This window comes from Coregonus clupeaformis, chromosome 16 (assembly GCF_020615455.1).
Source record: "Coregonus clupeaformis isolate EN_2021a chromosome 16, ASM2061545v1, whole genome shotgun sequence".
Classification (NCBI taxonomy): domain Eukaryota; kingdom Metazoa; phylum Chordata; class Actinopteri; order Salmoniformes; family Salmonidae; genus Coregonus; species Coregonus clupeaformis.
The window spans coordinates 41,719,734-41,863,912 of NC_059207.1; positions in this window are offsets into that span (position 1 = coordinate 41,719,734).

Genomic DNA, 144,179 nt, shown 5'->3' on the forward strand with positions numbered 1-144,179 from the left:
AGGAGCTATAGGAGGACAAGCTCCTTGTAATGGCTGGAATGGAATTAATGGAACGGAGTCAAACATGTGGTTTCCATATGTTTGATGTGTTTGATACTGTTCCATTTATTCCATTCCATCCATAACAATGAGCCTGTCCTCCTATAGCTCCTCCCACCAGCCTCCACTGGTGTAGATGGCACCGACAGACAGACATGGTCGCACTGTTTATAGCTCCTAGCCACCTCTGCAGTATATTTTTTGTGTGTGTTATTTCTAACATTACATACTCTGAAAGTTTCTTGCATTATTACCTACAGATGAAAATAACTTTTGTATATTAGATTGGCGATTTTGATGAGAAATTAGATTTCCCTGAATTGGATCCCCCCAATTACTTTTGCATTTTTTTGGCCCATCTTCTTCGGAAGACAAAAATAACTACATTCTACACACAATTTACATACATGACACTTTTTTTTTACACAGTAGTTACATAACACATCCGTTATACATTATATATAGTATTTTCAGTCATAACTATTATAGATAATTGGCTTTTAAACCCACCCCTCTCATCTCCGTAAACCACCCTCTTATGATTCCATGTGCCATATATTTTTCTACGGTGCTGTGATGTTTCACATAAATTCTGAGCCTTTCTAATTGCATAGCATCTACAAATTGTAAATGAAAGATTAATATTTTTACTAAGAGCGTTATTATATTGTTGATTGATTGACTTTGGCTTTGCAAATCTCCCAAGAGGGCTATTTGTAGGGTTACTTTCAGGTAAATGTTGTGATTTTTCAGCCATTCCTGAACCTGTGACTAGAAACAAGCTACATAGGGGCAATACCAGAATAAGTGATCTAATGATTCTGTCTCTTCGCAGCAAAATCTGCAGAGCTGAGATTGTTGTATGCCCTAAGAATTTTGTATAATAATTTAAATAGAAAAACTTTGAATCAAGCATTGTTATGTGTATCAGTTCTTAAACCATGTGCCTTAGAATCGGAACATCAAAAATCTCTTCCCAGCTTATTTGCAACCTGTATAGCGCCGCTGTGAAGACTTTGATCCTCAAATTAAACGGGTATATTTTTGTATTTATGACAATTTCTGGTTCTCAAATGAAACTGGTATAAAAGGCAATTTTGGTCTTTACTAAAGGGCAGACAAACAAGTTCCCTACCTCCTCCTCCCTTCCACTTGCCTCCTCCTTTGTTGCGTTAACGCTGCAACCAGTTGGTTGTAATTTTGGATAGAGCAAACATTTCTATATTTTTGTTAACTGCACGTGTGACATAACTCCACCATTCCTATTCATCATATCATTATAATTTTTTTCTTTTTTTATCAATCAGTATATTTGAGTTTAACCATAATATTTGTTGTAATATTTGTTGTTTCTTTTCTGGGGGATGAAACTGGAATTGCAAACAGCTTTTTATGGCTTGTTTTAGAAAAGGTGATATTTTGAATAAGGTTTCATTTTCAATTAACTGAAAGTGAGTGGTTGTAATCTGCATAAAGACAAAAAGGCAATTGTTGAATAAGGAGTGAGACATTTTTATTAATCTACTGGAGAACCAGTTCGGGTTTAAGTCTAACTTCTGTATGACTGAAGCTTTTAGTAAGAGGTTTAATATGTAATCATTTTTGCTCCCCAAACTCGTATTCATTATATAAATATGTATGTTTAATTTTGTCTGGCTTAACGTTCCAAATAAAACTAAATAGTTTTTACTCATATAATTTGAAAATTGATTCGTCTGGTGTAGGCAGCGCCATAAGTAAATAAGTAAACAGTGACTAATGAGTTAATCAGTGTGATTTTTCCATAAATAGACAGGTTACACCTCTCCATGGTTGCGAGATATTGTCTATTTGTTGTAGTGAGTACTACAGGGTAATGTAAAAGTAGTGTATTTTAATGATCCAATACTTAATATGGTACACTTATCATAATTAGGTTTTAGTCCAGAGAGAATATAAATATTATCCAGATCCTCAATGAGACTGTGCAGTGATCCAGATCCTCAATGAGACTGTGCAGTGATCCAGATCCTCAATGAGGCTGTGCAGTGATCCAGATCCTCAATGAGACTGTGCAGTGATCCAGATCCTCAATGAGACTGTGCAGTGATCCAGATCCTCAATGAGACTGTGCAGTGATCCAGATCCTCAATGACACTGTGCAGTGATCCAGATTCTCAATGAGACTGTGCAGTGATCCAGATTGCGGACTTAAGAGAGAACTTGAATCATCGGCCATACATTGACATTTTTGTTTTTAAGCCCTGGATTTTTAACCACTTGATATTATTGTTGGATCTGATTTTAATAGCTAACATTTCGATGGCCATAGCAAATAGATATGGAGACAATGGACAATCTTGTTTAACTCCTCTTGACAGTTAAATACTTTCTGAGAAGCAACCATTATTATTTTACACATGGTGTTACTATACATAACTTTTACCCATTGAATAAGAGATTCTCCAAAATTAAAATAGTCCAAGCATTTATGTATAAATTCTAGTTTGAAATCTGCTTTGAAGACCAGGCCTGGTTACTACATGATTCCATATGTGATATTTAGTAGTTTTGATGTCTTCACTATTATTCTACAATGTAAAAAATAGTAAATATAAAGAAAAACCCTTGAATGAGTAGGTGTGTCCAAACTTTTGACTGTTAGTGTATATTTACCAAATAATATATGGGGGATTGGAAATGATGCAGACAATTACATAGATGGAAGATACAATCTATCTGCAATATTAAAGCTGATATTTTTTTAATGAACTGGATCTTTATACTTACCACCTGGGTCCTGTTTCATTAATAGTGAAATCAGACCTTCTTGCTGTGTATCTGATAGTCAACAATTTTTATAGGAGTAGTTAAAGCATGCTAATAGTGGATCTTTGAGTACATCAAAAAAGGTTTAATACAACTCAACTGGTATGCCATGAATGTCAAGGGGTGCTGAAGGTGGGTGTGGTGCATGAATCAAGCGCAGGACGCAGAAGCTCAGTCCAAAAGACTTTAGTGCAATATTCACGTAGAAAATAAGCACAATAAGCCCGAAGGCGAAATAACGGCGCACACAGGCGTCAAACAAACGGGCGCACTAACATGTGCGAAAAACCTCTCCAAAACACTGGAGGGAAGTACGTAGCTCCAACACAAAACAGAAGAGCAATCACACACAAAGACAAACACACACAACGAGAACTAAATAGGACACTAACGAGGACTAACAAGACACAGGTGTACAACATCAAGACAAAACCAAACGAACATGAAACATAGATCGGTGGCAGCTAGTACTCCGGGGGACGACGACCGCCGAATCCTGCCCGAACCAGGAGGAGGAGCAGCCTCGGCCGAAACCGTGACAGTACCCCCCTTGACGCGCGGCTCCAGCCGTGCGCCGACCCGGCCTCGGGGACGACCAGGAGGACGCGGAGCAGGGCGCGCGGGATGGTCCCGGTGGAACTCCGACAGGAGAGATGGGTCTAGGATGTCCCTCCGCGGCACCCAGCACCGCTCCTCCGGGCCGTACCCCTCCCACTCCACGAGATACTGGAGACCCCCCATCCGGCGTCTTGAGTCCAAGATGGACCGAACGGTGTACGCCGGAACCCCCTCGATGTCCAGTGGGGGCGGAGGAGTCTCTCCTATCTCATTGTCCTGGAGTGGACCAGCTACCACCGGCCTGAGAAGAGACACATAAAACGAGGGGTTAATATTCTTATACTCAACAGGTAGATGTAACCTATAACACACCTCGTTCAATCTTCTCAGGACTTTAAAGGGCCCCACAAACCGCCGACCCAGCTTCCGGCAGGGCAGGCGGAGGGGTAGGTTTCTGGTAGAGAGCCAGACTCGATCTCCGGGTGCGTACACCGGCCCCTCACTGCGGTGGAGATCGGCGCTCGCCTTGTGACGAAGGACGGCCCGCTGCAGGTGGACGTGGGCAGCGTTCCACGTCTCTTCCGAGCGCCTCATCCAATCATCCACCGCAGGGGCCTCGATCTGGCTCTGCTGCCAAGGTGCCAGAACCGGCTGGTAACCTAACACACATTGGAAGGGGGTTAGGTTGGTAGAGGAGTGGCGGAGAGAGTTCTGGGCCATCTCGGCCCAGGGAATGTACCGTGCCCACTCCTCCGGCCAGCCCTGGCAATACGACCTCAGAAACCTACCCACATCCTGGTTGACACGTTCTACCTGCCCTACACACAATTTACATACATGACACTTTTCTTTACACAGTAGTTACATAACACATCCGTTATACATTATATATAGTATTTTCAGTCATAACTATTATAGATAATTGGCTTTTAAACCCACCCCTCTCATCTCCGTAAACCACCCTCTTATGATTCCATGTGCCATATATTTTTCTACGGTGCTGTGATGTTTCACATAAATTCTGAGCCTTTCTAATTGCATAGCGTCTACAAATTGTAAATGAAAGATTAATATTTTTACTAAGAGCGTTATTATATTGTTGATTGATTGACTTTGGCTTTGCAAATCTCCCAAGAGGGCTATTTGTAGGGTTACTTTCAGGTAAATGTTGTGATTTTTCAGCCATTCCTGAACCTGTGACTAGAAACAAGCTACATAGGGGCAATACCAGAATAAGTGATCTAATGATTCTGTCTCTTCGCAGCAAAATCTGCAGAGCTGAGATTGTTGTATGCCCTAAGAATTTTGTATAATAATTTAAATAGAAAAACTTTGAATCAAGCATTGTTATGTGTATCAGTTCTTAAACCATGTGCCTTAGAATCGGAACATCAAAAATCTCTTCCCAGCTTATTTGCAACCTGTATAGCGCCGCTGTGAAGACTTTGATCCTCAAATTAAACGGGTATATTTTTGTATTTATGACCATTTCTGGTCCTCAAATGAAACTGGTATAAAAGGCAATTTTGGTCTTTACTAAAGGGCAGACAAACAAGTTCCCTACCTCCTCCTCCCTTCCACTTGCCTCCTCCTTTGTTGCGTTAACGCTGCAATCAGTTGGTTGTAATTTTGGATAGAGCAAACATTTCTATATTTTTGTTAACTGCACGTGTGACATAACTCCACCATTCCTATTCATCATATCATTATAATTTTTTTCTTTTTTTATCAATCAGTATATTTGAGTTTAACCATAATATTTGTTGTAATATTTGTTGTTTCTTTTCTGGGGGATGAAACTGGAATTGCAAACAACTTTTTATGGCTTGTTTTAGAAAAGGTGATATTTTGAATAAGGTTTCATTTTCAATTAACTGAAAGTGAGTGGTTGTAATCTGCATAAAGACAAAAAGGCAATTGTTGAATAAGGAGTGAGACATTTTTATTAATCTACTGGAGAACCAGTTCGGGTTTAAGTCTAACTTCTGTATGACTGAAGCTTTTAGTAAGAGGTTTAATATGTAATCATTTTTGCTCCCCAAACTCGTATTCATTATATAAATATGTATGTTTAATTTTGTCTGGCTTAACGTTCCAAATAAAACTAAATAGTTTTTACTCATATAATTTGAAAATTGATTCGTCTGGTGTAGGCAGCGCCATAAGTAAATAAGTAAACAGTGACTAATGAGTTAATCAGTGTGATTTTTCCATAAATAGACAGGTTACACCTCTCCATGGTTGCAAGATATTGTCTATTTGTTGTAGTGAGTACTACAGGGTAATGTAAAAGTAGTGTATTTTAATGATCCAATACTTAATATGGTACACTTATCATAATTAGGTTTTAGTCCAGAGAGAATATAAATATTATCCAGATCCTCAATGAGACTGTGCAGTGATCCAGATCCTCAATGAGACTGTGCAGTGATCCAGATCCTCAATGAGGCTGTGCAGTGATCCAGATCCTCAATGAGACTGTGCAGTGATCCAGATCCTCAATGAGACTGTGCAGTGATCCAGATCCTCAATGAGACTGTGCAGTGATCCAGATCCTCAATGACACTGTGCAGTGATCCAGATCCTCAATGAGACTGTGCAGTGATCCAGATTGCGGACTTAAGAGAGAACTTGAATCATCGGCCATACATTGACATTTTTGTTTTTAAGCCCTGGATTTTTAACCACTTGATATTATTGTTGGATCTGATTTTAATAGCTAACATTTCGATGGCCATAGCAAATAGATATGGAGACAATGGACAATCTTGTTTAACTCCTCTTGACAGTTAAATACTTTCTGAGAAGCAACCATTATTATTTTACACATGGTGTTACTATACATAACTTTTACCCATTGAATAAGAGATTCTCCAAAATTAAAATAGTCCAAGCATTTATGTATAAATTCTAGTTTGAAATCTGCTTTGAAGACCAGGCCTGGTTACTACATGATCCATATGTGATATTTAGTAGTTTTGATGTCTTCACTATTATTCTACAATGTAAAAAATAGTAAATATAAAGAAAAACCCTTGAATGAGTAGGTGTGTCCAAACTTTTGACTGTTAGTGTATATTTACCAAATAATATATGGGGGATTGGAAATGATGCAGACAATTTCATAGATGGAAGATACAATCTATCTGCAATATTAAAGCTGATATTTTTTTAATGGACTGGATCTTTATACTTACCACCTGGGTCCTGTTTCATTAATAGTGAAATCAGACCTTCTTGCTGTGTATCTGATAGTCAACAATTTTTATAGGAGTAGTTAAAGCATGCTAATAGTGGATCTTTGAGTACATCAAAAAAGGTTTAATACAACTCAACTGGTATGCCATGAATGTCAAGGGGTGCTGAAGGTGGGTGTGGTGCATGAATCAAGCGCAGGACGCAGAAGCTCAGTCCAAAAGACTTTAGTGCAATATTCACGTAGAAAATAAGCACAATAAGCCCGAAGGCGAAATAACGGCGCACACAGGCGTCAAACAAACGGCGCACTAACATGTGCGAAAAACCTCTCCAAAACACTGGAGGGAAGTACGTAGCTCCAACACAAAACAGAAGAGCAATCACACACAAAGACAAACACACACAACGAGAACTAAATAGGACACTAACGAGGACTAACAAGACACAGGTGTACAACATCAAGACAAAACCAAACGAACATGAAACATAGATCGGTGGCAGCTAGTACTCCGGGGACGACGACCGCCGAATCCTGCCCGAACCAGGAGGAGGAGCAGCCTCGGCCGAAACCGTGACAGTACCCCCCCCTTGACGCGCCGTACCAGCCGTGCGCCGACCCCGGCCTCGGGGACGACCAGGAGGACGCGGAGCAGGGCGCGCGGGATGGTCCCGGTGGAACTCCGACAGGAGAGATGGGTCTAGGATGTCCCTCCGCGGCACCCAGCACCGCTCCTCCGGGCCGTACCCCTCCCACTCCACGAGATACTGGAGACCCCCCATCCGGCGTCTTGAGTCCAAGATGGACCGAACGGTGTACGCCGGAACCCCCTCGATGTCCAGTGGGGGGCGGAGGAGTCTCCCCTATCTCATTGTCCTGGAGTGGACCAGCTACCACCGGCCTGAGAAGAGACACATAAAACGAGGGGTTAATATTCTTATACTCAACAGGTAGATGTAACCTATAACACACCTCGTTCAATCTTCTCAGGACTTTAAAGGGCCCTACAAACCGCCGACCCAGCTTCCGGCAGGGCAGGCGGAGGGGTAGGTTTCTGGTAGAGAGCCAGACTCGATCTCCGGGTGCGTACACCGGCCCCTCACTGCGGTGGAGATCGGCGCTCGCCTTGTGACGAAGGACGGCCCGCTGCAGGTGGACGTGGGCAGCGTTCCACGTCTCTTCCGAGCGCCTCATCCAATCATCCACCGCAGGGGCCTCGATCTGGCTCTGCTGCCAAGGTGCCAGAACCGGCTGGTAACCTAACACACATTGGAAGGGGGTTAGGTTGGTAGAGGAGTGGCGGAGAGAGTTCTGGGCCATCTCGGCCCAGGGAATGTACCGTGCCCACTCCTCCGGCCAGCCCTGGCAATACGACCTCAGAAACCTACCCACATCCTGGTTGACACGTTCTACCTGCCCATTACTCTCCGGGTGGTACCCTGAGGTAAGGCTAACCGAGACCCCCAAACGCTCCATGAACGCTCTCCAAACACGGGAGGTAAACTGGGGGCCTCGATCAGACACTATATCCTCGGGTACCCCGTAATGCCGGAAGACGTGGGTAAATAGGGCCTCAGCGGTCTGTAGGGCAGTAGGAAGACCCGACATAGGGAGAAGACGACAGGCCTTAGAGAACCGGTCCACAACGACCAGGATGGTGGTATTCCCCTGAGAGAGGGGAAGGTCTGTCACAAAATCCACCGAGAGGTGGGACCATTGTCGCTGTGGAACGGGCAGGGGTTGTAACTTACCCCTGGGCAGATGTCGGGGCGCCTTACACTGGGCGCACACCGAGCAGGAGGAGACATAAACCCTCACATCCCTAGCCAAAGTAGGCCACCAGTATTTAGTGCTAAGGCAATGCACTGTCCGGCCAATACCCGGATGTCCAGAGGAGGGTGACGTGTGACCCCAGTAAATGAGTCGATCCCGAATCTCGAGCGGAACGTACTTCCGACCTCGCTCGATTTCGGCATCGACCTCCCACACCACCGGTGCCACAAGGCAAGACTCCGGTAGTATGGGAGTAGGCTCAACGGACCTCTCCTCCGTGTCATACCGCCGGGACAGCGCATCTGCCTTACCATTCTGGGACCCAGGGATGTACGTGATTTTAAATATGAACCTGGTGAGAAACATACTCCATCGAGCCTGGCGAGGTTTCAGTCTCCTCGCTGCCCGGATGTACTCCAGGTTCCGATGGTCAGTCAAAATGAGGAAAGGGTGTTGAGCCCCCTCAAGCCAATGCCTCCACACCTTAAGGGCTTGAACTACAGCTAACAGCTCCCTGTCCCCAACGTCATAGTTACGCTCCGCCGGGCTGAGCTTTTTTGAGTAAAAAGCACAGGGGCAGAGTTTAGGTGGCGTGCCGGACCGTTGAGAGAGAACGGCCCCTATACCAGCCTCAGACGCGTCTACCTCAACCTGAAAGGGTAATGCTGGATCCGGATGCGCCAGCACCGGAGCCAACGTAAACAGGTCCTTCAGTCTCTTAAAGGCCCTGTCTGCATCAGCTGACCACTGCAGGCGCACCGGACCCCCTTTCAGAAGGGACGTGATGGGAGCTGCCACCTGTCCAAAACCCCGGATAAACCTCCGGTAGTAATTCGCAGAGCCCAAGAACTGCTGCACCTCTTTTACAGTGGTTGGAGTTTGCCAATTACGCACAGCGGACACACGATCCACCTCCATTCTCACCCCTGACGCGGACAACCGATAACCCAAAAAGGAGACCGACTCCTGGAAGAACAGACATTTCTCTGCCTTGACATATAGGTCGTGCTCCAACAGCCTCCTCAATACACGACGCACCAGGGTTATATGCTCGGCTCGGGTAGACGAGTACACCAGAATGTCATCAACGTACACGACCACCCCCTTGTCCCTGCATATCCCGGAAAATGTCATCTACGAAGGATTGGAAGACTGATGGAGCATTCATCAACCCATATGGCATGACGAGATATTCGAAATGACCTGACGTGGTACTAAACGCTGTCTTCCATTCGTCGCCCTCCCTAATGCGCACCAAGTTATACGCGCTCCTGAGATCCAAATTTGTGAAAAACCGCGCTCCATGCAATGACTCTGTCATGGTCGCAATCAGAGGGAGTGGATAACTGTATTTCTGATTGAGACCACGGTAATCAATGCATGGGCGCAACCCTCCATCTTTCTTCTTCACAAAAAAGAAACTCGAGGAGGCGGGAGAAGTGGAGGGCCGAATGTATCCCTGTCTCAAAGATTCGGCTATGTAAGTCTCCATAGCTTTTCTCTCCTCTTGAGACAAAGGATACACGTGGCTCCGTGGGAGCGCTGCTCCTGCCTGGAGATCAATCGCACAATCGCCCTGTCTATGAGGAGGCAACTGCGTCGCCCTAGTTTTACTAAACACGAGAGCTAAATCCCCATATTCAGGCGGAATGTGCAGTGCGGGCACTTGGTTTGGACTTTCCACCGAAGTCGCCCCCACGGAAACACCCAGACATCGCCCCTCACACTGAGCAGACCACCCATCGAGAGCCCTCTGTTGCCACGAAATAGCAGGGTTATGGGTGCTTAACCAGGGAATTCCTAGCACCACTGGGTACGCAGGAGAGTCGATCAGAGACAGCTGTATAGTCTCTTCATGACCCCCCTGCACACACATCCTAAGTGGTGCTGTGATCTCCCTAATCAACCCCGACCCCAACGGGCGGCTATCTAAGGCATGAACGGGAAAAGGTTTGTCAACAGGTAGGAGAGGGATCCCTAAATCTAAACAAAACTTCCGATCAACAAAATTCCCAGCTGCGCCTGAATCTACTAGCGCCTTATGCTGGGAATGAGGTGCAACCTGTGGAAAACACACAGGTATACAAAAGTGCGCAACAGAAAGCTCTGGGTAAGTGGGACGTCTACTCACCTGGGAGGCCCCCCAGTGCGTGGCCTGTTGTCTTCTCCCCGGAGAACCCTCCCCAGCACCTGGCCGCAGTGTGCCCTCCACGACCGCACTTGGTGCAGGAGACAGGCCCCCTCGGGCTCCCCCTCCTCCTTTCTCTAGCGCCCGGCACCCCCGAGCTCCATAGGGCTCGGCTCGGAGGTGCCGGAGGGCGGAATGGACGGACCCCCTCGGGACGTCCACGGGTGGCCAGCAGGGTGTCCAGACGGATGGACATATCGACCAACTGGTCGAAGGTGAGATGGGTATCCCTGCAGGCCAACTCACGTTGAACGTCCTCCCGTAGGCTACATCGAAAATGGTCGATGAGGGCCCGTTCATTCCACCCCTGCGTCCGCCGCTAGAGTCCGAACTCTAGAGCAAACGCCTGTGCGCTCCTCCTCCCCTGTCTCAGGTGGACTAGACGCTCCCCCGCCGCTTTGCCCTCAGGTGGATGGTCGAACACGGCCTTGAAGCGGTGGGAGAACTCGGCGTAGGAGATGGTGTTGGCGTCCATCTTCCTCCACTCGGCGTTAGCCCACTCCAACGCCTTGCCCGTGAGACAGGAGATGAGGGCGGAAACGCTCTCGTGTCCCGAGGGCACCGGGTGTACAGTGGCCAGGTAGAGCTCCACCTGCAAGAGGAACCCCTGACACCCGGCAGCTGTTCCGTCATACGCCCTCGGGAGCGAGAGCCGAATCCCCCTGGGTTCCGGACCTGGGACTGGTGGACCGGCCGATGGGGTTGGCAGGGTAGGTGGAGGTGTGGGTACCCCGCTGGCCTCCCATCGGTGCAGGGTGTTGATGACGTCCTGTAGAGCGGTCCCCAGTTGTCGTATCTGGTCATCTTGGCCGCGAACATGCACCTCGAGCGACTCAGGCGTAACTGCAGATCCTGCTGATTCCATTTTGGTGTGTGATTCTGTCAAGGGGTGCTGAAGGTGGGTGTGGTGCATGAATCAAGCGCAGGACGCAGAAGCTCAGTCCAAAAGACTTTAGTGCAATATTCACGTAGAAAATAAGCACAATAAGCCCGAAGGCGAAATAACGGCGCACACAGGCGTCAAACAAACGGCGCACTAACATGTGCGAAAAACCTCTCCAAAACACTGGAGGGAAGTACGTAGCTCCAACACAAAACAGAAGAGCAATCACACACAAAGACAAACACACACAACGAGAACTAAATAGGACACTAACGAGGACTAACAAGACACAGGTGTACAACATCAAGACAAAACCAAACGAACATGAAACATAGATCGGTGGCAGCTAGTACTCCGGGGACGACGACCGCCGAATCCTGCCCGAACCAGGAGGAGGAGCAGCCTCGGCCGAAACCGTGACAATGAAGCCCTGGAGTTTGTCGGACTGAAAGGAATTAATTCCATGAAGAAGTTCCTCTGTAATTTGGCCTTCACACATTTTTCTGTACAGTTGTTAATTTTACATTATTATTAGGAAAAAAGTCATTACAGTTAACATCATTCAGTGGAGATGGAGGAGACTGAAAAGAGAACATCTGTTTAAAATATTTTGCTTCCTCTTTCAAAATATCATTCAGTGAATCATGGATGACTGTCATTTGTAATGAGTTTCTGTAAATTATTTTTGGTAGCATTTCTTAGGTTGAAGATTCAAAAATAATTTGGTGCATAAAAATAAAATAAAACTCCCTGTTTGCTTTATTTTTATAATACATTACACTTGATCGTTCTTTAATAAGTTCTTCCAGTTCTTTTAGTTTTTCCTCTAACTTATTCTGTGCCTCTATGGTCCAATTTTTGTTGCCATCCATCTGTGCTGTTAGTTCCTCTATTTTCTTTGTTAGTCTAATCTCTTTTGACCTACATTGTTTTTGTTTTAAAGATGAGTATTGATTTGCATGGCCTCTGAAGATACATTTGAAAGTATCCCATACAATAAGGGGATATGCTGTACCGATGTTATGCAGGAAAAAGTCAGGAAAAAGTCAGTTATAAATTATTTTGTCTTGGTTAAGAACAGCTTGTCATCCAGTAGGCTTTGATTAAATTTCCAATATCCCTGCCCATGTGGAAGTTATGTGGATGCCAATTAGATGGTGGTCCAATCGCATTCTGTTTCCTGTCTTAAACTTTTGGTGCCAGCGAGAAGGACACAAGAAAGTAGTCAAGATGACTAGATTGATTAAGCCTCTTCCATGTATATCCCACTAGGTCAAGGTATTTAAGCCTCCATATATCCACTAGTCCTAATGTGTCCATGATAGTCGTGATCTCCTTAAGTGGATGAGGGTGATAGTTTGTTGTGTGAAGCTGTGTTATAATCTCCCACCATAATAATAGGATCGTTTGTTACTTGTGAGCTTTATTGTTATAAATAAGAAGTGTGGATCATCAATATTTAGACCATACAGATTAATGAGCCAGATCTGTTTATCCTCCAATTGCATATTTAAAAGGATCCAATAGCATATTTGAATTGGATCCTTTGTTTGAAGGAACTCAAGTCCTTTTGTTCTCCCAATCTGGAATACCTCACCATCAAATGCCAGCCGCATTACCTCCCGAGAGAATTTATTTTTGTCATCGTCACGGCTGTGTACATTCCCCCCCAAGCCGACACCGCGACTGCTCTCAAGGAACTACACTGGACTTTGTGGAAACTGGAAACCGCATATCCTGAGGTTGCATTAATTGTAGCTGGGGACTTTAAAGGAAATTTGAGGAAAACGCTACCGAAGTTCTATCAACACATCTCCTGTGCTACTCGCTCATCGAGCACTCTTGACCATTGCTATTCCCCCTTCTGGGACAGCTACAAGGCCCTCCCCGCCCTCCCTTCGGCAAATCAGACTGTTCAACGTTGGTCTGACCAATCAGAATCTATGCTTCAAGATTGTTTTGATCACGCAGACTGGGAAATGTTCCAGGTTGCCTCCGAGAATAGTATCGATGTGTACACTAACTCAGTGATTGAGTTCATCAGGATGTGCATAGGGGATGTTGTTCCCACTGTGACAATTAGAACTTATCCAAACCAAAAACAGTGGATAGATGGCAGCATTCGCTCAAAACTGAAACCGCATTTAACCACAGCAAGGTGACTGGGATCATGGACATGTACAAACAGACCAGCTATGCCCTCCGTAAGGCAATCAGAGGCAAATCGACAGTACAGGGACAAAGTGGAGTCCCAATTCAACGGCTCAGACATGAGACGTATGTGGCAGGGCCTCCAGACCATTAAGGATTGTAAAGGGAAAGCCAGCCACGTGGCGGACACCGACGCCTCGCTCCCATACAAGCTAAACACCTACTTTGCCCGCTTCGATGAAAACACTGAGCCGCCGACGCGGGCCGACGCAGGCCGACGCGGGCCGACGCGGGCCACCGCCGCTCACGAGGACTGTGAGCTCTCGTTCTCTGTGGCCGATGTGAGTAATACATTTAAGTGTATTAACCATCGCAAAGCTGTCGGCCCAGACGGCATCCCTAGCCGCATCATCAGAGCATGTGCAGACCAGCTGGCTGGAGTGTTTATAGACATATTCAATCTCTCCCTTTATCCCAGTCCATTGTCCCCACTTTTTCTGTACCCAAGAAAGCTCAGGTAACTAACTCACTTCTATCATCATGAAGTGCTTTGAGAGGCTGTTAAGGATCATATCATATCCACCTTACCCCACACCCTAGACCCACTACAATTTGCATACCGCCCCAATAGATCCATGGATGATGCAATCCCCATTGCACTGCACACTGCCCTATCCTATCTGGACAAGAGGAATACCTATGTAAGAATACTGTTCATCGACTACAGCTCAGCCTTCAACGCCATAGTGTCCTCCAAGCTCATCACTAAGCTTGGGGCCCTGGGTCTGAACCCCGCCCTGTGCAACTGGGTCCTGGACTTCCTGACGGGCTGACCCCAGGTGGTGAAGATAGCTAACAACACCTCCGCCACGCTGATCCTCAACACAGGGGACCCACAAGGCTGCGTGCTCAGCCCCCTCCTGTACTCCCTGTTCACCCATGACTGCGTGGCCATGCACGTCTCCAACTCAACCATCAAGTTTGTTGACGACACAACAGTGGCAGGTCTGATTACCAACAATGACGAGACAGCTTAAAGGGAGGAGGTGAGGTCCCTGGCAGAGTGGTGCCAGGAAAATAACCTCAACAAAACGAAGGAGCTGGTCGTGGACTTCAGGAGACAGCAGAGAGAGCACGTCCCCATCCATATTGACAGGGCCGCAGTGGAGAGGGTGAAAAGCTTGAAGTTCTTCATCATGCACATCACTGACAACCTGAAATGGTCCATTCACACAGACAGTGTGGTGAACTTCAACCTCAGAAGAAATGTGGGTTGGCCCCTAAGACCCTCACATAATTCTACAGATGCACCATTGAGAGAACCTGTCAGGCTGTACCACCACCTGGTACGGCAATTGCACCGTCCGCAACCGCAGGGCTCTCCAGAGGGTGGTGCGGTCAGCCCAATGCATTACCGGGGTCACACTGCCTGCCCTCCAGGACATGTACAGCACCCGGTGTCACAGGAAGGCCAAGAAGATCATCAATGACCTCAGCCACCCAAGCCATGGCCTGTTCACCCCGCTACCATCTAGAAGGCGGACTGTATAGGTGCATCAAAGTTGGGACAGAGAGACTGAAAAACAGCTTCTATCTCCAGGCCATCAGACTGTTAAATCGTCACCACTAGCCGGCCTCCGCCCAGTAACCTGCCCTGAACCTTATACTGTTTTACCCACTTCATATGTACAGTGGGGAAAAAAAGTATTTAGTCAGCCACCAATTGTGCAAGTTCTCCCACTTAAAAAGATGAGAGAGGCCTGTAATTTTCATCATAGGTACACATCAACTATGACAGACAAAATGAGAAAATAAAATCCAGAAAATCACATTGTAGGATTTTTTATGAATTTATTTGCAAATTATGGTGGAAAATAAGTATTTGGTCAATAACAAAAGTTTCTCAATACTTTGTTATATACCCTTTGTTGGCAATGACACAGGTCAAACGTTTTCTGTAAGTCTTCACAAGGTTTTCACACACTGTTGCTGGTATTTTAGCCCATTCCTCCATGCAGATCTCCTCTAGAGCAGTGATGTTTTGGGGCTGTCGCTGGGCAACACGGACTTTCAACTCCCTCCAAAGATTTTCTATGGGGTTGAGATCTGGAGACTGGCTAGGACACTCCAGGACCTTGAAATGCTTCTTACGAAGCCACTCCTTCGTTGCCCGGGCGGTGTGTTTGGGATCATTGTCATGCTGAAAGACCCAGCCACATTTCATCTTCAATGCCCTTGCTGATGGAAGGTTTTCACTCAAAATCTCACGATACATGGCCCCATTCATTCTTTCCTTTACACGGAGCAGTCGTCCTGGTCCCTTTGCAGAAAAACAGCCCCAAAGCATGATGTTTCCACCCCCATGCTTCACAGTAGGTATGGTGTTCTTTGGATGCAACTCAGCATTCTTTGTCCTCCAAACACGACGAGTTGAGTTTTTACCAAAAAGTTATATTTTGGTTTCATCTGACCATATGACATTCTCCCAATCCTCTTCTGGATCATCCAAATGCACACTAGCAAACTTCAGACGGGCCTGGACATGTACTGGCTTAAGCAGGGGGACACGTCTGGCACTGCAGGATTTGAGTCCCTGGCGGCGTAGTGTGTTACTGGTGGTAGGCTTTGTTACTTTGGTCCCAGCTCTCTGCAGGTCATTCACTAGGTCCCCCCGTGTGGTTCTGGGATTTTTGCTCACCGTTCTTGTGATCATTTTGACCCCACGGGGTGAGATCTTGTGTGGAGCCCCAGATCGAGGGAGATTATCAGTGGTCTTGTATGTCTTCCATTTCTTAATAATTGCTCCCACAGTTGATTTCTTCAAACCAAGCTGCTTACCTATTGCAGACTCAGTCTTCCCAGCCTGGTGCAGGTCTAGAATTTTGTTTCTGGTGTCCTTTGACAGCTCTTTGGTCTTGGCCATAGTGGAGTTTGGAGTGTGACTGTTTGAGGTTGTGGACAGGTGTCTTTTATACTGATAACAAGTTCAAACAGGTGCCATTAATACAGGTAACGAGTGGAGGAAAGAGGAGCCTCTTAAAGAAGAAGTTACAGGTCTGTGAGAGCCAGAAATCTTGCTTGTTTGTAGGTGACCAAATACTTATTTTCCACCATAATTTGCAAATCAATTCATTAAAAATCCTACAATGTGATTTTTGGGATTTTATTTCCTCAATTTTCTGGCATAGTTGACGTGTACCTATGATGAAAATTACAGGCCTCACACATCTTTTTAAGTGGGAGAACTTGCACAATTGGTGGCTGACTAAATACTTTTTTCCCCCACTGTATGTACTGTATTCTAGTCAAAGATCATCCTATATAACTACTACTGTACACACCTTTTCTATTCATAGACTGTCCGTACTGTCTATACACACCATATACACAGTATATACTGAGTGTACAAAACTTTAGGAACACCATCCTAATATTGAGTTGCACCCTCTTTTGCTCTAACGAGTACTTTTGGGTGTCAGGGAAAATGTATGGAGAAAAAGTACATCATTTTCTTTAGGAATGTAGTGAAGTCAAAGTAAAAGTTGTAAAAAATATAAATAGTAAAGTACAGATACCCAAAAAAACTACTTAAGTAGTACATGAAAGTATTTTTTACTTAAGTACTTTACACCACTGCGAAAGCATTCGACAGGGATGCTGGCCCATGTTGACACCAATGCCTCCCACAGTTGTGTCAAGTTGGCTGGATGTCCTTTGGGTGGTGGACCATTCTTGATACACACAGGAAACTGTTGAGTGTGAAAAACCCAGCAGCACTGCAGTTCTTGACACACTCAAACCGAAGTGGATTTAACATGTGACATCAATAAGGGATCATAGCTTTCACCTGGATTCACCTGGTCAGTCTATTTAATTGTTTTGTCAGTCTATGTCAATGTTTTGAACACTCAATGTATATTTGTATTCCAGACTCGGACATTGCTCGTTGTGATATTTCTTTAAAAAATGTTGTTAGGTACAGTGGGGAAAAAAAGTATTTAGTCAGCCACCAATTGTGCATGTTCTCCCACTTAAAAAGATGAGAGAGGCCTGTAATTTTCATCATAGGTACACGTCAACTATGACAGACAAAATGAGAAAAAAAAATCCAGAAAATCACATTGTAGGATTTTTAATGAATTTATTTGCAAATTATGGTGGAAAATAAGTATTTGGTCAATAACAAAAGTTTCTCAATACTTTGTTATATACCCTTTGTTGGCAATGACACAGGTCAAACGTTTTCTGTAAGTCTTTCTGTAAGTCTTTTCACACACTGTTGCTGGTATTTTGGCCCATTCCTCCATGCAGATCTCCTCTAGAGCAGTGATGTTTTGGGGCTGTCACTGGGCAACACGGACTTTCAACTCCCTCCAAAGATTTTCTATGGGGTTGAGATCTGGAGACTGGCTAGAGCCACTCCAGGACCTTGAAATGCTTCTTACGAAGCCACTCCTTCGTTGCCCGGGCGGTGTGTTTGGGATCATTGTCATGCTGAAAGACCCAGCCACGTTTCATCTTCAATGCCCTTGCTGATGGAAGGAGGTTTTCACTCAAAATCTCACGATACATGGCCCCATTCATTCTTTCCTTTACACGGATCAGTCGTCCTGGTCCCTTTGCAGAAAAACAGCCCCAAAGCACGATGTTTCCACCCCCATGCTTCACAGTAGGTATGGTGTTCTTTGGATGCAACTCAACATTCTTTGTCCTCCAAACACGACGAGTTGAGTTTTTACCAAAAAGTTCTATTTTGGTTTCATCTGACCATATGACATTCTCCCAATCCTCTTCTGGATCATCCAAATGCACTCTAACAAACTTCAGACGGGCCTGGACATGTACTGGCTTAAGCAGGGTGACACGTCTTGCACTGCAGGATTTGAGTCCCTGGCGGCGTAGTGTGTTACTGATGGTAGGCTTTGTTACTTTGGTCCCAGCTCTCTGCAGGTCATTCACTAGGTCCCCCCGTGTGGTTCTGGGATTTTTGCTCACCGTTCTTGTGATCATTTTGACCCCACGGGGTGAGATCTTGCGTGGAGCCCCAGATCGAGGGAGATTATCAGTGGTCTTGTATGTCTTCCATTTCCTAATAATTGCTCCCACAGTTGATTTCTTCAAACCAAGCTGCTTACCTATTGCAGATTCAGTCTTCCCAGCCTGGTGCAGGTCTATAATTTTGTTTCTGGTGTCCTTTGACAGCTCTTTGGTCTTGGCCATAGTGGAGTTTGGAGTGTGACTGTTTGAGGTTGTGGACAGGTGTCTTTTATACTGATAACAAGTTCAAACAGGTGCCATTAATACAGGTAACGAGTGGAGGACAGAGAAGCCTCTTAAATAAGAAGTTACAGGTCTGTGAGAGCCAGAAATCTTGCTTGTTTGTAGGTGACCAAATACTTATTTTCCACCATAATTTGCAAAAAAATTCATTAAAAATCCTACAATGTAATTTTCTGGATTTTTTTTCCTCATTTTGTCTGTCATAGTTGACGTGTACCTATGATGAAAATTACAGGCCTCTCTCATCTTTTTAAGTGGGAGAACTTGCACAGTTGGTGGCTGACTAAATACTTTTTTTCCCCACTGTATTACTGCACTGTTGGAGCTAGGAACATAAGCATTTCACTGCACGTGTGATAACATCTACAAAATATGTCTACACGACCAATAACATTTGATTGGATTTGAATGTGTTGTTGTGGATATAGAGGCTTCCATGTGTTGTTTTGACCCTGCGATGCGTTCGTTCGTTCCTTATTATTGGTCTAGATGTGCCCACCTCCCTCCAGTAGCAGGGTTGAGGGGCTGTGTTATGAAGCTGCCTCTGGAACATCAGAGTGAGAATGGAGGCTTTCTCACTATAATATCACACCATCGTCTGCTGGCTGCAGCTCGAACATGCACTCTACTAAAATAACAATCAAAGGAACTCTGAAAGTCCTCCCCCTTTTTATCTGCTTTGGCGAAACAACCAGCAGGCAATTTGCTGCCAGTAGGAGGTTGGGCAGGACAGCAGCCTGGAGCTAACAGAAGCATCAAACCATGGCTCTGTGTCTCAGTCTGTGTGTGTCTGGAGCAGGGAAGAGGAGCAGAGGAGAGGAGAGGAGAGGAGAGGAGAGGAGAGGAGAGGAGAGGAGAGGAGAGGAGAGGAGAGGAGAGGAGAGGAGAGGAGAGGAGAGGAAACAGGGCTGCCTCCATCTCTTCCCTTCTCTAGCCTAATCAACAAAACAGCCTCAGCTGCCCCTTCGGATCCCCTGCCAGGGTCCCTATCATCTTCTGATCAAATATTAATGTGTGATACTCAGCTTGCTCACTAAACCAAAGCCAATTAATATTATCTGTCAATTATTTACAGATCCTGAGGTGCGGAGGCAGTTCCCTGAGGACTACATCGGCCAGGTTCAGAATGCATAATTGACTTCCTCTTTCACCCCCCCATCCTTTATTCTTTCTTCCTCTTTCATTTCCTTTTTTCCTTTTTATGCTTTCCTTCCTTTTTTGTTGGTGTCTCTTTTAAGTCTAAATGGTTGTCTTTGCAGTGTTTCAGTCTGAAGACATACAGGCAGGCGTTGCCCTGACGTTAGCGTTGCTGATATCTGATATGAGTGGTACAGGAGGCAGAGCTCTGCTAAGGCTTTGTGTCTGACTCTCATCCAGTCAGTACAGTGGAAGATCAAATAAAAAAATAGAAAAATTCAAAATGCGCCGAATACAATGGGTGTAGACTTCACCGTAAAATAATAATAATAAAAATGTGTAACACAAGAGGAATAAAATACACAAGAATAAAGCTATATACAGGGAGTACCAGTACCAGATCAATGTGCAGGGGTACGAGGTATTTGAGGTAGATATGTAAATAAAGGCAGGTATAGTGACTAGCTATCAGAATAGGTAATAATAAGAGTAAGAATAAAGAACAGCAAATGATGAGTGTGAAAGTGTGTATGTGTGTGTATAAGTGTGTGTGCATGTGTGTGTGTGTGTGTGTTGTGTCGGTATGCGTGTGTGTGTTATATGTGTGTGTGTGTATGTAGTGTATGTGAACGTGTGTGAGTTTTTTGTGAGAGTGTCAGTGTGTCAGTGTGTGTGAGTGTGTATATAGTGCGTATATGTAGTCTTGTGAGTGTGCATAGAGTCAGTGTAAGATAGGGACAATGCAGATAGTCCGTGTAACCATTTAATTAATTATTTAGCAGTCTTATGACTTGGGGGCAGAAGCTGCCTTGGGGCTGTTGGTCCAAGAACTAATGCTTCAGTACTGTTTGCCAGACGGTAGCAGAACGAACAGTCTATTGCTTGGGTGGCTGAAGTCTTTGACAATTTTTAGGGCCTTCTTCTGACACCGCCTGGTATAGAGGGCCTGGATGGCAGGGAGCTTGGCCCCAGTGATGTACTGGGCCGACTGCACCACCCTCTGTAGTGCTTTGCAGTCGAGGGCAGTGCATATGCCATACCAAGAGGTGAAGCAGCCAGTCAAGATGCTCTCGATGGTGCAGCTGTAGAACCTTTTGAGGATCCGAGGGCCCATGACAAATATTTTCAGCCTCCTGAAGGGGAAGAGCCACTGTCGTGTCTTCTTCATGACTGTGCGGGTGTGTGTGGACCATGTTAAGTCCTTAGTGATGTGGACACCAAGGAACTTGAAGCTTTCGAGCTGCTCCACAACAGCCCCCTCGATGTGGATGGGGGCGTGCTCTCCCCTCTTTCTCCTGTAGTCCACGATCAGCTCCTTGGTCTTACTGATGTTGAGGGAAAGGTTGTTTTCCTGGCACCACACTGCCAAGTCTCTGACCTCCTCCCTGCCGGCTGTCTCATTGCTGTCTGTGATCAGGCCTACTACCGTTGTGTCGTCAGCAAACTTAATGATGGTGTTGGAGTTATGCGTGGCCACGCAGTCGTGGGTGAACAGGGAGTACAGGAGGGGACTGAGCACGCACACCTGAGGGGCCCCCGTGTTGAGGGTCAGCATGGCAGAGGCGTTGTTGCCTACCCTCACCACCTGGGGCTGGCCTGTCAGGAAGTCCAGGATCCAGTTGCAGAGGGAGGTGTTCAGTCCCAGGGTCCCGAGCTTGGTGATGAGCTTAGATGGGACTATGTTGAACGCTGAGCTGTAGTGTATGAACATCATTCTCACATAGTTATTTCTCCTCTTGTCCAAGTGGGAGAGGGCATTATGAAGTGCAGTTGAGATTGCGTCATCTGTGGATCTGTTGAGGTGGTATGCGAATTGGAGTGGGTCCAGGGTGTTTGGGATGATGGTGTTGATGTGTGTCATGACCAGCCTTTCAAAGCATTTAATGATTACAGATGTGAGTGCTATGGGACAATAGTCATTTAGGAAGGTTACCTTGGAATTCTTGGGAACAGGGACATGCTTATCAGTTGGTGTCACTGATGCACAGTAAGAAATACCCTCTTGGTCTCCGCTCCTGGAGGTTTGCCTTATTATCTCCATCACCATCCGCTGTTATTACAATGATCATAGATGTCTTCCTTTTCTCATACTGCATTATTTTATCTGTCAAATATAGACACAGAGTGCCCTTGGTTGTAGCGTGTGATTACACATGTGTAACATGTTCTATTATTTCTTCAAACAGGCCTGTGACGGGCCAGAGGTGTGGTTTTAACCCCCCAGGCATGCTAGCTGCTCTCTGCTCCTGTAATCAGACAGGGCTGTTTGTCCCTCTGCCTGGCTATGTTTTAGTCTCCCACTCTCACATGATGGCTGAGACAGAAGACCCAGTCTGTGTTAATGGAGTTTTCATTCTCAGAAGTCTTTTTCAATACAGTAAAGAGTCTGCCTCCGACTGGTGTGTTTGTGTAGCTCTCTGAGCAGAGGGAGAGAGCGAGGGAAGAGGGGGAGGAAGGAGGGAGGAGGAAGGGGGACCGGGGCACTGAGACTGGCATCTGGGAAAGAATAATGATGGCCGGCCTTTTGGATCCCTTGAGCCACAAAGCTACCACTTCTCTCTCTAAAGATGGAGAGAAGAAAGACAGCAGATGAAAGGGAGCCAGTCCTGACAGTGTATTTGTGCTGCTACTAAACTCCTACCACCTCCCATAATGCACTCTGACCTGACAGGCCCTCTAATTGGCTGGCTTGCTATACAGTCAGTAAATGTCTACGCTTTAATCCTTCAACTCTCTTTTAACATTCCAAATCCACGAGGGGTTTGCCTTCCATATGTTGTGTAATGTAATATTTGCTCTTGCTCTCTTGAGTTAGTTCTTATGTAGCTATAACTAGCTATTCTAACTCAAATTCTGTATGCATTATGTCTTCAGCCATTGTGTGCACTAATAGTTAAAGATAAGCTCTTTTTGACACAGTGTTCCTCTCTTTTCTGAATGTGAGCAGAAAGATGTCTCCCTCTCATTAGTGTTGCCTTCACAGCTCAGATCTCACCGTTCGTTCGTTCGTTTGTGTAAGGGGTTTAATCTGATATGTAAATATTGTGTTTGATCCAAAGTGATGGTCTAACGAGCAGAATCTCTGCTTATCTCCGCCTTTTTCGCACTCGTAATTAAAACAAAGCATGTTTGCTCTGTTCTCAGCTCACTATCACTTTCTCTTTCACTCCCCCCTCTCCCTCTCTCCCTCTCTCCCCCCTCTCCCCCTCTCCTCCTCTCCCTCTCTCCCTCTCTCCCACTCTCCCTCTCCCCTCTCTCCCCCTCTCCCCCCTCTCCCTCTCTCCCTCTCTCTCCCCTCTCCTCTCTCTCTTCTCCCCTCTCTTCCCCTCTCCTCCCCCTCTCCCTCTCTCCCTCTCTCCCTCTCTCTCCCCTCTCCTCTCTCCCTTCTCCCCTCTCCTCTCCCTCTCCCTCTCTCCCCCCTCCCCTTTCCCCTTTCCCCTCTCTCCCGCTCCCTCTCTCCCCTCTCTCCCCCCTCTCCCTCTCTCCCCCCTCTCCCTCTCTCCTCTCTCCTCTTTGACACAAACACAGCTCAGTGTGATTTATAATTTTAATCCTTTACATTGTACAGCTGGCTGCATATTCTGTCAGACCTATCGCTATGAAGTACTTTTGTCATATTTGAAATGCAACATTTGATGCTGGCCTCTTTTGAAGTCAATGTTATGTGGGCTGTTTTAACTCTTAGGCAAAGGGACAGCAGTGGTGTGTACTGGGGACTATTCAAATGACTGACCTCTAAATGACAGACAGAGCAAACTGTGCTATGAATAAACAGGGCTTTTAAGCAGTGTTGGACGCTGTGCTTTGTTAGGCTGGAATAATCATGCTCACATCATACTGTTTGGTAAAGGCCTAGTGTTTTTCTGAGTGTCATTTGTGTTGCGTTGATGGTGAACTCCTAGTAGCCCAGAAAGCCTTGTTGCTAAATCGTACTACAGTAGGTTCCATCACAGGCCTTTATCTCCTGTCAAGGTAAAGATGGAGGGAAGACAGTACACCCAAGAGGTAAGTGAACTAGATATGTCTTTGGTGTGATACACAAATAACAATTTGTGGATATGACTCTGTTGACACAATTCCTTTTCATATTTCACAACTAATTTGTCTGGAGTAAAGTTACCTTGATGAAAGAAGAGGGACCACCTGGTTGCACATGCAGTATGCTGCAGGGCGCACTACAGAAGGAAGGAACAGTCTGGCAACAGCAGAGAGAGGGAGGAAGACCCAGCAGAGAGAGAGAGAGAGAGAGAGAGAGAGAGAGAGAGAGAGAGAGAGAGAGAGAGAGAGAGAGAGAGAGAGAGAGAGAGAGAGAGAGAGAGAGAGAGAGAGAGAGAGAGAGAGAGAGAGAGAGAGAGAGAGAGAGAGAGAGAGAGAGAGAGAGAGAGAGAGAGAGAGAGAGAGAGAGAGAGAGAGAGAGAGAGAGAGAGAGAGAGAGAGAGAGAGAGAGAGAGAGAGAGAGAGAGAGAGAGAGAGAGAGAGAGAGAGAGAGAGAGAGAGAGAGAGAGAGAGAGAGAGAGAGAGAGAGAGAGAGAGGGGGAGAGGTCTGGCTGTAGCAGTTTCATGCAAGGTGTGCGGGAGAAACTGAGACCCCAATGCTCAACATTTAGGATCAGGTTTCCCTTGACCCTTCCTGGAAAGGGGGCAGAGAAGGAGAGATGAGATGGGAGGAGAATGGAGGTTTGCTGGGTATTAAAGAGCTCAGGACTAGTGTAGAATACCACCTGGGTTTTCAACAAGGCCGCCGTGGGCTCCTGAGAGGGCTACCCCAGCAGCTGCCCTTCTTCACGCCTGTTTGTGAGGAGCTGTCGATAAGTCTCAGCTTAAAGGAGAAGAGAAGAAAAGGGTGAAATAGGATGCTTCCTGCCCTTTAACATGCCAGAGGCTTCGTTAAGGGAACCTGTGAAATCAGTTTAATAGGCTGACATCACCCCTGCGCCTCAGTGACCTGCCCCTCTAGAGAGATGCCTTCCTCTCCTCTCTTCTCTCCTCTCCTCTCTCTTCTCCTCTCCTCTCCTCTTGTCGGTTTGACATTGAGGGATAGGAGTGTGATGTGTTTTTACATTGACCCCCCCATGTTTTTACACTGCTGCTACTCGCTGTTTATCATCTACCCCTATCTACATGTACAAATTACCTCGACTAACCTGTACCCCCGGCACATTGACTTGGTACCGGTACCCCCTGTATAGAGCCTCGTTATAGTTATTTTATTGTGTTACATTTCTCATTTTTTTCTTAACTCTATTTCTTGAACTGCATTGTTGGTTAAGGGCTTGTAAGTAAGCATTTCACGGTAAGGTCTACATCTGCTGTATTCGGCGCATGTTCCAAATACCATTTGATTTGATTTGATTTGTTGCTTCCTCCATGTTTCAATAGAAGGGTTAATCTCCCACTGATGACGATCTCAGGTATTCCCCTCTTCCTCATCCTCGGATGCTGTTATACCAGACTAAAAGAAAAGGACTGCTCAGATTCAAATTTGTTTTACACACATTTTGGCACATAGATCAATGAGCTAGTGAAGAACCAGTACGTTGAAGAACCTAAATGTTTCTGCCTAGAAATAGAAGAGCAGTTCAATGGGAGGACTTTCCTGACTACTTTAGCCCTCCTGACATTACTTAATGTGGCCTCCTGCTAGGGACGGCTGCTGAAAGGGAGATCACTACTTCTGCCCACCTTATTTATTCTCTTTCTCTTCTTTAGGCATTAAAGCATGGAACGTGACGTTAATGTGCATACCGGCTGTTTGAACGCAGGATCACAGGTCAGCCATTTTAATAGAGAAGGTCAAGCCTTTCTCAAAGGGATAGCAGCCCAACGCCTCCATTAATGTAGAGCAGGAATGTTGCCATAAAAAAGGACTTCCTCATGTAAGGCATCCCTCAGAGCATTGAGGAGCGTTAACATTATATCATTACACAAGTACCTGCATCTCTCCTAATTTTGAATGGTTTGACATACATTCATCTCGTGTTATGAAGAATGTGACTGACAAGAAGAAATCACTGCAGAGTTGTTGTAATGTAAGTGTGTGTGCGCGTGTGTGTGCGCGTGTGTGTATACTTTGGATAGTGTGTCTGTTATGGCTGCGTCTGTGTTTTTTAATGGATATTGTACTGTACGAGATTATGTGTGAGTGTTGTATCTGTGCTGTTTCTGGATGTTGTACACAATAGTGCGTGACTGTCTGTCTGTGCATTATCTGTATCTGTCTCCATGCTGACACCACTGACTGTGGTCCTGCTGGTGCTGGTGCCCATGGCTGTGGGCAGGCCTTGGGGAAGAGAGCAGGGTCTATCCTGCTGGGGATGAAAGCAGGAGGCATCTGGCTACAGTGGAGCCTCCAAAAACTCAAAGTACCCTAAGATCCCCCTCCTAGTTTAGCCAAACAAGCTGGACTAATCCCAAGTATCAGGGGATGCTCTGTCAAAACAAGCAGCATGGCCCTAAGGCAAGCCCGTCCAGTGAGCAGTGAAGGGCCAGGGAGGGAGAGAGAGGCCCATACATTAGCATAATGCCTCTCAGTAGTGAGCTGGTGAGCTGCTGGACTGACAGACTGAACACAGGGGCACACTAACACACTGGGGGTTTGGGCTGAGCGAGGGGGGCTAGGGGGGGCAGGGCGCTTGGAGATTTAGAGACTGGGGCTGAAATAAAGAGGGGCATGTTGTAGTGTAGCCTGCTGATGGGATAGCAGCTCTGTCTGTCTGTCTGTCTGTCTCTCTGTCTGTCTGTCTGTGAAGGCTAGCTTTTAACTGGATCGTCAATAGAGATAAGCCACTTAATATGCTATATGCAATTGATTTCCATGTAGCATACCTGTATTTGCACACATTTGAATACCTCTATTGATTTCCTAGTCAATATTTTACATGGATGCTCTACCCCTTTTGAATGTGAATGTTGCTTTCTGGTTCAGGATCTGGTTTGTTAGTTTGTTTACGCACAATCAGCTCTTAATTTTCTAATATAACATGAATGTATTGAATTTGTCTGTCTCTCTTTGTCATTACTGCAACCTATTTAATTCTGCATATGCACAAGTGGTCAGTGAAACAAATGAGGTGGCAGTATATGTTATTACCTCTAATGGGAACATAATGGGGTTAGTCCAGGCCATATCATAATGAATATCAATATTACTAATATCATTAGCCTTTCCTTTATTAAAGAGCTTCATCATCTCACAGACACTCATTCTAATGCTGAGCTGGAGGAGGTTGTAGTAATAGTAGTAGTAATAGCAGTAATAGTAGTGGTTGCATTATATATTGTTGACGTGGTGGTGGCAGTAGTAGTCATAGTACGATTTGCAATAGCAGTAATGGTAGTGGTGGTGATGATGATTGTGGTAGTGATAGCGGAGGGAATGATTGTGGTAGTGATAGTGGTGGTGATGATAGTGGTGATGATGATGATTGTGGTAGTGGTGGTGATGATAGTGATAGTAGTGATGATGATGATGATGATGATTGTGATAGTGGAGGGGATGATTGTGGTAGTGGTGGTGATAGTGATAGTGGTGATTATGATGATTGTGTTAGTGATAGTGGAGGTGATGATAGTGGTAATGATAGTGGTGATAGTGGTGGTGGGTGTGGTGATGGTGGTGATAGTGTTGGTGATGATAGTAATAGTGGTAGTGGTGGTGATGATAGTGATAGTGGTAGTGATAGTGGTGGTGATGATGGTAATAGTGGTAATGATAGTGGTAGTGATAGTGGTGGTGATGATAGTAATAGTGGTAGTGATAGTGGTGGTGATGATAGTGATAGTTGTAGAAATGGTAGTAATAGCGGTTGTGATAGTGGTGGTGATGATAGTAATAGTGGTAGTGATAGTGGTGGTGATGGTAGTAATAGTGGTAGTGATAGTGGTGGTGAAAGTGGTGGTGATGATAGTAATACTGGTAGTGATAGTTCCTGTGATTATAGTGATAGTGGTGGTGATGGTAGTAATAGTGATAGTGGTGATAGTAATAGTGGTAGTGATAGTGGTGGTGATGCTGGTGGTGATGATAGGGATAGTAGTGGTGATAGTGGTGGTGATGAATATAGTAGTGATAGTAATATGCTTAACTAAACTGTGATTTAATCCTTAAGAGTCTATTGATGCACCTGTTCGTCATCAATCTAGTAACCTAATAAAAAAATAAAAAACAAAATCTGTCAGTTTAAGCTAGAGATATCAGGGTGTGCGTTTCAATCCACCGCATCCGTCTATGTCGGCCTTCCACATCTGCGGTGAACGGTGGCAGAGCTAGAGTGGTGTTTGTCAGACCATGAGACATGCCGAAAATCTTCTCACGAAAACGTCTGTAGCGTCCAAATGGTTTGGCCTACAAACTACACTGTGGAAAGGGGAGACTCTCACAAACACGATGGTGTTCTCCGTTTTACTCTCCGTCCCCCACAAGTGTCACAGGACTCGTCTGAAGTCGGTAACGCTGATGGCCAACTTCTGTCTGTAGCGTCCGAACCGTTTGAGCTACAAACTAATATGATCCCGCTGTGGAAAGGGGAGAATCAACATTTTTTGCTACGACCCCAACAAGTGTCACCGGACTCGTCTGAAGGTAACCAATACAAACGAATGGAAGTATGGAGGTAGTTTTGTGCCAACAAAAATAAACGGTTAAATATGTGTCACAAAAAAACTAAAATATTTCCTGAGCTTTCTTATATCTCCTGATATAGGACAGACACTTCAAAACCTTATTCCTTATGTTTTATTTTTGACTGCAATTTTTGCCATTTATGAATGTGTTATTTTATCAAACATTTTGTATTAATTTTTTATACCTAAAGGGGTCCTAAAAGTCCAAATCAAATAGCTAAATGATCCATCGTATGACCATCTTAAAATAATTCCATATGTTCGCTTAGTAACCCCCCAATGGTCTTAGACTATTTTAAACAGGGACTCCCTTCCCCTCTGCCCCCAGCCCTGCTATTACTGCTGGGATTGTGTTTGGAGCATATCCAGTTGATTATCATTTCAGCCAACTGTCACTCATAAGGAGGCAGGTTCCTGGGCCCAATTATCTTTGAAAAGCCGGCAAGGGAGGCTGGATGTGATCAATGAGGCCGATGCCAGCGTCGATAGTCTCAGAGTCAGGCCTATTGATCAGCCGACACGTATAGACAGGCGCTGTGAGCTGTATAATGTCAGCTGGGCCGGTGGGTGCAGGGATGGTGGGGGTTAGAGGGTGTGCTTGGGCAGGAGGGGCAGGAAGGAGTGGTGGTGGTGCAGTGTGGTGCGGGGGCCTCAGGTGTGCAGCATCAGGGGAAAGAGAAGAGGTGACCGTGTGCTGGGCCAGGAGCCCCAGGGGAGCGGGGAGCAGGATCAGGACCTACCCTGACTCCCAGCAGCACACGGCATGGCAGCAAGGTGACGAGCAGCCTGGCCTGGCAGCCCCTCCCACCACCACCACCCCCAACCCTACCACCTCCACAACCACAATTAAAAGTCTGGCTCAGTCACAGGCTGGAGCGCAATAAAATACAGCACACAACAACCCTCTCACCTTACGCCCAGGGACTAGGAAAAACACGGCCGCATTCAAGCATACACACACACAAATATGCACTCTTTCTTGTTCAGATATACATGGTCTCCCAGCACAGCTATACATAAATATATACTCACACAAGCACACCCCCACCCTCCCTCCCCCTCTCTAAATCTGTTTTCCATTCTCTGAGCTAGTTCCCCTAAGCTGTGGCGTCGCCTCAATAATGATGGACTATTATTGCTCTCAGATTGCTTTATGATATATGCACTCATTAAAACTAAAGGCCTGATCGTTTCACTTAAGTAACCTTTCTGTACATCATTTTAAGTGTGAAACTAATAATGTGAGTTTCATGTGACGGACTGGAAATGAAGGAATGTTTTCCATGCCGAGACACAGCTATTCTATATGGCTTCAGAAAGAGATGGTGTTCTATAATCTATATATCACTACACAGCAAAAATATGGGCTTCATAACATACTGTAAACATTGAACAATGCAGTCATTAATGTAATTGTTGCTAACATGCTTACCATCCAAGAAAAAGAGAAATTGGGACGATTATTTATCTTCATTAGCCTGGTAAGGACCTCATTTGAAATATTTATGTACAGTGCCTTCAGAAAATATTCACACCCCTTGACTTTTTCCACATTTTGTTGTGTTAAAGCCTGAATTTTAAATGGATTCATTGGATGTTGTGTCACTGGCCTACAAACACTACCCCATAATGTCAAAGTGGAATTATGTTATTTTTTTAATTAATTTTTTTACAAAGCTGGAATGTTTTGAGTCAATAAGTATTCAACCCCTTTGTTATGGCAAGCCTAAATAAGTTCAGGAGTAAAAATGTGCTTAACAAGTCACATAAGTTGTATGGACTCACTCTGTGTGAAATAATGATGTTTAACATTATTTTTTAATGACTACCTCATCTCTGTACCCCACACAAACAATTATCTCTAAGGTCCCTCAGTCGAGTAGTGAATTTCAAACACAGATTCAACCACAAAGACTAGGTTTTTTTTCTCCCAATGCCTCGCAAAGAAGGGCAAGTAATGGTAGATGGGTAAAAAAAAAAAATCTGACATTGAATATCCCTTTGAGCATGGTGAAATTATTAATTACACTTTGGATGGTGTATCAATACACCCAGTCACTACAAAGATATAGGCGTCCTTCCTAATGCCGGAGAGGAAGGAAACCGCTCAGGGATTTCACCATAAGGCCAATGGTGACTTTAAAACAGTTACAGTTTAATGGCTGTGATAGCAGAAAACTGAGGATGGATTAACAACATTGTAGTTACTGCACAATACTAACCTAAATTACAGAGTGAAAATAAGGAAGTCTGTACAGAATACAAATATTCCAAAACATGCATCCTGTTTGCAATAAGGCACTAAAGTAAAATTGCAAAAAATTTGGCAAAGAAATTGGCTTTTGTCCTGAATACAAAGCGTTATGTTTGGGGAAAATCCAACACAACATATCTACATTTACATCATTTAGCAGACGCTCTTATCCATCACGGAATATCACTCTTATTTTCAAGCATGGTGGTGGCTGCATCGTGTTATGGGTATGCTTGTCATCGGCAAGAATTAGGGAGTTTTTTAGGATAAAAAGAAACGCAATAGAGCAAAGCACAGGCAAAATCCTAGAGGAAAACCTGGTTCAGTCTGCTTTCCAACAGACACTGGGTGTCACGATCATTGAGAGACGGGTCAGACCAAGGTGCAGCTAGACAAAATAACAAAATCAACGAAACCGTGAAGTCCTATGGGCTATACACGAAACAAGCTGAACATAAACAAGATCCCACAACCCAGGAAGGAAACCTGGCTGCCTAAGTATGATCAGCTGCCTCTGATTGGGAACCACACCCGGCCAAACATAGAATTACAATACATAGATTTTCACACCCTGACCAAACTACCTAGAGAATAACAGTCTCTCCAGGTCAGGGCGTGACACTGGGAGATAAATTCATCTTTCAGAAGGACAATAACCTAAAACATAAGGCCAAATATACACTGAAGTTGCTTACCAAGACGACATTGAATGTTCCTGAGTGGCATAGTTATAGTTTTGACTTAAATCGGCTTGAAAATCTGTGGCAAGACTTGAAAATGTCTGTTTAGCAATGATCAACAACCAACTTGACAATGCTTGAATATTTTATTAAAGAATAATGGCCATATATTGTACAATCCAGGTGTGCAAAGCTCTTAGATACATACCCAGAAAGACTCACAGCTGTAGTCGCTGCCAAAGATGATTCTAACATGTATTGACTCAGGGGTTTGGATACTTAATTAAATCAAGATATATTAGTGTTTTATTTTTCATAAATGTTTTACAAATGTTATTATGTCTGCAGTTCTTTCTTTTAAATATTACAAATCTATGTGGGTTTTGCATACAATGAATCTGAATGAACATACAGTATGTATTCCTTTTGTACATATTGATAGATGAGGCCTGTTGAGAGGGAGAGTGTAATAGGAAGAGGAAGAGAAAGAGAGGGGAGACAGACTACAGAATAATGAATATAGGTTAGGGCCAATGGAGAGAGAGAGAGAGAGATGGAGAAAGAGAGAACTGTCTTTAAACTAATTTCTCTCTGGCTGGGGCAGACATTAAACTAAATGAGAATCTCTCATGCTCTTCAAAAACCAGAAGTCCATACTAGCACTCATGAATATGCTACACATACTTATAAACAGATCTGAAATGTATCTCCCTACTTCCACTTTCTGCTGAAGGCAGCCCCCCAGCCCCCCACCCCCCTCCCCCATCAGAAAAATGTATTAGCTGTTTGTCATCCCAAGCTGAACTGGGGGAATTGGGGCTAGAGACACACAGCAGACAGATTACACAATGGATGGAAGTGGCTGACAGACAGACAAACAGGCAGGCAGGCGGTGGCAGACAGAGCAGTGGGGGGGTGGAAGGGACATCCTCCCCTCCCCTCATCACCCCTGCCTGCAGCACAACAGCCCAACCTGAAAACTGAACACTGCCTGGCTGCAGCTCCTGTCTGGAGTGGAGTGGAGTGGAATGGAGTGGAGAGGAGAGGAGAGGAGAGGAGAGGAGAGGAGAGGAGAGGAGAGGAGAGGAGAGGAGAGGAGAGGAGAGGAGAGGAGAGGAGAGGAGAGGAGAGGAGAGGAGAGGAGAGGCAGCTCATTGTGCTCTTAAGATGGAGTGGAGGGACACACATTAATAATTATTACAGACAGGTGCTACTGTTCTATTGAGCTCCAGGAAGACAATCCACTGTGGCCATAGCAGGTTAGAGCAGGAGAAGACCAGTTGCTGCCAGCAAGTGATAGAGGGGTGTGTGACCGTGTGTCACTGTCTCTATATAACATATTGAGTGACTGTCAATAATGTATTGCAGTCACGGACAACACTGTCTGTCACGACCTGCTGAGGAGATTGAGGACAGGAATCTTATGCTCATCTGAGAGCTATAATATTGAGTGCCACCAAACCCTTATGAAGCCCCTTCAAAGCATTCAGTATCAGTCTAGGCAAGAGTCTAAGAATAGGTGCCCTCTGTATATAGATGTTAGACCACAGGCCAGTGTTTCTCAACATGTAGGATTATGCTGACCAGTCAGTTAGATAGTTAGCTGACATTGCTTTATGCAGTTCTCAAGAGTCATATTTTAATGCAAGTTGTGCTCTAAGGATAAGCACCATTCAGAAAAAAAAGGTGCTATCTAGAACCTAAAAGGGTTCTTCGGCTGTCCCCATAGGAGAACCCTTTGAAGAACCCTTTTTAGTTCCAGGTAGAACCCTTTTGGGTTCCATGTTAGAACCCTTTCCACAGAGGGTTTTACATGGAACCCAAAAAGGTTATGTCTGGAACCAAAATGGGGTGTACCTGGAACCCAAAAGGGTTCTCCTATTGGGACAGCAGAATAACCCTTTTGGAACCCTTTTTTCTAAGAGTGTAGCTTGCAAGTGCCTGGTAAGATTTCTGAGAGACTGTGAAAGGTATCTTTCCATACCCTCCCACCTCTTCTCTCCCCTGTTTCGGCCACAAGCTGGTGAGCTGTGAGTTTGCTGGTGCCATGGCTGGAGCAGTGCTTATTCTCACTGCGGCTGGTGTGTTGTGTTGCAGAGAGGATGGTGGTGTATTGTCCTGTGTGTGTGTGTGTGTGTATAGTTTTTGTTATGGATGTGTGTGTGTCTAGTCTCCAGGCAGGCACATGGCTCCAGGGGAACAGCTGAAGCTGAGGTTTGGTTGGTTGGGGCAGTGCTGTCCTGTCAGCCCAGGCCCTGGGGCTCCCTTCCGCCTGCCCTCCGCTCCCTCTCTTTCACTGTTCCCCATATGGTCCTACAGCGCCTTTCGGCTCCCCAGGGGCCTGTTAGCACCGCACCACGCAGCCCCAGCTCTGTCCCTGTTCCCCACCCCTCATCCCCTCTCACCCCTGCATTGGGGCCCACTCTCTCTCACCCCAGACCAATCTCTTTTGTGTTTCTCCTCTTTTTCTGATTCTCAAGATCACCCTGGATCATGTGTAGCGATAAACCCAGATCTTTCTCTATTCTCTCCTCCTGTTCTCACTCTGAATGCTGTTGCCTCCCTCCTCCCCTCCTCCTCCCCTCTCCTCCCCTCCCTTCCCCTCCCCTCCACCTCTTTCTCCTCACTTCCTCCGCTCTTTAATTGATGTGTCTTTTCGGCCTCTCCCTGCCTGCCCTCATCTGTGTCTTATTTCTCCAGGCTGTGCCCTGTTATATGGTGTGGGGTAGTTAATACATGGATTTATGGGTCCAATTACATGTATGAATTATCTCATTTTTCTGTTCCACAGGAAACTCTCCAGACTCTGAGCCCTGTTTGTTTCCCCTCTGTCCGTCAGTCCCTCCGTCCATCTGTCTGCAGCAGACAGGTAGAGTGATCAGGTCTGGTTTATATGTGTCAGTCTGTTAGAGAGAGTGCCCAGTCCCGTGAACGTCATGGAGGCTCCTGTCTCTTTATGAGGGTCCCCAGGCTTTGGCTAATGTTGTACTGTCCCCTCTGGGACTCCCTAAAAACACGCAACTTCTATACAGCTACGACCGGAAGTGACTTTTCGTAGCAAGTTAGGAGAGCATTTTCCATAACCCTAACCCTTTACCTAACCTTAATCTAATTATCCTAAGCTGCTACATTAATTATCCTAACCTGATGTGTAAGTTCTCCTAACCTGCTGCGTAAATTCTCCTAACCTGCTGTTTAAGTTCTCCTAACCTGCTACATTAATTCTCCTAACCTGCTGCGTAAATTCTCCTAACCTGCTACATTAATTATCCTAACCTGCTGCGTAAGTTCTCCTAACCTTCTGCGTACGTTCTCCTAACCTGCTGCGTAAGTTCTCCTAACCTGCCACATTCATTCTCCTAACCTGCTACATTAATTATCCTAACCTGCTACATTAGTTATCTTAATCTGCTACATTAGTTCTCCTAATCTGCCACGAAACAGTAACTTCCGGTCATAGCTGTATCGAAGTGCCATGTTTTTAGTGAATCTCGTCCCCTCTCTGGACCCATCCCTTTAAACACACCACACATCATCTTCACCAGCACCGTCCAATGTTTCATTAAATCAGCTGTCACTACCTCTTAGGGATTGCCTGTGATTTATAACGGAACTGAGAGCACTATTTCACACAAGTAATCAAACAGATCATAAAATGTCAGTTTGGGATTTTTACTGTTTGGTTACATTATGTCAGGAGTTGGAGTTGGAGTTGAGTTATAGCAATTACTTTGGCATGTGTGTCCGTACATTTGTGGTGCACAGTTTCTGCTGCTCACAAACATGATGTGACTATGCACCTGAGCTGGTGTTCATGTCTCTGCACGACACACACTGAATGCACCCAATATAGCAGCATCCACTGAGTTGGTGTATATACATTTATTGATTGCTTAGGGGAGTTCTCGCTCACTACAGAACTGTTTGTTCTGCATGAGAACACTCAAATACCTTCTCCCAAATATCGCACTAATGGATTTTTAATTTGTCATTTTTGCAGCAATTTTTCTCTGCTAATGCTGAAAACATCTATTTTGATGTCTGTTAGTCCCATACTTCATATGTAAAATCAAAGTATATTCTTAGCAAATTAATGTACTATTTTGAATAGCCTACAAAGAAAAGATGACAGAAAAATGTTTTATGATTTACAATAGAGTAATTCACATATTGAGTGCTAGCGCCCTCTATTGATCAGACAGGAATGCTATGATTACTCAGGAGTGCTACCTGCTTGTACCTCTCGCTCCCTAACATACTGTTTGGTCTATGTGGTATTAAAAGCATGTTGGACCATGATATCCCTAATCTATCACATACTGTGAGACATATGTCTTTGATGTTTCATCGAGCCATTTGATTTATGGCGTACAAAGCACTGCAACAGTATCTACATGGCTAAGGACCACATATCCTACAGAAGGCTGGGGTCTGCAGTCTGATAAACTTGTTAGCTGTGTGTGGTAGGGAAGGACTGTCAGATTCTGGGGTCTGGATTGACTTCGTGTTTATGATTCATAATATGCTGCTTATTACAAGGCCTTGTATGGTATAGTAGGACTGTCATACTGCATATGCCGGGATCTACCAGGGCTGGTGTTGGCCGGGTGTGTTATGTCATATGTCTGGGGTCTGCTCTGTGTTGTGTTCCATGGCTGCATGGCCTTAGTGGCGGAAGTCTATTGCCCTGGAAACCCTCCTGCTCTGCCACTTTGAAACTCAATCTCTCAGGGTGCCGTGTTGTGTCTTTGAGTGGTATATCCCCCCTGCACTCACGCTGTCATCGAGTGGCTCTCTCCCTCTCTCTGCTTCCAGCCCCCCCCCCTCCTTCTCTCTGCTCCATGTGTGTGTGTGCAGGGCTCCAGTCAAGCCTGCAGCTGGCCGTCTCTCCCCCGCCCAGCTCTCCCCTCCTCTGGGGTAAGACTCTGCAGGGGGGTGGGGTTCTGGATCCAGCTTAAAGAAAAGCAGCCAGATCAAGGACAAGAAATACTGGTGGAAAAAACCAATGTATGATCCTTTCTGTGAATCCCCCCCTACTCCACTCTCTCCTTCTCCTCCTCCTCCCTCCCCCTCCTACTCTCTCTCTCTCTCTCTCTCTCTGTCTCTCTCTCTCTTTTCACTCCTCTCCCTCTCTGCTTCCCTACGTCTCTCTCTCTCAGCTGGTCCACTGCTACTTCTCGCTGGCGACTGTTTGTCCTAACTAGTTTCAGATGCTCTGTCTGCTGAGATGAGAAGTGACTGTTTCATGTTGAGGGTAGGCTGCATGTTTATTGTAGACAGAGCCTTCCTGCATTAATAAATAAGCAAATTCAATAAATCATCACCATGTATCAGGATATTTCTCTACCCAGGAAAGGCAGTCACTGTGGCTGATGGTATTTTCAGTCTAATGCGGTGAGTTCCTCCTAGTAAAACATGTATGCAGAAATCCAAGCATCTGTCTTATGTTACTTGAATGACATTATGTCCACGACCTAAGCCAAAAAAATTGTGAACTCTAATCTTTGGTGTAATTCAAAAATCCATAGCTCTATCTATAATACCTCTAGATTGAATAAGATGGCTGAGCAGGTGTGTGTGTATAGTGTTTGTACAGTACTGTGAATGATCATGCATTTGTAATGTGTCTGAGTGAAGGAACGTTGAGCTTTGTCTCTGGAAGTTTCCTCAGGTGCAGTGATTCATGTGGTACTGAGCCCATGCTACTGCCTCACACATGAACATATTAATTATTCTTATTCTCTTTCTATTTCAATCACTCTGTTCTTCCATTCATTCTTTTTTCACACTTCTCACCTCAGTCTGTACTCTCTCCTCTTTTCCTTCCCTCTCTCACTCTCTCCCTCTCTCTCTCTCTCTCTCTCCCTCTCTCCCTCTCGCTCTCTCTCTCTCCCTCTCCCTCTCTCCCTCTCCTTCCATTCCATTTGCAAGGTGTGATATTGCTTTAATTGAGCAGAAACATGTGGAGAGATCAGACATATCTCAGGGGATTAGAGGAAAGTTGGGAGTTTGTGCGACTGGCAGCCTGTGTTGGGAGCAAGGGGTCTGCTGGGAATGAATGTAGTTAGTGTGACCTTTGACCTGGCGGGCTGTTGACGTGGAAGGCAGCCAAGAGGGGTCCAACAGAACGCTTTTGTTAATCTCATTCAGGGCTCCCTGTGAACCCCGGGCAGCAGGGGGAAGCTGGCAGCTCAGACCTGTGGAATGCCGGAGCTCTTTTTTCCCATGCTTTAGAAAGAGAGGTGGGCCCTGGACCAGCAAGACTCCTTTAGCAGGGGCTCCTCCACTCAGCTCAATCGACACTGACAGTTTCCTGGCTTAGGCTTGCCAACTGGCAGAGCAGCGGAGCAGGGGGACGAATGTGCTCCGTCAGGGCTGCAGAGGCCACAGCCTGCAGGACAGCACCTCTAACACACCGCTATGCTACTGGAGATTTACAGAGGCAACTGTGGTAAATATCTCCAGGGCCCCAGCACCCCCTACCCCATATCCTGAACACCCAATGACCATCATCAACCTCACGCTCAACCCTCACTCACCAGTATGTAGAGCTTGTGATAGTAATAGTCATGGGAATGTTGAATCAGTGTTGGAGTAATGTTGCTGCCTCGCCACAGAACATGACTGAGCCCTGGCCTGGTGGTGTGAGAAGAAGAAAATAAATGAACAGGAGAATTGATCATTCTTTGGGTTTTTGGCTTTTGGCTTCCTCCCTTCTCAAACCCCCTTTACCAAATGTCTGTCCACCTGTTAGGTGGCTGTGGGGATTAGGGAAGCCCTGACTGCAGAATGCCCTCAGCTCTCTGCACCCCTCTGCCCCCCACCTCCATTCAGGACATTAACCACTCAGTGACTGAGTGAAATCAGTTGGGATTAGATTAGTTTACCTCTCCATTGGCAATAATGGCAAGCGGCTGGAGACTAAGTGGTAATCTGTGGGACTCAGGGAGTTAGAAAGGACAAGGCACACCATGTATGATGAACACTAGCTGCTCAAACCCAAATGGTTTGTGATTACATGCCTGACTGCACTATTGTCTGCTCTTGCACTTACTCACTCTCTCTCTGCCTTCACAGACACACGTACACATGCACGCATGCACACACACACACCCACACACACACACACACACATGCACGCACACACACACACCCACATGCACGCACGCACACACACACACACATGCACACACACACACACACACACACACACACACACACACACACACACACACACACACACACATTCAACATGCACACATACACTCACACTCAACATGCACATGCACACGACGAATGCTACATTTGGATATCTTTATGTACATTACCCAGCTGCTCTTGCAAACAAACGCATAAAAATAATCAATGCGTGCAGAAATGTGTGCCTTACGCTTCGATCAGACCGACAGCGTCATTGCATCAATGCTGCGTAATACATTCTGCAGTGAAACTTTAATTATGTTATTATTATGTTATTATTTTTACTGGATATGTGTGCAACAACAGTTCAACATTCACCTTCTGCTACTTTTTCTGTCAAGTCTACGCTTACAATTTGATGCATACGTTACATATATCCAACATATGCACCACACAGAACACAGAACCACCTGCCTCTGCAACTCAATGCTGCAAGGTAAACACAGCGTTCCATTGGAAATTACCGTTTTTTCCAATTGCTAACACACTAAAATGACATGCACAGCACAATTATTTAAACTGACACACAGAGAGCAAAACCTCTTCTCAAGTCTCCAAAAGTCTAAACACATTTTCTGCTTTACACACATTTTGCAATTCAAAATGGCACTTTTTAAATGCACTGCACACGGTTCTCTGCATAAGACACAACAATCTGACATAAAGTCACATGTTTGCCATTTCAAAACACTGCCATTCAAAATTACACTACATGAGCTAATTGGCCAATACATGTGCCACCTGGCCAAACACCTCAATGGTTAATTGTTACTACTTCAATCAGGAAGTAAGCACTATGAAAAGACCACAGGTGAGCACCTTTTGTTTTACAACAACAATGGAAGACGTTGCAGAGAGAGGAAGAGGAAGAGGGAGGGTGAGAATGAGAGGGGGAGGAAGAGTGAGAGGTAGGGGTAGAGCTGGTAGAGGAGTTCATGGCCAAAGAAGACAACAACTTTCAAATGAAATCAGAGCAACCTTAGTTGATCATGTCATCAACCATGGGCTGACAATGCGAGAGGCTGGACAGAGAGTGCAGCCCAACTTGAGCCGTTTTACTGTAGCCTGTGTCATCTGGACATTTAGACTGGAGTACAGGTATGTAACCAACATTTCTTTCACACTATGTAGTACACCCCATGTCATAATGTATCAGTTGGGTGACACCTGTTTACTTCATGAATGGCTGATGTCATACACTAACTGCACAAGTTTCCTGTATAATTTACTATACTGTGGGGGAAATATCTTTAGGCTGCATTGTCCAAGCCCTATATTTTTGTTTTTTTGTTTTTCTAAAGGACTGAGAGACGCAACCATGGTGGAGGAAGGGGCCAAATGTTCACCGGGGTACAGGAAGCTGCCATTGTAAACTTGGTTTTGGAAAATAATGAAATCAGATTACGAGAAATTCAAAGCCACATCATCCAAGACAACACCATATTCAACAACATTCAACGAGTCAGTCTGTCCACATTGGCTCGCATTCTCAAGCGAAACCAAATCAGAATGAAACAACTTTATAAGGTGCCGTTTGAGAGAAACTCTCAAAGAAACAAAGAGGTCAGACAAGCATATGTGGATGTAAGTACAATATTGACTGCAGTACACTACACGCAACATTGTTTCCCAGTGTACTGGATAACACCATATTGACTGCTTTTGTTCTTTGTTTTCAGGGAGTACTGGAAATGGATGCTCATGCAATCCCACATGAGTTCATCTTTATAGATGAGGCTGGGTTCAACCTAGCAAAGACCAGCAGAAGGGGGAGAAACGCCATTGGCCACAGAGCCATTATAGATGTTCCTGGCCAACGTGGTGGGAACATCACAATGTGCGCTGCCATCTCCAATACGCATGGTGTCCTCCACTGTCATGCAAACCTTGGACCATACAACACAGCCCATATTCTCACATTTCTGGACAGACTCCACAACATTCTCATACCACCAGAGCGTATGAATGATGCAGACCATCAAAGAACCCGGTACGTTGTAGTATGGGACAACGTGAGCTTTCATCGTGCAGCCCCAGTCCAAAACTGGTTTGCTGACCACCCACCATTTCTCGTGCAATACCTCCCACCATACTCACCATTTCTGAACCCCATAGAAGAGTTATTTTCGGCATGGTGGTGGAAGGTCTACGACCGGCAGCCTTTGTGCGCATTCCTCTTGTGTAGGCTATGGAAGAGGCATGTGATGAGATTGATGTGGGTGCGATTCAGGGATGGATAAGGCACTCAAGGCGCTTCTTCCCTCGATGTCTGGCAAGGGAAGATATTGCCTGTGATGTAGACGAGCCGTTGTGGCCAGACCCAGCTGTGCGGCAAGATGCTTCCTAATTATTTTTCTTGCCTCTTTTTTTATTCTATATATTTTTTCTGCACATTTTTTCTGCAATTTTCTTTTTCAGTTTACTGTTTTTTGTGAGCATATTTTTGTTCAGTCCAATGTAAATATATCTGCTGTGCATATGTTGCACTGACTTGACTTGCAAATATTTCTGTGCATGTGAACAATCTGAAGAATTTTCTACAATTTGAACTATTTTAGTAATATGGCAAAGCATACTAAAGATGAGAGTGCTTTTCATTATGCTCAACAGTGTGTAGTTGGTTAGACAAAAATCTAGTAATATGAATGAAGTGTGTGCCATTTCGTGCAACCTTTTGATTTTGATAATGCTATATGTAGTTTTGATTGCAGTGCCTCATTTTGCAGGATATATGAGGTATTTTGCAGTTTGGGTGTATGGGTTTGTAAATTGTGTTAAGTATTTTGATAAAACCAGCCTAGTTTGCAAAATTGTGTTTTAGCAATTGGGAAAAACTCGAATGTACTTCTGGTGTACCAAAATGCAATGATGCTGTCGGCGTGATCGAGGCGTTACAAACGCTAGAGTGGAGTAAACAGGAGGTGCAGCAAGCATAGCTGCTCCTGGTCTCTGCTGCTCCAACAGTGCCAGTCCAAGTCAGCTGACTGTGCTGCTCCGTGGCAGTGGGGAAGTGCCTGACGGCCAGCACAATGGAGCTGCTGGGATTACAGGACCTCCTCTGGAGAGCAGCCTGGCGGGGCGGTCCCCGCAGTCTGTTTGGCACAGCAGACACCTCCCCAACCTTACAACGCTGCCAACCCCCCTCCCCTCTCACTCACTCTGTCTGACCTGGCCCCTCCCCCCTCCTCTCTCACTGGATGGTTTGTGCCCCACTATGCCCCTTTGTTCCCCTCCCTTCCATCTTCTCTCTAACCCCTTTCTCTTTCTCATTCTTCCTCTTTTTCCCTCTCTTTCTCCCTTTCCATTTCTCTCTCCCTCTTCCCTCACCCCTCCACACTCTCTCTCTCCCTCCCTCCCACCCTCTGTTTCTCTACCTTTACGCTGATGCGGGAAGTGTTTCCTCCAATCTGCTCCTGGTTAGTGTGGGCTGTTTTTGCATGTAGGCCCAGCTCTGTGATTTACCTGCAGTCCATGTGTTTAATGCGCCCCATATGGGGAACAATGGCCCACAAAGACAGTCCTAAACGAGACAGGATTTATTAGGGCAGCCGAGACCCTGGCTAACTTTATAGTGAAGGAAAGAGTAGAACCTCTATCATGGCTTTAATTTAGGCTACACAGTGGCTAAGAGAAGGATGGAGTAGAACCTCTATCCTGGCTTTATTTTAGGCTACACAGTGGCCTAGAGCAGGACGGAGTAGAACCACTATCCTGGCTTTAGTGTAGGCTACACAGTGTCCTAGTGAAGGACAGAGTAGAACCTCTATCCTGGCTTTATTTTAGGCTACACAGTGGCCTAGAGAAGGAAAGAGTAAAACCACTATCCTGGTTTTAGTTTAGGCTACACAGTGGCTTAGAGAAGGACAGAGTAGAACCACTATCCTGGCTTTTTACATTAGGCTACACAGTGGCCTAGAGAAGGACAGAGTAGAACCACTATCCTGGCTTTAGTTTAGGATACACAGTGCCTTGAGAAAGACAGAGTAGAACCTCTACCCTGGCTTTAGTGTAGGTTACACAGTGGCCTACAGAAGGACAGAGTAGAACCACTATCCTGTCTTTAGTTTAGGCTACACATTGGCCTAGAGAAGGACAAAGTAGAACCACTACCCGGGTTTGAGTTTAGGCTACACAGTGGACTAGAGAAGGCAGATTTAGTTTAGGCTACACAGTGGCCTAAAGAAAGACAGAGTAGAACCTCTATCCTGGCTTTATTTTAGGCTACACAGTGGCCTTGAGAAGGCAGAATAGAACCATATCCTGGCTTTAGTTTAGGCTACACAGTGGCCTAGAGATGGACTGAGTAGAACCTCTATCCTGGCTTTAGTTTAGGCTACACTGTGGCATAGAGAAGGACAGAGTATAACTTCTATCATGGCTTTAGTTTAGGCTACACAGTGGCCTAGAGAAGGACAGAGTATAACCTCTACCCTGGATTTAGTGTAGACTACACAGTGGCTTAGAGAAGGACAGAGTAGAACCTCTACACTGGCTTTAGATTAGGCTACACAGTGGCCTAGAGAAGGCAGAGTAGAACCACTATCCTGGCTATAGTTTAGGACAAACAGTGGCCTAGAGAAGGACAGAGTAGGACCACTATCCTGGCTATAGTTTAGGCTACACATTGGCCTAGAGAAGGACAGAGTAGAACCACTATCCTGGCTTTAGTTTAGGTTACACAGTGGCCTACAGAAGGATAGAGTAGAACCACTATCCTGGCTTTAGTTTAGGCTACACAGTGGCCTAGAGAAGGACAAAGTAGAACCACTACCCTGGTTTTAGTTTAGGCTACACAGTGGCCTAGAGAAGGCAGATTTAGTTTAGGCTACACAGTGGCCTAGAGAAGGACAGAGTAGAACCTCTATCCTGGCTTTATTTTAGGCTACACAGTGGCCTTGAGAAGGCAGAATAGAACCTTATCCTGGCTTTAGTTTAGAGTACACAGTGGCCTAGAGATGGACAGAGTAGAACATATATCCTGGCTTTAGTTTAGGCTACACTGTGAAATAGAGAAGGACAGAGTATAACTTATATCCTGGCTTTAGTTAAGGCTACACAGTGGCCTAGAGACGAACAGAGTATAACCTCTACCCTGGATTTAGTGTAGACTACACAGTGGCTTAGAGAAGGACAGAGTATAACCTCTATACTGGCTTTAGTTTAGGCTACACAGTGGACTAGAGAAGGACAGAGTACAACCTCTATCCTGGCTTTAGTGAAGGCTACACTGTGGCCTAGAGAAGGCAGAGTAGAACCACTATCCTGGCTATAGTTTTGGACAAACAGTGGCCTAGAGAAGGACAGAGTAGGACCACTATCATGGCTTTAGTTTATGCTACACAGTGGCCTAGAGAAGGACTAAGTAGAACCACTACCCTGGTTTTAGTTTAGGCTACACAGAGGCCTAGAGAAGGCACATTTAGTTTAGGCTACACTGTGGCCTAGAGAAGGACAGAGTAAAACCTCTATCCTGGCAATATTTTAGGCTACACAGTGGCCTTGAGAAGGCAGAATAGAACCATATCCTGGCTTGAATTTAGGCTACACAGTGGCCTAGATATGGACAGAGTAGAACCTCTTTCCTGGCTTTAGTTTAGGCTACACTGTGGCCTAGAGAAGGACAGAGTATAACTTCTATCCTAGCTTTAGTTTAGGCTACACAGTGGCTTAGAGAATGACAGCGTAGAACCACTATCCTGTTGTTAGTCTAGGCTACACAGTGGCCTAGAGAAGGACAGAGTAGAACCACTATCCTGGCTTTATTTTAGGCTACACAGTGGACTAGAGAAGGACAGATTAGAACCTCTATCCTGGCTTTAGTTTAGGCTACACAGTGGCCTAGAGATGGCAGATTAGAAACACTATCCTGGCTTTAGTTTAGGCTACACATTGTCCTAAAGAAAGCAGAGTAGAAACACTATCCTGTCTTTAGTTTAGGCTACACTGTGGCTTAGAGAAGGCAGAGTAGAACCACTATCCTGGATTTGGTTTAGGCAACACAGTGGCCTATAGAAGGACAGAGTGGAACCACTATCCTGGCTTTAGATTACGCTACACAGTTGCCTAGAGAAGAACAGAGTAGAACTCTATCTTGGATTTAGTTTAGGCTACACATTGACCTAGAAAAGGAGATAGTAGAACCACTATCGTGGCTTTAGTTTAGGCTACACAGTGGCCTAGAGAAGGACAGAGTATAACCTCTATCCTGACTTTAGTTTAGGCTACACAGTGGCCTAGAGAAGGCAGAGCAGAACAACTATACTGATTTCAGTTTAGCCTACATAGTAGCCCAGAGGAGGACAGAGTAGAACCTCTATCCTGACTTTAGTTTAGGCTACACAGTAGCCTAGACAAGGCAGAGCAGAACCACTATCCTGATTTTAGTTTAGGCTACACAGTGGCCTAAAGTAGACAGAGTAGAACCACTTTCCTGGCTTTAGTTTAGGCTACACAGTGGCCTAGAAAAGGACAGAGTAGACCTCTACCCTGGCATTAGTTTGGTTACACAGTGGCCTAGAGAAGGCAGAGTAGAACCACTATCTTGGCTTTAGTATAGGCTGCACAGTGGCCTAGAGAAGGCAGATTAGAACCACTATCCTGTCTTTAGATTATGCTACACAGTGTCTTAGAGAAGGACAGATTATAACTTCTATCCTGGCTTTAGTTTAGGCTACACAGTGGCCTAGAGAAGGACAGAGTAGTACCCATTTCCTGGCTTTAGTTTAGGCTACACAGTGGCCTACGGAAGGACAGAGTAGAACCTCTACCCTGGCTTTAGTGTAGGCTACACAGTGGTTTAGAGAAACAAATTATAACCTGTACCCTGGCTTTAGTGTAGGCTATATAGTGGCCTAGAGAAAACAAATAGTAGAAACTCTACCCTGGATTTAGTTTAGGCTTCACAGTGTCCTAGAGAATGACAGAATATAACCACTATCCTGGCTTTTGTTTAGGCTACACATTGGCCTAGAGAAGGACAGAGTAGAACCTCTATCCTGGCTTTAGTTTAGGCTACACAGTTGCCAAGAGAAAGACAGAGTAGAACCGCTATTCTGGCTTTAGTTTAGGCTACTGAGTGGCCGAGAGAAGGACAGTGTAGAACCTCTATCCTGGCTTTAGTTTAGGCTACACAGTGGCCTAGAGAAGGAGAGAGTAGACCCACTATCCTGACTTTAGTTTAGGCTACACAGTGGCCTAGAGAAGGCAGAGCAGAACCTCTATCCTGACGTTAGTTTAGGCTACAGAGTGGCCTAGAGAAGGCAGAGCAGAACCACTATCCTGATTTTAGTTTAGGCTACACAGTGGCCTTGAGAAGAACAGAATATAATTTCTATCCTGATTTAGTTTAGGCTACACAGTGGCCTAGAGAAGAACAGAGTAGTACCTCTATCCTGGCTTTAGTTTAGGCTACACAGTGGCCAAGAGAAAGACAAAGTAGAACCTCAATCCTGGCTTTAGTTTTGGGTACACAGTGGCCTAGAGAAGGACAGAGTAGAACCTCTATCCTGACATTAGTTTAGGCTACACAGTGGCCTAGAGAAGGCAGAGCAGAACCACTATCCTGATTTTAGTTTAGGCTACATAGTGGCCTAGAGAACAACAGAGTTGAACCTCTATCCTGCCTTTAGTTTAGGCTACTCAGTGGCCTAGAGAAGGACAGTGTAGAACCGCTATCCTGCCTTTAGTTTAGGCTACACAGTGGCCTAGAGAAGGACAGTGTAGAACCTCTATCCTGGCTTTAGTTTAGGCTACACAGTGGCCTAGAGAAGGAGAGAGTAGACCCACTATCCTGACTTTAGTTTAGGCTACACAGTGGCCTAGAGAAGGCAGAGTAGAACCTCTATCCTGACGTTAGTTCAGGCTACAGAGTGGCCTAGAGAAGGCAGAAGAGAACCACTATCCTGATTTTAGTTTAGGCTACACCTTGGCCTGGAGAAGAACAGAATAGAACCTCTATCCTGCATTTAGTTTAGGCTACACAGTGGCCTAAAGAAGGACAGTATAGAACCTCTATCCTGGCTTTAGTTTAGGCTACTCAGTGGCCTAGAGAAGGACAGAGTAGACACTTTACCCTGGCTTTAGTTTAGGCTACACAGTGGCCTAGAGATGGACATAGTAGAACGTCTATCCTGGCTTTAGTTTAGGCTACACATTGGCCTAGAGAAGGACAGAGTAGAACCACTTTCCTGGCTTTAGTTTAGGCTACACAGTGGCCTAGATAAGGACAGAGTATAACCTCTATCCTGGCTTTAGTTTAGGCTACACAGTGGCCTGCAGAAGGACAGAGTAGAACCTCTACCCTGGCTTTAGTTTAGGATACACAGTGGGCTAGAGAAGGCAGAGTAGAACAACTATGCTGGCTTTAGTTTAAGCTACACAGTGGCCTAGAGAAAGAAAGAGTAGAACCTCTACCCTGGCTTAAGTTTAGGCTACACAGTTGCCTAGAGAAGGACAGAGTAGAGCCTCTATTCTGGCTTTATTTTAGGCTACACATTGGCCTAGAGAAGGACAGAGTAGAACCACTATCCTGGCTTTAGTTTAGGCTACACAGTGGCCTAGAGAAGGACAGAGTAGAACCACTATCCTGGCTTTAGTTTAGGATACACAGTGCATTGAGAAAGACAGAGTAGAACCTCTACCCTGGCTTTAGTGTAGGTTACACAGTGGCTTAGAGAAGGACAGAGTATAACCACTATCCTGGCTTTTGTGTAGGCTACACAGTGTCCTAGTGAAGGACAGAGTAGAACATCTATCCTTGCTTTATTTTAGGCTACACAGTGGCTAGAGAAGGACAGAGTAGAACCACTATCCTGGCTTTAGTGTAGGCTACACAGTGTCTTAGTGAAGAACAGAGTATAACCTCTATCCTGTCTTTAGTTTAGGCTACACAGTGGCTAGAGAAGAACAGAGTAGAATCACTGTCCTGGCTATAGTTTAGTCTTCATATTGGCCTAGAGAAGGACTGAGTAGAACCACTATCCTGGCTTTAGTTTAGGATACACAGTGGCCTACAGAAGGACAGTGTAGAACCAATATACTGGCTTTAGTTTAGGCTACACAGTGGCATAGAGAAGGACAAAGTAGAACCACTACCCTGGTTTTAGTTTAGGCTACACAGTGGCCTAGAGAAGACATATTGAGTTTAGGCTACACAGTGGCCCAGAGAAGGATGGAGTAGAACCTCTATCCTGGCTTTATTTTAGGCTACACAGTGGCCTTGAAAATTCAGAATAGAACAATATCCTTGCTTTAGTTTAGGCTAAACAGTGGCCTAGAGATGGACAGAGTAGAACGTCTATCCTGGCTTTAATATAGGCTGCACTGTGGCATAGAGAAGGACAGAGTATAACCTATACCCTGGATTTAGTGTAGACTACACAGTGGCTAAGAGAAGGACAGAGTAGAACCTCTACCCTGGCTTTAGTTTAGGCTACACAGTTGCCTATAGAATGACAGAGTGGAACCACTATCCTTGCTTTAGATTAGGCTACACAGTTGCCTAGAGAAGAACAGAGTAGAACTCTATCTTGGCTTTAGTTTAGGCTAAACCTTGACCTAGAGAAGGAGATAGTAGAACCTCTATCGTGGCTTTAGTTTAGGCTACACAGTGGCCTAGAGAAGGACAGAGTATAACCTCTATCCTGACTTTAGTTTAGGCTACACAGTGGCCTAGAGAAGGCAGAGCAGAATCACTATCCTGATTTTAGTTTAGGCTACACAGTGGCCTAAAGAAGACAGAGTAGAACCACTTTCCTGGCTTTAGTTTAGGCTACACAGTTGCGTATAGAATGACAGAGTGGAACCACTATCCTTGCTTTAGATTAGGCTACACAGTTGCCTAGAGAAGAACAGAGTAGAACCACAATCCTGGCTTTATTTTAGGCTACACAGTGGACTAGAGGAGGACAGAGTAGAACCTCTATCCTGGCTTTAGTGTAGGCTACACATTGACCTAGAGAAGGAGATAGTAGAACCACTATCGTGGCTTTAGTTTAGGCTACACAGTGGCCTAGAGAAGGACAGAGTATAACCTCTATCCTGACTTTAGTTTAGGCTACACAGTGGCCTAGAGAAGGCAGAGCAGAACAACTATACTGATTTCAGTTTAGCCTACATGGTAGCCTAGAGGAGGACAGAGTAGAACCACTATCGTGGCTTTAGTTTAGGCTACACAGTGGCCTAGAGAAGGACAGAGTATAACCTCTATCCTGACTTTAGTTTAGGCTACACAGTGGCCTAGAGAAGGCAGAGCAGAACAACTATACTGATTTCAGTTTAGCCAACATCGTAGCCTAGAGGAGGACAGAGTAGAACCTCTATCCTGACTTTAGTTTAGGCTACACAGTAGCCTAGACAAGGCAGAACCACTATCCTGATTTTAGTTTAGGCTACACAGTGGCCTACAGTAGACAGAGTAGAACCACTTATCTGGCTTTAGTTTAGGCTACACAGTGACCTAGAGAAGGACAGAGTAGACCTCTACCCTGGCTTTAGTTTGGTTACACAGTGGCCTAGAGAAGGCAGAGTAGAACCACTATCTTGGCTTTAGTATAGGCTACACAGTGGCCTAGAGAAGGCAGATTATAACCACTACCCTGTCTTTAGATTATGCTACACAGTGGCTTAGAGAAGGACAGATTATAACTTCTATCCTGGCTTTAGTTTAGGCTACACAGTGGCCTAGAGAAGGACAGAGTAGTACCTATTTCCTGGCTTTAGTTTAGGCTACACAGTGGCCTAAGGAAGGACAGAGTATAACCTGTACCCTGGCTTTAGTGTAGGCTACATAGTGGCCTAGAGAAAACAAATAGTAGAAACTCTACCCTGGATTTAGTTTAGGCTTCACAATGTCCTAGAGAATGACAGAATATAAAAACTATCCTGGCTTTTGTTTAGGCAACACAGTGGCTAGAGAAGGACAGAGTAGAACCTCTATGCTGGCTTTGGTTTAGGCTACACAGTGGCCAAGAGAAAGACAGAGTAGAACCTTTATCCTGGCTTTAATTTAGGCTACACAGTGGCCTTGAGAAGGCAGAATAGAACCATATCCTGGCTTTAGTTTAGGCTACACAGTGGCCTAGATATGGACAGAGTAGAACCTCTATCCTGGCTTTAGTTTAGGCTACACTGTGGCCTAGAGAAGGACAGAGTATAACTTCTATCCTAGCTTTAGTTTAGGCTACACAGTGGCTTAGAGAAGTAAAGAGTAGAACCTCTACCCTGGATTTGTTTTAGAGTACACAGTGGCTTAGAGGACAGAGTAGAACCTCTACCCTGGCTTTAGTTTAGGCTGCACAGTTGCCTATAGAATGACAGAGTAGAACCACTATCCTGTCGTTAGTCTAGGCTACACAGTGGCCTAGAGAAGGACAGAGTAGAACCACTATCCTGGCTTTATTTTAGGCTACACAGTGGACTAGAGAAAGACAGAGTAGAACCTCTATCCTGGCTTTAGTTTAGGCTACACAGTGGCCTAGAGATGGCAGATTAGAAACACTATCCTGACTTTAGTTTAGGCTACACAGTGGCCAAGTGAAAGACAGATGAGAATTTCTATCCTGGCTTTAGTTTAGGCTACACAGTGGCCTAAGGAAGGACAGAGTAGAACCTGTACCCTGACTTTAGTGTAGGCTACATATTGGCCTAGAGAAAAAAAATAGTAGAAACTCTACCCTGGATTTAGTTTAGGCTTCACAGTGGCCTAGAGAATGACAGAATATAACCACTATCCTGGCTTTTCTTTAGGCTACACAGTGGCCCAGAGAAGGACAGAGTAGAACCTCTATCCTGGCTTTAGTTTAGGCTACAGGGTGGCCAAGAGAAGGACAGAGTAGAACCGCTATTCTGGCTTTAGTTTAGTCTACTCAGTTGCCTAGAGAAGGACAGAGTAGAACCTCTATCCTGGCTTTAGTTTAGGGTACACAGTGAATTAGAGAAAGAAAGAGTATAACCATTATCCTGGCTTTAGATTAGGCTACACAGTTGCCTAGAGAAGGACAGAGAAGGACCTCTATCCTGACTTTAGTTTAGACTACACAGTGGCCTAGAGAAGAACAGAGTAGAACCTCTATCCTGCCTTTAGTTTAGGCTACTCAGTGGCCTAGAGAAGGACAGAGTAGAACCTCTATCCTGCCTTTAGTTTAGGCTACACAGTGGCCTAGAGAAGGTCACTGTAGAACCTCTATCCTGGCTTTAGTTTAGGCTACACAGTGGCCTAAAGAAGGAGAGAGTAGAACCACTATCCTGGCTTTAGTTTAGGCTACACAGTGGCCTAGAGAAGGAAAGAGTAGAAACTCTATCCTGACGTTAGTTTAGGCTACAGAGTGGCCTAGAGAAGACAGAGCATAACCACTATCCTGATTTTAGTTTTGGCTACACAGTGGCCTAGCGAAGAACAGAATAGAACCTCTAACCTGCATTTAGTTTAGGCTACACAGTGGCCTAGAGAAGGACAGTGTGGAACCTCTATCCTGGCTTTAGTTTAGGCTACTCAGTGGCCTAGAGAAGGACAGAGTAGAACCGTTACTCTGGCTTTAGTTTAGGCTACACAGTGTCCTAGAGAAGGACATAGTAGAACATCTATCCTGGCTTTAGTTTAGTCTACACATTGGCCTAGAGAAGGACAGAGTAGAACCACTTTCCTGGCTTTAGTTTAGGCTAAAGAGTGGCCTACAGAAGGACAGAGTAGAACATCTATGCTGGCTTTAGTTTACGGTACACAGTGGCCTAGAGAAGGTAGAGTAGAACCACTATCCTGGCTTTAGTTTAGGCTACACAGTGGCCTTGAGAAAGAAAGAGTAGAACCTCTACCCTGGCTTTAGTTTAGGCTACACAGTTGCCTAGAGAAGGACAATTTAGACCCTCTATCCTGGCTTTATTTTAGGCTACACAGTGGCCTAGAGAAGCAAGGAGTAAAACCTCTATCCTGGCTTTGTTTAGGATACACAGTGGACTAGAGAAGGACAGAGTAGAACCTCTATCTTGGCTTTAGTTTAGGCTACACAGTGGCCTAGAGAAGGACAGAGTAGAACCACTATTCTGGCTTTTTTTTAAGCTACACAGTGGACTAGACAAGGACTGAGTACAACCTCTATCCTGGCTTTAGTGTAGGCTACACAGTGGCCTAGAGAAGGCAGATTATATACAATATCCTGACTTTAGTTTAGGCTACACAGTGGCCTAGAGAAGGACAGAGTAGAACCTCTATCCTGACGTTAGTTTAGGCTACAGAGTGGCCTAGAGAAGGCAGAGCAGAACCACTATCTTGATTTTAGTTCAGGCTACACAGTGGCCTAGAGAAGAACAGAATATAACCTCTATCCTGCATTTAGTTTAGGCTACACAGTGGCCTAAAGAAGGACAGAGTAGAACATCTATGCTGGCTGTAGTTTAGGCTACACAGTGTCCTAGAGAAGGACATAGTAGAACATGTATCCTGGCTTTAGTTTAGTCTACACATTGGCCTAGAGAAGGACAGAGTAGAACCACTTTCCTGGCTTTAGTTTAGAATACACAGTGGCCTACAGAAGGACAGAGTAGAACATCTATGTTGGCTTTAGTTTACGGTACACAGTGGCCTAGAGAAGGTAGAGTAGAACCTCTACCCTGGCTTTAGTTTAGGCTTCACAGTTGCCTAGAGAAGAACAATTTAGACCCTCTATCCTGGCTTTATTTTAGGCTACACAGTGGCCTAGAGAAGCAAAGAGTAAAACCACTATCCTGGCTTTGTTTAGGATACACAGTGGACTAGAGAAGGACAGAGTAGAACCTCTATCTTGGCTTTAGTTTAGGCTACACAGTGGCCTAGAGAAGGACAGAGTAGAACCACTATTCTGGCTTTTTTTTAAGCTACACAGTGGACTAGACAAGGACGGAGTACAACCTCTATCCTGGCTTTAGTGTAGGCTACACAGTGGCCTAGAGAAGGCAGATTATAAACACTATCCTGACTTTAGTTTAGGCTACACATTGGCCTAGAGAAGGACAGAGTAGAACCTCTATCCTGACGTTAGTTTATAATAATATATATAATAATATGCCATTTAGCAGACGCTTTTATCCAAATCGACTTACAGTCATGCGTGCATACATTTTATTTTGTGTATGGGTGGTCCCGGGGATCGAACCCACTACCTTGGCGTTACAAGCACCGTGCTCTACCAGCTGAGCTACAGAGAACCACTCTAGTTTAGGCTACAGAGTGGCCTAGAGAAGGCAGAGCAGAACCACTATCTTGATTTTAGTTCAGGCTACACAGTGGCCTAGAGAAGAACATAATATAACCTCTATCCTGCATTTAGTTTAGGCTACAGAGTGGCCTACAGAAGGACAGAGTAGAACATCTATGCTGGCTTTAGTTTACGGTACACAGTGGCCTAGAGAAGGTAGAGTAGAACCACTATCCTGGCTATAGTTTAGGCTACACAGTGGCCTTGAGAAAGAAAGAGTAGAACCTCTACCCTGGCTTTAGTTTAGGCTACACAGTTGCCTAGAGAAGGACAATTTAGACCCTCTATCCTGGCTTTATTTTAGGCTACACAGTGGCCTAGAGAAGCAAAGAGTAAAACCACTATCCTGGCTTTGTTTAGGATACACAGTGGACTAGAGAAGGACAGAGTAGAACCTCTATCTTGGCTTTAGTTTAGGCTACACAGTGGCCTAGAGAAGGACAGAGTAGAACCACTATTCTGGCTTTTTTTTAAGCTACACAGTGGACTAGACAAGGACGGAGTACAACCTCTATCCTGGCTTTAGTGTAGGCTACACAGTGGCCTAGAGAAGGCAGATTATAAACACTATCCTGACTTTAGTTTAGGCTACACATTGGCCTAGAGAAGGACAGAGTAGAACCTCTATCCTGACGTTAGTTTAGGCTACAGAGTGGCCTAGAGAAGGCAGAGCAGAACCACTATCTTGATTTTAGTTCAGGCTACACAGTGGCCTAGAGAAGAACAGAATAGAACCTCTATCCTGCATTTAGTTTAGGCTACACAGTGGCCTACAAAAGGACAGAGTAGAACATCTATGCTGGCTTTAGTTTACGGTACACAGTGGCCTAGAGAAGGTAGAGTAGAACCACTATCCTGGCTATAGTTTAGGCTACACAGTGGCCTTGAGAAAGAAAGAGTAGAACCTCTACCCTGGCTTTAGTTTAGGCTACACAGTTGCCTAGAGAAGGACAATTTAGACCCTCTATCCTGGCTTTATTTTAGGCTACACAGTGGCCTAGAGAAGCAAAGAGTAAAACCACTATCCTGGCTTTGTTTAGGATACACAGTGGACTAGAGAAGGACAGAGTAGAACCTCTATCTTGGCTTTAGTTTAGGCTACACAGTGGCCTAGAGAAGGACAGAGTAGAACCACTATTCTGGCTTTTTTTTAAGCTACACAGTGGACTAGACAAGGACGGAGTACAACCTCTATCCTGGCTTTAGTGTAGGCTACACAGTGGCCTAGAGAAGGCAGATTATAAACACTATCCTGACTTTAGTTTAGGCTACACATTGGCCTAGAGAAGGACAGAGTAGAACCTCTATCCTGACGTTAGTTTAGGCTACAGAGTGGCCTAGAGAAGGCAGAGCAGAACCACTATCTTGATTTTAGTTCAGGCTACACAGTGGCCTAGAGAAGAACAGAATAGAACCTCTATCCTGCATTTAGTTTAGGCTACACAGTGGCCTACAAAAGGACAGAGTAGAACATCTATGCTGGCTTTAGTTTACGGTACACAGTGGCCTAGAGAAGGTAGAGTAGAACCGCTATCCTGGCTTTAGTTTAGGCTAAACAGTGGCATTGAGAAAGAAAGAGTAGAACCTCTACCCTGGCTTTAGTTTAGGCTACACAGTTGCCAAGAGAAGTACAATTTAGACCCTCTATCCTTGCTTTATTTTAGGCTACACAGAGGAGTAGAGAAGCAAAGAGTAAAACCACTATCCTGGCTTTAGTTTAGGATACACAGTGGACTAGAGAAGGACAGAGTAGAACCTCTATCTTGGCTTTAGTTTAGGCTACGCAGTGGCCTAGAGAAGGACAGAGTAGAACCACTATTCTGGCTTTTTTTTAAGCTACACAGTGGACTAGACAAGGACGGCGTACCACCTCTATCCTGGCTTTAGTGTAGGCTACACAGTGGCCTAGAGAATGCAGATTATAAACACTATCCTGACTTTAGTTTAGGCTACACAGTGGCCTAGAAAAGGACAGAGTAGAACCTCTATCCTGCCTTTAGTTTAGGCTACACAGTGGCCTAGAGAAGGACAGTGTAGAACCTCTATCCTGGCTTTAGTTTAGGCTACACAGTGTCCTAGAGAAGAACATAGTAGAACCTCTATCCTGGCTTTAGTTTAGTCTACACATTGGCCTAGAGAAGGACAGAGTAGAACCACTTTCCTGGCTTTAGTTTAGGCTACACAGTGGCCTACAGAAGGACAGAGTAGAACATCTACCCTGGCTTTAGTTTAGGATACACAGTGGCCTAGAGAAGGCAGAGTAGAACAACTATGCTGGCTTCAGTTTACGGTACACAGTGGCCTAGAGAAGGTAGAGTAGAACCACTATCCTGGCTTTAGTTTAGGCTACACAGTGACCTAGAGAAAGAAAGAGTAGAACCTCTACCCTGGCTTTAGTTTAGGCTACACAGTTGCCTAGAGAAGGACAATTTAGACCCTCTATCCTGGCTTTATTTTAGGCTACATAGTGGCATAGAGAAGCAAAGAGTAAAAACACTATCCTGGCTTTAGTTTAGGATACACAGTGGACTAGAGAAGGACAGAGTAGAACCACTATTCTGGCATTTTTTTAAGCTACACAGTGGACTAGACAAGGACGGAGTACAACCTCTATCCTGGCTTTAGTGTAGGCTACACAGTGGCCTAGAGAAGGCAGATTATAAACACTATCCTGACTTTAGTTTAGGCTACACAGTGGCCTAGAAAAGGACAGAGTAGAACCTCTATCCTGCCTTTAGTTTAGGCTACACAGTGGCCTAGAGAAGGACAGTGTAGGACCTCTATCCTGGCTTTAGTTTAGGCTACACAGTGTCCTAGAGAAGAACATAGTAGAACCTCTATCCTGGCTTTAGTTTAGTCTACACATTGGCCTAGAGAAGGACAGAGTAGAACCACTTTCCTGGCTTTAGTTTAGGCTACACAGTGGCCTACAGAAGGACAGAGTAGAACATCTACCCTGGCTTTAGTTTAGGATACACAGTGGCCTAGAGAAGGCAGAGTAGAACAACTATGCTGGCTTCAGTTTACGGTACACAGTGGCCTAGAGAAGGTAGAGTAGAACCACTATCCTGGCTTTAGTTTAGGCTACACAGTGACCTAGAGAAAGAAAGAGTAGAACCTCTACCCTGGCTTTAGTTTAGGCTACACAGTTGCCTAGAGAAGGACAATTTAGACCCTCTATCCTGGCTTTATTTTAGGCTACATAGTGGCATAGAGAAGCAAAGAGTAAAAACACTATCCTGGCTTTAGTTTAGGATACACAGTGGACTAGAGAAGGACAGAGTAGAACCACTATTCTGGCTTTTTTTAAAGCTACACAGTGGACTAGACAAGGACGGAGTACAACCTCTATCCTGGCTTTAGTGTAGGCTACACAGTGGCCTAGAGAAGGCAGATTATAAACACTATCCTGACTTTAGTTTAGGCTACACAGTAGCCTAGAGAAGGACAGAGTAGAACCTCTATCCTGACATTAGTTTAGGCTACAGAGTGGCCTAGAGAAGGCAGAGCAGAACCACTATCTTGATTTTAGTTCAGGCTACACAGTGGCCTAGAGAAGAACATAATAGAACCTCTATCCTGCATTTAGTTTAGGCTACACAGTGGCCGAGAGAAGGACAGTGTAGAACCTCTATCCTGGCTTTAGTTTAGGCTCCTCAGTGGCCTAGAGGACAGAGTAGAACCTTTACCCTGGCTTTAGTGTAGGCTACACAGTGGCCTAGACAAGGACATAGTAGAATCTCTATCCTGGCTTTAGTTTAGGCTACACATTGGCCTAGAGAAGACAGAGTAGAACCACTTTCCTGGCTTTAGATTAGGCTACACAGTGGCCTAGAGAAGTACAGAGCATAACCTCTATCCTGGCTTTAGTTTAGGCTACTCAGTGGCCTAGAGAAGGACAGAGAAGAACCTCTATCCTGACTTTAGTTTAGACTACACAGTGGCCTAGAGAAGAACAGAGTAGAACCTCTATCCTGCCTTTAGTTTAGGCTACTCAGTGGTCTAGAGAAGGACAGAGTAGAACCTCTATCCTGCCTTTAGTTTAGGCTACACAGTGGCCTAGAGAAGGTCACTGTAGAACCTCTATCCTGGCTTTAGTTTAGGCTACACAGTGGCCTAAAGAAGGAGAGAGTAGAACCACTATCCTGGCTTTAGATTAGGCTACACAGTGGCCTAGAGACGGAAAGAGTAGAAATTCTATCCTGACGTTAGTTTAGGCTACAGAGTGGCCTAGAGAAGGCAGAGCATAAACACTATCCTGATTTTAGTTTTGGCTACACAGTGGCCTAGCGAAGAACAGAATAGAACCTCTAACCTGCATTTAGTTTAGGCTACACAGTGGCCTAGAGAAGGACAGTGTGGAACCTCTATCCTGGCTTTAGTTTAGGCTACTCAGTGGCCTAGAGAAGGACAGAGTAGAACCTTTACTCTGGCTTTACTTTAGGCTACACAGTGTCCTAGAGAAGGACATAGTATAACATCTATCCTGGCTTTAGTTTAGTCTACACATTGGCCTAGAGAAGGACAGAGTAGAACCACTTTCCTGGCTTTAGTTTAGGCTACAGAGTGGCCTACAGAAGGACAGAGTAGAACCACTATCCTGGCTTTAGTTTAGGCTAAACAGTGGCCTTGAGAAAGAAAGAGTAGAACCTCTACCCTGGCTTTAGTTTAGGCTACACAGTTGCCTAGAGAAGGAAAATTTAGACCCTCTATCCTGGCTTTATTTTAGGCTACACAGTGGCCTAGAGAAGCAAAGAGTAAAACCACTATCCTGGCTTTGTTTAGGATACACAGTGGACTAGAGAAGGACAGAGTAGAACCTCTATCTTGGCTTTAGTTTAGGCTACACAGTGGCCTAGAGAAGGACAGAGTAGAACCACTATTCTGGCTTTTTTTAAAGCTACACAGTGGACTAGACAAGGACGGAGTACAACCTCTATCCTGGCTTTAGTGTAGGCTACACAGTGGCCTAGAGAAGGCAGATTATAAACACTATCCTGACTTTAGTTTAGGCTACACATTGGCCTAGAGAAGGACAGAGTAGAACCTCTATCCTGACGTTAGTTTAGGCTACAGAGTGGCCTAGAGAAGGCAGAGCAGAACCACTATCTTGATTTTAGTTCAGGCTACACAGTGGCCTAGAGAAGAACAGAATATAACCTCTATCCTGCATTTAGTTTAGGCTACACAGTGGCCTACAAAAGGACAGAGTAGAACATCTATGCTGGCTTTAGTTTACGGTACACAGTGGCCTAGAGAAGGTAGAGTAGAACCACTATCCTGGCTTTAGTTTAGGCTAAACAGTGGCATTGAGAAAGAAAGAGTAGAACCTCTACCCTGCCTTTAGTTTAGGCTACACAGTTGCCTAGAGAAGGACAATTTAGACCCTCTATCCTTGCTTTATTTTAGGCTACACAGAGGAGTAGAGAAGCAAAGAGTAAAACCACTATCCTGGCTTTAGTTTAGGATACACAGTGGACTAGAGAAGGACAGAGTAGAACCTCTATCTTGGCTTTAGTTTAGGCTACACAGTGGCCTAGAGAAGGACAGAGTAGAACCACTATTCTGGCTTTTTTTTAAGCTACACAGTGGACTAGACAAGGACGGAGTACAACCTCTATCCTGGCTTTAGTGTAGGCTACACAGTGGCCTAGAGAATGCAGATTATAAACACTATCCTGACTTTAGTTTAGGCTACACAGTGGCCTAGAAAAGGACAGAGTAGAACCTCTATCCTGCCTTTAGTTTAGGCTACACAGTGGCCTAGAGAAGGACAGTGTAGAACCTCTATCCTGGCTTTAGTTTAGGCTACACAGTGTCCTAGAGAAGAACATAGTAGAACCTCTATCCTGGCTTTAGTTTAGTCTACACATTGGCCTAGAGAAGGACAGAGTAGAACTTCTTCCCTGCTTTAGTTTAGGCTACACAGTGGCCTACAGAAGGACAGAGTAGAACATCTACCCTGGCTTTAGTTTAGGATACACAGTGGCCTAGAGAAGGCAGAGTAGAACAACTATGCTGGCTTCAGTTTACGGTACACAGTGGCCTAGAGAAGGTAGAGTAGAACCACTATCCTGGCTTTAGTTTAGGCTACACAGTGACCTAGAGAAAGAAAGAGTAGAACCTCTACCCTGGCTTTAGTTTAGGCTACACAGTTGCCTAGAGAAGGACAATTTAGACCCTCTATCCTGGCTTTATTTTAGGCTACATAGTGGCATAGAGAAGCAAAGAGTAAAAACACTATCCTGGCTTTAGTTTAGGATACACAGTGGACTAGAGAAGGACAGAGTAGAACCACTATTCTGGCTTTTTTTAAGCTACACAGTGGACTAGACAAGGACGGAGTACAACCTCTATCCTGGCTTTAGTGTAGGCTACACAGTGGCCTAGAGAAGGCAGATTATAAACACTATCCTGACTTTAGTTTAGGCTACACAGTGGCCTAGAGAAGGACAGAGTAGAACCTCTATCCTGACATAAGTTTAGGCTACAGAGTGGCCTAGAGAAGGCAGAGCAGAACCACTATCTTGATTTTAGTTCAGGCTACACAATGGCCTAGAGAAGAACATAATAGAACCTCTATCCTGCATTTAGTTTAGGCTACACAGTGGCCGAGAGAAGCACAGTGTAGAACCTCTATCCTGGCTTTAGTTTAGGCTCCTCAGTGGCCTAGAGGACAGAGTAGAACCTTTACCCTGGCTTTAGTGTAGGCTACACAGTGGCCTAGACAAGGACATAGTAGAATCTCTATCCTGGCTTTAGTTTAGGCTACACATTGGCCTAGAGAAGACAGAGTAGAACCACTTTCCTGGCTTTAGATTAGGCTACACAGTGGCCTAGAGAAGTACAGAGTATAACCTCTATCCTGGCTTTAGTTTAGGCTACTCAGTGGCCTAGAGAAGGACAGAGAAGAACCTCTATCCTGACTTTAGTTTAGACTACACAGTGGCCTAGAGAAGAACAGAGTAGAACCTCTATCCTGCCTTTAGTTTAGGCTACTCAGTGGCCTAGAGAAGGACAGAGTAGAACCTCTATCCTGCCTTTAGTTTAGGCTACACAGTGGCCTAGAGAAGGTCACTGTAGAACCTCTATCCTGGCTTTAGTTTAGGCTACACAGTGGCCTAAAGAATGAGAGAGTAGAACCACTATCCTGGCTTTAGTTTAGGCTACACAGTGGCCTAGAGAAGGAAAGAGTAGAAACTCTATCCTGACGTTAGTTTAGGCTACAGAGTGGCCTAGAGAAGGCAGAGCATAACCACTATCCTGATTTTAGTTTTGGCTACACAGTGGCCTAGCGAAGAACAGAATAGAACCTCTAACCTGCATTTAGTTTAGGCTACACAGTGGCCTAGAGAAGGACAGTGTGGAACCTCTATCCTGGCTTTAGTATAGGCTACTCAGTGGCCTAGAGAAGGACAGAGTAGAACCTTTACTCTGGCTTTAGTTTAGGCTACACAGTGTCCTAGAGAAGGACATAGTAGAACATCTATCCTGGCTTTAGTTTAGTCTACACATTGGCCTAGAGAAGGACAGAGTAGAACCACTTTCCTGGCTTTAGTTTAGGCTACAGAGTGGCCTACAGAAGGACAGAGTAGAACATCTATGCTGGCTTTAGTTTACGGTACACAGTGGCCTAGAGAAGGTAGAGTAGAACCACTATCCTGGCTTTAGTTTAGGCTACACAGTGACCTAGAGAAAGAAAGAGTAGAACCTCTACCCTGGCTTTAGTTTAGGCTACACAGTTGCCTAGAGAAGGACAATTTAGACCCTCTATCCTGGCTTTATTTTAGGCTACATAGTGGCATAGAGAAGCAAAGAGTAAAAACACTATCCTGGCTTTAGTTTAGGATACACAGTGGACTAGAGAAGGACAGAGTAGAACCTCTATCTTGGCTTTAGTTTAGGCTACACAGTGGCCTAGAGAAGGACAGAGTAGAACCACTATTCTGGCTTTTTTTAAAGCTACACAGTGGACTAGACAAGGACGGAGTACAACCTCTATCCTGGCTTTAGTGTAGGCTACACAGTGGCCTAGAGAAGGCAGATTATAAACACTATCCTGACTTTAGTTTAGGCTACACATTGGCCTAGAGAAGGACAGAGTAGAACCTCTATCCTGACGTTAGTTTAGGCTACAGAGTGGCCTAGAGAAGGCAGAGCAGAACCACTATCTTGATTTTAGTTCAGGCTACACAGTGGCCTAGAGAAGAACAGAATATAACCTCTATCCTGCATTTAGTTTAGGCTACACAGTGGCCTACAAAAGGACAGAGTAGAACATCTATGCTGGCTTTAGTTTACGGTACACAGTGGCCTAGAGAAGGTAGAGTAGAACCACTATCCTGGCTTTAGTTTAGGCTAAACAGTGGCATTGAGAAAGAAAGAGTAGAACCTCTACCCTGCCTTTAGTTTAGGCTACACAGTTGCCTAGAGAAGGACAATTTAGACCCTCTATCCTTGCTTTATTTTAGGCCACACAGAGGAGTAGAGAAGCAAAGAGTAAAACCACTATCCTGGCTTTAGTTTAGGATACACAGTGGACTAGAGAAGGACAGAGTAGAACCTCTATCTTGGCTTTAGTTTAGGCTACACAGTGGCCTAGAGAAGGACAGAGTAGAACCACTATTCTGGCTTTTTTTTAAGCTACACAGTGGACTAGACAAGGACGGAGTACAACCTCTATCCTGGCTTTAGTGTAGGCTACACAGTGGCCTAGAGAATGCAGATTATAAACACTATCCTGACTTTAGTTTAGGCTACACAGTGGCCTAGAAAAGGACAGAGTAGAACCTCTATCCTGCCTTTAGTTTAGGCTACACAGTGGCCTAGAGAAGGACAGTGTAGAACCTCTATCCTGGCTTTAGTTTAGGCTACACAGTGTCCTAGAGAAGAACATAGTAGAACCTCTATCCTGGCTTTAGTTTAGTCTACACATTGGCCTAGAGAAGGACAGAGTAGAACTTCTTCCCTGCTTTAGTTTAGGCTACACAGTGGCCTACAGAAGGACAGAGTAGAACATCTACCCTGGCTTTAGTTTAGGATACACAGTGGCCTAGAGAAGGCAGAGTAGAACAACTATGCTGGCTTCAGTTTACGGTACACAGTGGCCTAGAGAAGGTAGAGTAGAACCACTATCCTGGCTTTAGTTTAGGCTACACAGTGACCTAGAGAAAGAAAGAGTACAACCTCTACCCTGGCTTTAGTTTAGGCTACACAGTTGCCTAGAGAAGGACAATTTAGACCCTCTATCCTGGCTTTATTTTAGGCTACATAGTGGCATAGAGAAGCAAAGAGTAAAAACACTATCCTGGCTTTAGTTTAGGATACACAGTGGACTAGAGAAGGACAGAGTAGAACCACTATTCTGGCTTTTTTTTAAGCTACACAGTGGACTAGACAAGGACGGAGTACAACCTCTATCCTGGCTTTAGTGTAGGCTACACAGTGGCCTAGAGAAGGCAGATTATAAACACTATCCTGACTTTAGTTTAGGCTACACAGTGGCCTAGAAAAGGACAGAGTAGAACCTCTATCCTGCCTTTAGTTTAGGCTACACAGTGGCCTAGAGAAGGACAGTGTAGAACCTCTATCCTGGCTTTAGTTTAGGCTACACAGTGTCCTAGAGAAGAACATAGTAGAACCTCTATCCTGGCTTTAGTTTAGTCTACACATTGGCCTAGAGAAGGACAGAGTAGAACCACTTTCTTGGCTTTAGTTTAGGCTACACAGTGGCCTACAGAAGGACAGAGTAGAACATCTACCCTGGCTTTAGTTTAGGATACACAGTGGCCTAGAGAAGGCAGAGTAGAACAACTATGCTGGCTTCAGTTTACGGTACACAGTGGCCTAGAGAAGGTAGAGTAGAACCACTATCCTGGCTTTAGTTTAGGCTACACAGTGACCTAGAGAAAGAAAGAGTAGAACCTCTACCCTGGCTTTAGTTTAGGCTACACAGTTGCCTAGAAAAGGACAATTTAGACCCTCTATCCTGGCTTTATTTTAGGCTACATAGTGGCATAGAGAAGCAAAGAGTAAAAACACTATCCTGGCTTTAGTTTAGGCTACTCAGTGGCCTAGAGAAGGACAGAGTAGAACCTCTATCCTGCCTTTAGTTTAGGCTACACAGTGGCCTAGAGAAGGTCACTGTAGAACCTCTATCCTGGCTTTAGTTTAGGCTACACAGTGGCCTAAAGAAGGAGAGAGTAGAACCACTATCCTGGCTTTAGTTTAGGCTACACAGTGGCCTAGAGAAGGAAAGAGTAAAAACTCTATCCTGACGTTAGTTTAGGCTACAGAGTGGCCTAGAGAAGGCAGAGCATAACCACTATCCTGATTTTAGTTTTGGCTACACAGTGGCCTAGCGAAGAACAGAATAGAACCTCTAACCTGCATTTAGTTTAGGCTACACAGTGGCCTAGAGAAGGACAGTGTGGAACCTCTATCCTGGCTTTAGTATAGGCTACTCAGTGGCCTAGAGAAGGACAGAGTAGAACCTTTACTCTGGCTTTAGTTTAGGCTACACAGTGTCCTAGAGAAGGACATAGTAGAACATCTATCCTGGCTTTAGTTTAGTCTACACATTGGCCTAGAGAAGGACAGAGTAGAACCACTTTCCTGGCTTTAGTTTAGGCTACAGAGTGGCCTACAGAAGGACAGAGTAGAACATCTATGCTGGCTTTAGTTTACGGTACACAGTGGCCTAGAGAAGGTAGAGTAGAACCACTATCCTGGCTTTAGTTTAGGCTACACAGTGACCTAGGAGAAAGAAAGAGTAGAACCTCTACCCTGGCTTTAGTTTAGGCTACACAGTTGCCTAGAGAAGGACAATTTAGACCCTCTATCCTGGCTTTATTTTAGGCTACATAGTGGCATAGAGAAGCAAAGAGTAAAAACACTATCCTGGCTTTAGTTTAGGATACACAGTGGACTAGAGAAGGACAGAGTAGAACCACTATTCTGGCTTTTTTTTAAGCTAGACAGTGGACTAGACAAGGACGGAGTACAACCTCTATCCTGGCTTTAGTGTAGGCTACACAGTGGCCTAGAGAAGGCAGATTATAAACACTATCCTGACTTTAGTTTAGGCTACACAGTGGCCTAGAGAAGGACAGAGTAGAACCTCTATCCTGACATAAGTTTAGGCTACAGAGTGGCCTAGAGAAGGCAGAGCAGAACCACTATCTTGATTTTAGTTCAGGCTACACAGTGGCCTAGAGAAGAACATAATAGAACCTCTATCCTGCATTTAGTTTAGGCTACACAGTGGCCAAGAGAAGGACAGTGTAGAACCTCTATCCTGGCTTTAGTTTAGGCTCCTCAGTGGCCTAGAGGACAGAGTAGAACCTTTACCCTGGCTTTAGTGTAGGCTACACAGTGGCCTAGACAAGGACATAGTAGAATCTCTATCCTGGCTTTAGTTTAGGCTACACATTGGCCTAGAGAAGACAGAGTAGAACCACTTTCCTGGCTTTAGATTAGGCTACACAGTGGCCTAGAGAAGTACAGAGTATAACCTCTATCCTGGCTTTAGTTTAGGCTACTCAGTGGCCTAGAGAAGGACAGAGAAGAACCTCTATCCTGACTTTAGTTTAGACTACACAGTGGCCTAGAGAAGAACAGAGTAGAACCTCTATCCTGCCTTTAGTTTAGGCTACTCAGTGGCCCTAGAGAAGGACAGAGTAGAACCTCTATCCTGCCTTTAGTTTAGGCTACACAGTGGCCTAGAGAAGGTCACTGTAGAACCTCTATCCTGGCTTTAGTTTAGGCTACACAGTGGCCTAAAGAAGGAGAGAGTAGAACCACTATCCTGGCTTTAGTTTAGGCTACACAGTGGCCTAGAGACGGAAAGAGTAGAAACTCTATCCTGACGTTAGTTTAGGCTACAGAGTGGCCTAGAGAAGGCAGAGCATAACCACTATCCTGATTTTAGTTTTGGCTACACAGTGGCCTAGCGAAGAACAGAATAGAACCTCTAACCTGCATTTAGTTTAGGCTACACAGTGGCCTAGAGAAGGACAGTGTGGAACCTCTATCCTAGCTTTAGTTTAGGCTACTCAGTGGCCTAGAGAAGGACAGAGTAGAACCTTTACTCTGGCTTTAGTTTAGGCTACACAGTGTCCTAGAGAAGGACATAGTATAACATCTATCCTGGCTTTAGTTTAGTCTACACATTGGCCTAGAGAAGGACAGAGTAGAACCACTTTCCTGGCTTTAGTTTAGGCTACAGAGTGGCCTACAGAAGGACAGAGTAGAACATCTATGCTGGCTTTAGTTTACGGTACACAGTGGCCTAGAGAAGGTAGAGTAGAACCACTATCCTGGCTTTAGTTTAGGCTACACAGTGGCCTTGAGAAAGAAAGAGTAGAACCTCTACCCTGGCTTTAGTTTAGGCTACACAGTTGCCTAGAGAAGGACAATTTAGACCCTCTATCCTGGCTTTATTTTAGGCTACACAGTGGCCTAGAGAAGCAAAGAGTAAAACCACTATCCTGGCTTTGTTTAGGATACACAGTGGACTAGAGAAGGGACAGAGTAGAACCTCTATCTTGGCTTTAGTTTAGGCTACACAGTGGCCTAGAGAAGGACAGAGTAGAACCACTATTCTGGCTTTTTTTAAAGCTACACAGTGGACTAGACAAGGACGGAGTACAACCTCTATCCTGGCTTTAGTGTAGGCTACACAGTGGCCTAGAGAAGGCAGATTATAAACACTATCCTGACTTTAGTTTAGGCTACACATTGGCCTAGAGAAGGACAGAGTAGAACCTCTATCCTGACGTTAGTTTAGGCTACAGAGTGGCCTAGAGAAGGCAGAGCAGAACCACTATCTTGATTTTAGTTCAGGCTACACAGTGGCCTAGAGAAGAACAGAATATAACCTCTATCCTGCATTTAGTTTAGGCTACACAGTGGCCTACAAAAGGACAGAGTAGAACATCTATGCTGGCTTTAGTTTACGGTACACAGTGGCCTAGAGAAGGTAGAGTAGAACCACTATCCTGGCTTTAGTTTAGGCTACACAGTTGCCTAGAGAAGGACAATTTAGACCCTCTATCCTTGCTTTATTTTAGGCTACACAGAGGAGTAGAGAAGCAAAGAGTAAAACCACTATCCTGGCTTTAGTTTAGGATACACAGTGGACTAGAGAAGGACAGAGTAGAACCTCTATCTTGGCTTTAGTTTAGGCTACACAGTGGCCTAGAGAAGGACAGAGTAGAACCACTATTCTGGCTTTTTTTAAGCTACACAGTGGACTAGACAAGGACGGAGTACAACCTCTATCCTGGCTTTAGTGTAGGCTACACAGTGGCCTAGAGAATGCAGATTATAAACACTATCCTGACTTTAGTTTAGGCTACACAGTGGCCTAGAAAAGGACAGAGTAGAACCTCTATCCTGACTTTAGTTTAGGCTACACAGTGGCCTAGAGAAGGACAGTGTAGAACCTCTATCCTGGCTTTAGTTTAGGCTACACAGTGTCCTAGAGAAGAACATAGTAGAACCTCTATCCTGGCTTTAGTTTAGTCTACACATTGGCCTAGAGAAGGACAGAGTAGAACTTCTTCCCTGCTTTAGTTTAGGCTACACAGTGGCCTACAGAAGGACAGAGTAGAACATCTACCCTGGCTTTAGTTTAGGATACACAGTGGCCTAGAGAAGGCAGAGTAGAACAACTATGCTGGCTTCAGTTTACGGTACACAGTGGCCTAGAGAAGGTAGAGTAGAACCACTATCCTGGCTTTAGTTTAGGCTACACAGTGACCTAGAGAAAGAAAGAGTAGAACCTCTACCCTGGCTTTAGTTTAGGCTACACAGTTGCCTAGAGAAGGACAATTTAGACCCTCTATCCTGGCTTTATTTTAGGCTACATAGTGGCATAGAGAAGCAAAGAGTAAAAACACTATCCTGGCTTTAGTTTAGGATACACAGTGGACTAGAGAAGGACAGAGTAGAACCACTATTCTGGCTTTTTTTTAAGCTACACAGTGGACTAGACAAGGACGGAGTACAACCTCTATCCTGGCTTTAGTGTAGGCTACACAGTGGCCTAGAGAAGGCAGATTATAAACACTATCCTGACTTTAGTTTAGGCTACACAGTGGCCTAGAGAAGGACAGAGTAGAACCTCTATCCTGACATTAGTTTAGGCTACAGAGTGGCCTAGAGAAGGCAGAGCAGAACCACTATCTTGATTTTAGTTCAGGCTACACAGTGGCCTAGAGAAGAACATAATAGAACCTCTATCCTGCATTTAGTTTAGGCTACACAGTGGCCAGAGAAGGACAGTGTAGAACCTCTATCCTGGCTTTAGTTTAGGCTCCTCAGTGGCCTAGAGGACAGAGTAGAACCTTTACCCTGGCTTTAGTGTAGGCTACACAGTGGCCTAGACAAGGACATAGTAGAATCTCTATCCTGGCTTTAGTTTAGGCTACACATTGGCCTAGAGAAGACAGAGTAGAACCACTTTCCTGGCTTTAGATTAGGCTACACAGTGGCCTAGAGAAGTACAGAGTATAACCTCTATCCTGGCTTTAGTTTAGGCTACTCAGTGGCCTAGAGAAGGACAGAGAAGAACCTCTATCCTGACTTTAGTTTAGACTACACAGTGGCCTAGAGAAGAACAGAGTAGAACCTCTATCCTGCCTTTAGTTTAGGCTACTCAGTGGCCTAGAGAAGGACAGAGTAGAACCTCTATCCTGCCTTTAGTTTAGGCTACACAGTGGCCTAGAGAAGGTCACTATAGAACCTCTATCCTGGCTTTAGTTTAGGCTACACAGTGGCCTAAAGAAGGAGAGAGTAGAACCACTATCCTGGCTTTAGTTTAGGCTACACAGTGGCCTAGAGAAGGAAAGAGTAGAAACTCTATCCTGACGTTAGTTTAGGCTACAGAGTGGCCTAGAGAAGGCAGAGCATAACCACTATCCTGATTTTAGTTTTGGCTACACAGTGGCCTAGCGAAGAACAGAATAGAACCTTTAACCTGCATTTAGTTTAGGCTACACAGTGGCCTAGAGAAGGACAGTGTGGAACCTCTATCCTGGCTTTAGTTTAGGCTACTCAGTGGCCTAGAGAAGGACAGAGTAGAACCTTTACTCTGGCTTTAGTTTAGGCTACACAGTGTCCTAGAGAAGGACATAGTAGAACATCTATCCTGGCTTTAGTTTAGTCTACACATTGGCCTAGAGAAGGACAGAGTAGAACCACTTTCCTGGCTTTAGTTTAGGCTACACATTGGCCTAGAGAAGGAGAGAGTAGAACCTCTATCCTGACGTTAGTTTATAATAATATATATAATAATATGCCATTTAGCAGACGCTTTTATCCAAAGCGACTCACAGTCATGCGTGCATACATTTTTTTTTGTGTATGGGTGGTCCAGGGGATCGAACCCACTACCTTGGCGTTACAAGCACCGTGCTCTACCAGCTGAGCTACAGAGAACCACACTAGTTTAGGCTACAGAGTGGCCTAGAGAAGGCAGAGCAGAACCACTATCTTGATTTTAGTCCAGGCTACACAGTGGCCTAGAGAAGAACAGAATATAACCTCTATGCTGCATTTAGTTTAGGCTACACAGTGGCCTATAGAAGGACAGAGTAGAACATCTATGCTGGCTTTAGTTTACGGTACACAGTGGCCTAGAGAAGGTAGAGTAGAACCACTATCCTGGCTATAGTTTAGGCTACACAGTGGCCTTGAGAAAGAAAGAGTAGAACCTCTACCCTGGCTTTAGTTTAGGCTACACAGTGGCCTAGACAAGGATATAGTAGAATCTCTATCCTGGCTTTAGTTTAGGCTACACATTGGCCTAGAGAAGACAGAGTAGAACCACTTTCCTGGCTTTAGATTAGGCTACACAGTGGCCTAGAGAAGTACAGAGTATAACCTCTATCCTGGCTTTAGTTTAGGCTACTCAGTGGCCTAGAGAAGGACAGAGAAGAACCTCTATCCTGACTTTAGTTTAGACTACACAGTGGCCTAGAGAAGAACAGAGTAGAACCTCTATCCTGCCTTTAGTTTAGGCTACTCAGTGGCCTAGAGAAGGACAGAGTAGAACCTCTATCCTGCCTTTAGTTTAGGCTACACAGTGGCCTAGAGAAGGTCACTGTAGAACCTCTATCCTGGCTTTAGTTTAGGCTACACAGTGGCCTAAAGAAGGAGAGAGTAGAACCACTATCCTGGCTTTAGTTTAGGCTACACAGTGGCCTAGAGAAGGAAAGAGTAGAAACTCTATCCTGACGTTAGTTTAGGCTACAGAGTGGCCTAGAGAAGGCAGAGCATAACCACTATCCTGATTTTAGTTTTGGCTACACAGTGGCCTAGCGAAGAACAGAATAGAACCTTTAACCTGCATTTAGTTTAGGCTACACAGTGGCCTAGAGAAGGACAGTGTGGAACCTCTATCCTGGCTTTAGTTTAGGCTACTCAGTGGCCTAGAGAAGGACAGAGTAGAACCTTTACTCTGGCTTTAGTTTAGGCTACACAGTGTCCTATGGAAGGACATAGTAGAACATCTATCCTGGCTTTAGTTTAGTCTACACATTGGCCTAGAGAAGGACAGAGTAGAACCACTTTCCTGGCTTTAGTTTAGGCTACACATTGGCCTAGAGAAGGAGAGAGTAGAACCTCTATCCTGACGTTAGTTTATAATAATATATATAGTAATATGCCATTTAGCAGACGCTTTTATCCAAAGCGACTTACAGTCATGCGTGCATACATTTTTTTTTGTGTATGGGTGGTCCCGGGGATCGAACCCACTACCTTGGCGTTACAAGCACCGTGCTCTACCAGCTGAGCTACAGAGAACCACACTAGTTTAGGCTACAGAGTGGCCTAGAGAAGGCAGAGCAGAACCACTATCTTGATTTTAGTCCAGGCTACACAGTGGCCTAGAGAAGAACAGAATATAACCTCTATCCTGCATTTAGTTTAGGCTACACAGTGGCCTATAGAAGGACAGAGTAGAACATCTATGCTGGCTTTAGTTTACGGTACACAGTGGCCTAGAGAAGGTAGAGTAGAACCACTATCCTGGCTATAGTTTAGGCTACACAGTGGCCTTGAGAAAGAAAGAGTAGAACCTCTACCCTGGCTTTAGTTTAGGCTACACAGTTGCCTAGAGAAGGACAATTTAGACCCTCTATCCTGGCTTTATTTTAGGCTACACAGTGGCCTAGAGAAGCAAAGAGTAAAACCACTATCCTGGCTTTGTTTAGGATACACAGTGGACTAGAGAAGGACAGAGTAGAACCACTATTCTGGCTTTTTTTTAAGCTACACAGTGGACTAGACAAGGACGGAGTACAACCTCTATCCTGGCTTTAGTGTAGGCTACACAGTGGCCTAGAGAAGGCAGATTATAAACACTATCCTGACGTTAGTTTAGGCTACACATTGGCCTAGAGAAGGACAGAGTAGAACCTCTATCCTGACGTTAGTTTAGGCTACAGAGTGGCCTAGAGAAGGCAGAGCAGAACCACTATCTTGATTTTAGTTCAGGCTACACAGTGGCCTAGAGAAGAACAGAATAGAACCTCTATCCTGCATTTAGTTTAGGCTACACAGTGGCCTACAGAAGGACAGAGTAGAACATCTATGCTGGCTTTAGTTTACAGTACACAGTGGCCTAGAGAAGGTAGAGTAGAACCACTATCCTGGCTTTAGTTTAGGCTAAACAGTGGCATTGAAAAAGAAAGAGTAGAACCTCTACCCTGGCTTTAGTTTAGGCTACACAGTTGCCTAGAGAAGGACAATTTAGACCCTCTATCCTTGCTTTATTTTAGGCTACACAGTGGAGTAGAGAAGCAAAGAGTAAAACCACTATCCTGGCTTTAGTTTAGGATACACAGTGGACTAGAGATGGACAGAGTAGAACCTCTATCTTGGCTTTAGTTTAGGCTACACAGTGGCCTAGAGAAGGACAGAGTAGAACCACTATTCTGGCTTTTTTTTAAGCTACACAGTGGACTAGACAAGGACGGAGTACAACCTCTATCCTGGCTTTAGTGTAGGCTACACAGTGGCCTAGAGAATGCAGATTATAAACACTATCCTGACTTTAGTTTAGGCTACACAGTGTCCTAGAGAAGAACATAGTAGGACCTCTATCCTGGCTTTATTTTAGTCTACACATTGGCCTAGAGAAGGACAGAGTAGAACCACTTTCCTGGCTTTAGTTTAGGCTACACAGTGGCCTACAGAAGGACAGAGTAGAACATCTACCCTGGCTTTAGTTTAGGATACACAGTGGCCTAGAGAAGGCAGAGTGGAACAACTGTGCTGGCTTCAGTTTACGGTACACAGTGGCCTAGAGAAGGTAGAGTAGAACCACTTTTCTGGCTTTAGATAGGCTACTACTGGTTAGGCTACACAGTGGCCTACAGAGGAGTGGAGCAGAGTAGAACCTCTATCCTGGCTTTAGTTTAAGGTCTACACAGTTGACCTAGAGAAGGACAATTTAGAACCACTATCCTGACTTTAGTTTAGGCTAAACAGTGGCATTGAGAAAGAAGAGTAGAACCTCTACCCTGGCTTTAGTTTAGGCTACACAGTTGCCTAGAGAAGGACAGTGTAGAACCTCTATCCTTGCTTTATTTTAGGCTACACAGTGGAGTAGAGAAGCAAAGAGTAAAACCACTATCCTGGCTTTAGTTTAGGATACACAGTGGACTAGAGAAGGACAGAGTAGAACCTCTATCTTGGCTTTAGTTTAGGCTACACAGTGGCCTAGAGAAGGACAGAGTAGAACCACTATTCTGGTTTTTTTTAAGCTACACAGTGGACTAGACAAGGACGGAGTACAACCTCTATCCTGGCTTTAGTGTAGGCTACACAGTGGCCTAGAGAATGCAGATTATAAACCGCTATCCTGACTTTAGTTTAGGCTACACAGTGGCCTAGAAAAGGACAGAGTAGAACCTCTATCCTGCCTTTAGTTTAGGCTACACAGTGGCCTAGAGAAGGACAGTGTAGAACCTCTATCCTGGCTTTAGTTTAGGCTACACAGTGTCCTAGAGAAGAACATAGTAGAACCTCTATCCTGGCTTTAGTTTAGTCTACACATTGGCCTAGAGAAGGACATAGTAGAACCACTTTCCTGGCTTTAGTTTAGGCTACACAGTGGCCTACAGAAGGACAGAGTAGAACATCTACCCTGGCTTTAGTTTAGGATACACATTGGCCTAGAGAAGGCAGAGTGGAACAACTATGCTGGCTTCAGTTTACGGTACACAGTGGCCTAGAGAAGGTAGAGTAGAACCACTATCCTGGCTTTAGTTTAGGCTACACAGTGACCTAGAGAAAGAAAGAGTAGAACCTCTACCCTGGCTTTAGTTTAGGCTACACAGTTGCCTAGAGAAGGACAATTTAGACCCTCTATCCTGGCTTTATTTTAGGCTACATAGTGGCATAGAGAAGCAAAGAGTAAAAACACTATCCTGGCTTTAGTTTAGGATACACAGTGGACTAGAGAAGGACAGAGTAGAACCACTATTCTGGCTTTTTTTAAGCTACACAGTGGACTAGACAAGGACGGAGTACAACCTCTATCCTGGCTTTAGTGTAGGCTACACAGTGACCTAGAGAAGGCAGATTATAAACACTATCCTGACTTTAGTTTAGGCTACACAGTGGCCTAGAGAAGGACAGAGTAGAACCTCTATCCTGACGTTAGTTTAGGCTACAGAGTGGCCTAGAGAAGGCAGAGCAGAACCACTATCTTGATTTTAGTTCAGGCTACACAGTGGCCTAGAGAAGAACAGAATAGAACCTCTATCCTGCATTTAGTTTAGGCTACACAGTGGCCTACAGAAGGACAGAGTAGAACATCTATGCTGGCTTTAGTTTACGGTACACAGTGGCCTAGAGAAGGTAGAGTAGAACCACTATCCTGGCTTTAGTTTAGGCTAAACAGTGGCATTGAGAAAGAAAGAGTAGAACCTCTACCCTGGCTTTAGTTTAGGCTACACAGTTGCCTAGAGAAGGACAATTTAGACCCTCTATCCTTGCTTTATTTTAGGCTACACAGTGGAGTAGAGAAGCAAAGAGTAAAACCACTATCCTGGCTTTAGTTTAGGATACACAGTGGACTAGAGATGGACAGAGTAGAACCTCTATCTTGGCTTTAGTTTAGGCGACACAGTGGCCTAGAGAAGGACAGAGTAGAACCACTATTCTGGCTTTTTTTTAAGCTACACAGTGGACTAGACAAGGACGGAGTACAACCTCTATCCTGGCTTTAGTGTAGGCTACACAGTGGCCTAGAGAATGCAGATTATAAACACTATCCTGACTTTAGTTTAGGCTACACAGTGTCCTAGAGAAGAACATAGTAGAACCTCTATCCTGGCTTTAGTTTAGTCTACACATTGGCCTAGAGAAGGACATAGTAGAACCACTTTCCTGGCTTTAGTTTAGGCTACACAGTGGCCTACAGAAGGACAGAGTAGAACATCTACCCTGGCTTTAGTTTAGGATACACATTGGCCTAGAGAAGGCAGAGTGGAACAACTATGCTGGCTTCAGTTTACGGTACACAGTGGCCTAGAGAAGGTAGAGTAGAACCACTATCCTGGCTTTAGTTTAGGCTACACAGTGACCTAGAGAAAGAAAGAGTAGAACCTCTACCCTGGCTTTAGTTTAGGCTACACAGTTGCCTAGAGAAGGACAATTTAGACCCTCTATCCTGGCTTTATTTTAGGCTACATAGTGGCATAGAGAAGCAAAGAGTAAAAACACTATCCTGGCTTTAGTTTAGGATACACAGTGGACTAGAGAAGGGACAGAGTAGAACCACTATTCTGGCTTTTTTTAAGCTACACAGTGGACTAGACAAGGACGGAGTACAACCTCTATCCTGGCTTTAGTGTAGGCTACACAGTGACCTAGAGAAGGCAGATTATAAACACTATCCTGACTTTAGTTTAGGCTACACAGTGGCCTAGAGAAGGACAGAGTAGAACCTCTATCCTGACGTTAGTTTAGGCTACAGAGTGGCCTAGAGAAGGCAGAGCAGAACCACTATCTTGATTTTAGTTCAGGCTACACAGTGGCCTAGAGAAGAACAGAATAGAACCTCTATCCTGCATTTAGTTTAGGCTACACAGTGGCCTACAGAAGGACAGAGTAGAACATCTATGCTGGCTTTAGTTTACGGTACACAGTGGCCTAGAGAAGGTAGAGTAGAACCACTATCCTGGCTTTAGTTTAGGCTAAACAGTGGCATTGAGAAAGAAAGAGTAGAACCTCTACCCTGGCTTTAGTTTAGGCTACACAGTTGCCTAGAGAAGGACAATTTAGACCCTCTATCCTTGCTTTATTTTAGGCTACACAGTGGAGTAGAGAAGCAAAGAGTAAAACCACTATCCTGGCTTTAGTTTAGGATACACAGTGGACTAGAGATGGACAGAGTAGAACCTCTATCTTGGCTTTAGTTTAGGCTACACAGTGGCCTAGAGAAGGACAGAGTAGAACCACTATTCTGGCTTTCTTTAAGCTACACAGTGGACTAGACAAGGACGGAGTACAACCTCTATCCTGGCTTTAGTGTAGGCTACACAGTGGCCTAGAGAATGCAGATTATAAACACTATCCTGACTTTAGTTTAGGCTACACAGTGTCCTAGAGAAGAACATAGTAGGACCTCTATCCTGGCTTTATTTTAGTCTACACATTGGCCTAGAGAAGGACAGAGTAGAACCACTTTCCTGGCTTTAGTTTAGGCTACACAGTGGCCTACAGAAGGACAGAGTAGAACATCTACCCTGGCTTTAGTTTAGGATACACAGTGGCCTAGAGAAGGCAGAGTGGAACAACTATGCTGGCTTCAGTTTACGGTACACAGTGGCCTAGAGAAGGTAGAGTAGAACCACTTTTCTGGCTTTAGATTAGGCTACACAGTGGCCTAGAGAAGTACAGAGTAGAACCTCTACCCTGGCTTTAGTTTAGGCTACACAGTTGCCTAGAGAAGGACAATTTAGACCCGCTATCCTGGCTTTATTTTAGGCTACACAGTGGCCTAGAGAAGCAAAGAGTAAAACCACTATCCTGGGTTTGTTTAGGATACACAGTGGACTAGAGAAGGACAGAGTAGAACCTCTATCTTGGCTTTAGTTTAGGCTACACAGTGGCCTAGAGAAGGACAGAGTAGAACCACTATTCTGGCTTTTTTTTAAGCTACACAGTGGACTAGACAAGGACGGAGTACAACCTCTATCCTGGCTTTAGTGTAGGCTACACAGTGGCCTAGAGAAGGCAGATTATAAACACTATCCTGACTTTAGTTTAGGCTACACATTGGCCTAGAGAAGGACAGAGTAGAACCTCTATCCTGACGTTAGTTTAGGCTACAGAGTGGCCTAGAGAAGGCAGAGCAGAACCACTATCTTGATTTTAGTTCAGGCTACACAGTGGCCTAGAGAAGAACAGAATAGAACCTCTATCCTGCATTTAGTTTAGGCTACACAGTGGCCTACAGAAGGACAGAGTAGAACATCTATGCTGGCTTTAGTTTACGGTACACAGTGGCCTAGAGAAGGTAGAGTAGAACCACTATCCTGGCTTTAGTTTAGGCTAAACAGTGGCATTGAGAAAGAAAGAGTAGAACCTCTACCCTGGCTTTAGTTTAGGCTACACAGTTGCCTAGAGAAGGACAATTTAGACCCTCTATCCTTGCTTTATTTTAGGCTACACAGTGGAGTAGAGAAGCAAAGAGTAAAACCACTATCCTGGCTTTAGTTTAGGATACACAGTGGACTAGAGAAGGACAGAGTAGAACCTCTATCTTGGCTTTAGTTTAGGCTACACAGTGGCCTAGAGAAGGACAGAGTAGAACCACTATTCTGGCTTTTTTTTAAGCTACACAGTGGACTAGACAAGGACGGAGTACAACCTCTATCCTGGCTTTAGTGTAGGCTACACAGTGGCCTAGAGAATGCAGATTATAAACACTATCCTGACTTTAGTTTAGGCTACACAGTGGCCTAGAAAAGGACAGAGTAGAACCTCTATCCTGCCTTTAGTTTAGGCTACACAGTGGCCTAGAGAAGGACAGTGTAGAACCTCTATCCTGGCTTTAGTTTAGGCTACACAGTGTCCTAGAGAAGAACATAGTAGAACCTCTATCCTGGCTTTAGTTTAGTCTACACATTGGCCTAGAGAAGGACATAGTAGAACCACTTTCCTGGCTTTAGTTTAGGCTACACAGTGGCCTACAGAAGGACAGAGTAGAACATCTACCCTGGCTTTAGTTTAGGATACACATTGGCCTAGAGAAGGCAGAGTGGAACAACTATGCTGGCTTCAGTTTACGGTACACAGTGGCCTAGAGAAGGTAGAGTAGAACCACTATCCTGGCTTTAGTTTAGGCTACACAGTGACCTAGAGAAAGAAAGAGTAGAACCTCTACCCTGGCTTTAGTTTAGGCTACACAGTTGCCTAGAGAAGGACAATTTAGACCCTCTATCCTGGCTTTATTTTAGGCTACATAGTGGCATAGAGAAGCAAAGAGTAAAAACACTATCCTGGCTTTAGTTTAGGATACACAGTGGACTAGAGAAGGACAGAGTAGAACCACTATTCTGGCTTTTTTTAAGCTACACAGTGGACTAGACAAGGACGGAGTACAACCTCTATCCTGGCTTTAGTGTAGGCTACACAGTGACCTAGAGAAGGCAGATTATAAACACTATCCTGACTTTAGTTTAGGCTACACAGTGGCCTAGAGAAGGACAGAGTAGAACCTCTATCCTGACATTAGTTTAGGCTACAGAGTGGCCTAGAGAAGGCAGAGCAGAACCACTATCTTGATTTTAGTTCAGGCTACACAGTGGCCTAGAGAAGAACATAATAGAACCTCTATCCTGCATTTAGTTTAGGCTACACAGTGGCCTAGAGAAGGACAGTGTAGAACCTCTATCCTGGCTTTAGTTTAGGCTCCTCAGTGGCCTAGAGGACAGAGTAGAACCTTTACCCTGGCTTTAGTGTAGGCTACACAGTGGCCTAGACAAGGACATAGTATAATCTCTATCCTGGCTTTAGTTTAGGCTACACATTGGCCTAGAGAAGACAGAGTAGAACCACTTTCCTGGCTTTAGATTAGGCTACACAGTGGCCTAGAGAAGTACAGAGTAGAACCACTTTCCTGGCTTTAGTTTAGGCTACACAGTGGCCTACAGAAGGACAGAGTAGAACATCTACCCTGGCTTTAGTTTAGGATACACAGTGGCCTAGAGAAGGCAGAGTAGAACAACTATGCTGGCTTCAGTTTACGGTAAACAGTGGCCTAGAGAAGGTAGAGTAGAACCACTATCCTGGCTTTAGTTTAGGCTACACAGTGACCTAGAGAAAGAAAGAGTAGAACCTCTACCCTGGCTTTAGTTTAGGCTACACAGTGGCCTAGAGAAGTACAGAGTATAACCTCTATCCTGGCTTTAGTTTAGGCTACTCAGTGGCCTAGAGAAGGACAGAGTAGAACCACTATTCTGGCTTTTTTTTAAGCTACACAGTAGACTAGACAAGGACGGAGTACAACCTCTATCCTGGCTTTAGTGTAGGCTACACAGTGGCCTAGAGAATGCAGATTATAAACACTATCCTGACTTTAGTTTAGGCTACACAGTGGCCTAGAGAAGGACAGAGTAGAACCTCTATCCTGACATTAGTTTAGGCTACAGAGTGGCCTAGAGAAGGCAGAGCAGAACCACTATCTTGATTTTAGTTCAGGCTACACAGTGGCCTAGAGAAGAACATAATATAACCTCTATCCTGCATTTAGTTTAGGCTACAGTGGCCTACAGAAGGACAGTGTAGAACCTCTATCCTGGCTTTAGTTTAGGCTACTCAGTGGCCTAGAGGACATAGTAGAACCTTTACCCTGGCTTTAGTGTAGGCTACACAGTGGCATAGACAAGGACATAGTAGAATCTCTATCCTGGCTTTAGTTTAGGCTACACTATTTATTGCCTTACCTCCATAACTTGCTACATTTGCACACACTGTATATATATTTTCTGTTGTATTTCTGACTTTATGTTTTTTTTTACCCCATATGTAACTCTGTGTTGTTTTTATTGCACTACTTTGCTTTATCTTGGCCAGGTCGCAGTTGTAAATGAGAACCTGTTCTCAACTGGCTTACCTGGTTAAATAAAGGTGAAATAAAATAAATAAAAAAATAACACATTGGCCTAGAGAAGACAGAGTAGAACCACTTTCCTGGCTTTAGTTGAGGCTACACAGTGGCCTAGAGAAGTACAGAGTATAACCTCTATCCTGGCCTTTCTTTAGGCTACACAATGGCCTACAGAAGGAAAGAGTAGAACCTCTACCCTGGCTTTAGTTTAAGATACACAGTGGTCTAGAGAAGGCAGAGTAGAACAACTATGCTGGCTTTAGTTTACGGTACACAGTGGCCTAGAGAAGGTAGAGTAGAACCCCTATCCTGGCTTTAGTTTAGGCTACACAGTGGCCTAGAGAAAGAAAGAGTAGAACCTCTACCCTGGCTTTAGTTTAGGCTACACAGTTGCCTAGAGAAGGACAGAGTAGAACCTCTATCTGGGCTTTATTTTAGGCGACACATTGGCCTAGAGAAGGAAAGAGTAAAACCACTACCCTGGCTTTAGTTTAGGCTACACAGTAGACTAGAGAAGGACGGAGTAGAACCTATATTTTGGCTTTAGTTTAGGCTACACAGTGGCCTAGAGAAGGACAGAGTAGAACCTCTATCCTGACGTTAGTTTAGGCTACAGAGTGGCCTAGAGAAGGCAGAGCAGAACCACTATCTTGATTTTAGTTCAGGCTACACAGTGGCCTAGAGAAGAACAGAATAGAACCTCTATCCTGCATTTAGTTTAGGCTACACAGTGGCCTACAGAAGGACAGAGTAGAACATCTATGCTGGCTTTAGTTTACAGTACACAGTGGCCTAGAGAAGGTAGAGTAGAACCACTATCCTGGCTTTAGTTTAGGCTAAACAGTGGCATTGAGAAAGAAAGAGTAGAACCTCTACCCTGGCTTTAGTTTAGGCTACACAGTTGCCTAGAGAAGGACAATTTAGACCCTCTATCCTTGCTTTATTTTAGGCTACACAGTGGAGTAGAGAAGCAAAGAGTAAAACCACTATCCTGGCTTTAGTTTAGGATACACAGTGGACTAGAGATGGACAGAGTAGAACCTCTATCTTGGCTTTAGTTTAGGCTACACAGTGGCCTAGAGAAGGACAGAGTAGAACCACTATTCTGGCTTTTTTTTAAGCTACACAGTGGACTAGACAAGGACGGAGTACAACCTCTATCCTGGCTTTAGTGTAGGCTACACAGTGGCCTAGAGAATGCAGATTATAAACACTATCCTGACTTTAGTTTAGGCTACACAGTGTCCTAGAGAAGAACATAGTAGGACCTCTATCCTGGCTTTATTTTAGTCTACACATTGGCCTAGAGAAGGACAGAGTAGAACCACTTTCCTGGCTTTAGTTTAGGCTACACAGTGGCCTACAGAAGGACAGAGTAGAACATCTACCCTGGCTTTAGTTTAGGATACACAGTGGCCTAGAGAAGGCAGAGTGGAACAACTATGCTGGCTTCAGTTTACGGTACACAGTGGCCTAGAGAAGGTAGAGTAGAACCACTTTTCTGGCTTTAGATTAGGCTACACAGTGGCCTAGAGAAGTACAGAGTAGAACCTCTACCCTGGCTTTAGTTTAGGCTACACAGTTGCCTAGAGAAGGACAATTTAGACCCGCTATCCTGGCTTTATTTTAGGCTACACAGTGGCCTAGAGAAGCAAAGAGTAAAACCACTATCCTGGGTTTGTTTAGGATACACAGTGGACTAGAGAAGGACAGAGTAGAACCTCTATCTTGGCTTTAGTTTAGGCTACACAGTGGCCTAGAGAAGGACAGAGTAGAACCACTATTCTGGCTTTTTTTAAGCTACACAGTGGACTAGACAAGGACGGAGTACAACCTCTATCCTGGCTTTAGTGTAGGCTACACAGTGGCCTAGAGAAGGCAGATTATAAACACTATCCTGACTTTAGTTTAGGCTACACATTGGCCTAGAGAAGGACAGAGTAGAACCTCTATCCTGACGTTAGTTTAGGCTACAGAGTGGCCTAGAGAAGGCAGAGCAGAACCACTATCTTGATTTTAGTTCAGGCTACACAGTGGCCTAGAGAAGAACAGAATAGAACCTCTATCCTGCATTTAGTTTAGGCTACACAGTGGCCTACAGAAGGACAGAGTAGAACATCTATGCTGGCTTTAGTTTACGGTACACAGTGGCCTAGAGAAGGTAGAGTCAGAACCACTATCCTGGCTTTAGTTTAGGCTAAACAGTGGCATTGAGAAAGAAAGAGTAGAACCTCTACCCTGGCTTTAGTTTAGGCTACACAGTTGCCTAGAGAAGGACAATTTAGACCCTCTATCCTTGCTTTATTTTAGGCTACACAGTGGAGTAGAGAAGCAAAGAGTAAAACCACTATCCTGGCTTTAGTTTAGGATACACAGTGGACTAGAGAAGGACAGAGTAGAACCTCTATCTTGGCTTTAGTTTAGGCTACACAGTGGCCTAGAGAAGGACAGAGTAGAACCACTATTCTGGCTTTTTTTTAAGCTACACAGTGGACTAGAAAAGGACGGAGTACAACCTCTATCCTGGCTTTAGTGTAGGCTACACAGTGGCCTAGAGAATGCAGATTATAAACACTATCCTGACTTTAGTTTAGGCTACACAGTGGCCTAGAAAAGGACAGAGTAGAACCTCTATCCTGCCTTTAGTTTAGGCTACACAGTGGCCTAGAGAAGGACAGTGTAGAACCTCTATCCTGGCTTTAGTTTAGGCTACACAGTGTCCTAGAGAAGAACATAGTAGAACCTCTATCCTGGCTTTAGTTTAGTCTACACATTGGCCTAGAGAAGGACATAGTAGAACCACTTTCCTGGCTTTAGTTTAGGCTACACAGTGGCCTACAGAAGGACAGAGTAGAACATCTACCCTGGCTTTAGTTTAGGATACACATTGGCCTAGAGAAGGCAGAGTGGAACAACTATGCTGGCTTCAGTTTACGGTACACAGAAGCCTAGAGAAGGTAGAGTAGAACCACTATCCTGGCTTTAGTTTAGGCTACACAGTGACCTAGAGAAAGAAAGAGTAGAACCTCTACCCTGGCTTTAGTTTAGGCTACACAGTTGCCTAGAGAAGGACAATTTAGACCCTCTATCCTGGCTTTATTTTAGGCTACATAGTGGCATAGAGAAGCAAAGAGTAAAAACACTATCCTGGCTTTAGTTTAGGATACACAGTGGACTAGAGAAGGACAGAGTAGAACCACTATTCTGGCTTTTTTTTAAGCTACACAGTGGACTAGACAAGGACGGAGTACAACCTCTATCCTGGCTTTAGTGTAGGCTACACAGTGACCTAGAGAAGGCAGATTATAAACACTATCCTGACTTTAGTTTAGGCTACACAGTGGCCTAGAGAAGGACAGAGTAGAACCTCTATCCTGACGTTAGTTTAGGCTACAGAGTGGCCTAGAGAAGGCAGAGCAGAACCACTATCTTGATTTTAGTTCAGGCTACACAGTGGCCTAGAGAAGAACAGAATAGAACCTCTATCCTGCATTTAGTTTAGGCTACACAGTGGCCTACAGAAGGACAGAGTAGAACATCTATGCTGGCTTTAGTTTACGGTACACAGTGGCCTAGAGAAGGTAGAGTAGAACCACTATCCTGGCTTTAGTTTAGGCTAAACAGTGGCATTGAGAAAGAAAGAGTAGAACCTCTACCCTGGCTTTAGTTTAGGCTACACAGTTGCCTAGAGAAGGACAATTTAGACCCTCTATCCTTGCTTTATTTTAGGCTACACAGTGGAGTAGAGAAGCAAAGAGTAAAACCACTATCCTGGCTTTAGTTTAGGATACACAGTGGACTAGAGATGGACAGAGTAGAACCTCTATCTTGGCTTTAGTTTAGGCGACACAGTGGCCTAGAGAAGGACAGAGTAGAACCACTATTCTGGCTTTTTTTAAGCTACACAGTGGACTAGACAAGGACGGAGTACAACCTCTATCCTGGCTTTAGTGTAGGCTACACAGTGGCCTAGAGAATGCAGATTATAAACACTATCCTGACTTTAGTTTAGGCTACACAGTGTCCTAGAGAAGAACATAGTAGAACCTCTATCCTGGCTTTAGTTTAGTCTACACATTGGCCTAGAGAAGGACATAGTAGAACCACTTTCCTGGCTTTAGTTTAGGCTACACAGTGGCCTACAGAAGGACAGAGTAGAACATCTACCCTGGCTTTAGTTTAGGATACACATTGGCCTAGAGAAGGCAGAGTGGAACAACTATGCTGGCTTCAGTTTACGGTACACAGTGGCCTAGAGAAGGTAGAGTAGAACCACTATCCTGGCTTTAGTTTAGGCTACACAGTGACCTAGAGAAAGAAAGAGTAGAACCTCTACCCTGGCTTTAGTTTAGGCTACACAGTTGCCTAGAGAAGGACAATTTAGACCCTCTATCCTGGCTTTATTTTAGGCTACATAGTGGCATAGAGAAGCAAAGAGTAAAAACACTATCCTGGCTTTAGTTTAGGATACACAGTGGACTAGAGAAGGACAGAGTAGAACCACTATTCTGGCTTTTTTTTAAGCTACACAGTGGACTAGACAAGGACGGAGTACAACCTCTATCCTGGCTTTAGTGTAGGCTACACAGTGACCTAGAGAAGGCAGATTATAAACACTATCCTGACTTTAGTTTAGGCTACACAGTGGCCTAGAGAAGGACAGAGTAGAACCTCTATCCTGACGTTAGTTTAGGCTACAGAGTGGCCTAGAGAAGGCAGAGCAGAACCACTATCTTGATTTTAGTTCAGGCTACACAGTGGCCTAGAGAAGAACAGAATAGAACCTCTATCCTGCATTTAGTTTAGGCTACACAGTGGCCTACAGAAGGACAGAGTAGAACATCTATGCTGGCTTTAGTTTACGGTACACAGTGGCCTAGAGAAGGTAGAGTAGAACCACTATCCTGGCTTTAGTTTAGGCTAAACAGTGGCATTGAGAAAGAAAGAGTAGAACCTCTACCCTGGCTTTAGTTTAGGCTACACAGTTGCCTAGAGAAGGACAATTTAGACCCTCTATCCTTGCTTTATTTTAGGCTACACAGTGGAGTAGAGAAGCAAAGAGTAAAACCACTATCCTGGCTTTAGTTTAGGATACACAGTGGACTAGAGATGGACAGAGTAGAATCTTGGCTTTAGTTTAGGCTACACAGTGGCCTAGAGAAGGACAGAGTAGAACCACTATTCTGGCTTTTTTTTAAGCTACACAGTGGACTAGACAAGGACGGAGTACAACCTCTATCCTGGCTTTAGTGTAGGCTACACAGTGGCCTAGAGAATGCAGATTATAAACACTATCCTGACTTTAGTTTAGGCTACACAGTGTCCTAGAGAAGAACATAGTAGGACCTCTATCCTGGCTTTATTTTAGTCTACACATTGGCCTAGAGAAGGACAGAGTAGAACCACTTTCCTGGCTTTAGTTTAGGCTACACAGTGGCCTACAGAAGGACAGAGTAGAACATCTACCCTGGCTTTAGTTTAGGATACACAGTGGCCTAGAGAAGGCAGAGTGGAACAACTATGCTGGCTTCAGTTTACGGTACACAGTGGCCTAGAGAAGGTAGAGTAGAACCACTTTTCTGGCTTTAGATTAGGCTACACAGTGGCCTAGAGAAGTACAGAGTAGAACCTCTACCCTGGCTTTAGTTTAGGCTACACAGTTGCCTAGAGAAGGACAATTTAGACCCGCTATCCTGGCTTTATTTTAGGCTACACAGTGGCCTAGAGAAGCAAAGAGTAAAACCACTATCCTGGCTTTAGTTTAGGATACACAGTGGACTAGAGAAGGACAGAGTAGAACCTCTATCTTGGCTTTAGTTTAGGCTACACAGTGGCCTAGAGAAGGACAGAGTAGAACCACTATTCTGGCTTTTTTTTAAGCTACACAGTGGACTAGACAAGGACGGAGTACAACCTCTATCCTGGCTTTAGTGTAGGCTACACAGTGGCCTAGAGAAGGCAGATTATAAACACTATCCTGACTTTAGTTTAGGCTACACATTGGCCTAGAGAAGGACAGAGTAGAACCTCTATCCTGACGTTAGTTTAGGCTACAGAGTGGCCTAGAGAAGGCAGAGCAGAACCACTATCTTGATTTTAGTTCAGGCTACACAGTGGCCTAGAGAAGAACAGAATAGAACCTCTATCCTGCATTTAGTTTAGGCTACACAGTGGCCTACAGAAGGACAGAGTAGAACATCTATGCTGGCTTTAGTTTACGGTACACAGTGGCCTAGAGAAGGTAGAGTAGAACCACTATCCTGGCTTTAGTTTAGGCTAAACAGTGGCATTGAGAAAGAAAGAGTAGAACCTCTACCCTGGCTTTAGTTTAGGCTACACAGTTGCCTAGAGAAGGACAATTTAGACCCTCTATCCTTGCTTTATTTTAGGCTACACAGTGAGTAGAGAAGCAAAGAGTAAAACCACTATCCTGGCTTTAGTTTAGGATACACAGTGGACTAGAGAAGGACAGAGTAGAACCTCTATCTTGGCTTTAGTTTAGGCTACACAGTGGCCTAGAGAAGGACAGAGTAGAACCACTATTCTGGCTTTTTTTTTAAGCTACACAGTGGACTAGACAAGGACGGAGTACAACCTCTATCCTGGCTTTAGTGTAGGCTACACAGTGGCCTAGAGAATGCAGATTATAAACACTATCCTGACTTTAGTTTAGGCTACACAGTGGCCTAGAAAAGGACAGAGTAGAACCTCTATCCTGCCTTTAGTTTAGGCTACACAGTGGCCTAGAGAAGGACAGTGTAGAACCTCTATCCTGGCTTTAGTTTAGGCTACACAGTGTCCTAGAGAAGAACATAGTAGAACCTCTATCCTGGCTTTAGTTTAGTCTACACATTGGCCTAGAGAAGGACATAGTAGAACCACTTTCCCTGGCTTTAGTTTAGGCTACACAGTGGCCTACAGAAGGACAGAGTAGAACATCTACCCTGGCTTTAGTTTAGGATACACATTGGCCTAGAGAAGGCAGAGTGGAACAACTATGCTGGCTTCAGTTTACGGTACACAGTGGCCTAGAGAAGGTAGAGTAGAACCACTATCCTGGCTTTAGTTTAGGCTACACAGTTGCCTAGAGAAGGACAATTTAGACCCTCTATCCTGGCTTTATTTTAGGCTACATAGTGGCATAGAGAAGCAAAGAGTAAAAACACTATCCTGGCTTTAGTTTAGGATACACAGTGGACTAGAGAAGGACAGAGTAGAACCACTATTCTGGCTTTTTTTAAGCTACACAGTGGACTAGACAAGGACGGAGTACAACCTCTATCCTGGCTTTAGTGTAGGCTACACAGTGACCTAGAGAAGGCAGATTATAAACACTATCCTGACTTTAGTTTAGGCTACACAGTGGCCTAGAGAAGGACAGAGTAGGACCTCTATCCTGACATTATTTTAGGCTACAGAGTGGCCTAGAGAAGGCAGAGCAGAACCACTATCTTGATTTTAGTTCAGGCTACACAGTGGCCTAGAGAAGGACATAATAGAACATCTATCCTGCATTTAGTTTAGGCTACACAGTGGCCTAGAGAAGGACAGTGTAGAACCTCTATCCTGGCTTTAGTTTAGGCTCCTCAGTGGCCTAGAGGACAGAGTAGAACCTTTACCCTGGCTTTAGTGTAGGCTACACAGTGGCCTAGACAAGGACATAGTATAATCTCTATCCTGGCTTTAGTTTAGGCTACACATTGGCCTAGAGAAGACAGAGTAGAACCACTTTCCTGGCTTTAGATTAGGCTACACAGTGGCCTAGAGAAGTACAGAGTAGAACCACTTTCCTGGCTTTAGTTTAGGCTACACAGTGGCCTACAGAAGGACAGAGTAGAACATCTACCCTGGCTTTAGTTTAGGATACACAGTGGCCTAGAGAAGGCAGAGTAGAACAACTATGCTGGCTTCAGTTTACGGTAACAGTGGCCTAGAGAAGGTAGGTAGAACCGCTATCCTGGCTTTAGTTTAGGCAACACAGTGGGTTAAAGAAGGACAGAGTAAAACCTCTACCCTGGCTTTAGTTTAGGCTACACAGTGGTCTAGAGAAGTACAGAGTATAACCTCTATCCTGGCTTTAGTTTAGGCTACTCAGTGGCCTAGAGAAGGACAGAGTAGAACCACTATTCTGGCTTTTTTTTAAGCTACACAGTAGACTAGACAAGGACGGAGTACAACCTCTATCCTGGCTTTAGTGTAGGCTACACAGTGGCCTAGAGAATGCAGATTATAAACACTATCCTGACTTTAGTTTAGGCTACACAGTGGCCTAGAGAAGGACAGAGTAGAACCTCTATCCTGACATTAGTTTAGGCTACAGAGTGGCCTAGAGAAGGCAGAGCAGAACCACTATCTTGATTTTAGTTCAGGCTACACAGTGGCCTAGAGAAGAACATAATATAACCTCTATCCTGCATTTAGTTTAGGCTACACAGTGGCCTACAGAAGGACAGTGTAGAACCTCTATCCTGGCTTTAGTTTAGGCTACTCAGTGGCCTAGAGGACATAGTAGAACCTTTACCCTGGCTTTAGTGTAGGCTACACAGTGGCATAGACAAGGACATAGTAGAATCTCTATCCTGGCTTTAGTTTAGGCTACACTATTTATTGCCTTACCTCCATAACTTGCTACATTTGCACACACTGTATATATATTTTCTGTTGTATTTCTGACTTTATGTTTTTTTTTTTTACCCCATATGTAACTCTGTGTTGTTTTTATTGCACTACTTTGCTTTATCTTGGCCAGGTCGCAGTTGTAAATGAGAACCTGTTCTCAACTGGCTTACCTGGTTAAATAAAGGTGAAATAAAATAAATAAAAAATAACACATTGGCCTAGAGAAGACAGAGTAGAACCACTTTCCTGGCTTTAGTTGAGGCTACACAGTGGCCTAGAGAAGTACAGAGTATAACCTCTATCCTGGCCTTTCTTTAGGCTACACAATGGCCTACAGAAGGAAAGAGTAGAACCTCTACCCTGGCTTTAGTTTAAGATACACAGTGGTCTAGAGAAGGCAGAGTAGAACAACTATGCTGGCTTTAGTTTACGGTACACAGTGGCCTAGAGAAGGTAGAGTAGAACCCCTATCCTGGCTTTAGTTTAGGCTACACAGTGGCCTAGAGAAAGAAAGAGTAGAACCTCTACCCTGGCTTTAGTTTAGGCTACACAGTTGCCTAGAGAATGACAGAGTAGAACCTCTATCTGGGCTTTATTTTAGGCGACACATTGGCCTAGAGAAGGAAAGAGTAAAACCACTACCCTGGCTTTAGTTTAGGCTACACAGTAGACTAGAGAAGGACGGAGTAGAACCTATATTTTGGCTTTAGTTTAGGCTACACAGTGGCCTAGAGAAGGACAGAGTAGAACCTCTATCATTGCTTTATTTTAGGCTACACAGTGGCCTAGAGAAGGAGAGAGTAGAACCTCTATCATTGCTTTATTTTAGGCTACACAGTGGCCTAGAGAAGGACAGTGTAGAACCTCTATCCTGGCTTTAGTTTAGGCTACTCAGTGGCCTAGAGGACAGAGTAGAACCTTTACCCTGGCTTTAGTGTAGGCTACACAGTGGCCTAGACAAGGACATAGTAGAATCTCTATCCTGGCTTTAGTTTAGGCTACACATTGGCCTAGAGAAGACAGAGTAGAACCACTTTCCTGGCTTTAGTTTAGGCTACACAGTGGCCTAGAGAAGTATGGAGTATAACCTCTATCCTGGCCTTTGTTTAGGCTACACAATGGCCTACAGAAGGAAAGAGTAGAACCTCTACCCTGGCTTTAGTTTAAGATACACAGTGGTCTAGAGAAGGCAGAGTAGAACAACTATGCTGGCTTTAGTTTACGGTACACAGTGGCCTAGAGAAGGTAGAGTAGAACCCATATCCTGGCTTTAGTTTAGGCTACACAGTGGCCTAGAGAAAGAAAGAGTAGAACCTCTACCCTGGCTTTAGTTTAGGCTACACAGTTGCCTAGAGAAGGAAAGAGTAAAACCACTACCCTGGCTTTAGTTTAGGCTACACAGTAGACTAGAGAAGGACAGGGTAGAACCTATATTTTGGCTTTAGTTTAGGCTACACAGTGGCCTAGAGAAGGACAGAGTAGAACCTCTATCATTGCTTTATTTTAGGCTACACAGTGGCCTAGAGAAGGACAGAGTAGAACCACTATCCTGGCTTTAGTGTAGGCTACACAGTGGCTAGAGAAGGACAGAGTAGAACCACTATCCTGGCATTAGATTAGGATACACAGTGGCCTACAGAAGGACAGAGTAGAAACACTATCCTGACTTTAGTTTAGGCTACACAGTGGCCTAGAGAAGGCATATGTAGTTTAGGCTACACAGTGGCCTGGAGAAGGACAGAGTAGAACCTCTATCCTGGCTTCATTTTAGGCTACACAGTGGCCTTAAGAAGGTAGAATAGAACAATATCCTGGCTTTAGTTTAGGCTACACAGTGGCCTAGAGATGGACAGAGTAGAACCTCTATCCTGGCTTTAGTTTAGGCTACACTGTGGCATAGAGAAGGACAGAGTATAACTTCTATCCTGGCTTTAGTTTAGGCTACACAGTGGCCTAGAGAAGTACAGAGTATAACCTCTATCCTGGCCTTAGTATAGGCTACACAGTGGCCTACAGAAGGAAAGAGTAGAACCTCTACCCTGGCTTTAGTTTAGGATACACAGTGGCCTAGAGAAGGCAGAGTAGAACAACTATGCTGGCTTTAGTTTACGGTACACAGTGGCCTAGAGAAGGTAGAGTAGAACCACTATCCTGGCTTTAGTTTAGGCTACACAGTTGCCTAGAGAAAGAAAGAGTAGAACCTCTACCCTGGCTTTAGTTTAGGCTACACAGTTGCCTAGAGATGGACAGAGTAGAACCTATATATTGGCTTTAGTTTAGGCTACACAGTGGCCTAGAGAAGAACAGAGTAGAACCTCTATCATTGCTTTATTTTAGGCTAAACAGTGGCCTAGAGAAGGACAGAGTAGAACCACTATCCTGGCTTTAGTGTAGGCTACACAGTGTCCTAGTGAAGGACAGAGTAGACCCTCTATCCTGTCTTTAGTTTAGGCTACACAGTGGGTAGAGAAGGACAGAGTAGAACCACTATCCTGGCTTTAGATTAGGATACTCAGTGGTCTACAGAAGGACAGAGTAGAACCACTATCCTGACTTTAGTTTAAGCTACACAGTGGACTAGACAAGGACGGAGTACAACCTCTATCCTGGCTTTAGTGTAGGCTACACAGTGGCCTAGAGAAGGCAGATTATAAACACTATCCTGACTTTAGTTTAGGCTACACAGTGGCCTAGAGAAGGACAGTGTAGAACCTCTATCCTGGCTTTAGTTCAGGCTACACAGTGGCCTAGAGAAGAACATAATAGAACCTCTATCCTGCATTTAGTTTAGGCTACACAGTGGCCTAGAGAAGGACAGTGTAGAACCTCTATCCTGGCTTTAGTTTAGGCTCCTCAGTGGCCTAGAGGACAGAGTAGAACCTTTACCCTGGCTTTAGTGTAGGCTACACAGTGGCCTAGACAAGGACATAGTAGAATCTCTATCCTGGCTTTAGTTTAGGCTACACATTGGCCTAGAGAAGACAGAGTAGAACCACTTTCCTGGCTTTAGTTTAGGCTACACAGTGGCCTAGAGAAGTACAGAGTATAACCTCTATCCTGGCTTTAGTTTAGGCTACTCAGTGGCCTAGAGAAGGACAGAGTAGAACCTTTACCCTGCCTTTAGTTTAGGCTACACAGTGTCCTAGAGAAGAACATAGTAGAACCTCTATCCTGGCTTTAGTTCAGGCTACACAGTGGCCTGGAGAAGAACATAATAGAACCTCTATCCTGCATTTAGTTTAGGCTACACAGTGGCCTACAGAAGGACAGAGTAGAACATCTATGCTGGCTTTAGTTTACGGTACACAGTGGCCTAGAGAAGGTAGAGTAGAACCACTATCCTGGCTTTAGTTTAGGCTAAACAGTGGCCTTGAGAAAGAAAGAGTAGAACCTCTACCCTGGCTTTAGTTTAGGCTACACAGTTGCCTAGAGAAGGACATTTTAGACCCTCTATCCTGGCTTTATTTTAGGCTACACAGTGGAGTAGAGAAGCAAAGAGTAAAACCACTATCCTGGCTTTAGTTTAGGATACACAGTGGCCTAGAGAAGGACAGAGTAGAACCACTATTCTGGCTTTTTTTTAAGCTACACAGTGGACTAGACAAGGACGGAGTACAACCTCTATCCTGGCTTTAGTGTAGGCTACACAGTGGCCTAGAGAAAAACAGAGTAGAACCTCTATCCTGACGTTAGTTTAGGCTACAGAGTGGCCTAGAGAAGGCAGAGCAGAACCACTATCTTGATTTTAGTTCAGGCTACACAGTGGCCTAGAGAAGAACAGAATATAACCTCTATCCTGCCTTTAGTTTAGGCTACACAGTGGCCTAGAGAAGGACAGTGTAGAACCTCTATCCTGGCTTTAGTTTAGGCTACTCAGTGGCCTAGAGAAGGACAGAGTAGAACCTTTACCCTGCCTTTAGTTTAGGCTACACAGTGTCCTAGAGAAGAACATAGTAGAACCTCTATCCTGGCTTTAGTTTAGTCTACACATTGGCCTAGAGAACGACAGAGTAGAACCACTTTCCTGGCTTTAGTTTAGGCTACACAGTGGCCTACAGAAGGACAGAGTAGAACATCTACCCTGGCTTTAGTTTAGGATACACAGTGGCCTAGAGAAGGCAGAGTAGAACAACTATGCTGGCTTCAGTTTACGGTAAACAGTGGCCTAGAGAAGATATTGTAGAACCACTATCCTGGCTTTAGTTTAGGCTACACAGTGACCTAGAGAAAGAAAGAGTAGAACCTCTACCCTGGCTTTAGTTTAGGCTACACAGTTGCCTAGAGAAGGACAATTTAGACCCTCTATCCTGGCTTTATTTTAGGCTACACAGTGGCCTAGAGAAGCAAAGAGTAAAACCACTATCCTGGCTTTAGTTTAGGATACACAGTGGACTAGAGAAGGACAGAGTAGAACCACTATTCTGGCTTTTTTTAAGCTACACAGTGGACTAGACAAGGACGGAGTACAACCTCTATCCTGGCTTTAGTGTAGGCTACACAGTGGCCTAGAGAAGGCAGATTATAAACACTATCCTGACTTTAGTTTAGGCTACACAGTGGCCTAGAGAAGGACAGAGTAGAACCTCTATCCTGACATTAGTTTAGGCTACAGAGTGGCCTAGAGAAGGCAGAGCAGAACCACTATCTTGATTTTAGTTCAGGCTACACAGTGGCCTAGAGAAGAACATAATATAACCTCTATCCTGCATTTAGTTTAGGCTACACAGTGGCCTAGAGAAGGACAGTGTAGAACCTCTATCCTGGCTTTAGTTTAGGCTACTCAGTGGCCTAGAGGACAGAGTAGAACCTTTACCCTGGCTTTAGTGTAGGCTACACAGTGGCCTAGACAAGGACATAGTAGAATCTCTATCCTGGCTTTAGTTTAGGCTACACATTGGCCTAGAGAAGACAGAGTAGAACCACTTTCCTGGCTTTAGTTGAGGCTACACAGTGGCCTAGAGAAGTACAGAGTATAACCTCTATCATGGCCTTTGTTTAGGCTACACAATGGCCTACAGAAGGAAAGAGTAGAACCTCTACCCTGGCTTTAGTTTAAGATACACAGTGGTCTAGAGAAGGCAGAGTAGAACAACTATGCTGGCTTTAGTTTACGGTACACAGTGGCCTAGAGAAGGTAGAGTAGAACCCCTATCCTGGCTTTAGTTTAGGCTACACAGTGGCCTAGAGAAAGAAAGAGTAGAACCTCTACCCTGGCTTTAGTTTAGGCTACACAGTTGCCTAGAGATGGACAGAGTAGAACCTCTATCTGGGCTTTATTTTAGGCGACACAGTGGCCTAGAGAAGGAAAGAGTAAAACCACTACCCTGGCTTTAGTTTAGGCTACACAGTAGACTAGAGAAGGACAGGGTAGAACCTATATTTTGGCTTTAGTTTAGGCTACACAGTGGCCTAGAGAAGGACAGAGTAGAACCTCTATCATTGCTTTATTTTAGGCTACACAGTGGCCTAGAGAAGGAGAGAGTAGAACCACTATCCTGGCTTTAGTGTAGGCTACACAGTGTCCTAGTGAAGGACAGAGTAGACCCTCTATCCTGCATTTAGTTTAGGCTACACAGTGGCCTAGAGAAGGACAGTGTAGAACCTCTATCCTGGCTTTAGTTTAGGCTACTCAGTGGCCTAGAGGACAGAGTAGAACCTTTACCCTTGCTTTAGTGTAGGCTACACAGTGGCCTAGACAAGGACATAGTAGAATCTCTATCCTGGCTTTAGTTTAGGCTACACATTGGCCTAGAGAAGACAGAGTAGAACCACATTCCTGGCTTTAGTTTAGGCTACACAGTGGCCTAGAGAAGTACGGAGTATAACCTCTATCCTGGCCTTTGTTTAGGCTCCTCAGTGGCCTAGAGGACAGAGTAGAACCTTTACCCTGGCTTTAGTGTAGGCTACACAGTGGCCTAGACAAGGACATAGTAGAATCTCTATCCTGGCTTTAGTTTAGGCTACACATTGGCCTAGAGAAGACAGAGTAGAACCACTTTCCTGGCTTTAGTTTAGGCTACACAGTGGCCTAGAGAAGTACGGAGTATAACCTCTATCCTGGCCTTTGTTTAGGCTACACAATGGCCTACAGAAGGAAAGAGTAGAACCTCTACCCTGGCTTTAGTTTAAGATACACTGTGGTCTAGAGAAGGCAGAGTAGAACAACTATGCTGGCTTTAGTTCACGGTACACAGTGGCCTAGAGAAGGTAGAGTAGAACCCCTATCCTGGCTTTAGTTTAGGCTACACAGTGGCCAAGAGAAAGAAAGAGTAGAACCTCTACCCTAGCTTTAGTTTAGGCTACACAGTTGCCTAGAGAAGGACAGAGTAGAACCTCTATCTGGGCTTTATTTTAGGCGACACAGTTCCCTAGAGAAGGAAAGAGTAAAACCACTACCCTGGCTTTAGTTTAGGCTACACAGTAGACTAGAGAAGGACAGGGTAGAACCTATATTTTGGCTTTAGTTTAGGCTACACAGTGGCCTAGAGAAGGACAGAGTAGAACCTCTATCATTGCTTTATTTTAGGCTACACAGTGGCCTAGAGAAGGACAGAGTAGAACCACTATCCTGGCTTTAGTGTAGGCTACACAGTGTCCTAGTGAAGGACAGAGTAGACCCTCTATCATGTCTTTAGTTTAGGCTACACAGTGGCTAGAGAAGGACAGAGTAGAACAACTATCCTGGCATTAGATTAGGATACACAGTGGCCTACAGAAGGACAGAGTAGAACCACTATCCTGACTTTAGTTTAGGCTACACATTGGCCTAGAGAAGGACAAAATAGAACCAATACCCAGGATTTAGTTTAGGCTACACAGTGGCCTAGAGAAGGCATATGTAGTTTAGGCTACACAGTGGCCTGGAGAAGGACAGAGTAGAACCTCTATCCTGGCTTCATTTTAGGCTACACAGTGGCCTTAAGAAGGTAGAATAGAACAATATCCTGGCTTTAGTTTAGGCTACACAGTGGCCTAGAGATGGACAGAGTAGAACCTCTATCCTGGCTTTAGTTTAGGCTACACTTTGGCATAGAGAAGGACAGAGTATAACTTCTATCCTGGCTTTAGTTTAGGCTACACAGTGGCCTAGAGAAGTACAGAGTATAACCTCTATCCTGGCCTTAGTATAGGCTACACAGTGGCCTACAGAAGGAAAGAGTAGAACAACTATGCTGGCTTTAGTTTAGGATACACAGTGGCCGAGAGAAGGTAGAGTAGAACCACTATCCTGGCTTTAGTTTAGGCTACACAGTTGCCTAGAGAAAGAAAGAGTAGAACCTCTACCCTGGCTTTAGTTTAGGCTACACAGTGGCCTAGAGAAAAACAGAGTAGAACCTCTATCATTGCTTTATTTTAGAATACACAGTGGCCTAGAGAAGGACAGAGTAAAACCACTATCCTGGCTTTAGTGTAGGCTACACAGTGTCCTAGTGAAGGACAGAGTAGACCCTCTATCCTGTCTTTAGTTTAGGCTACACAGTGGGTAGAGAAGGAAAGAGTAGAACCACTATCCTGGCTTTAGATTAGGATACACAGTGGTCTACAGAAGGACAGAGTAGCACCACTATCCTGACTTTAGTTTAGGCTACACAGTGGCCTAGACAAGGACAAAGTAGAACCACTACCCTGGTTTTAGTTTAGGCTACACAGTGGCCTAGAGAAGGCATATTTAGTTTAGGCTACACAGTGGCCTAGAGAAGGACAGAGTAGAACCTCTATCCTGGCTTCATTTTAGTCTACACAGTGGCCTTGAGAAGGTAGAATAGAACAATATCCTGGCTTTAGTTTAGGCTACACAGTGGCCTAGAGAAGGACAAAGTAGAACCACTACCCTGGTTTTAGTTTAGGCTACACAGTGGCCTAGAGAAGGCATATTTAGTTTAGGCTACACAGTGGCTTAGAGAAGGACAGAGTATAATCTCTATCCTGGCTTTAATTTAGGCTACAAAGTTGACTAGAGAAGGACATAGTATATTGGCTTTATTTTAGGCTACACAGTGGCCTAGAGATGTACAGAGTAGAACCTCTATCCTGGCTTTAGTTTAGGCTACACTGTGGCATAGAGAAGGACAGAGTAGAACTTCTATCCTGGCTTTAGTTTAGGCTACACAGTGGCCTAGAGAAGTACAGAGTATAACCTCTATCCTGGCCTTAGTTTAGGCTACACAGTGGCCTACAGAAGGTAAGAGTAGAACCTATACCCTGGCTTTAGTTTAGGCTACACAGTTGCCTAGAGAAGGACAGAGTTGAACCTCTATCTGGGCTTTATTTTAGGCTACACGGTGGCCTAGAGAAGGAAAGAGTAAAACCACTACCCTGGCTTTAGTTTAGGCTACACAGTGGCTTGGAGAAGGACAGAGTAGAACCTCTATCCTGGCTTTAGTTTAGGCTACACAGTAGACTAGAGAAGGACAGAGTAGAACCTATATCTTGGCTTCATTTTAGTCTACACAGTGGCCTAGAGAAGGACATAGTAGAACCACTATCCTGGCTTTAGTGTAGGCTACACAGTGTCCTAGTGAAGGACAGAGTAGACCCTCTATCCTGTCTTTAGTTTAGGCTACACAGTGGCTAGAGAAGGACCGAGTAGAACCACTATCCTGGTTTTAGATTAGGATACACAGTGGCCTAAAGAAGGACAGAGTAGAACCAATATCCTGGTTTTAGTTTAGGCTACACAGTGGCCTAGAGAAGGCATATTTAGTTTAGGCTACACAGTGGCCTAGAGAAGTACAGAGTAGAACTTCTATCCTGGCTTCATTTTAGGCTACACAGTGGCCTTGAGAAGGTAGAATAGAACAATATCCTGGCTTTATCTTAGGCTACACAGTTGCCTAGAGATGGACAGAGTAGAACCTCTATCCTGGCTTTAGTTTAGAGTACACTGTGGCATAGAGAAGGACAGAGTATAACTTCTATCCAAGCTTTATTTTAGGCTACACAGTGGACTAGAAAAGGACAGAGTACAACCTCTATCCTGGCTTTAGTGTAGGCTACACAGTGGCCTAGAGAAGGCAGATTAGAAACACTATCCTGACTTTAGTTTAGGCTAAACAGTGGCCTAGAGAAGGCAGAGTAGAACCAATATCCTGGCTATCGTTTAAGACAAACAGTTGCCTAGAGAAGAACAGAGTAGAACCACTATCCTGACTTTAGTGTAGGCTACACAGTGTCCTAGTGAAGGACAGAGTAGACCCTCTATCCTGTCTTTAGTTTAGGCTACACAGTGGCTAGAGAAGGACAGAGTAGAACCACTATCCTGACTTTAGTTTAGGCTACACAGTGGCCTAGATAAAGACAAAGTAGAACCACTACCCTGGTTTTAGTTTAGGCTACACAGTGGCCTAGAGAAGGCATATTTAGTTTAGGCTACACAGTGGCCTAGAGAAGGACAGAGTAGAACCTCTATCCTGGCTTCATTTTAGGCTACACAGTGGCCTTGAGAAGGTAGAATAGAACAATATCCTGGCTTTAGTTTAGGCTACACAGTGGCCTAGAGAAGGACAAAGTAGAACCACTACCCTGGTTTTAGTTTAGGCTACACAGTGGCCTAGAGAAGGCATATTTAGTTTAGGCTACACAGTGGCTTAGAGAAGGACAGAGTATAATCTCTATCCTGGCTTTAGTTTAGGCTACAAAGTAGACTAGAGAAGGACAGAGTATATTGGCTTTATTTTAGGCTACACAGTGGCCTAGAGATGGACTGAGTAGAACCTCTATCCTGGCTTTAGTTTAGGCTACACTGTGGCATAGAGAAGCACAGAGTAGAACCTCTATCCTGGCTTTAGTTTAGGCTACACTGTGGCATAGAGAAGCACAGAGTAGAACTTCTATCCTGGCTTTAGTTTAGGCTACTCAGTGGCCTAGAGAAGGACAGAGTAGAACCACTTTCCTGGCTTTAGTTTAGGATACACAGTGTCCTAGAGAAGGCAGGGTAGAACAACTATGCTGGCTTTAGTTTACGGTACACAGTGGCCTAGAGAAGGTAGAGTAGAACCACTATCCTGGCTTTAGTTTAGGCTACACAGTGGCCTAGAGAAAGAAAGAGTAGAACCTCTACCCTGGGTTTAGTTTAGGCTACACAGTTGCCTAGAGAAGGAAAGTGTAGAACCTCTATCTGGGCTTTATTTTAGGCTATACAGTGGCCTAGAGAAGGAAAGAGTAAAACCACTACCCTGGCTTTAGTTTAGGCTACACAGTGGCTTAGAGAAGGACAGAGTAGAACCTCTATCCTGGCTTTAGTTTAGGCTACACAGTAGACTAGAGAAGAAAAGTGTAGAACCTCTATCCTGGCTTTAGTTTAGGCTACTCAGTGGCCTAGAGAAGGACAGAGTAGAACCTTTACCCTGGCATTAGTGTAGGCTACACAGTGGCCTAGACAAGGACATAGTAGAATCTCTATCCTGGCTTTAGTTTAGGCTACACATTGGCCTAGAGAAGACAGAGTAGAAGCACTTTCCTGGCTTTAGTTTAGGCTACACAGTGGCCTAGAGAAGTACAGAGTATAACCTCTATCCTGGCCTTAGTTTAGGGTACACAGTGGCCTACAGAAGTAGCGTACACAGGGAGAAAGGAGTAGAACCTCTATCCTGACTTTAGTTTATGCTACACAGTGGCATAGAGAAGGCAGATTAGAAACACTATCCTGACATTAGTTTAGGCTACACTGTGGCCTAGAGAAGGCAGAGTAGAACCTCTATTCCGGCTTTAGTTTAGGCTACACTGTGGCCTAGAGAAGGACAGAGTAGAGCCTCTATCCTGGCTTTAGTTTAGGCTACACAGTGGCTTAGAGAAGGACATAGTAGAGCCTCTATCCTGGCTTTAGTTTAGGCTACACATTGGCCTAGAGAAGAACAGAGTAGAACCACTTTCCTGGCTTTAGTTTAGGCTACACAGTGGCCTAGAGAAGGACAGAGTAGAACCTCTATCCTGGCTTTAGTTTAGGCTACACAGTAGACTAGAGAAGGACAGAGTAGAACCTATATCTTGGCTTTAGTTTAGGCTACACAGTGGCCTAGTGAAGGACAGAGTAGACCCTCTATCCTGTCTTTAGTTTAGGCTACACAGTGGCTAGAGAAGGACAGAGTAGAACCACTATCCTGGCTTTAGATTAGGATACACAGTGGCCTAGAAAAGGACAAAGTAGAACCACTATCCTGGCTTTAGTTTAGGCACACGGGCCTAGAGAAAATTTAGTTTAGGCTACACAGTGGCCTAGAGAAGGACAGAGTAGAACCACTATCCTGGCTTTAGTTTAGGCTACACAGTGGCATAGAGAAGGCAGAGCAGAACCACTATCCTGGCTTTAGTTTAGGCTACACAGTGGCCTACAGAAGAACAGAGTAGAACCACTATCCTGGCTTTAGTGTAGGCAACACAGTGGCCTTATTTGTTTAGGCTACACAGTGGCCTAGAGAAGGACAGAGTAGAATCACTATCCTGGCTTTAGTTTAGGCTACAAAGTAGACTAGAGAAGGACAGAGTAGAACCACTATCCTGGCTTTAGTTTAGGCTACACAGTGGCCTAGAGAAGGACAGAGTAGAACCTCTATCCTGGCTTTAGTTTAGGCTACACTACAGCCTAGAGAAGGACAGAGTACAACCTCTATCCTGGCTTTAGTTTAGGCTACACAGTGGCCTAGAGAAGAACAGAGTAGAACCACTATCATGGCTTTAGTTCAGGCTACACAGTGGCCTAGAGAAGGACAGAGTAGAACCACTACCCTTGCTTTAGTTTAGGCTACACAGTGGCCTAGAGAAGAACTGAGTTGAACCAGTCTCCTGGCTTTAGTTTAGGCTACACAGTGGCCTGAGAAGGACAGAGTAGAATCACTATCCTGGCTTTAGTTTAGGCTACACAGTGGCCTAGAGAAAGGAAGAGTAGAACCTCTACCCTGGCTTTAGTTTAGGCTACACAGTTGCCTAGAGAAGGACAGAGTAGAACCTCTATCCTGGCTTTAGTTTAGGCTACACCGTGGCATAGAGAAGACAGAGTATACCTTCTATCCTGGCTTTAGTTTAGGCTACACAGTGCCCTAGACAAGAACAGAGTATAACCTCTACCCTGGATATAGTGTAGACTACACAAGGGCTTAGAGAAGGACAGAGTAGAACCTCTACCCTGGCTTTAGTTTAGGCCACACAGTTGCCTATAGAATGACAGATTAGAACCACTATCCTGTCTTTAGTCTAGGCTACACAGTGGCCTAGAGAAGGACAGAGTAGAACCACTATCCTGGCTTTATTTTAGGCTACACAGTGGACTAGAGGAGCACAGAGTACAACCTCTATCCTGTATTTAGTTTAGGCTACACAGTGGCCTAGAGAAGGCAGATTAGAAACACTATCCTGACTTTAGTTTAGGCTACACAGTGGCCTAGAGAAGGCAGAGTAGAACCACTATCCTGGCTATAGTTTAGGACAAACAGTGGCCTAGAGAAAAACAGAGTAGAACCACTATCCTGGCTTTAGTTTAGGCTACACAGTGGCCTAGAGAAGGACTAAGTAGAACCACTACCCTGGTTTTAGTTTAGGCTACACAGTGCCCTAGAGAAGGACAGAGTATAACCTCTACCCTGGATATAGTGTACACTACACAGTGGCTTAGAGAAGGACAGAGTAGAACCTCTACCCTGGCTTTAGTTTAGGCTACACAGTTGCCTATAGAATGACTGAGTAGAACCACTATCCTGTCTTTAGTCTAGGCTACACAGTGGCCTAGAGAAGGACAGAATAGAACCACTATCCTGGCTTTATTTTAGGCTTCACAGTGGATTAGAGAAGGACAGAGTACAACCTCTATCCTGGCTTTAGTTTAGGCTACACAGTGGTGTAGAGAAGGACAGATTAGAAACACTATCCTGGCTTTAGTTTAGGCTACACAGTGGCCTAGAGAAGGCAGAGTAGAACCACTATCCTGGCTATAGTTTAGGCTACACAGTGGCCTAGAGAAGGACTAAGTAGAACCACTACCCTGGTTTTAGTTTAGGCTACACTGTGGCCTAGAGAAGGACAGAGTATAACCTCTACCCTGGCTTTATTTTAGGCTACACAGTGGCCTAGAGAAGGACAGAGTAGAACCTATATCCTGGCTTTAGTGTAGGCTAAAACAGTGGCGTAGAGAAGGCAGATTAGAAACACTATCCTGGCTTTAGTTTAGGCTACACAGTGGCCTAGAGAAGGCAGAGTAGAACCACTATCCTGGCTATAGTTTAGGTACAAACAGTGGCCTAGAGAAGAAACAGAGTAGAACCACTATCCTGGCTTTAGTTTAGGCTACACAGTGGCCTAGAGAAGGACTAAGTAGAACCACTACCCTGGCTTTAGTTTAGGCTACACAGTGGCCTAGAGAAGGACAGAGTATAACCTCTACCCTGGCTATAGTGTAGACTACACAGGGCATAGAGAAGGACAGAGTAGAACCTCTACCCTGGCTTTAGTTTAGGCTACACGGTTGCCTATAGTATGACAGAGTAGAACCACTATCATATCTTTAGTCTAGGCTACACAGTGGCCTAGAGAAGGACAGAGTAGAACCACTATCCTGGCTTTATTTTAGGCTACACAGTGGACTAGAGAAGGACAGAGTACAACCTCTATCCTGGCTTTAGTGTAGGCTACACAGTGGCCTAGAGAAGGCAGATTAGAAACACTATCCTGACTTTAGTTTAGGCTACACTGTGGCCTAGAGAAGGCAGAGTAGAACCACTATCCTGGCTATAGTTTAGGCTACACAGTGGCCTAGAGAAGGACTAAGTAGAACCACTACCCTGGTTTTAGTTTAGGCTACACTGTGGCCTAGAGAAGGACAGAGTATAACCTCTACCCTGGCTTTATTTTAGGCTACACAGTGTACTAGAGAAGGACAGATTAGAACCTATATCCTGGCTTTAGTGTAGGCTAAAACAGTGGCGTAGAGAAGGCAGATTAGAAACACTATCCTGACTTTAGTTTAGGCTACACAGTGGCCAAGAGAAAGACAGAGTATAACCTCTATCCTGGCTTTAGTTTAGGCTACACAGTGGCCTAGAGAAGGACTAAGTAGAACCACTACCCTGGTTTTAGTTTAGGCTACACAGTGCCCTAGAGAAGGACAGAGTATAACCTCTACCCTGGATATAGTGTAGACTACACAGGGGCATAGAGAAGGACAGAGTAGAACCTCTACCCTGGCTTTAGTTTAGGCTACACAGTTGCCTATAGAATGACAGAGTAGAACCACTATCCTGTCTTTAGTCTAGGCTACACAGTGGCCTAGTGAAGGACAGAGTAGAACCACTATCCTGGCTTTATTTTAGGCTACACAGTGGACTAGAGAAGCACAGAGTACAACCTCTATCCTGGCTTTAGTTTAGGCTACACAGTGGCCTAGAGAAGGCAGATTAGAAACACTATCCTGGCTTTAGTTTAGGCTACACAGTGGCCTAGAGAAGGCAGAGTAGAACCACTATCCTGGCTATAGTTTAGGCTACACAGTGGCCTAGAGAAGGACTAAGTAGAACCACTACCCTGGCTTTAGTTTAGGCTACACAGTGGCCTAGAGAAGGACAGAGTATAACCTCTACCCTGGCTTTATTTTAGGCTACACAGTGTACTAGAGAAGGACAGATTAGAACCTATATCCTGGCTTTAGTGTAGGCTAACACAGTGGCGTAGAGAAGGCAGATTAGAAACACTACCCTGGCTTTAGTTTAGGCTACACAGTGGCCAAGAGAAGGACAGAGTATAACCTCTATCCTGGCTTTAGTTTAGGCTACACAGTGGCCAAGAGAAGAACAGAGTAGAACAACTATTCTGGCATTAGTTTAGGCTACTCAGTGGCCTAGAGAAGAAAAGAGTAGAACCACTATCCTGGATTTGGTTTAGGCTACACAGTGGCTTAGAGAAGGAGAGAGTAGAACCATTATCCTGGCTTTAGATTAGGCTATAGAGTTGCCTAGAGAAGGACAGAGTAGAACCTCTATCCTGACTTTAGTTTTGGCTACACAGTGGCCTAGAGAAGGACAGAGTATAACAACTATCCTGGCTTTAGTTTAGGCTATACAGTGGCCAAAGTTAGGCAGTGTAGAATCACTATCGTGGCTTTAGTTTAGGATACACAGTGGCCTAGAAAAGGACAGAGTAAAACCTCTGTCCTGGCTTTAGTTTAGGCTACACACTGGCCTAGAGAAGAACAGAGTAGAACCTCTATCCTGGCTTTAGTTTAGGCTACACAGTGGCCAAGAGAAGAACAGAGTAGAACCGCTATTCTGGCATTAGTTTAGGCTACTCAGTGGCCTAGAGAAGGACAGAGTAAAACCTCTGTCCAGGATTTAGTTTAGGCTACACAGTGGCCTAGAGAAGGACAGAGTAGAACCTATGTCCTGGCTTTAGTTTAGGCTACACAGTGGTTTAGAGAAGGACAGAGGAGAACCTCTGCCCAGGATTTAGTGTAGGCTACATAGTAGCCTAGAGAAAAAAAATAGTAGAACCTCTACCCTGGATTTAGTTTAGGCTTTACAGTGGACTAGAGAATGACAGAATATAACGACTATCCTGGCTTTTATTTAATCTACACAGTGGCCTAGAGAAGGACAGAGTAGAACCACTATCCTGGCTTTTGTTTAGGCTACACAGTGGCTAGAGAAGGACAGAGTAGAACCTCTATCCTGGCTTTAGTTTAGGCTACACAGTGGTCTAGAGAAGAACAGAGTAGAACCTCTATCCTGGCTTTAGTTTAGGCTTCACAGTGGCCTATAGAATGACAGAATATAACCACTATCCTGGCTTTTGTTTAGGCTACACAGTGGCTAGAGAAGTACAGAGTAGAACCTCTATCCTGGCTTTTGTTTAGGCTACACAGTGGTTTAGAGAAGGACAGGGTAGATCCGATATTCTGGCTTTAGTTTAGGCTACACAGTGGCCTAGAGAAGAACAGAGTAGAACCTCTATCCTGGCTTTAGTTTAGGCTACACAGTGGCCTAGAGAAGGACAGAGTAGAACCTCTTTCCTGCCTTTAGTTTAGGCTACACAGTGGCCTAGAGGAGGACAGAGTAGAACCTCTATCCTGGCTTTAGTTTAGGCTACACAGTGGCTTAGAGAAGGAGAGAGTAGAACCATTATTGTGGCTTTATATTAGGCTATACAGTTGGCTAGAGAAGAACAGCGTAGAACCTTTATCCTTGCTTTTGTTTAGGCTACACAGTGGTTTAGAGAAGGACAGGGTAGATCCGATATTCTGGCTTTAGTTTAGGCTACTCAGTTGCCTAGAGAAGAACAGAGTAGAACCTCTATCCTGGCTTTAGTTTAGGCTACACAGTGGCTTAGAGAAGGAGAGAGTAGAACCATTATCCTGGCTTTAGATTAGGCTACACAGTTGCCTAGAGAAGGACAGAGTAGAACCTCTATCCTGGCTTTAATTTTGGCTACACAGTGGCCTAGAGAAGGACAGAGTAGAACAACTATCCTGGCTTTAGTTTAGGCTATACAGTGGCCAAAGTATGGCAGAGTATAATCACTATCGTGGCTTTAGTTTAGGATACACAGTGTTCTAGAGAAGGACAGAGTAAAACCTCTGTCCAGCCTTTAGTTTAGGCTACACAATGGCCTTGATAAGGACAGAGTAGAACCTCTATCCTGGCTTTAGTTTAGGCTACATAGTGTTCTAGAGAAGAACAGAGTAGAATCTCTATCCTGGCTTTAGTTTAGGCTACACAGTGGCCTAGAGAAGGACAGAGTAGAACCTCTATCCTGGCTTTAGTTTAGGCTACACAGTGTTCTAGAGAAGGAAAGAGTAGAATCTCTACCCTGGCTTTAGTGTAGGCTACACAGTGGCCTAGAGAAGAACAGAGTAGAACCTCTATCCTGGCTTTAGTTTAGGCTTCACAGTGGCTAGAGAAGGCAGAGTAGAACCCTATCCTGGCTTTAGTTTAGGATACACAGTTGCCTATAGAAGGACAGAGTAGAACCTCTGTCCTGGCTTTAGTTTAGGCTACACAGTGACCTAGAGAAGGACAGAGTAGAACCTCTATCCTGGCTTTAGTTTAGGCTACACAGTGGCCTAGAGAATGACTGAGTAGAACCTCTACCCTGGATTTAGTGTAGGCTACACAGTGGGTTAGAGAAGGACAGAGTATAACCTGTCTCCTGGCTTTAATTTAGGCTACACAGTGGCCTAGGGAAGGCAAGTAGAACCACTATCCTGACTTTAGATTAGGCTACACTGTGGCCTAGAGGAGGACAGAGTAGAACCACTATCATGGTGCTCATTATCGACATGCTCACAGGCTGGAAGTAGTCTCAACAACACCTAGCTACATAGCAACACACCACTAGGGCTGTTGTGGTGACTGTATTACCGCCACACCCGTGGTGTCGAGTCATGACGGCAGTCAAATTCCATGGCTCCTTTTAGTCACGGTAAATTAGACTTCTCCAAGATCTGATGCTGCTGATTTAGTTTAGGCTTCACAGTGGCCTAGAGAAGGAGTAGTAGAACCTCTATCCTGGCTTTAGTTTTGGCTATACAGTGGCCTAGAGAAGGACAGAGTATAACAACTATCCTGGCTTTAGTTTAGGCTATACAGTGGACTAGAGAAGCGCAGAGTACAACCTCTATCCTGGCTTTAGTTTAGGCTACACAGTGGTGTAGAGAAGGCAGATTAGAAACACTATCCTGGCTTTAGTTTAGGCTACACAGTGGCCTAGAGAAGAGCAGAGTAGAACCTCTATCCTGGCTTTAGTTTAGGCTACACAGTGGCCTAGAGAAGGACTAAGTAGAACCACTACCCTGGTTTTAGTTTAGGCTACACTGTGGCCTAGAGAAGGACAGAGTATAACCTCTACCCTGGCTTTATTTTAGGCTACACAGTGTACTAGAGAAGGACAGATTAGAACCTATATCCTGGCTTTAGTGTAGGCTAAAACAGTGGCGTAGAGAAGGCAGATTAGAAACACTATCCTGACTTTAGTTTAGGCTACACAGTGGCCTAGAGAAGGCAGAGTAGAACCACTATCCTGGCTATAGTTTAGGACAAACAGTGGCCTAGAGAAAAACAGAGTAGAACCACTATCCTGGCTTTAGTTTAGGCTACACAGTGGCCTAGAGAAGGACTAAGTAGAACCACTACCCTGGTTTTAGTTTAGGCTACACAGTGCCCTAGAGAAGGACAGAGTATAACCTCTACCCTGGATATAGTGTAGACTACACAGGGGCATAGAGAAGGACAGAGTAGAACCTCTGTCCTGGCTTTAGTTTAGGCTACACAGTGACCTAGAGAAGGACAGAGTAGAACCTCTATCCTGGCTTTAGTTTAGGCTACACAGTGGCCTAGAGAATGACTGAGTAGAACCTCTACCCTGGATTTAGTGTAGGCTACACAGTGGGTTAGAGAATGACAGAGTATAACCTGTCTCCTGGCTTTAATTTAGGCTACACAGTGGCCTAGGGAAGGCAGAGTAGAACCACTATCCTGACTTTAGATTAGGCTACACTGTGGCCTAGAGGAGGACAGAGTAGAACCACTATCATGGTGCTCATTATCGACATGCTCACAGGCTGGAAGTAGTCTCAACAACACCTAGCTACATAGCAACACACCACTAGGGCTGTTGTGGTGACTGTATTACCGCCACACCCGTGGTCTCGAGTCATGACGGCAGTCAAATTCCATGGCTCCTTTTAGTCACGGTAAATTAGACTTCTCCAAGATCTGATGCTGCTGATTTAGTTTAGGCTTCACAGTGGCCTAGAGAAGGAGTAGTAGAACCACTATCATGGCTTTAGTTTAGGCTACACAGTGGCCTAGAGAAGGACAGAGTAGAACCACTATCCTGGCTTTATTTTAGGCTACACAGTGGACTAGAGAAGCACAGAGTACAACCTCTATCCTGGCTTTAGTTTAGGCTACACAGTGGTGTAGAGAAGGCAGATTAGAAACACTATCCTGACTTTAGTTTAGGCTACACAGTGGCCTAGAGAAGGCAGAGTAGAACCACTATCCTGGCTATAGTTTAGGCTACACAGTGGCCTAGAGAAGGACTAAGTAGAACCACTACCCTGGTTTTAGTTTAGGCTACACTGTGGCCTAGAGAAGGACAGAGTATAACCTCTACCCTGGCTTTATTTTAGGCTACACAGTGTACTAGAGAAGGACAGATTAGAACCTATATCCTGGCTTTAGTGTAGGCTAAAACAGTGGCGTAGAGAAGGCAGATTAGAAACACTATCCTGACTTTAGTTTAGGCTACACAGTGGCCTAGAGAAGGCAGAGTAGAACCACTATCCTGGCTATAGTTTAGGACAAACAGTGGCCTAGAGAAAAACAGAGTAGAACCACTATCCTGGCTTTAGTTTAGGCTACACAGTGGCCTAGAGAAGGACTAAGTAGAACCACTACCCTGGTTTTAGTTTAGGCTACACAGTGCCCTAGAGAAGGACAGAGTATAACCTCTACCCTGGATATAGTGTAGACTACACAGGGGCATAGAGAAGGACAGAGTAGAACCTCTACCCTGGCTTTAGTTTAGGCTACACAGTTGCCTATAGAATGACAGAGTAGAACCACTATCCTGTCTTTAGTCTAGGCTACACAGTGGCCTAGTGAAGGACAGAGTAGAACCACTATCCTGGCTTTATTTTAGGCTACACAGTGGACTAGAGAAGCACAGAGTACAACCTCTATCCTGGCTTTAGTTTAGGCTACACAGTGGCGTAGAGAAGGCAGATTAGAAACACTATCCTGACTTTAGTTTAGGCTACACAGTGGCCTAGAGAAGGCAGAGTAGAACCACTATCCTGGCTATAGTTTAGGCTACACAGTGGCCTAGAGAAGGACTAAGTAGAACCACTACCCTGGTTTTAGTTTAGGCTACACTGTGGCCTAGAGAAGGACAGAGTATAACCTCTACCCTGGCTTTATTTTAGGCTACACAGTGTACTAGAGAAGGACAGATTAGAACCTATATCCTGGCTTTAGTGTAGGCTAAAACAGTGGCGTAGAGAAGGCAGATTAGAAACACTATCCTGACTTTAGTTTAGGCTACACAGTGGCCAAGAGAAAGACAGAGTATAACCTCTATCCTGGCTTTAGTTTAGGCTACACAGTGGCCAAGAGAAGAACAGAGTAGAACAACTATTCTGGCATTAGTTTAGGCTACTCAGTGGCCTAGAGAAGAAAAGAGTAGAACCACTATCCTGGATTTGGTTTAGGCTACACAGTGGCTTAGAGAAGGAGAGAGTAGAACCATTATCCTGGCTTTAGATTAGGCTATAGAGTTGCCTAGAGAAGGACAGAGTAGAACCTCTATCCTGGCTTTAGTTTAGGATACACAGTGGCCTAGAGAAGGACAGAGTATAACAACTATCCTGGCTTTAGTTTAGGCTATACAGTGGCCAAAGTTAGGCAGTGTAGAATCACTATCGTGGCTTTAGTTTAGGATACACAGTGGCCTAGAAAAGGACAGAGTAAAACCTCTGTCCTGGCTTTAGTTTAGGCTACACACTGGCCTAGAGAAGAACAGAGTAGAACCTCTATCCTGGCTTTAGTTTAGGCTACACAGTGGCCAAGAGAAGAACAGAGTAGAACCGCTATTCTGGCATTAGTTTAGGCTACTCAGTGGCCTAGAGAAGGACAGAGTAAAACCTCTGTCCAGGATTTAGTTTAGGCTACACAGTGGCCTAGAGAAGGACAGAGTAGAACCTATGTCCTGGCTTTAGTTTAGGCTACACAGTGGTTTAGAGAAGGACAGAGGAGAACCTCTGCCCAGGATTTAGTGTAGGCTACATAGTAGCCTAGAGAAAAAAAATAGTAGAACCTCTACCCTGGATTTAGTTTAGGCTTTACAGTGGACTAGAGAATGACAGAATATAACGACTATCCTGGCTTTTATTTAATCTACACAGTGGCCTAGAGAAGGACAGAGTAGAACCACTATCCTGGCTTTTGTTTAGGCTACACAGTGGCTAGAGAAGGACAGAGTAGAACCTCTATCCTGGCTTTAGTTTAGGCTACACAGTGGTCTAGAGAAGAACAGAGTAGAACCTCTATCCTGGCTTTAGTTTAGGCTTCACAGTGGCCTATAGAATGACAGAATATAACCACTATCCTGGCTTTTGTTTAGGCTACACAGTGGCTAGAGAAGTACAGAGTAGAACCTCTATCCTTGCTTTTGTTTAGACTACACAATGGTTTAGAGAAGGACAGGGTAGATCCGATATTCTGGCTTTAGTTTAGGCTACTCAGTGGCCTAGAGAAGAACAGAGTAGAACCTCTATCCTGGCTTTAGTTTAGGCTACACAGTGGCCTAGAGAAGGACAGAGTAGAACCTCTTTCCTGCCTTTAGTTTAGGCTACACAGTGGCCTAGAGGAGGACAGAGTAGAACCTCTATCCTGGCTTTAGTTTAGGCTACACAGTGGCTTAGAGAAGGAGAGAGTAGAACCATTATTGTGGCTTTATATTAGGCTATACAGTTGGCTAGAGAAGAACAGCGTAGAACCTTTATCCTTGCTTTTGTTTAGGCTACACAGTGGTTTAGAGAAGGACAGGGTAGATCCGATATTCTGGCTTTAGTTTAGGCTACTCAGTTGCCTAGAGAAGAACAGAGTAGAACCTCTATCCTGGCTTTAGTTTAGGCTACACAGTGGCTTAGAGAAGGAGAGAGTAGAACCATTATCCTGGCTTTAGATTAGGCTACACAGTTGCCTAGAGAAGGACAGAGTAGAACCTCTATCCTGGCTTTAATTTTGGCTACACAGTGGCCTAGAGAAGGACAGAGTAGAACAACTATCCTGGCTTTAGTTTAGGCTATACAGTGGCCAAAGTAAGGCAGAGTATAATCACTATCGTGGCTTTAGTTTAGGATACACAGTGTTCTAGAGAAGGACAGAGTAAAACCTCTGTCCAGGCTTTAGTTTAGGCTACACAATGGCCTTGAGAAGGACAGAGTAGAACCTCTATCCTGGCTTTAGTTTAGGCTACATAGTGTTCTAGAGAAGAACAGAGTAGAATCTCTACCCTGGCATTAGTGTAGGCTACATAGTGGCCTAGAGAAGGACAGAGTAGAACCTCTACCCTGGCTTTAGTTTAGGCTACACAGTGTTCTAGAGAAGGAAAGAGTAGAATCTCTACCCTGGCTTTAGTGTAGGCTACACAGTGGCCTAGAGAAGAACAGAGTAGAACCTCTATCCTGGCTTTAGTTTAGGCTTCACAGTGGCTAGAGAAGGCAGAGTAGAACCACTATCCTGGCTTTAGTTTAGGATACACAGTTGCCTATAGAAGGACAGAGTAGAACCTCTGTCCTGGCTTTAGTTTAGGCTACACAGTGACCTAGAGAAGGACAGAGTAGAACGTCTATCCTGGCTTTAGTTTAGGCTACACAGTGGCCTAGAGAATGACTGAGTAGAACCTCTACCCTGGATTTAGTGTAGGCTACACAGTGGGTTAGAGAAGGACAGAGTATAACCTGTCTCCTGGCTTTAATTTAGGCTACACAGTGGCCTAGGGAAGGCAGAGTAGAACCACTATCCTGACTTTAGATTAGGCTACACTGTGGCCTAGAGGAGGACAGAGTAGAACCACTATCATGGTGCTCATTATCGACATGCTCACAGGCTGGAAGTAGTCTCAACAACACCTAGCTACATAGCAACACACCACTAGGGCTGTTGTGGTGACTGTATTACCGCCACACCCGTGGTGTCGAGTCATGACGGCAGTCAAATTCCATGGCTCCTTTTAGTCACGGTAAATTAGACTTCTCCAAGATCTGATGCTGCTGATTTAGTTTAGGCTTCACAGTGGCCTAGAGAAGGAGTAGTAGAACCACTATCCTGACTTTAGTTTATGCTACACAGTGGCATAGAGAAGGCAGAGCAGAACCACTATCCTGGCTTTAATTTAGGCTACACAGTGGCATAGTGAAGGCAGAGCAGAACCACTATCCTGGCTTTAGTTTAGGCTACACAGTGTTCTAGAGAAGGACAGAGTAGAATCTCTACCCTGGCTTTAGTGTAGGCTACACAGTGGCCTAGAGAAGAACAGAGTAGAACCTCTATCCTGGCTTTAGTTTAGGCTTCACAGTGGCTAGAGAAGGCAGAGTAGAACCACTATCCTGGCTTTAGTTTAGGATACACAGTTGCCTATAGAAGGACAGAGTAGAACCTCTGTCCTGGCTTTAGTTTAGGCTACACAGTGACCTAGAGAAGGACAGAGTAGAACCTCTATCCTGGCTTTAGTTTAGGCTACACAGTGGCCTAGAGAATGACTGAGTAGAACCTCTACCCTGGATTTAGTGTAGGCTACACAGTGGGTTAGAGAAGGACAGAGTATAACCTGTCTCCTGGCTTTAATTTAGGCTACACAGTGGCCTAGGGAAGGCAGAGTAGAACCACTATCCTGGCTTTAGTTTAGGCTACATAGTGTTCTAGAGAAGGACAGAGTAGAACCACTATCATGGTGCTCATTATCGACATGCTCACAGGCTGGAAGTAGTCTCAACAACACCTAGCTACATAGCAACACACCACTAGGGCTGTTGTGGTGACTGTATTACCGCCACACCCGTGGTCTCGAGTCATGACGGCAGTCAAATTCCATGGCTCCTTTTAGTCACGGTAAATTAGACTTCTCCAAGATCTGATGCTGCTGATTTAGTTTAGGCTTCACAGTGGCCTAGAGAAGGAGTAGTAGAACCACTATCATGGCTTTAGTTTAGGCTACACAGTGGCCTAGAGAAGGACAGAGTAGAACCACTATCCTGGCTTTATTTTAGGCTACACAGTGGACTAGAGAAGCACAGAGTACAACCTCTATCCTGGCTTTAGTTTAGGCTACACCGTGGCATAGAGAAGACAGAGTATAACTTCTATCCTGGCTTTAGTTTAGGCTACACAGTGCCCTAGAGAAGAACAGAGTATAACCTCTACCCTGGATATAGTGTAGACTACACAGGGGCTTAGAGAAGGACATAGTAGAACCTCTACCCTGGCTTTAGTTTAGGCTACACAGTTGCCTATAGAATGACAGATTAGAACCACTATCCTGTATTTAGTCTAGGCTACACAGTGGCCTAGAGAAGGACAGAGTAGAACCACTATCCTGGCTTTATTTTAGGCTACACAGTGGACTAGAGGAGCACAGAGTACAACCTCTATCCTGTATTTAGTTTAGGCTACACAGTGGCCTAGAGAAGGCAGATTAGAAACACTATCCTGACTTTAGTTTAGGCTACACAGTGGCCTAGAGAAGGCAGAGTAGAACCACTATCCTGGCTTTAGTTTAGGACAAACAGTGGCCTAGAGAAAAACAGAGTAGAACCACTATCCTGGCTTTAGTTTAGGCTACACAGTGGCCTAGAGAAGGACAGAGTAGAACCACTATCCTGGCTTTAGTTTAGGCTACACAGTGGCCTAGAGAATGACAGAGTAGAACCGCTACCCTGGATATAGTGTAGACTACACAGGGGCTTAGAGAAGGACAGAGTAGAACCTCTACCCTGGCTTTAGTTTAGGCTACGCAGTTGCCTATAGAATGACAGAGTAGAACCTCTATCCTGGCTTTAGTTTAGGCTACACAGTGGCCAAGAGAAGAACAGAGTAGAACAACTATTCTGGCATTAGTTTAGGCTACTCAGTGGCCTAGAGAAGAAAAGAGTAGAACCACTATCCTGGATTTGGTTTAGGCTACACAGTGGCTTAGAGAAGGAGAGAGTAGAACCATTATCCTGGCTTTAGATTAGGCTACAGAGTTGCCTAGAGAAGGACAGAGTAGAACCTCTATCCTGACTTTAGTTTTGGCTACACAGTGGCCTAGAGAAGGACAGAGTATAACAACTATCCTGGCTTTAGTTTAGGCTATACAGTGGCCAAAGTTAGGCAGTGTAGAATCACTATCGTGGCTTTAGTTTAGGATACACAGTGGCCTAGAAAAGGACAGAGTAAAACCTCTGTCCTGGCTTTAGTTTAGGCTACACACTGGCCTAGAGAAGAACAGAGTAGAACCTCTATCCTCGCTTTAGTTTAGGCTACACAGTGGCCAAGAGAAGAACAGAGTAGAACCGCTATTCTGGCATTAGTTTAGGCTACTCAGTGGCCTAGAGAAGGACAGAGTAAAACCTCGGTCCAGGATTTAGTTTAGGCTACACAGTGGCCTAGAGAAGGACAGAGTAGAACCTATATCCTGGCTTTAGTTTAGGCTACACAGTGGTTTAGAGAAGGACAGAGGAGAACCTCTGCCCAGGATTTAGTGTAGGCTACATAGTAGCCTAGAGAAAAAAATAGTAGAACCTCTACCCTGGATTTAGTTTAGGCTTTACAGTGGCCTAGAGAATGACAGAATATAACGACTATCCTGGCTTTTGTTTAATCTACACAGTGGCCTAGAGAAGGACAGAGTAGAACCTCTATCCTTGCTTTTGTTTAGGCTACAAAATGGTTTAGAGAAGGACAGGGTAGATCCGATATTCTGGCTTTAGTTTAGGCTACTCAGTGGCCTAGAGAAGAACAGAGTAGAACCTCTATCCTGGCTTTAGTTTAGGCTACACAGTGGCCTAGAGAAGGACAGAGTAGAACCTCTTTCCTGCCTTTAGTTTAGGCTACTCAGTGGCCTAGAGAAGAACAGAGTAGAACCTCTATCCTGGCTTTAGTTTAGGCTACACAGTGGCCTAGAGAAGGACAGAGTAGAACCTCTTTCCTGCCTTTAGTTTGGGCTACACAGTGGCCTAGAGGAGGACAGAGTAGAACCTCTATCCTGGCTTTAGTTTAGGCTACACAGTGGCTTAGAGAAGGAGAGAGTAGAACCATTATTGTGGCTTTATATTAGGCTACACAGTTGGCTAGAGAAGAACAGCGTAGAACCTTTATCCTTGCTTTTGTTTTGGCTACACAGTGGTTTAGAGAAGGACAGGGTAGATCCGATATTCTGGCTTTAGTTTAGGCTACTCAGTGGCCTAGAGAAGAACAGAGTAGAACCTCTATCCTGGCTTTAGTTTAGGCTACACAGTGGCTTAGAGAAGGAGAGAGTAGAACCATTATCCTGGCTTTAGATTAGGCTACACAGTTGCCTAGAGAAGGACAGAGTAGAACCTCTATCCTGGCTTTAGTTTTGGCTACACAGTGGCCTAGAGAAGGACAGAGTAGAACAACTATCCTGGCTTTAGTTTAGGCTATACAGTGGCCAAAGTAAGGCAGAGTATAATCACTATCGTGGCTTTAGTTTTGGATACACAGTGGCCTAGAGAAGGACAGAGTAAAACCTCTGTCCAGGCTTTAGTTTAGGCTACACAATGGCCTAGAGAAGGACAGAGTAGAACCTCTATCCTGGCTTTAGTTTAGGCTACATAGTGTTCTAGAGAAGAACAGAGTAGAATCTCTACCCTGGCATTAGTGTAGGCTACATAGTGGCCTAGAGAAGGACAGAGTAGAACCTCTACCCTGGCTTTAGTTTAGGCTACACAGTGTTCTAGAGAAGGAAAGAGTAGAATCTCTACCCTGGCTTTAGTGTAGGCTACACAGTGGCCTAGAGAAGAACAGAGTAGAACAACTATTCTGGCATTAGTTTAGGCTACTCAGTGGCCTAGAGAAGAAAAGAGTAGAACCACTATCCTGGATTTGGTTTAGGCTACACAGTGGCTTAGAGAAGGAGAGAGTAGAACCATTATCCTGGCTTTAGATTAGGCTACAGAGTTGCCTAGAGAAGGACAGAGTAGAACCTCTATCCTGGCTTTAGTTTAGGCTACATAGTGTTCTAGAGAAGAACAGAGTAGAATCTCTACCCTGGCATTAGTGTAGGCTACATAGTGGCCTAGAGAAGGACAGAGTAGAACCTCTACCCTGGCTTTAGTTTAGGCTACACAGTGTTCTAGAGAAGGAAAGAGTAGAATCTCTACCCTGGCTTTACTGTAGGCTACACAGTGGCCAAGAGAAGAACAGAGTAGAACAACTATTCTGGCATTAGTTTAGGCTACTCAGTGGCCTAGAGAAGAAAAGAGTAGAACCACTATCCTGGATTTGGTTTAGGCTACACAGTGGCTTAGAGAAGGAGAGAGTAGAACCATTATCCTGGCTTTAGATTAGGCTACAGAGTTGCCTAGAGAAGGACAGAGTAGAACCTCTATCCTGACTTTAGTTTAGGCTACACAGTGGCCTAGAGAAGGACAGAGTATAACAACTATCCTGGCTTTAGTTTAGGCTATACAGTGGCCAAAGTTAGGCAGTGTAGAATCACTATCGTGGCTTTAGTTTAGGATACACAGTGGCCTAGAAAAGGACAGAGTAAAACCTCTGTCCTGGCTTTAGTTTAGGCTACACACTGGCCTAGAGAAGGACAGAGTAGAACCTCTATCCTCGCTTTAGTTTAGGCTACACAGTGGCCAAGAGAAGAACAGAGTAGAACCGCTATTCTGGCATTAGTTTAGGCTACTCAGTGGCCTAGAGAAGGACAGAGTAAAACCTCGGTCCAGGATTTAGTTTAGGCTACACAGTGGCCTAGAGAAGGACAGAGTAGAACCTATATCCTGGCTTTAGTTTAGGCTACACAGTGGTTTAGAGAAGGACAGAGGAGAACCTCTGCCCAGGATTTAGTGTAGGCTACATAGTAGCCTAGAGAAAAAAAATAGTAGAACCTCTACCCTGGATTTAGTTTAGGCTTTACAGTGGCCTAGAGAATGACAGAATATAACGACTATCCTGGCTTTTGTTTAATCTACACAGTGGCCTAGAGAAGGACAGAGTAGAACCACTATCCTGGCTTTTGTTTAGGCTACACAGTGGCTAGAGAAGGACAGAGTAGAACCTCTATCCTGGCTTTAGTTTAGGCTACACAGTGGTCTAGAGAAGAACAGAGTAGAACCTCTACCCTGGATTTAGTTTAGGCTTTACAGTGGCCTAGAGAATGACAGAATATAACGACTATCCTGGCTTTTGTTTAATCTACACAGTGGCCTAGAGAAGGACAGAGTAGAACCACTATCCTGGCTTTTGTTTAGGCTACACAGTGGCTAGAGAAGGACAGGGTAGATCCGATATTCTGGCTTTAGTTTAGGCTACTCAGTGGCCTAGAGAAGAACAGAGTAGAACCTCTATCCTGGCTTTAGTTTAGGCTACACAGTGGCCTAGAGAAGGACAGAGTAGAACCTCTTTCCTGCCTTTAGTTTGGGCTACACAGTGGCCTAGAGGAGGACAGAGTAGAACCTCTATCCTGGCTTTAGTTTAGGCTACACAGTGGCTTAGAGAAGGAGAGAGTAGAACCATTATTGTGGCTTTATATTAGGCTACACAGTTGGCTAGAGAAGAACAGCGTAGAACCTTTATCCTTGCTTTTGTTTTGGCTACACAGTGGTTTAGAGAAGGACAGGGTAGATCCGATATTCTGGCTTTAGTTTAGGCTACTCAGTGGCCTAGAGAAGAACAGAGTAGAACCTCTATCCTGGCTTTAGTTTAGGCTACACAGTGGCTTAGAGAAGGAGAGAGTAGAACCACTATCCTGGCTTTAGATTAGGCTACACAGTTGCCTAGAGAAGGACAGAGTAGAACCTCTATCCTGGCTTTAGTTTTGGCTACACAGTGGCCTAGAGAAGGACAGAGTAGAACAACTATCCTGGCTTTAGTTTAGGCTATACAGTGGCCAAAGTAAGGCAGAGTATAATCACTATCGTGGCTTTAGTTTTGGATACACAGTGGCCTAGAGAAGGACAGAGTAAAACCTCTGTCCAGGCTTTAGTTTAGGCTACACAATGGCCTAGAGAAGGACAGAGTAGAACCTCTATCCTGGCTTTAGTTTAGGCTACACAGTGTTCTAGAGAAGGAAAGAGTAGAATCTCTACCCTGGCATTAGTGTAGGCTACATAGTGGCCTAGAGAAGGAAAGAGTAGAACCTCTACCCTGGCTTTAGTTTAGGCTACACAGTGTTCTAGAGAAGGAAAGAGTAGAATCTCTACCCTGGCTTTAGTGTAGGCTACACAGTGGCCTAGAGAAGAACAGAGTAGAACAACTATTCTGGCATTAGTTTAGGCTACTCAGTGGCCTAGAGAAGAAAAGAGTAGAACCACTATCCTGGATTTGGTTTAGGCTACACAGTGGCTTAGAGAAGGAGAGAGTAGAACCATTATCCTGGCTTTAGATTAGGCTACAGAGTTGCCTAGAGAAGGACAGAGTAGAACCTCTATCCTGGCTTTAGTTTAGGCTACATAGTGTTCTAGAGAAGAACAGAGTAGAATCTCTACCCTGGCATTAGTGTAGGCTACATAGTGGCCTAGAGAAGGACAGAGTAGAACCTCTACCCTGGCTTTAGTTTAGGCTACACAGTGTTCTAGAGAAGGAAAGAGTAGAATCTCTACCCTGGCTTTACTGTAGGCTACACAGTGGCCAAGAGAAGAACAGAGTAGAACAACTATTCTGGCATTAGTTTAGGCTACTCAGTGGCCTAGAGAAGAAAAGAGTAGAACCACTATCCTGGATTTGGTTTAGGCTACACAGTGGCTTAGAGAAGGAGAGAGTAGAACCATTATCCTGGCTTTAGATTAGGCTACAGAGTTGCCTAGAGAAGGACAGAGTAGAACCTCTATCCTGACTTTAGTTTAGGCTACACAGTGGCCTAGAGAAGGACAGAGTAGAACAACTATCCTGGCTTTAGTTTAGGCTATACAGTGGCCAAAGTTAGGCAGTGTAGAATCACTATCGTGGCTTTAGTTTAGGATACACAGTGGCCTAGAAAAGGACAGAGTAAAACCTCTGTCCTGGCTTTAGTTTAGGCTACACACTGGCCTAGAGAAGAACAGAGTAGAACCTCTATCCTCGCTTTAGTTTAGGCTACACAGTGGCCAAGAGAAGAACAGAGTAGAACCGCTATTCTGGCATTAGTTTAGGCTACTCAGTGGCCTAGAGAAGGACAGAGTAAAACCTCGGTCCAGGATTTAGTTTAGGCTACACAGTGGCCTAGAGAAGGACAGAGTAGAACCTATATCCTGGCTTTAGTTTAGGCTACACAGTGGTTTAGAGAAGGACAGAGGAGAACCTCTGCCCAGGATTTAGTGTAGGCTACATAGTAGCCTAGAGAAAAAAAATAGTAGAACCTCTACCCTGGATTTAGTTTAGGCTTTACAGTGGCCTAGAGAATGACAGAATATAACGACTATCCTGGCTTTCGTTTAATCTACACAGTGGCCTAGAGAAGGACAGAGTAGAACCACTATCCTGGCTTTTGTTTAGGCTACACAGTGGCTAGAGAAGGACAGAGTAGAACCTCTATCCTGGCTTTAGTTTAGGCTACACAGTGGTCTAGAGAAGAACAGAGTAGAACCTCTATCCTGGCTTTAGTTTAGGCTTTACAGTGGCCTAGAGAATGACAGAATAGAACCACTATCCTGGCTTTTGTTTAATCTACACAGTGGGCTAGAGAAGGACAGAGTAGAACCACTATCCTGGCTTTTGTTTAGGCTACACAGTGGCTAGAGAAGGACAGGGTAGATCCGATATTCTGGCTTTAGTTTAGGCTACTCAGTGGCCTAGAGAAGGACAGAGTAGAACCTCTATCCTGGCTTTAGTTTAGGGCACTCAGTGGCCTAGAGAAGGACAGAGTAGAACATCTACCCTGTCTTTAGTTTAGGCTACACAGTGGCCTAGAGAAGGAAAGAGTAGAACCACTATCCTGGCTTTAGTTTAGGCTAAACAGTGGCTTAGAGAAGGAGAGAGTAGAACCATTATTGTGGCTTTATATTAGGCTACACAGTTGGCTAGAGAAGAACAGCATAGAACCTTTATCCTTGCTTTTGTTTAGGCTACACAGTGGTTTAGAGAAGGACAGGGTAGATCCGATATTCTGACTTTAGTTTAGGCTACACAGTGGCTTAGAGAAGGAGAGAGTAGAACCATTATCCTGGCTTTAGATTAGGCTACACAGTTGCCTAGAGAAGGACAGAGTAGAACCTCTATCCTGGCTTTAGATTAGGCTACACAGTTGCCTAGAGAAGGACAGAGTAGAACCTCTATCCTGGCTTTAGTTTAGGCTACACAGTGGCCTAGAGAAGGACAGAGTAGAACAACTATCATGGCTTTAGTTTAGGCTACACAGTGGCCAAAGTAAGGACAGAGTAGAACCACTACCCTTGATTTAGTTTAGGCTACACAGTGGCCTAGAGAAGAACTGAGTTGAACCAGTCTCCTGGCTTTAGTTTAGGCTACACAGTGGCCTAGAGAAGGACAAAGTAGAACCTCTATCCTGGCTTTAGTTTAGGCTACATAGTGTTCTAGTGAAGGACAGAGTATAACCTCGATCCTGGCTTTAGTTTAGCATACATAGTGGCCTAGAGAAGGACAGAGTGGAACCACTATCCTGGCTTTAGTTTAGGCTACACAGTGGCATAGAGAAGGACAGAGTAGAACCTCTATCCTGGCTTTAGTTTAGGCTACACAGTGGCATAGAGAAGGCAGAGCAGAACCACTATCCTGGCTTTAGTTTAGGCTACACAGTGGCCTAGAGAAGAACAGAGTAGAATCACTATCATGGCTTTAGTTTAGGCTACACAGTGGCCTAGAGAATGACAGAGTAGAACCGCTATCCTGGCTTTAGTGTAGGCTACACAGTGGGTTAGAGAAGGACAGAGTAGAACCTCTACCCTGGCTTTAGTTTAGGCTACACAGTGTTCTAGAGAAGGACAGAGTATAACCTTTATCCTGGGTTTAGTTTAGGGCACTCAGTGGCCAAGAGAAGGACAGAGTAGAACCTTTACCCTGGCTTTAGTGGAGGCTACACAGTGTATTAGAGAAGGACAGAGTAGAACATCTACCCAGACTTTAGTTTAGTCTACACAGTGTTCAAGAGAAGAACAGAGTAGAATCTCTATACTGGCTTTAGTTTAGGCTACACAACTGCCTAGAGAAGGACATAGTAGAACCTCTATCCTGGCTTTAGTTTAGGCTACACAGTGGCCTAGAGAAGAACAGAGTAGAACCACTATCCTGGCTTTAGTTTAGGATACACAGTGTTCTAGAGAAGGACAGAGTATAACCTCTACCCTGGCATTAGTTTAGGCTACACAGTGGCCTAGAGAAAGTCAGAGTAGAACAACTTTGCTGACTTTAGTTTAGGATACACAGTGGCCAAGAGAAGGACAGAGTAGAACCTCTATCCTGGCTTAATTTAGCATACATTGTGGCCTAGAGAAGGACAGAGTAGAACCTCTATCCTGACTTTAGTTTATGCTACACAGTGGCATAGAGAAGGCAGAGTAGAACCACTATCCTGGCTTTAGTTTAGGCTACACAGTGGCATAGAGAAGGCAGAGCAGAACCATTATCCTGGCTTTAGTTTAGGCTACACAGTGGCCTAGAGAATGACAGAGTAGAACCGCTATCCTGACTTTAGTTTAGGCTACATAGTGTTCTAGTGAAGGACAGAGTATAACCTCTATCCTGGCTTTAGTTTAGCATACATAGTGGCCTAGAAAAGGACAGAGTAGAACCTCTATCATGGATTTGAGTTTAGGCTCTACAGTGGCTAGAGAATACAGCACTAGCGATACCGTTTAGACCACTGCGCCACTATCCGGGCTTTTGTTGCTACACGTGGCTAGAGAAGGACAGAGTAGAACCGCTATCGTGGCTTTGTTTAGGCTACACAGTGGTCTAGAGAAGAACAGAGTAGAATCTACCATGGATTTAGTTTAGGCTACAGTGGCCTAGAGAATGACAGAATATAACGACTATGCTGGCTATTTAGTTTAATCTACACAGTGGCCTAGAGAAGGACAGAGTACAACCACTATCCTGGCTTTAGTTTAGGCTACAGAGTGGCCTAGAGAAGGACAAAGTAGAACCTCTATCCTGGCTTTAGTTTAGGCTACACAGTGTATTAGAGAAGGACAGAGTAGAACATCTACCCTGGCTTTAGTTTAGGCTACACAGTGTTCCAGAGAAGGACATAGTAGAATCTCTACACTGGCTTTAGATTAGGCTACACAGTGGCCTAGAGAAGGAAAGAGTAGAACCACTATCCTGGCTTTAGGTTAGGCTACACAGTGGCCTAGAAAAGGACAGAATAGAACCACTATTTTGGCTTTAGTTTAGGCTACACAGTGGACTAGAGAAGGACAGAGTAGAACCACTATCCTGGCTTTAGTTTAGGCTACACAGTGGCATAGAGAAGGCAGAACAGAACCACTATTTTGGCTTTAGTTTAGGCTACACAGTGGACTAGAGAAGGACAGAGTAGGACCACTACCCTGGCTTTAGTTTAGACTACACAGTCGCCTAGAGAAGAACAGAGTAGAACCTTTATCCTGGCTTTAGTTTAGGGCACTCAGTGGCCAAGAGAAGGACAGAGTAGAACCTTTACCCTGGCTTTAGTTTAGACTACACAGTGGTCTAGAGAAGGAAAGAGTAGAACCACTATCCTGGCTTTAGTTTAGGCTACACAGTGGCATAGAGAAGGCAGAACAGAACCACTATTCTGGCTTTAGTTTAGGCTACACAGTGGCCTAGAGAAGAACAGAGTAGAACCTCTACCCTGGCTTTAGTTTAGACTACACAGTGGTCTAGAGAAGGAAAGAGTAGAACCACTATCCTGGCTTTAGTTTAGGCTACACAGTGGCCTAGAGAAGGACAGAATAGAACCACTATCCTGGCTTTAGTTTAGGCTACACAGTGGACTAGAGAAGGACAGAGTAGAACCACTATCCTGACTTTAGTTTAGGCTACACAGTGGCTTAGAGAAGAACAGAGTAGAACCTCTATCCTGGCTTTAGTTTAGGCTACACAGTGGCATAGAGAAGGCAGAGCAGAACCACTATCCTGGCTTTAGTTTATGCTCTCTGTGTAGTGTGAAAGAACATTCCATGTGATGGTTTGGTAAAACTCATATTGTACACCAGGGATGCCAACTTTGATGGGGATGGGGTCGACAAAAAATCTGAACACATCATCAAGGGCCGCAGTGGCTCGCCGGTCTGCGTACCCACATCCGTACGCAATCTTCCACATTTTGTCATAGAGAAAATGTTGCAGTTTTAAAGCAAGTTCACTAAAATTCTACACATTTTGCCATGGGGCGGAAAAAATATGTAGCTATTTTATAACACATTTCATGCAATTCTACTCATTTTGCCATGATTTGGAGAGAAAAATTTGCAGTTTTAGAGTTAATTTCCTGCAATTCTACACATTTTGCCATAGGGTGGAGAGAAATGTTTGCAGTTTTTAATATGATATCTGAGTGAGACTGAATAACAAAATCAATGGGGGCCCCCCTTTCTGTACTTCAACCATGATTACTACAAGTTTAGATAGCTGGCTAGATGAACTTACCCATCGAAAAAATGTTAGCTGACATGGGCTTATTGAGTGACTGTCAGTGACTGACATAACAAGAGAAAAACTGCTGATGCACAACCAATTTTTTTAAATTGCACCTTGTGTATTCTTCTATTCTAACACTCAACAGAAAGTTGAGACCCCGACTGAGTTCCTAAAAACAAAATTGATTACAAAAGGTGGGCCGCGGGCACCAGTTGCCCATCCCTGCTCTATACTATGTTAGCCTGGTGCCTGCCTGTATGCCTGCCTGCCTGCCTGCCTGCCTGCCTGAGACCCAGACATGGTGATTCACTGTGCAGACCTGTGTAGTTGTGGTTCTACATTGGTCATTTTATTGTCCCCCTACCAATACAGACATGGTGTACATTTGAGCAGACTTCCTCTGATTTCATTTCCTGTTGCAAAGATCAAACATATAGCAATGTTTGAGAAAGGATCACCAGTGATTATGGCGTCTAGGTCTGGTGAGCCAGCACTATCCCGGTGTTGTGACTAACTGATCAGCTATTTACCTATAGGTGTTGATTATTGTTGTTGACTACATTGGTCATACTAGACAAAAAAGGAACAGATATAAAGTATCTCTCTCTCCCTCTCGCTCTCGCTGTCCCCCTCTCTCTCTCTCTCTCTCTCTCTCTCTCTCTCTCTCTCTCTCTCTCTCTCTCCCTCTGTCCAACTTGCTGGGACTGACTGAGGACCAGGCCTTTATGACAGCCAGTAAATCCTGTGTGATTCTTCCTATAGGAGACTCCCTCCTCAGGAGGACATGGCTTTATGAAGGAGGGACGAGCAGCAGGCGCCACGGGACGTTCACACTAAATAAACATATATGTTTATACACAGCCGCTCAGAGTGGAGGAGCCAGTGGGGCGTGTAACAGTGTTTGGGGACTGCCCCTTGGGGTTTATGACCAATGGGGCTGTAAAGATGTCATGCCCAACAACCAAGTGGACATCTTGTGGAGAGAGGGGTAAGAGGATCCAGCCTGTAATGTGAAAATGTCATCATATGAAATGCAGCGGGGATCAGTGTGGATTCTATCTGCTCCCTGTCTTTTACTGGCTTCTGTAACAGCCTGGCCCCCTGCCGGATATCGCAGCTAAACCTCTGACCCTAGCGTGTCCCTCAGTCTGCCCTGTGCCGGCCTGAGAGTAGGCGGTGGCCATGACACCTCCAGCTCTGCCCCTTCTGCTAGCCAGCACAGTGTTTCCTTTGTTTAACCCCTGACCTGAGAAAACAAGACGTTTTCCAGAGTTCTGAGGCGGCCGAGGGGAAGGGGAAGTGTTTGGTTACAAATTAAATATGTCATGAGCCATAAATCGGTGGTCCCGCAAGCAGCGGTGCTACTGAAACGCCATGTGGTACCAGGGCTTTGGCTGTAAAGTTTTAAAGCCTCGCCTTCATCACCGCCTTTCAAAGGAGATCTGGCTAATGGCTGGACACAGGGCAGGATGGATCCCAGCTGTCAGTATAGAGGAGAAGAGAGGAGAGGAGAAAGGAGGACAGGAGAAAAGGAGAGAAGAGAAGAGGGGGAGCGAGCGAGAGAGAGGAGAGGTGAGGAGTGGAGAGGAGAAAAGAGGAGAGGAGATGAGAGGGGAGGAGAGGAGAGGAGAGAGGAGGAGAGGAGAGGAGAGAAGAGGAGGCGAGAGAGAGGGACATGTAAGAACAATGACATGGCACAGTGTATCAGCCTCAGCAGGCCTCGTGTAACAGCATGTAACAGAGTTCCTCCGACATAGACATGACTGTCTCTCTTCAGTTTGGCTTTTTCCTGACAGACAGACTGTCATTCAGTAAGTATATAATCCTCTGGGTTTGATTCTGGTGACAGTGTCAACAGTTAGACGACACGGTCTGTTCTGCTCCAAAGTCTGTCATAAGTGATCCATATGTAATTTCTGCACATATGTGGGTGTAACTCATTTAATCTGAGTTAGAATCATGCTTCTGTTATAACTCCCCTATAGTCCAGAGAGCAAGGCATTGTTATTTGCCTGACCAACCACACACACAATAATTACGATATTGCATAGTAAGTATATGTACATGTATGCCACAGACTGTGTGTGTGTCTGTGTGTTTAGTATGTGTGTTGCTGCTGAGTGACGTGGGCCAGGTGTGAGTTGTAACCGGGATACAGTGACAGTGTAATGTGTTAGTGTGAGTGTGAGCGTGGAGACCCTGAGGGAAATGCCCATCTGGGACCTGGGCTCAGGAGAGAGAGAGAGAGAGAGAGAGAGAGAGAGAGAGAGAGAGAGAGAGGAGAGAGAGAGAGAGAGAGAGAGAGAGAGAGAGAGAGAGAGAGAGAGAGAGCTGGCTGTGGCTGCTAATGAGAGCAAGTAACAAAGTGGTTGCATTCATGGACAACTGAAGCTAGCAATTAAAGGAGAGAGGTAGCTACTTAGCTTCAGTCGACCACTCCGGATCTTTTAAATGTAAATACGTCCACTTCCCTCAAAGTGCTCTGTGAGATACATTCCAAATGAAATCCCCTTTGCTAATGAGAGAACTGTGATATTTCTCCATGAAGTAGAGGTGGCTTGCTTCTCCACAGACAGTTAGCAACACCACACCATGGCTCCTGTTGAAATGTTTTAATCAGGATTAAGGAACAGGGATTATGATTTAACAGTGGTCGGAAGACTAAACCTCTCTTTCTGTTTCCCATATGAACACAACCCCGTTTGATCTAAGCTGAGATCTACACTGCTGTGACTCTCTTAATTAGCTAAGTATTATGTAGACTTCACGTTCTACATAGTAATTGCAAGAGCCAACATGTCAATAAGCACTTTATATGGAATAACGTTCTACATAGTAATTGAATGAGCCAACATGTCACTAAGCACTTTATATGGAATAATAAGAGAGCTACCCCATGAAAATGAATTGCAAGTTATGGTTACTAAACGCACAGAGGAACTAATAAAATAAAATTGTATGTATATATCTTCACAGAAAGACAATTATGGTCATTTTGCAAGCAAAGCTTTTCTGTAGCATTTGGTGTTTGCTGTAAAATCTTCTCTTATTGCCAGTAAATTGCTGTAGCCTTGATCAGATGATACGTACAGACTGTCACAGACGCATTGCTTCCTTCTGCTGTTGTTTCATCCCCAGCTATGTGCATGCCTGCCTGCTTGGTTTTGAAGTCTTCTCCCCGCCTCTCAAAATCCTCACACTATCTAAGCAGAGGGTCAGGTCAGTACACAACACTGCTTCTGATAAGAGAGTCATGAAGCCAGCATCATCCTGCTGCCCACTAACAAACAACAGCTTGACTCACAATATTGTTGTCTTGCTTGTTTGTAAGGACAAAGAGACTCAATTGGCAGCACACCAATTCAAATGAGCTGCTTATGATATGCGAGTGCAGTAAGAATAGGAATAGGAATGAACATGGTATCTGTGTTTGAGGGCTGCCCAACGGCTTGGAGATGAGGCATTTTCTACCATTTTCAATGGTTTCACCATGGCCCAAGGAGGAAGTGTTAATTAGATTTTTATTCGCATTAGTATTTTGCATCACATCCAATTATCACCATTTAAGGGATCACTTCTGACATGCCTTGGCTAAGTAGGTGCTGTAGTTTCTAGTGGATCTCCCCCTTGGTCAGGGCACTGATACATTTGGCTGGAGGGAAGTGAACACATCTATCTTATGTAGTTTTAGGAAAACCATTTGAAGTTCATTCATAACGGAACACTAAATGTGTAACAGTGTTGCTTCCGTCCCTCTCCTCGCCCCTACCTGGGCTTGAACCAGGGACCCTCTGCACACATCGACAACAGTCACCCTCGAAGCACCGTAAGATAGATGTGTTCACTTCCCTCCAGCCAAATGTACCCGTCGCTCCACAAAAGCCACGGCCCTTGCAGAGCAAGGGAAACAACTACTTCAAGGTCTCAGAGCGAGTGACGTCACCGATTGAAACGCTACTAGTGCGCACCGCTAACTAGCTAGCCATTTCACACCGGTTACAAATGCACGTACAACACTAAATACATATAAGCTACAATTTCTTTGTTTTGTGTTATGTGCAACCTGTCTGAAATTAGATCTAATCAAATCAACGTTTATTGGTTGTGTACACAGTTTAGTTGATGTTACAGCGGGTGCAGCAAAATGCTTATCTTACTAACTCCTAACAATGCAGTAAAATATCAAGCAAGTACACAAACAATCATTTTTTAATCCCCATCAAAATCTGTCAGTTTAAACTAGAGATATCCACCGCATCTGCCTAGGACGGCCTTCTGCATCAGATAATGTCTGTAGTGTCCGAACAGTTTGCTTACAAACTACTATGACCACTCTAGGGTGAGAGTGTCACGGGACTCGTCTGAAGGTAACCCATACAAACGAATGGAAGTATGGAGGTAGTTTTGTGCCCCAAAAAAATATGGGGTTAAATATGTGTAAAAATATATATATATATTTCCTGAGCTTTCTTATATCTCCTAGATATAGGACAGACACTTCAAAACCTTATTCCTTATGATAGTATTTTTTTTGCCATATATGAATGTGTTAATCAATGGGTTTCTATGGGCTGTAGTAGTAAAGGCCAAATTCAGTGTATTATCATAAAAAAATATATATATATTTGTTTATACCTAAAGTTCCTAAAATTCTAAATCAAATAGCCAAAGGATCCATGGTATGGCCATCTTAAAACAATTCCATATGTTAGCTTAGTATCTCTACGTATAGTATATACACTGGATGAATTTACACAAGATATACTAAGAATGACGTGTACAGCTGTAGATATATTAGAGTGAGCAATGTCAAGAATCCAGTATATAAATAAATATGCGGTGTGTATAAACAGTGAACTAAAATGCAATGTACAGTAGTAGAAATATTAGAATGAGCTGTCGAGGCACAGAGAGAGCTTGATAAAACGTCATACTTAACACCAGCTGTTAAATCCTGTGAGGATAGTTTCAGCTCTACCTTGGATGAAGTAAAAGCCTTAATCCCTCTGCCTGCCTGCCTGCCTTCCTGACAGAGGTTTCGTCTGTTCCAGCTCTGCTCTGTGTGGAGTGATGCAAGCTCATTGTGTACCAGTGCAACAGCGTGAGGCTCCCAGAGGACTGCACTGAGGCTGAGGCTGTGAGTTTGTGCTGGTGCTTAGTGTAGCCCATGGCACGAGGTGATGGAGGCAAGGCAGTGCAGCGCTACACTACAACATGCTGCCTGCTCTGCTCCTGAGCCTCTAATGTGCTATAGTTACACCCCAGTGTGTTGCTGTTGACTGATGTCACAGACACTTCTGACACCACTAACTCTGACACCGCTAACTCTGAAACCGCTATCTCTGACACCACTAACTCTGACATTACTAACTCTAATCTGACACCGCTAAATCTGACACCACTAATTCTGACACCACTAATACAGACAGCACAGACAGAGACACTGCTCACATATAATCACTGACACCATTAACCTTTAGTGGGGTGGTCAGGTCCACTGACAGTTAGAAGACTGCTACTCTCTGTCAGTGGTATTTTATTTATATTACCTCATCTCATTGCTATAGCCTTTAAGAAATGGGCCTCTGTCTGTAACAGGAAATGTGCTTATATTATGACAGGTTTGATTGATGTTCCCGTAGTCGTACTGGTCCATTCAGTCCTCTTCCTTTAATTGTAACTGGTTATATCCATCCTGGCTCCACCCACCAACTACCCCTTATTACCCCATTTGTTTTCATCTTGAGGAGATCCTGCATTTGTTTTGTCTAGCAGGGATCCGTACTGGACCAGGCCATAGGTAGTCACCCGTTCCTTGTGCAGGTCAGTGTGCCCTGGCCTGGCCCCGTGGTGTGAGCGGCTTAGATTCACTGCTGGCTGCAGTAATGCTAGCAGACAGGAAGCAGTTGTTGGCTCCCACCAGGTCAGAGCTGGGTTCAGCTGATGACCCAACGCTATCGGGCCGAAGGGCTGAGGGGCTGAGGGGTGAACAGAACAGCATGCCTGTCTGCTCCCAAAGGCCAGCGTGTCTCCTGGGCTTTTGTTGCATGATGGGATACGTTCAGCTGCTTCGTTCTGCTGCTTTAGAGGAATGCTGCTGCGGGTGTGCCTGAGCAGCCGAGCGAGTAGGGATATCAAAGCTCCGTTGGGGAGGGGGGGATGGAGGGGGATGTGATGGAGAGGGGATGGGGTAGGGCGGGTCATGTCTCAGTGGGCTGAGCAGAGGGCAGTGGGCACGTCACATGGCTGATGGCTGATTTACCACTCCAGTGGAGATGTGAGGCCTCGCAGGCCACCTCGCTCTGTCTGTTGCCTGCCCATTCCCGGCATACACACACACACACACACTTTCGCACACAGACACTCACATGCAGACACACGCGCACACATACACAAACACGCAGACATATACACACACGTGCATAAGCATACACATCCACACACACACCAGTGTCTGTATACAGAACACAGACTGTCCTCAGCTACACACACACACACACACACACACAAGTTATGTTTTTCTATCCTCGTGGTGACCAAAAATGTATTTCCATAAAAAATCATATTTTCCCTAACCCGTAACCCTTAACCCTAACCCTTACCATAGCCCTAATTCTAACCCTAACCTTAACTCCTAACCCTAACCTTAACCTTAACCTAACTCCCAACCCTAACTCTTAACCTAACCACTAACCCCTTACCCTAATTGTAACCCTAATTGTAACCCTAACCCTAAACCCCACAAGGATAGAAGAACCAACTCCCCCCACCACTTGCCCCAAACACGCCTCACCTTCACTCTGCCTGTCTTTTTTAGAGGAACTTCTCACTACCAGGACTACCTTTATAATAGTATTTAACATCATTGTGCTCACCTTTCCCTGCAGTTCAGTTGGGCCATTTACCCGACCAGGCCTCATGGGAAGCATCTGCATTTATCTCGTCAATTCAAGTATGGCCTTTCATTTTCTGCTTTCCCTCTGAACAAACAACTCTGTTTTCATGTTCTTGCAACCAGATTGTTTTTTGTTGTTGTTGTTTTTTACGCCACTTTTTCATCCGGAGCCATTCACTCTTTACCTCTTTTTTCTTCGTTCTTACTTACTGCATCCCTCAAACACACTCACATCTTTGTCTGTTACCGCAGCATTATGATGGAAAATGTGCAGTTCATATGAGAGGCTAGAGGCTACAAAGTGCTTCCTTCCTTAGAGAGAGCAAGCCCATCAATACAGAGGAGTTCTCTTAAGCACTCTCCCTCTCTTACAAACAGAATAGGAGACCCACGTCAATAATATTGCAATGTGGGATATAAATGTAACCCCCTTGCCGTTCTCTTTTAACCTGTTAATGTGTATTGATTTGTGGGCTTAATGGGCGACCTGCTTTAAGGCTCCTCTCCATCAGAGTAGCAGCTCTGACTGTGCAGTAGGAACCTCCTTAAAACCACCTCTCTGCCTGTTGTTTGGTTTCTCAAGTTCATAAAGTAGCAGGTTGAGAGCATGAGTCCTCCTATAATCAAACAATAGAGCTACAAGCTGTTTAGTTGAGGCATTAGTTAGTTATCTGTGTTAATTAAACACTCACTGTTGTTTGTTCATGAGAGGTTAGGTCCCGTGTAGCTCAGTTGGTAGAGCATGGTGCTTGCAACGCCAGGGTTGTGGGTTCGTTTCCCACGGGGGGCCAGTATGAAAATGTATGCACTCACTAACTGTATGTCGCTCTGGATAAGAGCGTCTGCTAAATGACTACATTTTAAAAAAATAGTTAAATGTTAGAGCCTTGCCCAGTCAAACAATCACCCATTGGACACAAACTGGTTGAATCAATGTTGTGTCAACGTATTGGGATAGTGAATCTATGTTTGAAACATTTTTGGATTTGCAAAAAGTCATCAACCAGTACTGTTTTCATATCATAGCGTTGCAAACATTGAAACCATCACACTTATGCACTTAAGGAAATCACGAATATCATGGATATATTGGACCTAGTGGATATATGGAGGCTTAAATATCCTGATTTAGTGAGATATACATGGCGGAGGCTCAATCAAGCTAGTCGTCTTGACTACGTCCTTATGTCATTCTCGCTGGCACCAAAAGTTTAAAAAAGTGTTGATAGGGGACAGAATGCGGTCGGACCATCATATAATTGGCATATACATTGCTCTTACAGAATTTCCACGTGGGCGAGGATATTGGATATTTAATCAAAGCCTATTGGATGACAACTTGTTTTTAACCAGGACAGAATAATTTATAACTGACCTTTTCCTACATAACATACGTACAGCAGATCCACTTATTGTATGGGACACTTTTAAATGTGCCTTTAGAGGCCATGCAATTCAATACTCATCTTTAAAACAGAAGCAATTTCAGTCAAAATAATCCATATTAAGAAAGGAAATAGAGGGACTAACAGTACATATACATAGCAATAAAAATAGTACCATAGAGGCACAGAATACGTTAGAGGAAAAACAAAAATAAATTTAGGAAATTATTCAAGAAAGATCAAGTGTAATATATTATAAAAATAAAGCAAACTTGATGGAATATGGGGTAAAATGCACCATTTTTTTCAATCTTCAACATAGAAATGCTACCAAAAAGAATCTACTTAAATTTGTTACAAATGATGGAGTCACCCATGATTCACCAAACGATATTTTGAAAGAGGAAGCAAAGTACTTTAAGCATATGTTTTCATTTCAGTCAACTCCATCTCCACTGACCGAAGTTAGTGTAAGGATTTTCTTCCTATTAATAATGTACAATTAAGAGCTGTACAGACAGACTCATGTGAAGGCCAAATTACAGAGGAGGAACTTATGTAATTAAAACCCTCACAAACTTTTACAGATGCACAATTGAGAGCATCCTGTCGGGCTGTATCACCGCCTGGTACGGCAACTGCACCGCCCGCAACCGCAGGGCTCTCCAGAGGGTGGTGCGGTCTGCCGAACGCATTAAAGGGGGCAAACTACCCGCCCTCCACGACACCTACAGCACCCGATGTCACAGGAAGGCCAAAAAGATCATCAAGGACATCAACCACCCGAGCCACTGCCTGTTCACCCTGCTATCATCCAGAAGGCGAGGTCAGTACAGTTGCATCAAAGCCGTGACAGAGAGAATGAAAAACAGCTTCTATCTCAAGACCATCAGACTGTTAAATAGCCATAACTAGCACATTAGTGGCTGCTGCTGCCTATTGAAATCACTGGCCACTTTTAGAAATGGAACACTGGTCACATTAATAATGTTTACATATCTTGCATTACTCATTTCATATGTATATACTGTATTCTATAATATTCTACTGTATCTTAGTCCATGCTGCTCTGTCATTGCTTGTCCATATATGTATATATTCTTCAATTCCATTCCTTACTTTGATTTGTGTGTATTGGGTATATGTTGTGAAATTGTTAGATATTACTTGTTAGATATTACTGCACTGTCAGAGCTAGAAGCACAAGAATTTCGCTACACCCGCAATAACATCTGCTAAACACGTGTATGTGACAAATAACATTTGATTTGATTTGATGCAATTAAAGCCTTTAAGTCCGGGAAAACTCCAGGGCTGGATGGCATACCAGTTGAGGTATTCCAAAACTTTTTTGATGTACTTAGAGGACCGTTATTAGCATGTTTTAACCACTCCTATAAAAATGGGAGATTATCAGATACTCAACAAGAACATCTGATTTCATTATTACTGAAACAGGACCCAAGTGGTAAATATAAAGATCCAGTCCATTATAAAAATGGGATGCCCTTACACTTCAGTGTTGTCATGCAAAAATTATTGCAAAGTGCATAGCGCTTAAAATTGAAAAGATATTGTCGGATATTATTATCCTAATCAGACAGGTTTTTTACATGGATGATACATTGAGGATAATATAAGACAAGTACTGGAAACAATAGAACACTATGAAAAATCTGGGAAACCAGGCCTGGTATTCATAGCTGACTTTGAAAAGGCTTTTGATAAAGTACAACTGGAATTTACAGTATATATAAATGCCTGGAATATTTCCATTTTGAAGAATCTATCATGCAATGGGTTAAAGTTATGTATAGTAACTCTAGTGTAAAATAGTAAATAATGGCTACTTTCAGAAAGTTTTAAACTGTCAAGAGGAGTAAAACAAGGTTGTCCACTATCGGCATATCTATTTATTATGGCCATCGAAATGTTAGCTATTAAAATCAGATCCAACAACAATATCAAGGGCCTAGAAATCCAGGGCTTAAAAATAAAGGTGTCAGTGTACGCTGATGATTAATGTTTTCTTTTAAATCCACAATTTGGATCCCTCCACAGCCTCATAGATGATCTAGATACTTTTTCTAACCGCCTTGGAGTACAACCAAATTAAGTGTACTAAGTTTTGGATCACTAAAAAATGCAACTTTTACATTACCGTGTAGTTTACCAATAAAATGGTCCCACAGTGAAGTGGACATACTCGGTATCCTGAAATAAATATATTATCTCACTACAATACATTTTAATAGAAAGTTAGAAAAAATAAATAAGATCTTGCTACTTTGGAAAGGAAATTATTATTATTATTATTTTAAAATACCTGTCTATTTGTGGAAAAATCACCACGATTAACTCTTTAGTCATATCCCAGTTTACCTTTTTGCCTAGCGACTTGTTTTTTTAATTATATGAGCAAAAATTATTCCATTTTATTTCGATAGGCAAGCCAGACAAACATAAACGGGTCTATTCATATAATGAATATGAATTTCGGAGGGCAGAACTGATTAAACATTAAAGCAGCAGAAACAATTATATATTAAAGCATTAGACCTCTCACTAAAGGCTTCAGACTGACACATTAGATCATTTGTTTTGGTACTGTTCATATGTAGCTTGTTATTGGTCGCAGATTCAGGAATGGCTGAAGAATTGCAACATTTACCTGGAGCTAACTCTGCAAATAGCACTGCTGGGTGATTTAAAAAGTCATATTCAATCGACTAATAATATAATAATACTCTTAGCAACAACAAAAAACTTTAATTTACAATATGTAGAATCTATGAGAATAGAAAGGTTCAGAACTGGATGGTGTTCAGATATAGATGGGAGGGGTTGAGTGGAGCTAAAGGATGGGACTAAAAACAAACAAAGGATAACTATTGTAAAATATACTGTGTCCGTAAAATGTAAATAGTATGTATAAACTGGAAGTAGAAGCCTAAGAGTTGTTGTCAAATAGTTTACTCCAATTAGGGGAGGGATGGTAGGGTTAGGGGAAAATAATAAAGGAAAGTATATAAAAACATACAGTACCAGCCAGAGGTTTGGACACACCTACTCATTCCAGGGTTTTTCTATATTTTTACTATCTTCTACATTGTAGAATAATAGGATGACATCAAAACTATGAAATAACATACAGTGGGGAAAAAAAGTATTCAGTCAGCCACCAATTGTGCAAGTTCTCCCACTTAAAAAGACGAGAGAGGCCTGTAATTTTCATCATAGGTACACGTCAACTATGACAGACAAAATGAGAAAAAAAATCCAGAAAATCACATTGTAGGATTTTAATGAATTTATTTGCAAATTATGGTGGAAAATAAGTATTTGGTCAATAACAAAAGTTTCTCAATACTTTGTTATATACCCTTTGTTGGCAATGACACAGGTCAAACGTTTTCTGTAAGTCTTCACAAGGTTTTCACACACTGTTGCTGGTATTTTGGCCCATTCCTCCATGCAGATCTCCTCTAGAGCAGTGATGTTTTGGGGCTGTCACTGGACAACACGCACTTTCAACTCCCTCCAAAGATTTTCTATGGGGTTGAGATCTGGAGACTGGCTAGGCCACTCCAGGACCTTGAAATTCTTCTTACGAAGCCACTCCTTCATTGCCCTGGTGGTGTGTTTGGGATCATTGTCATGCTGAAAGACCCAGCCACGTTTCATCTTCAATGCCCTTGCTGTTGGAAGGAGGTTTTCACTCAAAATCTCACGATACATGGCCCTATTCATTCTTTCCTTTACACGGATCAGTCGTCCTGGTCCCTTTGCAGAAAAACAGCCCCATGATGTTTCCACCCCCATGCTTCACAGTAGGTATGGTGTTCTTTGGATGCAACTCAGCATTCTTTGTCCTCCAAACACGACGAGTTGAGTTTTTACCAAAAAGTTATATTTTGGTTTCATCTGACCATATGACATTCTCCCAATCCTCTTCTGGATCATCCAAGTGCACTAGCAAACTTCAGACGGGCCTGGACATGTACTGGCTTAACACACTACCACTGGCGGCGTAGTGTGTTACTGATGGTAGGCTTTGTTACTTTGGTCCCAGCTCTCTGCAGGTCATTCACTAGGTCCCCCTGTGTGGTTCTGGGATTTTTGCTCACCGTTCTTGTGATCATTTTGACCCCACGGGCTGAGATATTGCGTGGAGCCCCAGATCGAGGGAGATTATCAGTGGTCTTGTATGTCTTCCATTTCCTAATAATTGCTCCCACAGTTGATTTCTTCAAACCAAGCTGCTTACCTATTGCAGATGACTGTTTGAGGTTGTGGACAGGTGTCTTTTATACTGATAACAAGTTCAAACAGGTGCCATTAATACAGGTAACAAGTGGAGGACAGAGGAGCCTCTTAAAGAAGAAGTTACAGGTCTGTGAGAGCCAGAAATCTTGCTTGTTTGTAGGTGACCAAATACTTATTTTCCACCATAATTTGCAAATAAATTCATAAAAAATCCTACAATGTGATTTTCTGGAGAAAAAAATCTCAATTTGTCTGTCATAGTTGACGTGTACCTATGATGAAAATTACAGGCCTCTCTCATCTTTTTAAGTGGGAGAACTTGCACAATTGGTGGCTGACTAAATACTCCCCCCACTGTATATGGAATCATGTAATAACCAAATAAGTGTTAAACAAATCAAGATGTATTTTATATTTGAGATTCTTCAAAGTAGCCACCCTTTGCCTTGATGACAGCGTTGCACACTCTTGGCATTCTCTCAACCAGCTTTATGAGGTAGTCACCTGGAATGCATTTCAATTAACAGGTGTGCATTGTTGTGATGAGGTGTGAATGAAAGAGTCAGGCGCAGGAGGTAAAACACAGAAGTCCAGAGTTTATTCCGTTTACATAAATAAAACGCACCAAGCGTCAAAACGAAACTATCACAAGGGAAATATGCCACCTTGGCAATAACAAATGGAAGAGTAGCTCAACCGAGCTACTCACTCTCACAAAGAAACAATCACTCACAAAGACAAGGGGAACAGAGGGAACACTTATACACATACTAATTAGGGGAATGAGCACCAGGTGTGTGTGATTGACAAGACAAGACATGACAAGTGGAGTGATGAGAATGGGATCGGCAGTAGCTAGTAAGCCGTTGACAACGAACGCCGAAACCTGCCCGAACAAGGAGGGGAGGCAGCCTCGGTGGAAGTCGTGACAATTGTTAAAAGTTAATTTGTGGAATTTCTTTCCTTCTTAATGCGTAGGGGTGGTATACAGAAGATAGCCCTATTTGGTAAAAGACTAAGTCCATATTATGGCAAGAACAGCTCAAATAAGCAAAGAGAAACGACAGTCTATCATTACTTTAAGACATGAAGGTCAGTCAATTCTGAACATTTCAAGAAATTTGAAAGTTTCTTCAAGTGCAGTCGCAAAAACCATCAAGCGCTATGATGAAACTGGCTCTCATGAGGACCGCCACAGGAAAGGAAGACCCAGAGTTACCTCTGCTGCAGAGGATAAGTTCCTTAGAGTTACCAGCCTCAGAAATTGCAGCCCAAAGAAATGCTTCACAGAGTTCAAGTAACAGACACTGCTCAACATCAACTGTTCAGAGGAGACTGAGTGAATCAGGCCTTCATGTTTGAATTGCTGCAAAGAAACCACTACTAAAGGACACTAATAATAAGAAGAGACTTGCTTGGGCCAAGAAATACGGTGGAAATTTGTCCTTTGGTCTGATGAGTCCAAATTTGAGATTTTTGGTTCCAACCGCTGTGTCATTGTGAGACGCAGAGTATGGGAACGGATGATCTCCGCATGTGTGGTACCCACCGTGAAGCATGGAGGAGGAGGTGTGATGGTGTGGGGGTGCTTTGCTGGTGACACTGTTTGTGATTTATTTAGAATACAAGGCACACTTAACCAGCATGGTACCACAGCATTCTGCAGCGATACGCCATCCCATCTGGTTTGCGCTTAGTGGGACCATCATATGTTTTTCAACAGGACAATGACCCAACACACCTCCAGGCTGTGTAAGGGCTATTTGAACAAGAAGGAGAGATGGAGTGGTGCAGCAGATGACCTGGCCTCCACAATCACCCGACCTCAACCCAATTGAGATGGTTTGGGATGAGTTGGACCGCAGAGTGAAGGAAAAGCAGCCAACAAGCTGCACCAATGTGTCAGAGGAAACACTGTTCAACTAATGACTGAAATCAGCCTGCAGGTGCCTGACCTGCCACAAGGAGTCACTAGAGCACGATAAGCCAAGTAATGCCCCCCCCCCCGGCCAAACCCTTCTGATAAAGAAATGTGTGAGTGAGATATGACTAAAATGTCACACTCTCAGTTAAACTAATTATTAATGACTAATTATTACACCCTGAAACTGTGTGAAATGTGTTAGAGTGTGTGAGCGTAGGGCAAGTTAAGAGTATGACATTGTGTTACCATTTAGCAATGCGAGTAGGAGTTAGACCAGATAACAAAGGACAAGGAGAACTGTCTACAGACAACTGAGAAACCAAGATAAAGAGGCCTCCCAATTTAGGGAGGAGAGAAACCGTTAGGCTTGGAAGAGTGCATGTGTGTGTGTGTGTATGTGTGTGTGTGTGTCTGTGACCTGATGGTCAGGAGAGCAGTTTTCCAGTGGAAAACTACAGCCCGCCTAAAGAGGGGTGGGATTTTTCCTCTGACGTGTGCATATAAAAATATTGTACGACCATTTTGTTTCAGAACGTTCTCATGAATAAAGCCTGATGATTGTATGCTGGGCTGCTTGGTCTGATTATTAGAGATTTACAACCTCTGGGATACAGACTGAGTAATAAGTTCATTTTTGAAACATTGGGATAGAAATTCTCGTAACAGCTTGGTCCTTTCGAGCCGGATCTCAACACCCGTTGTCTGACGTCCCAGGGAACCCCGAAACCGTGCACAGGCGAATCAAGGTTCCGTGGGACAAAGTCCTGACCTCTAAGATTGAGGGTTAATCCAGGCCGGCGGTGAACTGGTTCACGACATGAACGGTGACGAGATCCAACCAAATTGAGTCCCAGCTACAAGAATAAGGTCAGTAGTCTTTATTCATGGGTTTTGGGGGAAATTATCTGAACTTGCAATAACTCTTGTAATTCTTGTAAAGGACAGAGAATGATTACCAAAATCCTCAAGGAAGTCTTGCCATCGTGTTTTTAGACGCTTCTCTAGAGAAAACCCAATGCGCTAGTATTCTAGAGAAGTAGGAAATACGAGTGGTGTAGCAAAGTGTGGGGGGGGCAAATAGACTCCGGGTAGAGAGGCCATTACCAAACATAAACTAGCCTTGTGTTGAGACAATATGAAAGAGGGTTGTCAAAAGTACACCAGGAGGAATTAAAATAGTATGTGTGAGAAATAAAATATTATAAGTCACAAACAACTGTAGATTAGCAGTAACTCTATCCGTTCCATGAAACTGGAGCCGTAATTTGTCTTAATACAAACTCCAAGTCATGGAACTGGAGCCGTAATTTGTCTAAGTACAAACTCCAAGTTGCCGGTAGTGTGAGACTTAATATTTGCTCAAAAGTCATATCTAAGAATACATTCCAAAGACAAGGACCAAAATAGGTCGTGTGAGGAAGTAAGTAATTATAATTGACTATTTTGAGGAAGAAACATATAAGAAATTAATTAAAGTAATAAATCATTAAAAGCAAAATTGTACATTTATTTAATACCTAACAACTCAGTTAAAGTGACAAAAACAATTATTAGAGAGTTGGAAGTAATCTAAATTCAAACAAAGGTGAGATTCAGGAATTTGGTAAAAGCCATAAAGTAATTGTTCAAAGTTTTGGGTATAGGACGATCAAAAAGTCCTGCCAATATGGGAAGCAAACCCTCCAAGGAGGTCCCGGGGTCAACCGGAGATGAGAGATTTATGGAATCCAGGGAAAGAAGAAATCTCCATTATGTAACAAGGTGGAGGGACATCTGGACGCAGATAAACTCGAATCCATGCTTAAACAGATACATAAGGTGTGTAAAGGGAGAGTAGAGAGAGAGTGAGTGGAAGGGCTAGACACAGCCAAGGTGTGGCTCTCCGAAGCACGGAGGAGAGACGAGGGTGAGAGACAGAAAAAGGAAGTAAAGGAGAAAGAAGCAGTGTGAGAGAGAGAGGTCTAAGACATAACCCACAGCTCCCCCTGTAGAAAAGTCTAGATCCAGACTATACACCTCCCTGGCAGATCAGGCCTGGAGGGAAAATCCAGACGATGAGGTGGTAGTGGTGAGGGGAAGGGTGCCACAGCAGGCTGCCGTTAGAGGGCAGTGGGTTTCAGGAGATGCCCAGAGGGCACTTTTGCCATGGGCCGATCACGGAGAGTATGTTGGGAAAATAACTGAATTGTGTAATAGCCTCAGAGAACATTACCATCGTCATGCAGACTTCTCTAAAGTACATGAGTGTAAACAAGAGGATAGTGAGACTGTCAGCCAGTACTTAGAGAGGCTTAAAGATGTGTTTAACGCAAACAGTGGCATACCCGAACCAGACCAGAGACAGGGGAATGATACGCCCAACCATCAGCAATTAAAAATATAGTGTTCCTCAGTGGAATGAGACCAGAGATAAGCAGGACCATTAAATATACTTTGATAGAAAAGCACAGCAACACATATTGAGGTTAAACGGTATGCAGTTTACCAAGAGCAGATTGGGAGAGAAAAGAGGAATAATAGAGACCTTAAGGGAGTGCAAACTCTCGGGGAGATAGTGAGGCCAGAAACAAAGGGGCAGTGTCCTGGAAATCACAGTCTGTTTATTTTTTTCAGTTCTGCTGGGAGTATATTTGATGATGGGGATTTGTGTTGAATGAGAGGCCAGAGACTGTCACGCTCTGGCTCCGGGACTTTGTGTGTTGAGCCAGGGTGTGTTCGTTTCGTGGTGTTTTGTTTGGTTGGGTGGTTCTATGTGTTGTATTTCTTTGTTGGGTTCAATGACTCCCAATCGGAGGTAACGAGTGTCAGCTGTCGGCTCGTTATCTCTGATTGGGAGCCATATTTATCTGTATGTTTTCCTGTGGGTGTTGTGGGTTTTTGTTCCGTATTCAGTATTTGTAACTGTGGACTTCACTAGCCGTCTTTGTTTATTGTTTTTGTCGTTCGTGTCTTTACTCTAATAAAGTCATGTTCACTCAACGCGCTGCGCTTTGGTCTGCTCCTTTTGAAGACGGTCGTGACAGAAAAACCCACCATAAAAGGACCAAGCAGCGTGTCCAGGAGCAAAGAGACTGGACATGGGAGGAGGCGCCTGGTAAGGAGATCGAGAGGCTGGCGATGGCCCAGGTGGGCAAATCGTGGTCCTGGGAGGACATGCTCGGGGGCAAGGGACCTTGGGGGAAGATCAAGGCCCTGGCGAGAGAGGAGCAACGGCGTCAGCAGGGTCATCGTTGGAAGGACGAGAGGCAACCCCAAGAAGTTTTTGGGGGGCACATGGCGAGGCGGCTGGGCAGCAGGAGGCTGCCACAGGGGAGACGTGGAGAGAAGGCTATCGGATTACGGGAGCCATTGGCGAGTAGAGGAAGGGAAGTTGTTGCGGCACGGCGTGAGAGACTGATGTGTGTTACCAGTCCGGTCCGGCCCGTTCCTGATCCCCAGTTAAAGCCAGTGGTGTGTGTTCCCAGTACGGACCGGCCTGTTCCTACTCCACGCATCAAGCCCACGGTGTGCGTCGCCAGTCCAGCCCGGCCTGTTCCTGCTCCACGCACAGAACCTACGGTGTGCGTTTGCCAGCCCAGCCCGGCCTGTTCCTGCTCCACGCACAGAACCTACGGTGTGCGTCGCCAGCCCAGCCCGGCCTGTTCCTGCTCCACGCACAGAACCTACGGTGTGCGTCGCCAGCCCAGCCCGGCCTGTTCCTGCTCCACGCACAGAACCTACGGTGTGCGTCGCCAGCCCAGCCCGGCCTGTTCCTGCTCCACGCACAGAACCTACGGTGTGCGTCGCCAGCCCAGCCCGGCCTGTTCCTGCTCCACGCACAGAACCTACGGTGTGCGTCGCCAGCCCAGCCCGGCCTGTTCCTGCCCCACGCACAGAACCTACGGTGTGCGTCGCCAGCCCCAGCCCGGCCTGTTCCTGCTCCACGCACAGAACCTAAGGTGTGCGTCGCCAGCCCAGCCCGGCCTGTTCCTGCTCCACGCACAGAACCTACGGTGTGCGTCGCCAGCCCAGCCCGGCCTGTTCCTGCCACTCGCACCAAACCTACGGTGCGCGTCGCCAGCCCGACCCGGCCTGTTCCTGCCACTGCACCAAACCTACGGTGCGCGTCGCCAGCCCGGTCCGGCCTGTTCCTGCCACCCGCACCAAGTCTACGGTGCGCGTCGCCAGCCCGACCCGGCCTGTTCCTGCCACTGCACCAAACCTACGGTGCGCGTCGCCAGCCCGGTCCGGCCTGTTCCTTCTCCCCGCACTAGCCCTGAGATGCGTGTCCTCAGCCCGGTACCTCCAGTTCCGGCACCACGCACCAGGCCTACGGTGCGCCTCAGACGGCCAGAGTCTGCCGTCTGCCCAACGGCGCCTGAACTGCCCGTCTGCCCAACGGCGCTTGAACTGCCCGTCTGCCCAACGGCGCCTGAACTGCCTGTCTGCCCAACGCCGTCTGAACTGTCCGTCTGCCAAGCGCTGCATGAACTGCCCGTCTGTACGGAGCCTGCAAAGCCGCCCCGTCTGCCATGAGCCTTCAGAGCCGTCCGCCAGACCGGGAGCCGCTAGAGCCTTCCGCCAGACAGGATCAGCCAGAGCCTTCCAGCCAGACAGGATCAGCCAGAGCCTTCCGCCAGACAGGATCAGCCAGAGCCTTCCGCCAGCCATGAGCAGCCAGATCCGTCAGCCGGCCGTGAGCAGCCAGATCCGTCAGCCAGCCACGAGCAGCCAGATCCGTCGGCCAGCCGCGAGCAGCCAGATCCGTCGGCCAGCCATGAGCAGCCAGATCCGTCAGCCAGCCACGAGCAGCCAGATCCGTCAGCCAGCCATGAGCAGCCAGATCCTTCAGCCAGCCATGAGCCGTCCAGCCAGGATCCGCCAGAGCCAGCCAGCCAGGATCCGCCATTGAGTCCGGTGCTGTCCCTTAGCCCGGTGCTGCCCTTATCCTGGTGCTGCCCCTTGGTCCGTACTGCCCCTTAGTCGGTGCTGCCCCTTAGTCCGGTGCTGCCCCTTAGTCCGGTGCTGCCCTTTAGTCCGGTGCCGCCCTTAATCCAGTGGGGTTTAGTTGGGGGTGGTCATGTGGAGGAGGCTACGTAGCGGGTAGTGACTTTGGTGGGGTGGGGACCACGGCCAGAGCCAGAACCACCGCCGAAGAGGTATGCCCACCCAGCCCTCCCTTGTTTAGCCTTATTGAGGCGCGGTCGCAGTCCGCGCCTTTAGGGGGGGGTACTGTCACGCTCTGGCTCCGGGACTTTGTGTGTTGAGCCAGGGTGTGTTCGTTTCGTGGTGTTTTGTTTGGTTGGGTGGTTCTATGTGTTGTATTTCTTTGTTGGGTTCAATGACTCCCAATCGGAGGTAACGAGTGTCAGCTGTCTGCTCGTTATCTCTGATTGGGAGCCATATTTATCTGTATGTTTTCCTGTGGGTGTTGTGGGTTTTTGTTCCGTATTCAGTATTTGTAACTGTGGACTTCACTAGCCGTCTTTGCTTATTGTTTTTGTCGTTCGTGTCTTTACTCTAATAAAGTAATGTTCACTCAACGCGCTGCGCTTTGGTCTGCTCCTTTTGAAGACGGTCGTGACAGAGACTTCATAAAATAATAATTGGAATAATAATTATATATTAACTTGCTCACCCAAACATAGACATACGTCATGGGTGAGACATAATTAATATAATATTGTACAAAGCCAATTTAGGGTTTCCATTAAGGAACGTCAATCACTACATTGGATATTAATACTATGGAGATAAATTCAATATATGCTGGTCAACTGCGGCATGTGTTTGGTGTTATTTGTAGCCTACTTAGCATGGACAGTTACCTATATCTGCTGTATTCTAAACAATGACAGATTGGGGGTTTCATAAGAGGTGGCTATAATTTTAGTTGATAACAGAGGTAATTAGATTTGAGAAATGTTGAAAAGTAAGGTTAGATGGAAAGTCATCAATAGAGGATAGAGATTGTACAGGGTTTCCTGTGTGAAAAAAAGTAATAGAAATTGGGTGATGAGAAATGTTAAATTGCATTGTTTAAGCAAGAATGGTATTAAATTCATGCTTTCTAGTTATGTGTATGCAAATATGTTATAAATTTTTGGTGGTGTGTGGATAGAATTTACTAATGCCAGGATTTAGTAAAGGAAGCAGAGAGATGTAGTGAGAGCAGTGGAAGGGATACCCCACCCTAAGACGGGAGTACACCAGTTCAGCAGAGATATGGAAGGGCTGACCGCCAGCTTTAAGCTGAATACAGGGGAACTAGAGAGGGCAGTCAGACAGATAGTGTTGAAGGACTGGGCGGCAGTAAGGGAAAACTGGGTTCCCGGAGATGGGAACGCACCGGTGTTAGAGTGGGAAGAGGGAGGGGATTATGGAGATAAATTGGCACAACTCTGTGATAATCTGAGAGAATATTATCACAGACATGCCGACTTCTCCAAAGTCCACGAGTGTAAGCAGGGAGACAGTGAGACTATTAGTCAATACCTAGAGAGACTGAGAGATGTGTTCAATGCAAACAGTGGATTTGTTAAACAATAGGTTTATATTTAATAAATTAATGCAACAGGTTTAAATCAGTAGATTTCCGGAAGGTGGTTATGGGCTTGTTATTTATAGGTTTAGTGAATTTAATGAAACATGGAGTTATCCGATGTGTTCTGAGGGGGGAGTTTTTTTGTTTGTTTTTTCTTTATTTCCCAGGACTGAGGAAAATCCCCTACAGTATATGTTAAGGGACAGTATGAGACAACGTATCAAACATTTTTTTAAATAGATACCTGGAATAAAATATCACTGCTTACGTATATGAAGTAAGGGATTATATTGACAAATGAGTGAAATATGACATTAAGAAGGGTGACAGGAACACTATGCGGGGAAACAGATATTTCCTATGTTCTTGATTACATTTTGCATTTTGGCCATTTGGCAGACGCTTTTATCTGGAGCGACTTACAGTTAGTGAGTGCATACATTTTCATACTGTAAAGAAAGGGGCAATCCTACGAGATCATGTCTGGCATAAGGATAAATTATTAAATTTATTAAGTCACTGTTTTGATATGTGGAAATATTGACACATGGGTAAAACAATGTGTCAATAGGGGGAATGGTAGAGCAGGTTAGATGGTAGAGCAGGTTAGGAAACACTTTGTGGCCTATGGTATAACGAATTACAAAAAAAAAAAGATCACCAAGATAGACAGAGAGCACCCCAGGGGGAATATCCCCCTGTCAAAATATCCAGTCCAGCAATTGGAAATGGATTTTAAAGAGTTATCACGGAGTGAAAGGAAGAAAGTGGGTACAATGTCTACCAATAGTATTTAATGACGATTAGGGTAACACCAGATAAATTGGGTTGTCCCCCTTTGAGAAAGTGTTTGAAAGACCTTACAGAATGCCACAGTTGGCAGGACCAGAACAGGCAGACATAGAACTAGAGAATACACTAGCAGAACACATGAGAAAATTGTTTGTTAACCATACCCGTATGTCTAAGAATTTGTGTCCTACAGGAGAATTAGAGAAGAAGGTGATTCATAGTATATAACCTGGAGACTGGGTGTGGATCCAATCGTTGAGGAAAAAGGATTGAAAGCAGCCACGCTGGGAGGGACCATACCAAGTCCTATTGGTAACTGCCTTCGCTATAAGAATAGCTGAGAGAGCCACTTGGGTCCACGTTACCCACTGCAAAAAGGTAGGCCCACATACCAACACCGTTGAACACACACAGAGTTAAAGAGAAGAACTGACCCACTAGGGTTCGGGGGTAAACTCTGTTAACGAAGAAACCCTTCCCCCGACCTTTCATCACTGTGGGGTGTTTATAGAGGTGTGGGTATGGGGAAGTACCAGGCAGGTGGGTTAGGGACAGGATTGGGATGGCGGTTTTTGGGATATTGGGGGACTCTGAGCTGCATCATCGTGTTAACCATATTATGGATTAATCCAGGTCAACCTAAACAGGGAAATAATGCACTGATTCGATCTCGTAGAAATACTGAAACCAAGAAAGACTATTGGGGAAATGATTATTTTATAGTTAAAGTCAGTTTAGGACAAGATGGGGGATTCAAGATAACATTCGACTTCTCCCATGAAGAGATAGGAGGTTTTGGGGGCTTTGGTAAGAAGGGGGCGTGTGTCACGGTTTCGGCCGAGGCTGCCTCTCTTCCTTGCTCGGGCAGGCTTCGGCGTTCGTCGTCTCCGGAATACTAGCTGCCACCGTTGTATGTTTCTATGTTCGTTTGGTCTTGTCTGGTATTGTACACCTGTTGTCGTTTAGTGTCATTAGTGTCCTATAAGTTCTCGTTGTGTTTGTCAGGTGTTGTGTGTGATTGTTTTCACTGTCGTGCATTTGCGCCATCATATACGGTTTGCTCGGTTGAGCTGTTCTCCTCTGTTTAGGAGAGTTTATTCGCACATGTTTAGTGCGCCCGTTTGTTTTACGCCTGCGTGCGGAGTTCTCGCCTCAGGGCTTTTCTTCGTGTTTCAGTTTGTGCATTTACTAAAGTCTTTTGGACTTATTTCCTGCGTCCTGCGCCTGATTCCAACACCACACCCACCTACAGCAAACTCTGACAGAATCACACACCATTAGAATGGAATCAGCAGGAGCCGCAGCAGCACAGGAGACGTTGGAGGACAGGGTCCGGGAGCAGAATGACCAGATCCTGCGGATCGGGACCGCCCTGCAGGAA